This window comes from Anomaloglossus baeobatrachus, chromosome 3 (genome assembly GCF_048569485.1).
Source record: "Anomaloglossus baeobatrachus isolate aAnoBae1 chromosome 3, aAnoBae1.hap1, whole genome shotgun sequence".
Classification (NCBI taxonomy): Eukaryota; Metazoa; Chordata; class Amphibia; order Anura; family Aromobatidae; genus Anomaloglossus; species Anomaloglossus baeobatrachus.
In genome coordinates this window covers 705,790,879-705,925,304 of record NC_134355.1, presented here as the reverse complement: position 1 = coordinate 705,925,304, position 134,426 = coordinate 705,790,879, and the positions used below count along the sequence as shown (strand labels likewise).

Sequence of the window (134,426 nt, the reverse complement as noted above, 5' to 3'; positions counted from 1 at the left end):
TCACACCTCTCCTCCTCCCCTCCCCTCTCCTCACAGCCCCCCGCACTCTCGCCCCTTCACACCTCTCCTCTCCTCACAGCCCCCCGCACTCTCGCCCCTTCACACCTCTCCTCTCCTCACAGCCCCCCGCACTCTCGCCCCTTCACACCTCTCCTCTCCTCACAGCCCCCCGCACTCTCGCCCCTTCACACCTCTCCTCTCCTCACAGCCCCCCGCACTCTCGCCCCTTCACACCTCTCCTCTCCTCACAGCCCCCCGCACTCTCGCCCCTTCACACCTCTCCTCTCCTCACAGCCCCCCGCACTCTCGCCCCTTCACACCTCTCCTCTCCTCACAGCCCCCCGCACTCTCGCCCCTTCACACCTCTCCTCTCCTCACAGCCCCCCGCACTCTCGCCCCTTCACACCTCTCCTCTCCTCACAGCCCCCCGCACTCTCGCCCCTTCACACCTCTCCTCTCCTCACAGCCCCCCGCACTCTCGCCCCTTCACACCTCTCCTCTCCTCACAGCCCCCCGCACTCTCGCCCCTTCACACCTCTCCTCTCCTCACAGCCCCCCGCACTCTCGCCCCTTCACACCTCTCCTCTCCTCACAGCCCCCGCACTCTCGCCCTTCACACCTCTCCTCTCCTCACAGCCCCCCGCACTCTCGCCCTTCACACCTCTCCTCTCCTCACAGCCCCCCGCACTCTCGCCCCTTCACACCTCTCCTCTCCTCACAGCCCCCCGCACTCTCGCCCTTCACACCTCTCCTCTCCTCACAGCCCCCGCACTCTCGCCCCTTCACACCTCTCCTCTCCTCACAGCCCCCCGCACTCTCGCCCCTTCACACCTCTCCTCTCCTCACAGCCCCCCGCACTCTCGCCCCTTCACACCTCTCCTCTCCTCACAGCCCCCCGCACTCTCGCCCCTTCACACCTCTCCTCTCCTCACAGCCCCCCGCACTCTCGCCCCTTCACACCTCTCCTCTCCTCACAGCCCCCCGCACTCTCGCCCCTTCACACCTCTCCTCTCCTCACAGCCCCCCGCACTCTCGCCCCTTCACACCTCTCCTCTCCTCACAGCCCCCCGCACTCTCGCCCCTTCACACCTCTCCTCTCCTCACAGCCCCCCGCACTCGCCCTCACCTCTCCTCAGCCCCTCTCGCCCTTCACACCTCTCCTCTCCTCACAGCCCCCCGCACTCTCGCCCCTTCACACCTCTCCTCTCCTCACAGCCCCCCGCACTCTCGCCCCTTCACACCTCTCCTCTCCTCACAGCCCCCCGCACTCTCGCCCCTTCACACCTCTCCTCTCCTCACAGCCCCCCGCACTCTCGCCCCTTCACACCTCTCCTCTCCTCACAGCCCCCGCACTCTCGCCCCTTCACACCTCTCCTCTCCTCACAGCCCCCCGCACTCTCGCCCCTTCACACCTCTCCTCTCCTCACAGCCCCCCGCACTCTCGCCCCTTCACACCTCTCCTCTCCTCACAGCCCCCCGCACTCTCGCCCCTTCACACCTCTCCTCTCCTCACAGCCCCCCGCACTCTCGCCCCTTCACACCTCTCCTCTCCTCACAGCCCCCCGCACTCTCGCCCCTTCACACCTCTCCTCTCCTCACAGCCCCCCGCACTCTCCCCTTCACACCTCTCCTCTCCTCACAGCCCCCCGCACTCTCGCCCCTTCACACCTCTCCTCTCCTCACAGCCCCCCGCACTCTCGCCCCTTCACACCTCTCCTCTCCTCACAGCCCCCCGCACTCTCGCCCTTCACACCTCTCCTCTCCTCACAGCCCCCCGCACTCTCGCCCCTTCACACCTCTCCTCTCCTCACAGCCCCCCGCACTCTCGCCCCTTCACACCTCTCCTCTCCTCACAGCCCCCCGCACTCTCGCCCCTTCACACCTCTCCTCTCCTCACAGCCCCCCGCACTCTCGCCCCTTCACACCTCTCCTCTCCTCACAGCCCCCCGCACTCTCGCCCCTTCACACCTCTCCTCTCCTCACAGCCCCCCGCACTCTCGCCCCTTCACACCTCTCCTCTCCTCACAGCCCCCCGCACTCTCGCCCCTTCACACCTCTCCTCTCCTCACAGCCCCCCGCACTCTCGCCCCTTCACACCTCTCCTCTCCTCACAGCCCCCCGCACTCTCGCCCCTTCACACCTCTCCTCTCCTCACAGCCCCCCGCACTCTCGCCCCTTCACACCTCTCCTCACAGCCCCCCGCACTCTCGCCCCTTCACACCTCTCCTCTCCTCACAGCCCCCCGCACTCTCGCCCCTTCACACCTCTCCTCACAGCCCCCCGCACTCTCGCCCCTTCACACCTCTCCTCACAGCCCCCCGCACTCTCGCCCCTTCACACCTCTCCTCTCCTCACAGCCCCCCGCACTCTCGCCCCTTCACACCTCTCCTCTCCTCACAGCCCCCCGCACTCTCGCCCCTTCACACCTCTCCTCTCCTCACAGCCCCCGCACTCTCGCCCCTCACACCTCTCCTCTCCTCACAGCCCCCCGCACTCTCGCCCCTTCACACCTCTCCTCTCCTCACAGCCCCCCGCACTCTCGCCCCTTCACACCTCTCCTCTCCTCACAGCCCCCCGCACTCTCGCCCCCTCACACCTCTCCTCTCCTCACAGCCCCCCGCACTCTCGCCCCTTCACACCTCTCCTCTCCTCTCAGCCCCCCGCACTCTCGCCCCTTCACACCTCTCCTCTCCTCACAGCCCCCCGCACTCTCGCCCCTTCACACCTCTCCTCACAGCCCCCCGCACTCTCGCCCCTTCACACCTCTCCTCTCCCTCTCAGCCCCCCGCACTCTCGCCCCTTCACACCTCTCCTCTCCTCACAGCCCCCCGCACTCTCGCCCCCGCACACCTCTCCTCTCCTCACAGCCCCCCGCACTCTCGCCCCCTCACACCTCTCCTCTCCTCACAGCCCCCCGCACTCTCGCCCCTTCACACCTCTCCTCTCCTCACAGCCCCCCGCACTCTCGCCCCCTCACACCTCTCCTCTCCTCACAGCCCCCGCACTCTCGCCCCCTCACACCTCTCCTCTCCTCACAGCCCCCGCACTCTCGCCCCAGCACTGTTCTCACCTCTTCTCACAGCCCCCGCACTCTCGCCCCTTCACACCTCTCCTCTCCCTCTCAGCCCCCCGCACTCTCGCCCCTTCACACCTCTCCTCACAGCCCCCGCACTCTCGCCCTTCACACCTCTCCTCTCCTCACAGCCCCCCGCACTCTCGCCCCCTCACACCTCTCCTCTCCTCACAGCCCCCCGCACTCTCGCCCCCTCACACCTCTCCTCTCCTCACAGCCCCCCGCACTCTCGCCCCTTCACACCTCTCCTCTCCTCACAGCCCCCGCACTCTCGCCCCCTCACACCTCTCCTCTCCTCACAGCCCCCCGCACTCTCGCCCCCTCACACCTCTCCTCTCCTCACAGCCCCCCGCACTCTCGCCCCTTCACACCTCTCCTCTCCTCACAGCCCCCCGCACTCTCGCCCCCTCACACCTCTCCTCTCCTCACAGCCCCCCGCACTCTCGCCCCCTCACACCTCTCCTCTCCTCACAGCCCCCCGCACTCTCGCCCCTTCACACCTCTCCTCTCCTCACAGCCCCCCGCACTCTCGCCCCCTCACACCTCTCCTCTCCTCACAGCCCCCCGCACTCTCGCCCCCTCACACCTCTCCTCTCCTCACAGCCCCCCGCACTCTCGCCCCTTCACACCTCTCCTCTCCTCACAGCCCCCCGCACTCTCGCCCCCTCACACCTCTCCTCTCCTCACAGCCCCCCGCACTCTCGCCCCCTCACACCTCTCCTCTCCTCACAGCCCCCCGCACTCTCGCCCCTTCACACCTCTCCTCTCCTCACAGCCCCCCGCACTCTCGCCCCCTCACACCTCTCCTCTCCTCACAGCCCCCCGCACTCTCGCCCCTCACACCTCTCCTCTCCTCACAGCCCCCCGCACTCTCGCCCCTTCACACCTCTCCTCTCCTCACAGCCCCCCGCACTCTCGCCCCTTCACACCTCTCCTCTCCTCACAGCCCCCCGCACTCTCGCCCCTTCACACCTCTCCTCTCCCTCACAGCCCCCCCGCACTCTCGCCCCTTCACACCTCTCCTCTCCTCACAGCCCCCCGCACTCTCGCCCCTTCACACCTCTCCTCTCCTCACAGCCCCCCGCACTCTCGCCCCTTCACACCTCTCCTCTCCTCACAGCCCCCCGCACTCTCGCCCCTTCACACCTCTCCTCTCCTCACAGCCCCCCGCACTCTTGCCCCCTCACACCTCTCCTCTCCTCACAGCCCCCCGCACTCTCGCCCCCTCACACCTCTCCTCTCCTCACAGCCCCCCGCACTCTCGCCCCCTCACACCTCTCCTCACAGCCCCCCGCACTCTCGCCCCCTCACACCTCTCCTCTCCTCACAGCCCCCCGCACTCTCGCCCCCTCACACCTCTCCTCACAGCCCCCCGCACTCTCGCCCCCTCACACCTCTCCTCACAGCCCCCCGCACTCTCGCCCCCTCACACCTCTCCTCTCCTCACAGCCCCCCGCACTCTCGCCCCCTCACACCTCTCCTCTCCTCACAGCCCCCCGCACTCTCGCCCCCTCACACCTCTCCTCTCCTCACAGCCCCCCGCACTCTCGCCCCTTCACACCTCTCCTCTCCTCACAGCCCCCCGCACTCTCGCCCCTTCACACCTCTCCTCTCCTCACAGCCCCCCGCACTCTCGCCCCCTCACACCTCTCCTCACAGCCCCCCGCACTCTCGCCCCTTCACACCTCTCCTCTCCTCACAGCCCCCCGCACTCTCGCCCCTTCACACCTCTCCTCTCCTCACAGCCCCCCGCACTCTCGCCCCCTCACACCTCTCCTCTCCTCTCAGCCCCCCGCACTCTCGCCCCTTCACACCTCTCCTCTCCTCACAGCCCCCCGCACTCTCGCCCCCTCACACCTCTCCTCTCCTCACAGCCCCCCGCACTCTCGCCCCTTCACACCTCTCCTCTCCTCACAGCCCCCCGCACTCTCGCCCCTTCACACCTCTCCTCTCCTCACAGCCCCCGCACTCTCGCCCCCTCACACCTCTCCTCTCCTCACAGCCCCCCGCACTCTCGCCCCTTCACACCTCTCCTCTCCTCACAGCCCCCCGCACTCTCGCCCCCTCACACCTCTCCTCTCCTCACAGCCCCCGCACTCTCGCCCCTCACACCTCTCCTCTCCTCACAGCCCCCCGCACTCTCGCCCCCTCACACCTCTCCTCTCCTCACAGCCCCCCGCACTCTCGCCCCAGCACTGTCCTCACCTCTCCGGAGTTCACGTCTCCGCTCAACAGGACGAGGACGCTCAGCAGCAGAGCGGCCGCCATATTTCCCGGCCCGGGTCATGTGATGTCTGGTATCGGTCATGTGACCGCGGTTGACTTCTTTATTGCTGGAGCGCCCTCTGCCGGCAGCTCCACTCATATACACTAAGTGACGTCACGGGGTGAGGGCGGGGCTGTGCTCTTCTCCCGGTCTCCTTGGTGATCGGAGTCCGCGATCATACTTCCTGTGTGGAGAGCGCCGCCCTGAGGTGACAGACGGCACAGACGAGCCGCGAAGCGTGTGGTGTGATAGTGGATCCCCCTGTATGGGCTATAGAGGGATGAGGGAGCAAAGACGAGCGGAAGAGGTGCTACTGTACAGAGGGTGAAACCAGAGAGCAACAGCGACCAGCGAACCAGAGAGCGGAACAGAGAGTGACACCAGAGAGCAACAGCGGAACCAGAGAGCGAAACTAGAGAGCAACAGCGGAACCAGAGAGCGAAACCAGAGAACAACAGCGGAACCAGAGAGTGACACCAGAGAGCAACAGCGGAACCAGAGAGCGAAACTAGAGAGCAACAGCAGAACCAGAGAGCGAAACCAGAGAACGACAGCAGAACCAGAGAGTGACACCAGAGAGCAACAGCGGAACCAGAGAGCGAAACCAGAGAGCAACAGCGAAACCAGAGAGCAACAGCGGAACCAGAGAGCGAAACCAGAGAGCAACAGCGAAACCAGAGAACAACAGCGGAACCAGAGAGTGACACCAGAGAGCAACAGCGGAACCAGAGAACGAAACTAGAGAGCAACAGCAGAACCAGAGAGCGAAACCAGAGAGCAACAGCGGAACCAGAGAGTGACACCAGAGAGCAACAGCGGAACCAGAGAGCGAAACCAGAGAGCAACAGCGAAACCAGAGAGCAACAGCGGAACCAGAGAGCGAAACTAGAGAGCAACAGCGGAACCAGAGAGCGAAACCAGAGAACAACAGCGGAACCAGAGAGTGACACCAGAGAGCAACAGCGGAACCAGAGAGCGAAACTAGAGAGCAACAGCAGAACCAGAGAGCGGAACCAGAGAACGACAGCAGAACCAGAGAGTGACACCAGAGAGCAACAGCGGAACCAGAGAGCGAAACCAGAGAGCAACAGCGAAACCAGAGAGCAACAGCGGAACCAGAGAGCGAAACCAGAGAGCAACAGCGAAACCAGAGAGCAACAGCAGAACCAGAGAGCGAAACCAGAGAGCAACAGCGGAACCAGAGAGCGACACCAGAGAGCAACAGCAGAAACAGAGAGCAACAGCGGAAAGCAGAGAGCAACAGCGGAACCAGAGAGCGACACCAGAGAGTGACAGCAGAACCAGAGAGTGAAACCAGAGACCAACAGCAGAACCAGAGAGTGACAACAGAGAGCAACAGCGGAACCAGAGAGCGACACCAGAGAGCAACAGCGGAACCAGAGAGCGACACCAGAGAGTGACAGCAGAACCAGAGAGTGAAACCAGAGAGCAACAGCGGAACCAGAGAGTGACACCAGAGAACGACAGCAGAACCAGAGAGCGACACCAGAGAGCAACAGCGGAACCAGAGAGTGACACCAGAGAGCAACAGCGGAACCAGAGAGCGAAACCAGAGAGCAACAGCGAAACCAGAGAGCGAAACCAGAGAGCAACAGCAGAACCAGAGAGCGAAACCAGAGAGCAACAGCGGAACCAGAGAGCGACACCAGAGAGCAACAGCGGAAAGCAGAGAGCAACAGCGGAACCAGAGAGCGACACCAGAGAGTGACAGCAGAACCAGAGAGTGAAACCAGAGAGCAACAGCAGAACCAGAGAGCGGAACCAGAGAACGACAGCAGAACCAGAGAGCGACACCAGAGAGCAACAGCGGAACCAGAGAGCGACACCAGAGAGCAACAGCGGAACCAGAGAGCGACACCAGAGAGCAACAGCGGAACCAGAGAGCAACAGCGGAAACCAGAGAGTGACAGCGGAACCAGAGAGCGAAACCAGAGATCGACAGCTGAACCAGAGAGTGACACCAGAGAGCGACAGCGGAACCAGAGAGCGAAACCAGAGAGCGACAGCGGAACCAGAGAGCGAAACCAGAGAGCAACAGCGGAACCAGAGAGCGAAACCAGAGAGTGACAGCAGAACCGGAGAGTGAAACCAGAGAGCAACAGCGGAAACCAGAGAGCGAAACCAGAGAGCAACAGCGGAACCAGAGAGTGACACCAGAGAGCAACAGCGGAACCAGAGAGCGACACCAGAGAGCAACAGCGGAACCAGAGAGCGACACCAGAGAGCAACAGCGGAACCAGAGAGCGAAACCAGAGAGCGACAGCGGAACCAGAGAGCGAAACCAGAGAGCGACAGCGGAACCAGAGAGCGAAACCAGAGAGCAACAGCGGAACCAGAGAGCGAAACCAGAGAGTGACAGCAGAACCGGAGAGTGAAACCAGAGAGCAACAGCGGAAACCAGAGAGCGAAACCAGAGAGCAACAGCGGAACCAGAGAGTGACACCAGAGAGCAACAGCGGAACCAGAGAGCAACAGCGGAAACCAGAGAGCGACAGCGGAACCAGAGAGCGAAACCAGAGATCGACAGCTGAACCAGAGAGCGAAACCAGAGAGCGAAACCAGAGAGCAACAGCGAAACCAGAGAGCGACAGCAGAACCAGAGAGCGAAACCAGAGAGCAACAGCGGAACCAGAGAGCGAAACCAGAGAGTGACAGCAGAACCAGAAAGCGAAACCAGAGAGCAACAGCGGAACCAGAGAGCGAAACCAGAGAGTGACAGCAACACCAGAGAGCAAAACAGAACCAGAGGGCAACAGCGGAACCAGAGAGCGAAACCAGAGAGGAAGAGCGAAACCAGAGAGGAAGAGCGGAACCAGAGAGCAACAGTGGAACCAGAGAGCGGCAGCGAAACCAGAGAGCGAAACCAGAGAGCAACAGCAGAACCAGAGAGCGACAGCGGAACCAGAGAGCGAAACCAGAGAGTGACAGCAAAACCAGAGAGCGAAACCAGAGAGCAACAGCAGAACCAGAGAGCAACAGCGGAACCAGAGAGTGAAACCAGAGAGGAAGAGCGAAACCAGAGAGGAAGAGCGGAACCAGAGAGCAACAGTGGAACCAGAGAGCGAAACTAGAGAGCAACAGCAGAACCAGAGAGCGACAGCGGAACCAGAGAGCGAAACCAGAGAGCCACAGCGGAACCAGAGAACGGAACCAGAGAGCGGCAGCGGAACCAGAGAACAAAACCAGAAAGCGACAGCAGAACCAGAGAGCGACAGCGGAACCAGAGAGCGACAGCAGAACCAGAGAGCGGCAGCGGAACCAGAGAGCGAAACCAGAGAGCAACAGCGGAACCAGGGAGCGAAACCAGAGAGCAACAGCGGAACCAGAGAGCAACAGACGAACCAGAGAGCAACAGCGGAAACCACCAGAGAGCGAAACCAGAGAGCGACAGCGGAACCAAAGAGCGAAACCAGAGAGCAACAGCGGAACCAGAGAGCAACAGCGGAACCACCAGAGAGCGAAACCAGAGAGCGACAACGGAACCAGAGAGCGAAACCAGAGAGCAACAGCGGAACCAGAGACCAACAGCAGAACCAGAGAGCGAAGCCAAAGAGCAACAGCGGAACCAGAGAGTGAAACCAGAGAGCAACAGCAGAACCAGAGAGCGAAACCAGAGAGCAACAGCAGAACCAGAGAGCGACACCAGAGAGTGACAGCAGAACCAGAGGGTGAAACCAGAGAGCAACAGCAGAACCAGAGAGCGAAACCAGAGAGCAACAGCGGAACCAGAGAGCAACAGCGGAAACCACCAGAGAGCGAAACCAGAGAGCGACAGCGGAACCAAAGAGCGAAACCAGAGAGCAACAGCGGAAACCACCAGAGAGCGAAACCAGAGAGCGACAGCGGAACCAGAGAGCGAAACCAGAGAGCAACAGCGGAACCAGAGACCAACAGCGGAACCAGAGAGCGAAGACAAAGAGCAACAGCGGAACCAGAGAGTGAAACCAGAGAGCAGCAGCAGAACCAGAGAGCGAAACCAGAGAGCAACAGCAGAACCAGAGAGCGAAACCAGAGAGCAACAGCAGAACCAGAGAGCGAAACCAGAGAGCAACAGCGGAACCAGAGAGTGACACCAGAGACCAACAGTGGAATCAGAGAGCGAAACCAGAGAGCGACAGCAGAACCGGAGAGTGAAACCAGAGAGCAAGAGCAGAACCAGAGAGAGAAACCAGAGAGCAACAGCGGAACCAGAGAGCGAAACCAGAGAGCAACAGCGGAACCAGAGAGCGAAACCAGAGAGCGACAGCAGAACCGGAGAGTGAAACCAGACAGTAACAGCGGAACCAGAGAGCGAAACCAGAGAGTGACAGCAGAACCGGAGAGTGAAACCAGAGAGCAACAGCGGAACCAGAGAGCGAAACCAGAGAGCGACAGCGGAACCAGAGAGCGAAACCAGAGAGCAACAGCGGAACCAGAGAGCGAAACCAGAGAGCAACAGCGGAACCAGAGAGCGAAACCAGAGAGTGACAGCAGAACCGGAGAGTGAAACCAGAGAGCAACAGCGGAAACCAGAGAGCGAAACCAGAGAGCAACAGCGGAACCAGAGAGTGACACCAGAGAGCAACAGCGGAACCAGAGAGCAACAGCGGAAACCAGAGAGCGACAGCGGAACCAGAGAGCGAAACCAGAGATCGACAGCTGAACCAGAGAGCGAAACCAGAGAGCGAAACCAGAGAGCAACAGCGAAACCAGAGAGCGAAACCAGAGAGCGACAGCAGAACCAGAGAGCGAAACCAGAGAGCAACAGCGGAACCAGAGAGCGAAACCAGAGAGTGACAGCAGAACCAGAAAGCGAAACCAGAGAGCAACAGCGGAACCAGAGAGCGAAACCAGAGAGTGACAGCAAAACCAGAGAGCGACAACAGAACCAGAGGGCAACAGCGGAACCAGAGAGCGAAACCAGAGAGGAAGAGCGAAACCAGAGAGCAACAGTGGAACCAGAGAGCGGCAGCGAAACCAGAGAGCGAAACCAGAGAGCAACAGCAGAACCAGAGAGCGACAGCGGAACCAGAGAGCGAAACCAGAGAGTGACAGCAAAACCAGAGAGCGAAACCAGAGAGCAACAGCAGAACCAGAGAGCAACAGCGGAACCAGAGAGCGAAACCAGAGAGGAAGAGCGAAACCAGAGAGGAAGAGCGGAACCAGAGAGCAACAGTGGAACCAGAGAGCGGCAGCGAAACCAGAGAGCAACAGCAGAACCAGAGAGCGACAGCGGAACCAGAGAGCGAAACCAGAGAGTGACAGCAAAACCAGAGAGCGAAACCAGGGAGCAACAGCAGAACCAGAGAGCAACAGCGGAACCAGAGAGTGAAACCAGAGAGGAAGAGCGAAACCAGAGAGGAAGAGCGGAACCAGAGAGCAACAGTGGAACCAGAGAGCGGCAGCGAAACCAGAGAGCGAAACCAGAGAGCAACAGCAGAACCAGAGAGCGACAGCGGAACCAGAGAGCGAAACCAGAGAGCGAAACCAGAGAGCCACAGCGGAATAAGAGAGTGAAACCAGAGAGCGACAGCAGAACCAGAGAGCAAAACCAGAAAGCGACAGCAGAACCAGAAAGGGAAACCAGAGAGCAACAGCGGAACCAGAGAGCGACAGCAGAACCAGAGAGCGACAGCAGAACCAGAGAGCGGCAGCGAAACCAGAGAGCGAAACTAGAGAGCAACAGCAGAACCAGAGAGCGACAGCGGAACCAGAGAGCGAAACCAGAGAGCCACAGCGGAACCAGAGAACGGAACCAGAGAGCGGCAGCGGAACCAGAGAACAAAACCAGAGAGCGGAATCAGAGAGCGAAACCAGAGAGCGACAGCAGAACCAGAGAGCAAAACCAGAAAGCGACAGCAGAACCAGAAAGGGAAACCAGAGAGCAACAGCGGAACCAGGGAGCGAAACCAGAGAGCAACAGAGGAACCAGAGAGCAACAGAGGAACCAGAGAGCAACAGCGGAACCAGAGAGCAACAGAGGAACCAGAGAGCGAAACCAGAGAGCAACAGCGAAACCAGAGAGCGACAGCAGAACCAGAGAGCGAAACCAGAGAGCAACAGCGGGACCAGGAATCGAAACCAGAGAGCGAAACCAAAGAGTGACAGCGGAACTAGAGAGCGAAATCAGAGAGCGACAGCGGAACCAGGGAGCGAAACCAGAGAGCAACAGCGGAACCAGAGAGCGAAACCAGAGAGTGACAGCGGAACCAGAGAGCGAAATCAGAGAGCGACAGCGGAACCAGGGAGCGAAACCAGAGAGCAACAGCAGAACCGGAGAGCGAAACCAGAGAGTGAGAGTGGAGCCAGAGAGCGAAACCAGAGAGCAACAACGGAAAACACAGGGCAAAAGCAGAGAATGGGAGCAAAACCAGAAAGTGAGAGCGAAATCAGAGAGCAACAACGGAACCAGAGAGTGAAACTAAAGAGCAACAGCAGAACCAGAGAATGAGAGCAAAACCGAAGACTGAGCGGAAGAGATACAGAGGGTGAAAGCAGAGAATGAGAGCGAAAGCAGAGAGTGAAACCAGAGAGCAACAGTGGAAACAGAGAGTGAAAGCGATACCAAAGAGAAACACCGAAAACAGTGCGGAAAAGATGTTAGAGAGAAAACACTTCCATCAAATCTATCGATCTGTCCTAATGCCGATGGTTACATCACTTGCCTACGAGATAACCCATCCCTTGTGGATGAACCTTTTCACCCAACAGACTATGCATAGGAAGTCAGATCCTGTCCGTATCCCCTTGACTGTCCTCATGGCTGTGTTCCACGCTGGCGCCCGTTATTCGGGGGGAAAGGAGGTTGGGGTTGTCCTCTCATCAGACCTTTCAGCAGTTCATATTCATCAGGTTTAGTTGCACTCAGAGTCTCATATTCCTCAGGATGGTGGGACATCATCAAAGGCGGCATCATAGTCATCTTGTTAGCTTAATATAGTGATATGGGGAGAACTTAGATGCGTATCATATGAATGGTATCAACCTATCTCTTTCACACCTGCACTCTCAATTACCAATTAAAGGTCATGTTGCATGCATTATATCTCTACACAAACCAAAGACCACCGGTCATGATCAAAGCATAATTCTGATTTATTGAGGAACTACAAAGAATAATAAAAGAAACCTCCTGGCTCAAGGATGCACATTGTAATCCTATTGGTTATGCAGCAAAAAGAACTTACATTGAGTAATATATACTGCTCAAAAAAAATAAAGGGAACACTGTTGAGATGTGACTACAATGTGTCTCTTAAGGTCTGACTGCCGTGTTCAAATTATAATGTCATGTGTGCACACGAGACTAAAATAACGGACTACGAGTCAGTTATAACTATCTCCATGACGAGCGCCAAAGAATTCTGCTTCAGTTTATTGTTCGGGAAACTGTAGTTCAGGAGAAACGAAGTGTGTAGACAAAATATAGTCCAATCAAGTATCGCAGGCTGGACTCAGGACGTATAGGAATTTGCATAGTCTCTGCTGGATTGGTCAGTCCAAACTTTAGGAATTCCATATGGTATTTATTAGCTGGGCGTTGAACAGGATGCAGCAGCCATCTTCAAGTTACATATGCTGGTATTCTGTATTAGGCCCCCTTTACACGTCCGTGAAAATCACGCACGTGTTTCACAGACGTGTCAAAGGTGCGTTTTCCCCTCCATGAGCCGTGTTTATGGCACTATGTGTGTTCTCGGTGTGTTATTCGTGATAACACATGGAGAACGAGAACTTTCAACTCACCTGTCCCAGGCGTCGCTGTCCGTGGTGCTGAACTTTGGTCTCCAGCCCTGCTGACTCCCCGCTGCTGCTGCTTCCGGCCGCAGTGAAGTGAATATTAAATGAGCATAATGAGCGGCGGTCGGCAGCAAGTGACAGCAGCGGCAGAGACAGGAGGGCTGGAGAAGGTGAGTATAAAGATTTATTTTTTTTTCTCCGACACGTGAGTTTTCTCTGGCGCGTGTGACACGGGACCGCATCCACACTACATCCGTGTGGTCCGTATGCGGGCCGTGTGACACCCATGATGCCGGAGAAAACGTGGACATATCTACGTGTGGAACACACGGACATGCGTATGCTCCACACGTACACACGTTCCATGGCAAAACGCACGTGTGCGCAGACCCATTGATTTTAATGGGTGTACGTGTGCCCGTGTGTCCGGTACATGCAGAACGGACCTAACACGTACCGGAGACATGTGCATGTGAAGGGGGCCTTAAGGAGAATCACCAAATATGCAATATATATATATATATATATATATATATATATATATACAGTCATGGCCAAAAGTTTTGAGAATGCTACAAATATTAATTTTTACAAAGTCTACTGCTTACGTTTTTCTAATGGCAATTTGCATATACTCCAGAATGTCAAAGAGTGATCAGCTTAACAGCAATTACTTGCAAAGTCAATATTGGCTAAGAAAATGAACTTTAACCCCCAAAACACATTTCAACATCATTGCATTCCTGCCTTAAAAGGAGCAGCTAACATTGTTTTAGTGATTGTTCCATTAACACAGGTGTGGGTGTTGATGAGGACAGGGCTGGCAATCAATTAGTCATGATTAACAATGACACCACTTGACACTTTAAAAGGAGGCTGGTGCTTGGTATCATTGTTTCTCTTCAGTTAACCATGGTTATCTCTAAAGAAACACGTGCAGCCATCATTGCTCTGCACAAAAATGGCCTAACAGGGAAGAGTATCGCAGCTACAAAGATTGCACCTCAGTCAACAATCTATCGCATCATCAAGAACTTCAAGGGGAGAGCTTCCGTTATTGCCAAAAAGGCTTCAGGGCGCCCAAGAAGAACCAGCAAACGCCAGGACCGTATCTTAAACCTGTTTCAGCAGCGGGATGGGACTACCAGCAGTGGCGAGCTAGCTCAGCAATGGCAGCAGGCTGGTGTGAGTGCTTCTGCACGCACTGTGAGGCGGAGACTGCTGGAGCAAGGCCTGGTTTCAAGGAGGGCAGCAAAGAAGCCACTTCTCTCCAGAAAAAACATCAGGGACCGACTGATATTCTGCAGAAGGTACAGGGAGTGGACTGCTGAGGACTGGGGTAAAGTCATTTTCTCAGATGAATCCCCTTTTCGATTGTTTGGGACATCTGGAAAACAGCTTATTAGGAGAAGAAGAGGTGAGTGCTACCACCAGTCTTGTCTCATGCCAACTGTTAAGCATCCGGAAACCATTCATGTGTGGGGTTGCTTCTCAGCCAAGGGAATCGCACCACTCACAGTCTTGCCTAAAAACACAGCCATGAATAAAGAATGGTACCAGAATGTCCTCCAAGAGCAACTTCTCCCAACTGTCCAAGAGCAGTTTGGCACCCAACAATGCCTTTTCCAGCATGATGGAGCTCCTTGCCATAAAGCAAAGGTGATCACTAAATGGCTCATGGAACAAAACAGAGAGATTTTGGGTCCATGGCCTGGAAACTCCCCAGATCTTAATCCCATTGAGAACTTGTGGGCAATCATCAAGAGATGGGTAGACAAACAAAAAACAACAAATTCTGGCAAAATGCGAGGATTGCTTATGCAAGAATGGACAGCTATCAGTCAGGATTTGGTCCAGAAGATGATTGAGAGCATGCCCGGGAGAATTGCAGAGGTCCTGAAGAAGAAGGGGCAACACTGCAAATATTCACTTGCTGCAGTAACTCATTCTAACTGGCAATAGAACCTTCTGGTCTTATAATATGATTGCAATTATATTTCTGTATGTGATGTAAACATCAGACAAACACAATTAAAAACCAGAGGGCAACAGATCATGTGAAAATATAATTTTGGTGTCATTCTCAAAACTTTTGGCCATGAATGTATATATATATATATATATATATATATATACACACGTGTTAGTAAGAAACAAAAGCATATATTGTGAGGTAGCAGCGTTGTTTGGGCAAAAACGTGAGGCAGTGAGGCAGCAGCGTGTTCACACCAACAGTCTATTTATTGTTGCAGCATAAATAGATCCAATTTCCCACAGTCAAAGTCTCTTCCGGATCATAGCCGGTGCATATAGACAAATTCTTTGCATCAAAAAGTCTTGTTACCTTAGGACCCCGATAACCGCAGGGATCTGTGTAAGGTTCTCCTAGGCTTACACTCTTGGTCTGTGTTCACTCCACACAGAGCCAGCCTAGCTCACACCGCATGTGTTAGCTTCACCAAGCCTGGCTCTCAACTGAGACACACCCTGCTGTGCTCTACATGAGTTTAAATGATAATGCCGGACATGAGGATTGCTACAAAACCTGGACTGGGAGGAGAGATCTGTCTCCCTGTTACCCTTTGTGCTATACTCCCAGTAATAGCAATAGCAAACTCAGAGGGTTTCCAGACACATTCTGGGGGACACATAGCGGTCTTCAAATATTACTCCTGTCACTGCCTCACATATCCCCCCCCTCAGTTCAAACGGGCGGGGTTGAACTTTTGCCAACATACAGGGACCTCTGGAGAGGGCATCCGCATTGCCCTGCAACCTACCAGCCCGGTGTTCCACAGAAAAGTGAAAGTTCTGCAAGGAGAGAAACCACCTGGTGACTCTAGCATTTCTCTCCTTGGCAGTCCTCATCCAGACGAAAGGGGAGTGGTCTGTCACCAGGCGAAAGTGTCGCCCCAGCAGGTAGTAGCGTAGGGATTCCAGAGCCCATTTTATGGCCAGGCACTCCTTCTCCACTATGCTATAGTTCTTCTCTGCCGGGGTGAGTTTTCTACTCAAATAGGTGATCGGGTGCTCTTCTCCATCTACCTCCTGGGACAGAACCGCACCTAGACCCACCTCAGAGGCATCTGCCTGTACTATAAACTCCTTTTGAAAGTCAGGGTTGACAAGGACAGGCTGACCACATAGGACTACCTTTAGCACCTGAAAGGCTTCCTCTGCTTGTGTATTCCAGTGGACCATGACCGACTTCTTCCCTTTTAAAAGATCGGACAAAGGCGCCGACCTTCCAGCAAAATTGGGTATGAATCGTCGGTAATACCCCATTATACCCAGAAAGGCTCTTACCTGTTTTGTGGTAAGGGGACGAGGCCAGTGTTGAATGGCTTCGATTTTGTTTACTTGTGGCTTGATAACCCCTTGGCCTATCACATACCCCAAGTAACGGGCTTCTTTGAGATCCATAGCACATTTGCTTGGATTCGCCGTCAGACCAGCCGCTCTGAGCGAATCCACTACCGCTTGTACCTGAGATAAGTGGGTGCTCCAGTCACTGCTATAGATGATGATGTCATCCAAATATGCGGAGGCATATGGTTGATGGGGTTCTAACACTATGTCCATTAATCTCTGAAACGTGGCCGGAGCCCCATGTAAACCAAATGGCAAGATGACATAGTGATAGAGCCCCCCTGGCGTGACAAAAGCGGTCTTTTCTTTTGCCGCCTCTGTCAGCGGCACCTGCCAATAACCTTTAGTGAGATCGAGAGTCGTGAAGTACTGGGCCCGTCCCAGTCTCTCTATCAGCTCGTCGACCCTGGGCATGGGATACATATCAAACTTCGATACCTCATTTAACTTTCGGAAGTCATTACAGAATCTTAAAGAACCGTCTGGTTTCGGGATCAGCACAATGGGACTGGCCCATTCGCTCGTGGATTTTTCAATAACCCCTAGTTGGAGCATCTTTTTTACCTCCTCCGCAATGGCTTGCGTACGAGCCTCTGGTACCCGGTATGGCCTCAGGCGTACCCTTACTTGAGGCTCGGTGAGAGTATCATGGTGGATTACGGTTGTTCGGCCGGGTAGGCTTGAGAACACATCCGTATTCCGCTGCACTAACCTCCGAGACTCCCGTCTCTGCTGTTTTGAGAGAGAATCCCCTATCCTTACTCCCAATTCATCATCAGGGGACTCCTCCTTTGTTGTTGTCAAGGCACCTGAAAAGGTTAGGTCCAACGTTACGTCAGCCACCATACATTCCCTGTCTTTCCACGCCTTCAGCAGGTTTACATGGTAGATTTGCTCTGGTTTTCTTCTACCTGGCTGATACACCTTATAGTTTACTTCCCCCACTTTCTCCCGGATCTCATAGGGACCTTGCCATTTGGCTAAGAACTTACTTTCTGCAGTAGGTATCAGGACTAAGACACGATCTCCCGGTTTAAAAGACCTGATGGAGGCCTTTCTATTATACTGAGTACTTTGGGCTGCCTGAGCATCCAGCAAATGCTCTTTAACAATGGGCATTATTGCCGTGATACGATCCTGCATTCCCATAACGTATTCCACTGTGCTTTTGTGAGGGGTGGGCTCCTGTTCCCAAGTTTCCTTAACTATATCCAGCAGTCCCCGCGGATGTCTGCCATACAGTAACTCAAATGGCGAGAACCCGGTGGAAGATTGTGGGACCTCGCGGATAGCGAACATTAAATAGGGCAATAACATGTCCCAATCTTTCCCCTCTTTGGAGACCACCTTTTTCAACATAGCCTTTAGAGTTTTATTAAAACGTTCCACTAGACCATCGGTCTGGGGATGGTACACTGACGTGCGTAGCTGCTTGATCTGGAGGAGTTTGCACAGTTCCTTTGTAATTTTAGACATAAAGGGAGTGCCCTGATCGGTCAGGATTTCTTTGGGTAACCCCACGCGACAGAACATAGCAAACAATTCCCGAGCAATAAGCCTCGCCGAGGTGTGACGTAGTGGAATGGCCTCCGGATAACGTGTCGCGTAATCCATCACTACCAGGATGTGCTGGTGACCACGGGCTGATTTTACAATGGGTCCGATCAGATCCATAGCAATCCGCTCAAAAGGCACCTCTATAATGGGTAAAGGTATCAGAGGACTACGGAAACGGTGCGTTGGTGCGGTCAACTGACAAACTGGGCAGGACTCACAGAACCTCTTAATTTCTGCGCCGACCCCTGGCCAGTAAAACCGCTGAAACATGCGTTCCCGCGTTTTCTCTTCACCTAGGTGCCCACTCATTAGGTGGTTATGAGCCTATTCCAAGGTCTGACGGCGGTACGGCTGAGGGACCACCAACTGTTCCACTATTTCCCCCCGGATTGTATCAACCCGATAGAGCAACTCTCGCTTTAGAGCCATGTAGGGAGTTTCCAGCCTGGCACCAGGCCGCTGGGGTACCCCATCAATTACCTGTACATTTCCACGTCCAGGAGCCAATGTGGGGTCCCGGAGCTGTGCTGTTCCGAAATTATCTGGAGACACGTTCAACTCCGGGATTGCCTCGGGTGGCTCAACCTCTCCTGCCATTACCTCTAGGGGAAACCTGGCAGGGTTACACTCTGTCCCTATACTGGAGACCCCTACGGCAGGTATCCCTGAGTCGGGATCGTCCGGCTCAGGGCCTGGTTCACTCATACACCTCGGAGGGCTAGGTCGCCTCCCACATAATGTCCAGAACAGGGGCAAGTCTCTTCCCAAAATAACAGCATATGGAAGTCTTTTCATCACCCCCACTTCATGTTGTACCTCTCCACACGAGGTAGCAATGGTGACCCTTTCCATAGGGTATTCACGTAGGTCTCCATGAATACAAAGTACCCCTACTTTATGTCCCGTATGGTTTTCCCCGGAGACCAAGGAGGCATGTACAAGAGTCACTAAATTTCCTGAGTCCAACAAAGCCTCTGCTGTAAACCCATTAACACGTACTCTGCAGAGATGGGGCTCCTCCCCCATAGTAACAGTGCTTGCGGTACAAACAGTATGGGCATACATTGATACCCGGCGAGCGTACCGGCAGTCCATGGGTTCTGATGTGAGTGGGCTCTGTGCCATCACATGCCCGAGCTGATGGCACTGCCAGCACATAACAGCAGAGGTGTCCCTGTTTCGGGTGTCTGACTTTGGGGAACCGGGACTCCTGCTGACCTTAGTCTGGGGTTTACCCTCTGCCAGGGCTGAAGACGGGGCAGCATCCGAGGAGGGACGGGAGTCTTTTACCAACTGTGAAGGGGGCGTATCCCTACGGAGTGCCCGCCGTGAAGCAGAGTCCCGGACCAACTCCTGGGTAGCTGTGTAGCGTTCCACCAAATTCACTAGCTGGTCTAGGGTACCGGGGTCCCCCTGTCCCACCCACCGTTGAATGGGGGCTGGCAAAGTCCGCACAAACCGTTCAATCACCACCCGCTCAATCATCTGTCCGGGGTTCAAGGTCTCCGGCTGCAGCCATTTTTTTACAAGGTTCAGTAAGACATGGGCCTGTGAGCGTGTAGGTTTTCCCTCCTCAAAGGACCACTGATTCACTCGTTGGGCCCGGAGATAAGTGTTAACCCCCATTCGTGCAAGGATCTCACCTTTCAGTGTGCCATAGTCCTTGGCATCCTCCGTGCTGAGATCCAGGTAGGCTTTTTGGGGTTCACCTACCAAGAACGGGGCCACGACATCAGTCCAACGGTCGATAGACAATTTCTCTCGCTCAGCGGTCCTCTCAAACACGGAGAAAAAGGCTTCTGGGTCATCCTCTGCACTCATCCTCGTAAGTGCTGCCCTTACTCTGTCCTGGGCCGCAGGAAGGACTGGATGACCTGGAGTTACTGCTGGGAGCGCTTCTCGCAGAGCAGAAAGCTGCTTAGCCAACAAGCTGTTTGTCTCCTGTTGCTGAATGAACGCCCGCTGGAGCTGGACATTGGTTTGTTGCTGCTGAGCATTAGCCTGGGCCAGCTGCTTTACAAGATCCTCCATGGTGGCTGCTGAGTTAAACTGTAACTTTGCAGGCTTGATCATAAACATGTGAAAACTGGGTTGTTGCCCCTAGCAACCAGGCTGCAACGCCTGCAGGCTTCGTGGACCCACCGATCCACCGCAAACAGTCAGTAGAATAAAAAAATTATTATTTTTTTTTTCTTCCGGGTAAGTACCTCTTAGGCCATTGCCCTTAGCAACCAGGCTGCCATGCCCGCATTCTCCACCATAATGTGAGGTAGCAGCGTTGTTTGGGCAAAAACGTGAGGCAGTGAGGCAGCAGCGTGTTCACACCAACAGTCTATTTATTGTTGCAGCATAAATAGATCCAATTTCCCACAGTCAAAGTCTCTTCCGGATCATAGCCGGTGCATATAGACAAATTCTTTGCATCAAAAAGTCTTGTTACCTTAGGACCCCGTTAACCGCAGGGATCTGTATAAGGTTCTCCTAGGCTCACACTCTTGGCCTGTGTTCACTCCACACAGAGCCAGCCCAGCTCACACGGCATGTGTTAGCTTCACCAAACCTGGCTCTCAACTGAGACACACCCTGCTGTGCTCTGCATGATTTAAACGAAAATGCCGGACATGAGGATTGCTACAAAACCTGGACTGGGAGGAGGGATCTGTCTCCCTGTTACCCTTTGTGCTATACTCCCAGTAATAGCTATAGCAAACTCAGAGGGTTTCCAGACACATTCTGGGGGACACATAGCGGTCTTCAAATATTACCCCTGTCACTGCCTCACAATATATATATATATATATATATATATATATATATATATATATATATATATGAATTTCATCATTTTATATTAAGCTAACGCAGCATGTATTACAAAAAGTCTCATGATCAAAAATTCCCTTGTCTGAGCGCAGACCAGACAATGGGTGTGGTACACAAATCCAAGCGCCATTTTGAGTTAGTACTGTTATTTTTGGTTATATGTATATATAGTGAATACCGTCTATAATAATCCCCCCTTCTGAAGATAGCCAAAAATCTTTTCCCTGCTTTCGTCGAGTCTATCGATCTGTCCTCATACCGCTGGCTATTTCACTGCCTATGAGATAACACATCCCTTGTGGATAAACCACCTCGCTCAACACACTAAGCATAAGGAAGTCAGATCTTGTCTCTAGCCCCTTAATTGTCCTTTTGGCTATGTTCTACACTGGCATACAGCATCCAGTGGAAATGGAGTGGTGGTAGTCCTTTTATCAGTTCATATTCATCAGGGTTGGTCACACTCAGAGCTGCATGTTCCTTGTGCGATGGGGGTAGCACATGCGGAATGCATGGTCATTTTTCATCCATAGATTTTGATATCACCTTCTTGATGCACGGAGATACCCAGCATATGGTAAGGCCAATACCATCAGAACACAGATAATAATGACTACTAACTTAATAAGCGCATCTTGCCACCCTCTCCACCCACCAAACCAAGTGTCCTATTGTTGTGTACCAGAGTTTGTGACCAGTTCCTCTGACAAATCAGTGAGACCTTTTAGGGCTTTAGTTATACTTCCATCGGGGCCAGTATTATTGGGTATGTAGGTACAGCAGTTAGATCCTATCATTTTACAGACCCCCCTCCCCTTTTTCTGCCAGGATCATGTCGAGAGCCATCCTATTTTGAAAGGCTATAACTGAAGTGGGTCCTAGTTGTTCAACAATTCCTTTTAGGGCGTCTCTAGTGTAATTTACAAAGCGTTGTTGCTTGTAATACAGGTAGTTTATCCAGTCTTAAGGGCACATTGTCTTGTCCAGGGTACCTGTAATCTGGGTCTTACTTTTATGAAGGTAGCCTAAGCTATAAATTGTTTGTTCAAACGTAATAAGAATATCTGTGTATGTAAATAATCAAAATGTAGATGTAGTTGCATAATTATCTGTGTGTCTATATGACAATCGCACAGACGCCATAATATGATTCATGAAGGGGTTACCAAGCATGAGTGAACAAATGTACAAACAATGAAAGTCTTCATGATGAGGAGCAAAGGCCTTATCAGTAGTTTCACACACAGAATGTATAATGAACAAAGATGTATTTTATAATATACTGGGAAAGATTGGGGAGGTGAATACTCCCTAGACTCTCTGATCTAGTTTCAAGGTCAATGATGCATTCTGTATAATTGAGTCTTTTCCAATACATGAGTTCAGTCTATGATACTGGCTTATACAGAGAACACATCTTGTGTGATCATTGTCTGATTCATTAATATCTGCGCTGATATATAGCTAATTCAGCACCAGACTCTGATATCCTGAACGAAGATACCATTAGCTATCTTCACCTAAATTTCTCCCTTGACATATGGCGCATCAACGTGGAGCCCCTCCAAGGACGCATTGCTGACCTGGAAATACCGATGCTTTGGACGTTGCGGACTGAGACCTCCCTTCGCTCCACGTAGGCTGATCACCTACAGCCCTCGGTGAGTGTTACATACTTTGTATTCACTACCAATGTGGTTGTTCTTGGAGAGGAGGGAGTGACGGGCTGTGTGTCCTTATCGGTGTTGAAATGTACCTGATTGTCACTCAGGGGTAGTGCCCGCTGGGGCTCCGTGCACGATCCCAGCCCTGAGGTGTGGATCGAGAGTGTCACACGGGATCCAGAGGACGGTTGTTAGGGCAGGAAAGACGAGGGTGGCCAGATATAGCTAGTTAGACTGACCCGGTCTGTAATTAAAGACGCGGGGGGTTCCCGTGACCGAAGATAGGGATTAGGACGTTAAATTTGATACAGATGACCAAGTCCGGAGGTCGGGACATTCTTGTATATGCATGTACATTTTTGTTCGTGCTCCTCCTTTCATAGGATACATACTTGTGATCGAAGATAGGGATTAGGACAATAAATCGGTGCAGCTGATCAAGTCCAGAGGGAATACATTTTGTACCCCTCCTCCTTTCGCGGGGGACCCTTATTACTATATAGCTGAGGGAGCAGCTAGTATAGAGGTGTAGCCTTAAGTTCTGGCTGGACTGTAACGCACACCGCATAGTCATAAATTAGTGTAATCTGGACACCACCAAGATAGCAAAAATGTTCAGACAGAAAGCTGAGAGCCCTGAAGGTAACAAGAGATTGTTGCTTGATGCGAAGTTGTTTGGCAGAGTATTGCAGGCATTGCTATTAGAAGGATACATTGAGGTTGAAGAGGAGGATGAGCAAGGGGATGTTGTGTTTTCCTATAGGTTACTCAAGTCTGAGGATGGTTTTATGGCCACTCGGGAAGCTTGTTTTCTTGCTACTTCGCAGACTGATCCTGGACAAGCCACGGAGCTGCTCATAGATGCTGCAGTCCCACCCACTGGCCAAAATCCCTTAAAGGGAACCTGTCACCTAGAATATGCGTTCTGACCTATCAGCAGACGCATGTGTGCCCTAATTACACCTACCTACCCATCCCTGTGCTGTAAAATTGTATAATATAAAAGTAATAAAAAACGTTTTATTACTTTCATATGTAAATAGCAGGGTATGTGGTCACAGGGGTGGCGCCTTGCCCTATGGACGTCTGTATATTTCCGTGGTATCATGCCCCTGTGGGCATGATACCATGGAGCGACGTCCCCGTCGCTCATTCTATCCTGCGCGCATTGCAGCAGGCTTCTTTTCCGGGTGTTCAATCGCCGGCTTCAGATGCGCATGCGCAGTGCGCGTCTGAAACTGTCATGGAGAACCCGGAAGAGAAGCCTGCTGCAATAAAAAATAAAGGGGGGGGGGGAGAAGATATTTTATATTTTTCCAGTAGTAGAAGGCGCAGCAGACATATTGGATAGGCTTTAAAGCTGGCCTTTCTTTTGCAACAGTTATGTCATGTTTATTGGACTACTATGAAATATGTCTGTTATAACAATGATCTAATGCATATTTCTTTTAGTGTTTGTTTTTATAGATGGAACATGATGCTGGTCGATTCTGCACTGGATATGCTACGGTTTACACAACATGAGGTAGTCTAAATTTGAGCCACTCCCTCCCCTCCTATCGGTACAGGTGAAAGTGATGCATTAATGCCTCTCTAGATGGGTGGAGCAGTAGTAGGTAAGAGTTAAAATGTGTATGTAGGATGTAGATCTTTCCTGTTGTCACATGAGCTAGGTATGCTGAAGATAAAGTCTAGATCTGAGCTGACGGAATCGGATGGAGATCCCTGCACAGGTGCAGCTGACCAAGAAGCAGTGAACAGGCCTAGAGTTGAGCAGTCCTTTACCAATGCATATGGACCATACCTTGGTGGCACCTGTCACGTCAGTGACTTCTGTCACTCCTTGTGTTCTTAAATCCCTACAGGAACAAGCAAATTAACAAGGAATGGAGTGTGAGACGCAGGGAGCCAGCTGACTGAGGATGGTCTGTGGATAAAGGGCGGTAAGCTTTCTCTGCCATGAGATCTCTTCTTAATGATGGCCCAAGTAACTTATGGACTAAAATCTGTGAAAAATAAATATCAGTGTGCGCTATGGTGACACCAGGGTTCAGTACCCAGGTGGAGAGACTCACCCAGTCTTGTAAAACATGTTCTTAAAACAATAAGAAAAAAAACTGTAAATAGTCTGCAGAAACACACCCTGCACCTGCTCTACCCATTTTTAGAGACTGCAAACTGATTATAGATGTATATCATTAGCACTTTGTATACAAGTCTGTGCGTGTTGTGTAGATTTCTCTCCAGGGTTGGTCAAAGGCATTCCAGTGCAGAAAACGACGTCATTTCTGAAAATCCACGTAATGCAAGTGGTATGTAAAAAAAAAACCAAGCTAACAAGTTGTGAACAAATACGTGTTTTGTTTCCCTTTAAAAAAATTGTTTAAAAGAACAGAGAGTCCTCAGTGGTTGATACCTTTTAATGGCTAACTGAAAAGATGGTAATAATTGCAAGCTTTCGAGACTACTCAGGTCTCTTCATCAGGCATGGTATAACACAAAATCTGAAGAGTCACGTATTTATACACAACACGTAGAACAGTATTACTGCACTATTCTAAGTCCTGTTGTGTATAAATACGTGACTCTTCAGATTTTGTGTTATACCATGCCTGATGAAGAGACCTGAGTAGTCTCGAAAGCTTGCAATTATTACCATCTTTTCAGTTAGCCATTAAAAGGTATCAACCACTGAGGACTCTCTGTTCTTTTAAACAATTTTTTTATCTCTACTGGCTAACACGGTACAAAGATATATTTTACTTGTTTCCCTTTAGTAATAAACTGGTCTCTATGTAAAATGTTTTTTGGTTTAGCACAAAGCACATACAATTTTTATATAATTGACTAAATAGTGAAATAAACAAGTGTATTTTCTAATTCCAGATCCTAAATCAGAGTTAGTACTATATGGTTTTCAGTCAGGAGACTGATTAATCCTAAAAGGACAAGTGAGAAAGAGCCATGAGTCAAGATTGGATGAGTTGATCCAGCTTGTCCCCACCACAGAAATTTCGATAAAGCTCAATGGCAGACAACATGGATTCATGCCTCGCATTGCAGAAGGGTCGATCCACCAGAGCTGCACTCAGCGTTCTGCTCCTATTTATCCTTTTCAAAAAGACCTGTACAGTCTCAGACCATCATTGCCCAAACAGTTAGAAGAGAGGACTTAGAGAGCCTTGAGACATAGGAAAGTCCAACTACAAAGGGTCAGGACTCGCCTAGGGGTCCTTGGTCTCAAACCGGTGAAGAAAACCCTTCCCCCTCTTCACCCATGTCTCGACGTTCAGTTAGACAGGTTTATCCAACAGATCTTTCTCCCTCTTTTCCTAAGGGAACGCAGTACCCTTAGTATTTGGAAATGGCAGACGTGAGTCAAGGGGGGGACTGTTGAGGGTACGAATTGAGTAACCTACAATACTTAATTCAGCCATTTCATAGACCCAAAAATGTGGTTTAGTTGATGTAACCTAATATTTTATAAATGTTTTTATTTCCTACTAACTCATATGAATATATTCAGTGATTTTCCTTAATACAAAATGCTAGCTATGGACTCTCTCATCTCGGGAAAAAATTTGGAAGAGCCTATCCCATCAGGCTGATGTCTCCCCGGCCTAGTCTGCTGAGCACTGGCAGTGACACGCAAGTTAACGTCACATCTCAGAAACCAACAGACCTGAAACAACCGAAGCAGAAAGCAGCCGCTATTCTACCCATTATTCTAGAAGGTTTCTCTAAGTCAGCGCCACAAACTGTTCACATGAAGCCTCATCATGTTTTTTCTTTTTTTTATCAAGAACAGATCATCCAGGTTCACGAAGTGGCCCTAAGTGGACTGCCACTGACCAAGCATCCTCCTTTTTGTTTCATATCCGGAAAGAAGAACCATGGACAATCTGTAGCAAATGTTTTTTTTGGTTATGTGCTAATTTTAAGATAAGATCTAGATTCAATTTTCCTTGGTCAGGATAAAGTGCTTTAATGAAAGTAATAACGGCAATTCTAATAGCCCCTATAAATCATGAAGTTATTTTTAATAAATTAAATAAGGCGGGCTTTGCACGTTGCGACATTGCACGTGCGATGTCGGTGGGGTCAAATCGAAAGTGACGCACATCCGGCGTCGCAGTCGATATCGCAACGTGCAAATCCTTTTTGATACGATGAACGAGCGCAAAAGCGTCGTTATCGTATCATCGCTGCAGCCTCCGACATTTCCATAATGCCGGTGCTGCGACAGGTGCGATGTTGTTCCTCGCTCCTGCGGCAGCACACATCGCTGTGTATGAAGCCGCAGGAGCGAGGAACCTTCACCTTACCTGCCGCCGGCTGCAATGAGAAGGACGGAGGTGGGCGGGATGTTTACATCCTGCTCATCTCCGCCCCTCCGCTTCAATTGGCCGCCTGCCGTGTGACGTCACTGTGACGCCGCACGACCCGCCCCCTAAGGAAGGAGGCGGGTCGCCGGCCAGAGGGACGTCGCACGGCAGGTATGTGCGTGTAAAGCTGCCGTAGCGATAATAATCGCTACGGCAACTTTCACTATATATCGAACGTGCGACGGGGGCGGGACTATCGCTGCAGCATCGGTAACACATTGTTACCGATGTCGCAGCGTGCAAAGCCCGCCTAAGTACTTAAGGGGGAGCTAAAGGCTGTAGTGTTGTATTAAACAACAATCTAATGGAAGGCCAATATACAGTACAGACCAAAAGTTTGGACACACCTTCTCATTCAAAGAGTTTTCTTTATTTTCAGGACTCTGAAAATTGTAGATTCACATTGAAGGCATCAAAACTATGAATTAAAACATGTGGAATTAAATACTTAATAAAGTGTGAAACAACTGAAAATATGTCATATATTCTAGGTTCTTCAAAGTAGCCACCTTTCGCTTTGATTACTGTTTTGCACACTCTTGACATTCTCTTGATGAGCTTCAAGAAGTAGTCACCGGAAATGGTTTTCCAACAGTCTTGAAGGAGTTCCCAGAGATGCTTAGCACTTGTTGGCCCTTTTGCCTTCACTCTGCGGTCCAGCTCACCCCAAACCATCTCGATTGGGTTCAGGTCTGGTGACTGTGGAGGCCAGGTCATCTGGCGTAGCACCCCATCGCTCTCCTTCTTAGTCAAATAGCCCTTACACAGCCTAGAGGTATGTTTGGGGTCATTGTCCTGTTGAAAAATAAATGATGGTCCAACTAAACGCAAACCAGATGGAAAAGCACGCCGCTGCAAGATGCTGTGGTAGGCATGCTGGTTCTGTATGCCTTCAATTTTGAATAAATCCCCAACAGTGTCACCAACAAAGCACCCCCACACCATCACACCTCCTCCTCCATGCTTCACGGTGGGAACCAGCCATGTAGAGTCCATCCATTCACCTTTTCTACAAAGACACGGTGGTTGGATCCAAGGATCTCAAATTTGGACTCATCAGACCAAAGCACAGATTTCCACTGGTCTAATGTCCATTCCTTGTGTTCTTTAGCCCAAACAAGTCTCTTCTGCTTGTTGCCTGTCCTTAGCAGTGGTTTCCTAGCAGTTATATTTTACCATGAAGGCTGCTGCACAAAGTCTCCTCTTAACAGTTGTTCTAGAGATGAGAAGTTGTGTCCAAACGTTTGGTCTGCACTGTGTATGTATGTGTATATATATATATATATATATACAGTCATATGAAAAAGTTTGGGCACCCCCATTAATGTTAACCTTTTTTCTTTATAACAATTTGGGTTTTTGCTATTTCAGTTTCATCTATCTAATAAATGATGGACTGAGAAATATTTCTGGATTGAAATGAGGTTTATTGTACTAACAGAAAATATGCAATCCGCATTTAAACAAAATTTGACCGGTGCAAAAGTATGGGCACCCTTATCAATTTTTTGATTTGAACACTCCTAACTACTTTTTACTGACTTACTAAAGCACTAAATTGGTTTTGTAACCTCATTGAGCTTTGAACTTCATAGGCAGGTGTATCCAATCATGAGAAAATGTATTTAAGGTGGCCACTTGCAAATTGTTCTCCTATTTGAATCTCCTATGAAGAGTGGCATCATGGGGTCCTCAAAACAACTCTCAAATGATCTGAAAACAAAGATTATTCAGCATAGTTGTTCAGGGGAAGGATACAAAAAGTCTAAGAGATTTAAACTATCAGTTTCCACTGTGAGGAACATAGTAAGGGAAAGGAAGAACACAGGTACAGTTCTTCTTAAGCCCAGAAGTGGCAGGCCAAGAAAAATATCAGAAAGGCAGAGAAGAAGAATGGTGAGAACAGTCAAGGACAATCCACAGACCACCTCCAAAGACCTGCAGCATCATCTTGCTGCAGATGGTGTCAATGTGTATCGGTCAACAATACAGCGCACTTTGCACAAGGAGAAGCTGTATGGGAGAGTGATGCGAAAGAAGCCGTTTCTGCAAGCACGCCACAAACAGAGTCGCCTAAGGTATGCAAAAGCACATTTGGACAAGCCAGTTACATTTTGGAAGAAGGTCCTGTGGATTGATGAAACAAAGATTGAGTTGTTTGGTCATACAAAAAGGCGTTATGCATGGAGGCAAAAAAACACAGCATTCCAAGAAAAGCACTTGCTACCCACAGTAAAATTTGGTGGAGGTTCCATCATGCTTTGGGGCTGTGTCGCCAATACCGGCATCGGGAATCTTGTTAAAGTTGAGGGTCGCATGGATTCAACTCAGTATCAGCAGATTCTTGACAATAATGTGCAAGAATTGAAGTTACGCAGGGGATGGATATTTCAGCAAGACAATGATCCAAAACACAGCTCCAAATCTACTCAGGCATTCATGCAGAGGAACAATTACAATGTTCTGGAATGGCCATCCCAGTCCCCAGACCTGAATATCATTGAAAATCTGTGGGATGATTTGAAGCGAGCTGTCCATGCTCAGCGACCATCAAACTTAACTGAACTGGAATTGTTTTGTAAACAGGAATGGTCAAATATACCTTCATCCAGGATCCAAGAACTCATTAAAAGCTACAGGAAGTGACTAGAGGCTGTTATTTTTGAAAAAGGAGGATCTACAAAATATTAATGTCACTTTTATGTTCAGGTGCCCATACTTTTGCACCTGTCAAATTTTGTTTAAATGCGGATTGCACATTTTCTGTTAGTACAATAAACCTCATTTCAATCCAGAAATATTACTCAGTCCATCAGTTATTAGATATATGAAACTGAAATAGCTGTTGCAAAAACCCAAATTGTTATAAAGAAAAAAGGTTAACATTAATAGGGGTGCCCAAACTTTTTCATGTGACTGTATATATATATATCGATGTGATTAGAGTCCCAAGGTGGGTAGGTCACAAATAAGCTACAAATAACATATATCTAAATGGGGAAATTTTTAACATTTAAGGTTGACAATATTCACAGATATCTTATTAAGGGGGGCCTATGAAGGTAGCCTAAGCTATAAATTGTTTGTTCAAACGTAATAAGAATATCTGTGTATGTAAATAATCAAAATGTAGATGTAGTTGCATAATTGTCTATATGACAATAGCACAGACACCATAATATGATTCTAAGCTGTATAGTCATGAAGGGGTTACCAAGCATGAGTGAACAGATGTACAAGCAATGAAAGTCTTCATGATGATGAGCAAAGGCCTTTACAGTAGTTTCACACACACAGAGAGAATGTATAATGAACAAAGATGTATTTTATCACATACTGGGAAAGCTTGGGGAGTTGAATACTCCCTAGACTCTCTGATCTAGTTTCAAGGTCAATGATGCATTTTGTAAATTGAGTCTTTCCCAATACATGAGTTCAGTCGATGACATTGGCTCATACAGAGAACACATCTTGTGTGATCATTGTCTGACTCATTAATATCTGCGCTGATATATAGCTAATTTGGCACCGGACTCTGCTATCCTGAACGAAGATACCATTAGCTATCTTCACCTAAATTTCTCCCTTGACACTTTCATGTCTCCACAAAGCCAATATACATCGTGTATTTGCCTATTTTGGTTGGTAAAGAGGGAATCATCATAAGGGCCATCATGTATTTTTATGGTATCGTTGTAGAAATTTGGTGGTAATTTACCTATTGTTAGTCGCAGGGCAGTGCGTTCAAAACAGGCTTAATCTCCAGGACATTGGGTTATTCCATGCCCAACAGGTTCTTTCCTATAGTAGGAAGGGTACATGTGTGCTATATGTTGGCATCTTTTTTCAGGGGCCGTTTTGTTAGAAAAAAGAGACAGTATGCAATAGAAACTCTCTTTGTCTGTTCTGGGATCTGTGGGAAAGGGAACGGTATCCAGATGTGGCCTGGCTGCGGCACAAACAATACATGATGACCTGTTGTTACTTGTTGCTGTGTATTTTAGTCACTTCCCATATGTGCTTAGTACGTATAGTCCTTGGTCACCTTCAGAGGGATTTTCAATGTCTAAAAACATTGTCATGCGCCCGTCTATTGGGCAGTAGATGTCTGTGTATTCTCCATTTCTAATGCCCTTGTTCCCCCTAAATCTGCCCTTGGTCAGTGTCATGCAACTCAGTAAGCTTTTTAGAAATCTGTCTTTGTATGCTACAGCTTGGGTGGGCGAGTATCCCCAGTTTGTATCCCCAGTGTTCCACCCAACAAAGGACCATTTTTCACAGTTTGAACTTCACCTGTTTTCAGCAGTGGTGATACAGATGTAATGTGTACCTTGTTGGTGTAGGAGATATCGATCAATGGGAGTTGGGCATGCTACTATGTCACAATAGTCAAACTGATAGGAGGCAGATGGAACAGACACAATAAACCAAAAAGTAAAAACACCATCCTCTCTGGATTTTGCCCCTTGACCAACCACCGACACTCAAAAAAAGATATCTATCAGGTAGAAGATGGGAGACAGCCGTTTCCTGCCCCTGGTTCCGGCATCTTTTTGCAGTGGGATGCGTGGATCCCTGTGGGTCTTCCTTCAACTTTTATAGCGGTGGTAGTTGTCAGAGGACCTGAAATGGCCCGTCGTATCTGGGTTCAATGGCACATCTCGTGAGTTTCTGTCACGCTCCCCGGCTCCCTTGTCACGCTCCCCGGCTCCCCTGCCACGCTCCCCGGCTCCCCTGCCACGCTGCCCGGCTCCTCTGCCAGGCATCCCCCGCTCCACAGCCTCCATGCCCCATCACCTGCGGTCCCCAGGCAGCCCGGTCTCCGCTCCCGGCGCCCGTCGGCAACTCTGCTCCAGCCCGGCACTCCTGCCTCCTGTGCACCGCTCCCTGCTCTGGCTTCTGGCACCCGGGCCTCGCGCATGCGCATTAGGGCGCGCGCGGTCATTGACCCTCTCTTAAAGGGCCAGTGTCCTCCAACAGGATATTGAAGAATCAGGTACAGGGTATATAGGGGGATCCTTTCCAAGTGGGCGGGGCCTGTTCTTCGTGTTTTGCTAAGCTAGGAGTCAGGTCTCCTTATGTCTTGTGGTATACTTACCTATCTCTCTCGTAGAGCCGCTCCTGCCTCGCCAACCGGTCCTGACGATACCCGAACCCCGAACGGTGACTGTCTGCCATCCCGTCAGTTCCTACCATCTCCGATCCCTGTGGTGACCCACCTTCTCGCTCCGTTGGTTCCGGACTCTGCCTGACGTCATCTCGGCCTCCGAACCTGAGCTCCGTCACCCGGACTACCTTCAGAGACCCCGTGGTCCCAGGGACTTCTTCATTCCACTCCTCTGAACGGACTATCCTGCTACCCATAGTGCTCCGGCTACCGGGCACCTTGCCCTCGGTGAGGTGTTCAGCCCAGTGGATCCACCTCCTGGGTCTGCCCGTCCACCTGGCCCTAACAGTAAGAACAGGCCATGGATCCCGCCGAAGCACTAGCGGCCCAGCTGGGCACCTTGCAGCAGGAACTCGTACGACAGCGCGAGACCCAGTCCCGCATGCTGGCCTTCATGTCCTCGGTGGATACCCGCCTGAACACGCTGCAAGCAACTGCCATGTCCCTGGCATCTCAGGCTCCTACTGCACAGTCCATGGCCACGGTTCCCGTGGTGGCTACCTCGGAAGCTTCTAAACTTCGCTTGGCCTCTCCACCTGTTTGCCTCCGACCAAGCCAAGGTGGCGTTTGTGATGTCCCATCTAGAGGGTGAGGCACTGGCCTGGATGAACCCCTTGTGGGAAAAGGAGGACCCTGTAACCACTAACATCCAGGACTTCCTGCAGGCGTTTAGAACCACCTTTGACAAACCCGGACGTGCCGCCGCATCCACCTCATCACTCCTCAGGCTACGTCAGGGGACCATGACGGTGGGGCAGTATGCCATCCGCTTTCGCACCTTGGCCTCAGAATTGGGGTGGAACAATGAAGCCCTCACCGCCGCCTTCTGGGAAGGACTCTCCAGTCGTATTAAGGACGAGCTGGCAGGCCGCGATGTTCCTTCCACACTGGATGCCCTATTGCACTAGCCACCCGCGTGGATCTCAGATTCCAGGAACGATCCAAAGAGGTGTCCCGCGAGAGACGTCCAATACGGCATTCCTCTCCTCCACAGAAGCCCGTCGTACCTCAGTCGGCATCGTCTGGCGTCTCTGTCCACGAACCCATGCAGATTGATCGTCTGAGGCAGTCCGACCAACGCCGAGCAGAACGGCTCGCTAAGGGTCTCTGCTTCTACTGCGGAGAGGGCACACACCTGCTACGTTCCTGTCCAGAGAGGCCGGGAAACTCCAAAGCCTAGGGTTGGTAGGAGAGGCCACCCTAGGTGCTGGGACTCTCTCAGACCCAGATACGTGGACTGTTCAAGTGACAACGGGAGAGACGCGGTTCACGGCCGAGGCGTACCTCGATTCCGGGGCAGCAGGCAATTTCATCCAGCAGGCCACGGTGGACAAGTACCAGGTGCCTGTTACTCCACTCGACAAACCCCTCGTGATTGCCTCTGTAGATGGGAGACCCCTCTCTGACACCATCTCGTGGATCACCAAGCTGGTGGAACTACGTATCGGTGCCTTGAACACAGAGAACATCGCTCTCTACGTCCTCCCACACATGTCTCATCAAATCCTGCTGGGACTCCCCTGGTTACGGACACACGAACCGTCAGTCAGCTGGCGTACTGGTGAAATCACCCGATGGGGCTCCTCTTGCCACGAGAACTGCCTGAAGACCATACAGCCCATCCGACGCCCTCCGGTTCCGGAGTCCCTACCGGGACTGCCCTCGGCCTATTGGTCCTTCGCGGACGTCTTTGATAAAAAGGAGTCAGAGGTACTGCCGCCACATCGTCCTTACGACTGTGCCATCGACCTACTCCCGGGAACTACACCACCTCGAGGATGGATATATCCTTTGTCCCCTGCTGAAACAAGGGCCATGTCGGCCTACATCACTGAGAACCTGGCAAGGGGATTCATCCGGAGATCCTCCTCTCCTGCTGGAGCAGGCTTCTTCGTTAAGAAGAAAGAGGGCGATGCATTGACTACCGGGGATTGAACCAAATCACCGTGAAAAATAAATACCCCCTGCCGCTCATCCCCGAATTGTTTGATCGGCTTAGAGGAGCTCGTGTGTTTACCAAGTTGGACCTTCGGGGTGCCTACAACCTGGTCCGCATCTGCTCTGGGGACGAATGGAAGACCGCATTCAATACTCGCGATGGGCACTATGAAGACTATGTGATGCCCTTCGGCCTGTGTAACGCACCAGCAGTCTTTCAAGAATTGGTGAACGACGTGTTCCGGGACCTTCTCTACGTCTGTGTGGTGGTGTATCTTGATGATATCCTGGTCTTCTCTCCGGACCTCCAGACCCACAGAGAGAACGTGCAGCTGGTACTACAAAGACTGAGAGAGAATCGTCTGTACACCAAGCACGAGAAGTGTGTCTTCGAGCAGTCTTCTCTTCCCTTCCTGGGTTACATTATCTCCGATACCGGTCTACAGATGGATCCAGAGAAGGTCTCTTCCGTTTTCAACTGGCCCCCTCCTTCCGGACTGAAGGCAATCCAACGGTTTCTTGGATTTGCAAACTATTACCGTCAGTTTATCCCTCACTTCTCTGCCCTGACTGCGCCTCTCTCCGCCTTGACCAAGAAGGGGGCTAATCCAAAGGACTGGTCACCTGCGGCCGACGCCGCGTTTGGCTCCCTGAAACAGGCATTTGCTTCCTCTCCTGTGCTCCACCGTCCTGAGTTAAACCGACAGTTCACCTTGGAGGTGGATGCCTCCTCCTCGGGAGCCGGAGCAGTGCTCATGCAGAAGTCCTCCTCCGGGAAGATGGTTACTTGCGGTTTCTACTCCAAGAGCTTCTCAGCGCCTGAACGCAACTACACCATCGGTGACCGAGAGCTATTAGCAGTCAAACTGGCTCTGGAGGAATGGCGCTACCTTCTAGAGGGAGCAGTGTACCCCGTGATCATTTACACGGACCACAAGAACCTGGAATACCTGCGGTCCGCTCAGCGACTGAGCCCACGACAAGCCAGGTGGTCCTTGTTCTTTGCCAGGTTCGATTTTCAGCTCCATTTTCGACCCGCGGACAAGAATGTGCGAGCAGATGCCTTGTCCAGGTCATTCATGCCCATGGAACAGGAGGAGGAGACATCCCAGCCCATCATCTGCCCAAGTAAGATCATTCCGGTGGCCCCTGTCACCCTGGCCCAGATACCGCCCGGGAAGACCTATGTCTCTGAGACTGACAGGCAAAAAGTGTTGCACTGGGGCCATGCCTCGAAAATAGCCGGCCATGCTGGTCAGAAGAAAACATGGAGTACAATTGTACGTCACTACTGGTGGCCATCCCTTCGCACGGACGTCGCGTCTTTTGTCTCAGCCTGCTCCTCTTGTGCCAGGAACAAGACGCCCAAACACCTGCCATATGGTTGCCTTCTGCCTCTGCCTATACCCTCCATTCCGTGGCAACACATTGCAATGGACTTTATTACGGACTTGCCCCAGTCCTCCGGACACACGGTCATATGGGTCGTGGTGGACCGGTTCTCCAAAATGGCTCATTTCGTCCCTATGGCTGGACTGCCCTCTGCCCAGGAACTCGCTGACGCCTACATACAGCACATCTTCCGGTTGCATGGCTTTCCCTCACACATTGTGTCCGACAGAGGAACTCAGTTTACCTCCCGCTTCTGGAGGGCTCTCTGCAAACATCTGGGAGTGACTCTGGACTTTTCTTCAGCCTACCATCCTCAGTCGAATGGCCAAGTGGAACGAGTCAATCAGATCCTGACCTCCTTCTTACGTCACTACGTTAACGCCCATCACGACGACTGGTCCACGCTTCTTCCTTGGGCTGAATTCTCCCATAACCACCACGTCAGTGAGTCCTCCTCCAGCTCTCCCTTCCATGTCATTTACGGACTTCAGCCTTCCGTCCCATTACCTGTATCCTCTTCCTCGGATGTCCCTGCTGCTGATGCTGTAGTCCGTGACTTTACAACAATTTGGGACTCTGTCAAGACGTCTCTTGGACGTGCTTCTCTGCGGATGAAGAGACACGCAGACAAGAGGCGGCTGGATCCTCCGTGTTTCTCTCCAGGAGATCTGGTCTGGCTTGCTTCCAAGTACGTCCGATTGAAGCTTCCATCATACAAACTGGGTCCTCGCTACATCGTGCCGTTTAAAGTCATCAGCAAAATAAATGAGGTCTCCTACAAGCTGCAGCTCCCGGCCACGATGAGAATACCCAACTCCTTCCACGTCTCCCTGCTCAAGCCGGTTGTCCTTGGTCCCTTCTCCGCTGCTGCCAGTTCTGCTCCTCCTCCTATTGCTGATGATGACATCTATGCGGTAAGGGATATCGTGGCCATGAAGACCGTGCGGGGCCGACAGTTCTTCCTGGTGGACTGGGCAGGGTAGGGTCCTGAGGATAGGTCCTTGGAACCCCGGGAGAATGTGGGTACTCCCCTGATACGTGCCTTCCTGTCCCGGTTGCGGGGAGGGGGGCGTGGGGGAGGGGGTACTATCACGCTCCCCGGCTCCCTTGTCACGCTCCCCGGCTCCCCTGCCACGCTCCCCGGCTCCCCTGCCATGCTCCCCGGCTCCCCTGCCACGCTCCCCGGCTCCTCTGCCAGGCGTCCCCCGCTCCACAGCCTCCATGCCCCATCACCTGCGGTCCCCAGGCAGCCTGGTCTCTGCTCCCGGCGCCCGTCGGCAACTCTGCTCCAGCCCGGCACTCCTGCCTCCTGTGCACCGCTCCCTGCTCTGGCTTCTGGCACCCGGGCCTCGCGCATGCGCATTAGGGCGCGCGCGCGGTCATTGGCCCTCTCTTAAAGGGCCAGTGTCCTCCAACAGGATATTGAAGAATCAGGTACAGGGTATATAGGGGGATCCTTTCCAAGTGGGCGGGGCCTGTTCTTCGTGTTTTGCTAAGCTAGGAGTCAGGTCTCCTTGTGTCTTGTGGTATACTTACCTATCTCTCTCGTAGAGCCGCTCCTGCCTCGCCAACCGGTCCTGACGATACCCGAACCCCGAACGGTGACTGTCTGCCATCCCGTCAGTTCCTACCATCTCCGATCCCTGTGGTGACCCACCTTCTCGCTCCGTTGGTTCCGGACTCTGCCTGACGTCATCTCGGCCTCCGAACCTGAGCTCCGTCACCCGGACTACCTTCAGAGACCCCATGGTCCCAGGGACTTCTTCATTCCACTCCTCTGAACGGACTATCCTGCTACCTGTAGTGCTCCGGCTACCGGGCACCTTGCCCTCGGTGAGGTGTTCAGCCCAGTGGATCCACCTCCTGGGTCTGCCCGTCCACCTGGCCCTAACAGTTTCCTTATGAGGACCCAGTCACCTGGTTGGATTTGGTGTGTGCCCTCTAGATCCTGAGGGTCTGGAATGGAGGAGAAAACTTGAGAATGTATTGTAGTCAAATGCTTGGTTAACTCAACAACAAATTTAGTTAGAGTATCATACTGCAGAGACAATTGTTGTGGAAAGTATAATCCTAGTCTGGGGGCACTTCTAAACAGGATCTCATAGGAACTCTCGCTGGGGTGTGTCTCCTGCTGGGGTGTGTCTGACACTGACCAATGCAAGGGGAAGACTCATGCCATGGTTTCCCCGTCTCCTGTGCTGGCTTAAGAATCTTTGCTTTCAGTGTCCCATTTAGCCTTTCAACCTTCCCACTACTCTGAGGATGATACGGGGTGTGTAGGGCCACTTCAGTACCCAAGGCCTGCCATATCTCTTTGGTCAAGTTAGCAGTGAGCCTGTATCTGCACACTATTTCAGTGAAAAGTTTCCTCACAGTTGTCTTTGCCGATTGGTTCTTGACGGGAAAAGCTTCTGGCCATCCGGAGAAGATATCTATCACCACCAAAACGTATTCAAATCCTCCTGAGTGAGGCATCATGATATGATCTATCTGTATGCGTTGGAAGGTGTACAGAGGCTTGGGTGTACACTTTCAGTGTGTCTTCTCCATTTTTCCAGGGTTGCATCGGGCACAGACCAGGCATCCTCTCGTGTAGTTTGCTACTGCAATTGAAAACCCAGGTGCATGATAGTATCCTCTCACAAGATTGTGCATCTTCGTTTTTGACTGGTGTGTGATGCCATGGGCCAATTTGGTCACCATTGGATAGAGAGCACGTGGGAGGTATGGTTTCCCCTTCTCCAGTATCAGATGTTTCTCATTCTGTACCGCTCCGTCTTGGATCCATTTTCTTTCTCTTCTTTTGAGTCCTGCTTCTGAAGGGTCCGGACCATGTCTTCCCAAGACTTTTCATCTTTCCCATCTTCTTTTACATCAGGATTGGTTAGGGAGCACAACTTGGTCACTTCAGTGGTTAGTGATTGCATCGCTGCTTCTTTGGCTGTTCTGTCAGCGAGGGCATTTCCCAGTGCTTCCTTTGACGTTCCCCCAGTGTCGTCCTTAACCTTGATCACCGCGACTCTGTCTGGCAATAGCAAAGACTCCATCAGTTCTTTTATGGCCTTGTGGTGGCGTACAGATGTTCCATTTGCAGTGATTAAGTCTCTCGCCTTCCATATTGGTCCATAATCGTGAGCGATTCCCCACGCATAGCGGGAGTCAGAATAAATGTTCACCTTTTTTTTGCGCTGCCATCTTGCAATCTTCAGTGAGAGCGCGTATCTCAGCTTTTTGAGCAGACAAGGATGCGGTTAACGCCTGTGCCATCAGCACAGCACCTTCTGTTACCATCACCATACCCGTGTGAAACTGTCCTTCTTGATCTGCATATCTTGATCCATCCACAAATGGGGTTATGTCAGGGTCTTCCAAGGGTGTATCCGTCACGGTATAGAATCCAGAGGTTTCCTGCCCCATGAGAGCAAGGCAAGCATGTAGAGCTATACCAGAGTCAACTACCTCTTCCACCAAGGTGTCACAGGTGGGACACTCACCCCATGGAAGAGTGAGGAGTATAGCAGGGTTAAGGACCGCACATCGGGAGATGGTGCTGTTGTCAGGAAGCAGTAGGGAGCACTGTAGCCGCAAGTGACAGGAGGCAGAGAGGTGTTTTGGCTGAGTCTGCGCCAGGATGGCAGTAATGTCATGTGGAACTTTGATATTCAACTGATGGCCTAAGACGATGTCAGAGGTCTTGTCCAACAGTAGGTGGGTCGCAAACACAGCTCTCATGCGGGATGGTGCTCCTCTGGTGACAGGATCCACAGTCTGGCTGAGTAGTATCCAAGTGGCCGCTGTCTTCCTCTGTGCGACTTTGTTAAAATCCCTGTTGCATGTCCTACTTTTTCCATGACGGACAGGCAAAATGGCTTCTGGTAGTCAGGCAGTCCCAGTGTTATGGACATGATTATGAACTACTAGAAGGTGGCCCGATTCTACGCATCGGGTATTCTAGAATTTACGTATTGTGTAGTTCATGTATGATTTTTGTTATATATATATATATAGAGAGATGTTGTTGTCTGTAGTTACCAAGTGTTTGTGTAGGGCGCTGTACATGTTCTGGGTGTTGTCTGGGTGTGACGGGGGGTGAGAGCGGTGTTGTATGTGTGTTGCGTTGTTTGTGGAGCGCTGTGTGTCTGTAGCGTTGTGTGTGTGTTGCGCGGTTTGTGTGTGTGTGGTGTGTTTTGGGGGGAGGTATGTTTTGAGCAATGTGTGTGTTGTGCGGTATGTGCGTATATTTGTGTGTGCCGCGGTGTTTGTGTGTTGGGTGTTGTGTGTGTGCAGCGTTGTCTGTGTGTGTGGGTGTCTGTGTAGGGCAGTTGTTTGTGGTTCCCAGTGTGTGTGTGTGGTGTGTTGTGCAGTGCGCGCGCGTGTGTGTGTGTGTGTGTGTGTGTGTGCATCAGCCTCTCTTCTCTCAGCCTACCTCTCCCAGCCTCCCTCCTCCCAGCCTCCCTCAGCATCAGCCTCCCTCTCCCAGCCTCCCCAGCATCAGCCTCCGCCAGCATCAGCCTCTCTCCTTCCAGCCTCCTCCAGCATCAGCCTCCCTCTCCCAGCCTTCCCCAGGATCAGCCTCTCTCCTCCCAGCCTCCGTCCTCCCAGCCTTCCCCAGCATCAGCTTTCCCCTCCCAGCCTCCCTCAGCATCAGCCTTCCCCAGCATCAGCCTCTCTCCTCCCAGCCTCAGCCTCTCTCCTTCCAGCCTCCCCCAGCATCAGCCTCTCTCCTTCCAGCTTCCCTCAGCATCAGCCTCCCTCTCCCAGCCTTCCCCAGGATCAGCCTCTCTCCTCCCAGCCTCCTTCCTCCCAGCCTCCTTCCTCCCAGCCTCCCTCAGCATCAGCCTTCTGCTCCCAGTCTCCCCCAGCATCAGCCTCCCCATGCATCAGCCTCCACCAGCATCAGCCTCTCTCCTTCCAGCCTCTCTCCTTCCAGCCTCCCCCAGCATCAGCCTCCCCTTCCCAGCCTTCCCCAGGATCAGCCTCTCTCCTCCCAGCCTCCTTCCTCCCAGCCTCCCTCTCCCAGCCTCCCTCAGCATCAGCCTTCCGCTCCCAGTCTCCCCCAGCATCAGCCTCCCCAAGCATCAGCCTCCACCAGCATCAGCCTCTCTCCTTCCAGCCTCCCCCAGCATCAGCCTCTCTCCTTCCAGCCTCCCTCAGCATCAGCCTCCCGTTCCCAGCCTTCCCCAGGATCAGCCTCTCTCCTCCCAGCCTCCTTCCTCCCAGCCTCCCTCAGCATCAGCCTTCCCCTCCCAGTCTCCCCCAGCATCAGCCTCCCCAAGCATCAGCCTCCACCTGCATTAGCCTCTCTCCTTCCAGCCTCCCCCAGCATCAGCCTCCCCATGCATCAGCCTCCACCAGCATCAGCCTCTCTCCTTCCAGCCTCTCTCCTTCCAGCCTCCCCCAGCATCAGCCTCCCCTTCCCAGCCTTCCCCAGGATCAGCCTCTCTCCTCCCAGCCTCCTTCCTCCCAGCCTCCCTCTCCCAGCCTCCCTCAGCATCAGCCTTCCGCTCCCAGCCTCCCCAAGCATCAGCCTCCACCAGCATCAGCCTCCCTCGTCCCAGCCTCCCCCTCCCAGCCTCCCCCAGCATCAGCCTCTCTCCTCCCAGCCTTCCCCATGATCAGCCTCTCTGCTCCCAGCCTCCTCCAGCACGCCGTGCTCCTCTGCCGACACTCACACACCCGATCGCATCCACTCACACACACCCGATCGCATCCACTCACACACACCCGATCGCATCCACTCACACACACCCGATCGCATCCACTCACACACACCTGATCGCATCCACTCACACACACCCGATCGCATCCACTCACACACACAGACACTGACGATATCGCACATACGCGCTTATACTCACAACATCCGGGGATATCACATGCTTCTGGCCATGTGATCCTCCGGCAGGTCCTGGAAGATCACAACAGCCAGTATCGCCGCCGAGAAGCAAGCGATATCCCAGGATGTTGTGAGTATGTGGATGCGATGTGATGTGTGTGTGTGAGTGAGTGTGATCTGATTTGTGTGTGTGTGTGTGTGTGTGCTGTTATGTGTGTGCTGTTATGTGTCTGTATTTTCCGCAGCTGCAGGACCTTGATGTGTGGATGCGATGTGATGTGTGTGTGAGGTGTGTGTGAGAGTGAGTGTGAGCCGGTGTACACTGGTAACTATGATACACATCGGGTAACTAAGGGACCTTAGTTACCCGATGTGTATAATGGTTACCAGCGTTCACGGTCTCCGTGAAGATCCCAGCATCGCAAGGTTATGTCTGGCGCTGCTGGGATCCTGACGGAGCCGGTGTAGAAGCAAGCGATATCCCAGCATGTTGTGATGTGTGAGGTGTGTGTGAGAGTGAGTGTGAGAGTGAGTGTGATCTGATGTGTGTGTGTACTCACCTGGGAATCGGGGCTCCGTGTCAGTTGGGCCAGAGTGAGCGAGCGTGCATTGCGTGAGGGGGGCGGGGCCTGCAGAGAGCCGGGGCGAGAGGCCAATCCGTGTGGGGGGGTGGGGCCATGGCGAGCCCAGCGGCCAATCAGCTTTGTGTCACCGTAAGGACACAATTTCGGAGCATGACAGACAGACAGACAGACAGACAGACAGACAGACAGACAGACAGAATAAGGCAATTATATATATAGATTATGAGTATTAAGAGTTAGATGAAGATATCCAAAAAAAAGATTACTTTAAGATGGCGTTTGAAATATGTACTTCACCTATATTCAGCAGACATCATAACACTCACCAGACATTCTGGGACTTTCATGTGATAAGTGAATCATGCTGACTTAGCTTACTATAAATGAGGAAGCACGTATACAGTATACATATATCACAGAATAAGCTCTTTTACGGTTTACCCAATACTAGACATGTTACGGATTCTTGGCTCCTAGACAACTGATTTCTTTAAATGTATCTTAACTTCCGCAATAAAGTCAGTCATATCTTCTACCTCGGTCAGTGAACCATTTCTTACTGGTCCAGTGTGGATGAATAGCATGCTAATGAAAAATGACTCATGATTTAGATGCAGACGGGTTAAGGTAGATGCATAACTTGGATTGCAACACTGTAAATTATGCCCCCCGTACTGGAGATGATGTTATCATATTCTTCAGCTTGTAGAATCCGTTCCTAGCTTCCTGTGTTACACTGAATGGTTTCCTCTTCAGACAATCATACAGAGGTTGCATGTACACAGAAGCGTCCAGGATCCAGGCCCGACAATATGACACAAGTCCCAAATATGATTGTAGTTGGTTGTGATCTTGAGGAAGCGGTATGTGCTCTACTCAGGTACGGGACTTTCTGATCATAAGTAGTATTGAGCGGACCCGAACTGTAAAAGTCCGGATCCGCGCGGTTTCATGGTCCGATCCGGGGAATCCGGCTGCACGATCTGGGTTCGTGTTTTTTTTTTGTATTCTTGGCTCCTAGCCAACTGATTTCTATAAATGTGTCTGAACGTCCATAATAAAGTCAGTCATCTTTCTACTCAGATTTGTGTACATCTAGTATATCACTGGTCTGTGTGCACAAATAGCATGTATAGCGAGCTGTGTGACTGCACGGTCCTGTGGAGAGGGAGGGTTTCTTGCTTGAATTTCTTTATTTCTTAATACCAAGCAAGAAACCCTTCATCTCCTTCTTAGTGCTCCACAGGACCGTGCATTCACACCGCTCGCTCTACTTCGCTCTGCCTTATGCATAGTCTGTTGGGTGAGGAGGTTCATCCACAAGGGATGGGATATCTCATAGGCAGTAACGAGATAACCCATGCCATCGGCATTAGGACAGACCAAAAGGGCCAACAGAAGTAGAGAGAGATTTTTGGCTCGAAAGGGGGGACGGTTTTGGATGGTATTCAGTATTCAATGAAGAAATCCAAAAATAGCAGGACACAAAATGGCATTTGAACTGTGCTCAGACATGGGACTTTCTGATCAAAAGAGTTTTGTGATTCATGCTGACTTAGCTTAACCCCTTCAGCCCCCGGGCATTTTGTGTTTTTCCGTTTTGTTTTTTTCCTCTCTTTCTTCCGAGAGCCGTAACTTTCTTATTTTTCCGTCAATCTTGCCATATGAGGGCTTGTTTTTTCCTGGACGAGTTGTACTTTTAAATGAAACCATAAGTTTTACCATATGGTGTACTGGAAAACAGCAAAAAAAATTCCAAGTGCAAAAAAATTTTAAAAAAAGTGTGTACAAAGATATATTTTACCTGTATCAAAATGGAGGATACCAGAATGTACCGCTGTACAAAGATATATTTTACCTGTATCAAAAAAAGTGTGATGGCAGAATAGTTTTTGGGATATTTTATTCACCGTGTTCACTATATGGTAAAACTCGTGTCATTGTGATGCCTGAGGTCGGTGCGAGTTTGTAGACACCAAACATGAATAGGTTTACTTGTATTTAAGGGGTTAAAAAAAATTTCACAATTGTCCAAAAAGAGTGGCGCACGTTTTGCACCATTTTCCAAAACTGATAGCGTTCATTTTTCAGGATCTATGGCTCAGTGACGGCTTATTTTTTGCGTCTCGACCTGACGTTTTTAATGGCACCATTTTTGCGCAGATGCTACGTTTTGATCGCCTGTTATTGCATTTGGCGCAAAATTTGCAGTGACCAAAAAACGTAATTTTGGCGTTTGGAATTTTTTTGCCACTACGCCATTTACTGATCAGACTAATTGATTTTATATTTAGATAGATCGGGCATTTCTGAATGCGGCAATACCAAATGTGTGTATATTTTTTATTTTTTTAACCCTTTAATTTTCAATGGGGTGAAAGGGGGGTGATTTGAACTTTTAGTTTTTTTATTTTTTTAATTTTTTAAAACTTTTTTTTAAACTTTTTTTTAAATTTTACTAGTCCCCCTAGGGGGCAATAGCGATCAGCAATCTGATCGCTCTGCACTATCTGCAGATCTCAGCTACAGAGCTGAGAACTGCAGATTTGCTGCTTCACTTTCAATGCCGGCTGTATTCCGGCATTGAGAGGAAGTGAGTCATGTTAGCTACAGTCGTCATCACATGACCCTGTGCTACCATGGCAACCACCGAAAGTCACGTGATCATGTCACGTGACTTCCGATGGGGGTGGGGTAGTCACTGTAATGGCGGTGCGCATATACATCTCGCTGCCAGATTTTGGCAGCGAGATGTAAGGGGTTAATGGTCGCGGGTTGAAGCAATTCCACCCGCGACTAGCAGGCACACATGTCAGCTGTTGAAAACAGCTGATATGTGCGCGGATCGCCGTGACCTGCCCACGGCAGGGGGCGGGAATTAACCTCACACTATCCATGACGTACTCAGTACGTCATGGGTCGTTAAGGGGTTAATATAAAATGATGAAACACATATACATACACAGTGGGTGCGGAAAGTATTCAGACCCCTTTATATTTTTCACTCTTTGTTTCATTGCAGCCATTTAGTAAATTCAAAAAACTTCTTTTTTTTTCTCATTAATGTACACTCTGCCCCCATCCCCCATCTTCCCATCCCCATCCCCCATCCTGACAGAAAAAAACAGAAATGTAGACATTTTTGCAAATTTATTAAACGAGAAAAACTGAAATATCACATGATCATAAGTATTCAGCCCCTTTGCTCAGTATATCCCATGGTCATAAGTATTCAGCCCCTTTGCTCAGTATATCCCATGGTCATAAGTATTCAGCCCCTTTGCTCAGTATATCACATGGTCATAAGTATTCAGCCCCTTTGCTCAGTATATCCCATGGTCATAAGTATTCAGCCCCTTTGCTCAGTATATCCCATGGTCATAAGTATTCAGCCCCTTTGCTCAGTATATCCCATGGTCATAAGTATTCAGCCCCTTTGCTCAGTATATCACATGGTCATAAGTATTCAGCCCCTTTGCTCAGTATATCACATGGTGATAAGTATTCAGCCCCTTTGCTTCGTATTGAGTAGACGCCCCCTCCCTTTTGAGCTAGTACAGCCATGAGTCTTCTTGGGATCCTGGATTTGGGGATCTTCGGCCAGTCTTCTTGCAGATCCTCTCCAGTGTCGTCAGGTTGGATGGTGAACGTTGGTGGATGCCATTTTCAGGTCTCTCCAGAGATGCTCAATTGGGTTTAGGTCAGGGTTCTGGCTGGTCCGGTCAGGAACAGTCACAGAGTTGTTCTGAAGCCGCTCCTTTGTTATTTTAGCTGTGTGCTTAGGGTCATTGTCTTGTTCGAGGGTGAACCTTCAGCCAAGTCTGAGGTCCAGAGCATCTGGAGGAGGTTTTCTTCCAGAATATTGCTGTACTTGGCCACATTCATCCACATTCATCTGTCCTTCAATTGCAATCAGTCGTCCTGTCCCTGCCCCCATAGCATGATGCTTCCACCACCATGTCTCACTGTGGGGATTGTATTGGGCAGGTGATGAGCAGTGCCTGGTTCTCTCCACACATACCACTTAGGCTAGTTTCACACTTGCGTTGGACGGCTTCCATATCATTGCGTTGTGTGATGGATGCAACGGATGCATTGCATATAGTGGTACAACAGATGCTACGGATCGTACAAAACAACGGAAAGCTTTTTTTTTTCTTTTTTCTTTTTCTTCTTTACAGTTTTACCGGCAGCAGACTATTGTGAACGATCAGCTGATCGCTCTCAATAGCCGGCGGCCGGTCGCTCAGTTGAGCGCTGTCACTTGCCGGCGGCCGGGCATGCCAGCGGGCGGGCACTCAGTTGAGCACTGTCACTTGCCGGCGGCTGGGCATGCCGGCAGGCGCTCAGCTGAGCGCGGTCACTTGCCGGCGGCCGGGCATGCCGGCGGGCGGGAGCTCAGCTGAGCGCTGTCACTTGCCAGCGGCCGGGCATGCCGGCGTGCGGGCGCTCATTTAAGCGCTGTCACTTGCCGGCGGCCGGGCATGCCGGCGGGCGCTCAGTTAAGCGCTGTCACTTGCCGGCGGACGGGCATGCCGGCGGGCGGGCGCTCAGTTGAGCGCTGTCACTTGCCGGTGGACGGGCATGCCGGCGGGTGGTCGCTCAGCTGAGCGCTGTCACTTGCCGGCGGCCGGGCATGCCGGCGCTCAGTTGAGCACTGTCACTTGCCGGCGGCCGGGCATGCCGGCGGGTGGGCGCTCAGCTGAACGCTGTCACTTGCCGGCGGCCGGGCATGCCGGCGGGCGGGCGCTCAGTTGAGCACTGTCACTTGCCGGCGGCCAGGCATGCCGGCGGGTGGGCGCTCAGCTGAACGTTCGGCCACCGCGAGACAAACTAAAGTTTGTGATTTAAAAAAAAAAAAAAAAAAAGAGCATGCGCAGTGAAATCCTGAGGATTCCGCTGCTCAAAAAAACGTTACATGCTGCGTTCCTCCCGCTGGGTGGAAGCAACGGAGCGTCACCCAGCGGAAGCAACGCAGGTCCTTTTGGCACAATCCGTCATCCATACAAGTCTATGGGAAACAGCGGAATCAGTTAACGGATTCCGCTGTTTTCCAAAAGGCTGCAGTGTGTACATCGCCCAGGCCAAAAGCTAATGCTCTACCAGGATTTTATCATCTAGCATTCGCCTCCCCTCCATTCCATGGAGGTGTGTGTGTGATCTGCTTCTCCTGCACCTGTGACGCTTCCACATTAGTGGGGGTTTAGCTGTATCCTGGTAGAGCATTAGCTTTTATCCTGGGCGATGTACACACTGCAGCCCAACTTGCTGTGAGTAATACTTAATTTTTGGAGGACATTGTCCTCTTTTTGTTGCTATTTTTATGTTTTCCAAAAGGGCGGATTGTAACGGAAGGAAAACAACGCAAGTGTGAAAGTACCCTTAGAATCATCACCAGATAGTTCTATCTTCATCTCATCAGAGCAGAGAATCTTATTCCTCATAGTCTGGGATCCTTCATGTGTTTTTTGCAAACTATGCGGCTTTCATATGTCTTGCACTGAGGAGAGGCTTCCGTCAGCCACTCTGTCATAAAGGCCGGACTGGTGGAGGCTGCAGCGATAGGTGACTTTATGGAAATTTCTCCCATCTCTCTACTGCATCTCTGGAGCTCAGCCACAGTGATTTTGGGGTTCTTCTTTACCTCTCACCAAGGCTCTTCTCCCACGATTGCTCAGTTTGGCTGGATGGCCAGGTCTAGGAAGAGTTCTGGGGGTCCCAAACTTCTTCCATTTAAGGATTATGTAGGCCACTGTACTCTTAGGAACCTTGAGTACTGAAGAAATTCTTTTGTAACCTTGGCCAGATCTGTGCCTTGCCACAATTCTGTCTCTGAGCTCCTCGGGCAGTTCCTTTGACCTCATGATTCTCATTTGTTGTGACCTGCAGTGTGAGCTGTGAGGTCTTATATAGACAGGTGTGCGCCTTTCCAAATCACGTCCTATCAGTGTAATTACACACAGCTGGACCCCAATGAAGGAGCAGAACCATCTCAAGGAGGATCACAAGGAAATGGACAGCATGGGACTTACATATGAGTGTCTGAGCAAAGGGGCTGAATACTGATGACTATGTGTTATACTGAGCAAAGGGGCTGAATACTTATCACCATGCGATATACTGAGCAAAGGGGCTGAATACTTATGACCATGTGTTATACTGAGCAAAGGGGCCGAATACTTATCACCATGTGTTATACTGAGCAAAGGGGCCGAATACTTATGATCAGTTTTTCTTGTTTAAAAAAATTAGCAAACATTTCTACATTTCTGTCAAGATGGGGGATGGGGGCAGAGTGTACATTAATGAAAAAAAATGAACTTTTTTGAATCTACCAAATGACTGCAATGAAACAAAGAGTGAAAAATTTAAAGGGGTCTGAACACTTTCCGAACCCCCTGTATATCTCAGAATAAGCTCTTTTTGCTACGTGACCAATAGAAGAAGTGTTACATAATCTTGGATTCTATCCAGATGGTTTCTTCTATTATCCTGTACTTAGCCAGTCATCCTTCTACTTGGACCATGGTTCATCATCTCTGGTCTGTGTAGATATATAGCATTCATGCCTGACAATTGACTCATGATCTGACCTGCAGACGTTTAAGAGGTCAATGCTTATATGGATGGCATTCCCATAAATGCCCCCTTATCACAGCAAGCCATAAACAGAGCACATCCGGCGGGAGGAAGGGTGGAGTTTTTTGGGGGGGGTCTGACTACGTGCTAGAACGTTGTTTCATCCCCAAGCAATGCCATTTAGGGGCTGCGACTGGCTCTCTCTGGGGGCTGGCTTCCATCATGCAGTGAGCCAAGCGTGTGCGTAGTGATCATTGTCTCACGGGCAAAATATCCGAGTACCCCCAATACTCGGCCGGCCTACCCGAGTACCTGAGATCCCCAATGCTTGATTGAGTACAGAGAACCGCCGAGCCCACTCGCTCATCACTAGTAGTTTTATGTCAATTTTTTTCAGAAATATGGAAACATCAGAGGGGTTCACAAACTTTTGAGCAGCATGAATCAGGGTGCATGTACCAGGGAACATAGGGTGCTGCTCTGATAGAGGAGGACCATGTACTCATAGTTTATCATAGTATCATAGTATCATAGTTTTTAAGGTTGAAGGGAGACTCTAAGTCCATCTAGTTCAACCTGTAGCCTAACATGTTGATCCAGAGGAAGGCAAAAAAACCCCAATGTGGCAAACAAGTTCCAATGGGGAAAAATCTCCTTCCTTCGTCCACATCCGGCAATCAGACTAGTTCCCTGGATCAATACCCTGTCATAAAATCTAATATACATAACTGGTAATATTACATTTTTCAAGAAAGGCATCCAGGCTCTGCTTAATGTTAGTAGTGAATCACTCATTACAACATCATGCGGCAGAGAGTTCCATAGTCTCACTGCTCGTACAGTAAAGAATCCTCGTCTGTGATTATGATTAAACCTTCTTTCCTCAAGACGTAGCGGATGCCCCCGTGTTCCAGTCGCAGGCCTAGGTGTAAAAAGATCTTTGGAAAGGTCTCTGTACTGTCCCCTCATATATTTATACATTGTGATTAGACCCCCCTAAGCCTTCGTTTTTCCTGTCTTGGTATTGCAGCCCCCCCATTCCTCTAATAATCTTGGTGGTCTTCTCTGCACCCTCTCCAGTTCAGCTATGTCCTTCTTATATATCGGTGACCAGAATTGTACACAGTATATAAGTGCGGTCGCACTAGTGACTTGTACAGAGGTAGAACTATATTTTTTTCATGAACACTTCTACCTCTTTTAATACATCCCATTATTTTATTAGCCCTGGCAGCAGCTGCCTGACACTGGCCGCTAAAGTGAAGTTTACCATCCACCCATACACCCAAGTCTTTTTCTGTGTCTGTTTTACCCAGTGTTCTACAATTAAGTACATAATCATAAATGTTATTTCCTCTACCCAAGTGTATGACCTTACATTTATCTACATTAAACTTCAATTGCCACTTCTCAGCCCAATCCTCCAATTTACATAAATCTCCCTGTAATATAAAATTATCCTCCTCTGTATTGATTACCCTGCAGAGTTTAGTATCATCTGCAAATATTGAAATTCTACTCCGCATGCCCCCAACAAGGTCATTTATAAATATGTTGAAAAGAAGCGGGCCCAATACTGACCCCTGTGGTACCCCACTATGAACTGAGACCCAGTCCGAGTACGTACCATTAATAACCACCCTTTGTTTCCTATCACTGAGCCAGTTTTTAACCCAGTTACACATATTTTCCCCTATCCCCATTATTCTCATTTTATGTACCAACCTTTTGTGTGGCACCATATCAAAAGCTTTTGAAAAGTCCATATACACAACATCCACTGCATTTCCCTGGTCCAGACTTGAACTTACCTCTTCATAGAAGCTGATCAGTGTGACAGGATCGATCCATCATAAACCCATGTTGATGCTCTGTCATAAGGTTATTTTTCTTGAGATACTCCAGTATAGCATCTCTCAAGAAACCCTCAAGGATTTTACCAACCGTAGAGGTTAAACTTACCGGCCTATAATTTCCCGGCTCAGTTTTTGTCCCCTTTTTGAATATTGGCACCACATTTGCTATGCGCCAGTCCTGCGGTACCGACCCTGTTATTAAGGAATCTGAGAAGATTAAAAATAATGGTCTATCTATCACAGAACTCAATTCCTGTAGTACTCTGGGGTGTAGCCATCCGGGCCCGGAGATTTGTCAACCTTAGTGATTTCGAGGCAGCGGCGTACTTCCTGCTGGGTTAAGCAGGTAATATTCAAGGGTGAATTTATGGTATCACTGGTCATGTCATCTGCCATGGCATTTTCTTGTATAAAAACCGTAGAAAAAAAGTCATTCAGCAGGTTGGCTTTACCCTCATCCCCTTCCACCATTTCACCAAGGCTATTTTTAAGGGGGCCAACACTATCGCTTTTCAGTTTTTTACTGTTTATGTAGTTAAAGAATATTTTAGGATTATTGATACATTGATAGTATTGATACTGATACAGTGCGGCACTGCGAGGGCAGAAAGCGGGAACATAAGATATTGGAGGACATTTAATGATGAGTATAAAATGACTCAGGATGCAATAAAAAATAAATGACACATACTACTAATACTGAAAGGAGATAGAAACCCGGGAAATCACGCTAATAAGAAGCTTCCAGTCATTGACACAAGGCCCAGCATGGTCCTCCTAGGTTATACATTGGAGAACAGTCCATGACATGGCACAGCATAGTCCTCCTAGAATATACATTGGAGAACAGTCCATGACATGGCACAGCATAGTCCTCCTAGAATATACATTGGAGAACAGTCCATGACATGGCACAGCATAGTCCTCCTAGAATATACATTGGAGAACAGTCCACGACATGGCCCAACATGGTCCTCCTAGAATATACATTGGAGAACAGTCCATGACATGGCACACCATGGTCCTCCTAGAATATACATTGGAGAACAGTCCATGACATGGCACAGCATAGTCCTCCTAGGTTATACATTGGAGAACAGTCCACGACATGGCCCAACATGGTCCTCCTAGGTTATACATTGGAGAACAGTCCATGACATGGCACAGTATAGTCCTCCTAGGTTATACATTGGAGAACAGTCCACAACATGGCCCACCATGGTCCTCCTAGGTTATACATTGGAGAACAGTCCATGACATGGCACAGTATAGTCTTCCTGGGTTACACAGCAGAGAACAGTCCACAACATGGCCCAACATGGTCCACCTAGGTTATACATTGGAGAACAGTACATGACATGGCACAGTATAGTCCTCCTGGGTTACACAGCAGAGAACAGTCCACGACATGGCCCACCATGGTCCTCCTAGTTTATACATTGGAGAACAGTCCATGACATGGCCCAGCATGGTCCTCCTAGGTTAGATAGGAGAGAACAATCCACCACATGGCTCAGTATAGTCCTCCTAAGTTATACATTGGAGAACAGTCCATGACATGGCCCTGCATGGTCCTCCTAGGTTATAAAATAGACCAGATCTTGAGTTATCTAGTGCATTTTCTTGTTGGCCTCCTGATCAGCTTCACTCCTTCTCCGGCTCACGTTCCGCAATCAGAAGCAGTTGCTGGATTTCCTGCTGGAGCTTCAGCTCTAAGACCTCTACAAGAATGGATTGGCGTAAATTTTCTTGCTGAATTCCCATCCTTTGCAACAGATTATCAGTCAGCCTCAGCAGAGCCCGCCCTGCCGGAAAAAGCAGGAAATGATTACTTATACTTTATCTACCATCATCCTCACATCATCAACAGTCACTAATATCCGCCCACATCATTCATCCTCCATCTTTAATCACAACTTCCCATGTCATCCATGCACCTTGGGGTGGGTGGTGGTGATGATGATGATGATGATGATGATGATGGAGGCTCATGGGATAATTTATTTTACCTGAGATTTGATGGGAATATGCCGCCTGGACCAGGCCAGCCGCGTTCTGTAGGGGTCCGTATTGCAGCCAGGAACAGACATCTTGTACTGACCAGTCACTGACCGGCTTCTCCCAGATCTCCTCATCCTCTGACTCTTGTGCCATTAAACCCTGGAAGACAAGAGAAGTCATCTGTCCATTCCGCCCTGACCTCACCTGGAAAATACAAGAAAAGAGCTCTCCTCCAGAAGGAAGGACACTTTATCCTCACACTCTGAAATGTGTACAACACAGACACATGAAGTCTACGTCTGATCCCTGCACCCTCATTCGTCTGAGGTCCAATACCTAAAACTTCACACCATTCTGGAAAACCAAAAGGTCATACTCATCCTGGGCATCACGCCGGGACGCTCACGCTCAGTCTGGGCATCACGCCGGGACGCTCAGTCTGGGCATCACGCCGGGACGCTCACGCTCAGTCTGGGCATCACGCCGGGACGCTCACGCTCAGTCTGGGCATCACGCCGGGACGCTCAGTCTGGGCATCACGCCGGGACGCTCAGTCTGGGCATCACGCCGGGACGCTCAGTCTGGGCATCACGCCGGGACGCTCACGCTCAGTCTGGGCATCACGCCGGGACGCTCACGCTCAGTCTGGGCATCACGCCGGGACGCTCACGCTCAGTCTGGGCATCACGCCGGGACGCTCAGTCTGGGCATCACGCCGGGACGCTCACGCTCAGTCTGGGCATCACGCCGGGACGCTCAGTCTGGGCATCACGCCGGGACGCTCAGTCTGGGCATCACGCCGGGACGCTCAGTCTGGGCATCACGCCGGGACGCTCAGTCTGGGCATCACGCCGGGACGCTCAGTCTGGGCAACACGCCGGGACGCTCAGTCTGGGCATCACGCCGGGACGCTCAGTCTGGGCATCACGCCGGGACGCTCAGTCTGGGCATCACGCCGGGACGCTCAGTCTGGGCATCACGCCGGGACGCTCAGTCTGGGAAACACGCCGGGACGCTCAGTCTGGGCATCACGCCGGGACGCTCAGTCTGGGCATCACGCCGGGACGCTCAGTCTGGGCATCACGCCGGGACGCTCACGCTCATCCTGGGCATCACGCCGGGACGCTCACGCTCATCCTGGGCATCACGCCAGGACGCTCACGCTCATCCTGGGCATCACGCCAGGACGCTCATGCTCAGCCTGGGTATAACACCGGAATAATACTAAATAGGATAACTGAAGTGAGCACTAATATATATTCTGAGTGCAAGCCAAAAAATACATAGTACATAAGGATAAGGCTGCACATCAAAGTTAGATAATAGTATAATGCTATAAGCATACTGTGAGGCAAATCCCGGGATATGAAGATGAATTATGACTCCAGTCATAATCTCTCATCACTCCCTGGCAGTACCCCCTCCCTTCTTGTTCTCAATGTCCAGCATCTGTGAAGGTGTTACACCTCCATGGCCATGTCCTGTGATATGGAAATGAGGTGGTGTGGGAACAATGGACACAGGATGACTCCCTGCCGTCACCCTGTAACAAGAGTTGTATCTCATTAGCAAGGCTCTGGAAATAGCCAGACAGAACGACTCCAGTAAAAAATGGTTCATATCTCGCAAGCCATATTTCCGATAAATATGGCAACCATAAAAATGGTGTCTCCGCATGCGGGCGATGCTGGCACACCCTTTTTATGGGAGCAGGACATTGGGAAATGCCCCAGGCGTGATATCAGCCAATGGGGAACTGGCAGACAGGTCATGAGTCCCCTCGTTCTGTAGCTAAATTCATAACTGTCACAATGAGAGCATTGGCGTCCGCCTACGACGCTCCCAGGCAAAGTTATGGCCCATATTCCATGTTGGGATATTGTCCATAACTCAAGCCAGGGGTGGAGCAGTGCTCCCTGTGAGGTCACGAAGGTAGGAGGGGACCTGGATTTGGCCAGGTTGATAACCCTACTTCGGCCATTTTCCAGTGGTCTTTTCGCTGGGGGCACGTGTAGGAAACATCTGTGGGAAGGATCCTAGAAACCTGGCCTACAGCGCCCCCCTGTGGCCAGACGCAACAAGGTAACTGCTGGAACTGTGTATGCCTGTTTGTAACCCATGCTTTGATTGTAACTGTACTCTGACATAACTGTATATTCTGTAGATTCCCTATTGTATATATTGTAGTTTCTAGTGTTCTTTAGGCTGATTAAATTATATAATTAATCTTGGGCTGTTCTGTTATCTCGATCTTGAATCCCACGTCTGTGTGTTCGGCTAATAGTTACCGTAAATCGGTTGGTGGCAGCGAATTGTGCCAAGGATTATTGTGGGGAGGCCAGTGAGATTCGGGGAGATTTTATATATTCCGCCCGCGGAGGTCGGGGGAATATATACCTTACTCTCACCGGGGACCCTTCAATAATCGGCATAAGTAGTATAGCGGCCTCCTTGCTTATGGTCGGGCAATTCCATAATTGGCCTGACTATAAGAGGGGCGCTAGAGAGCGCGTCACGTGCTCTGTCTGTCGGTCGGGAGGTATAAAGGAGGGGTGACCCCCACTTGTTACCCCCCGATTGTGACGTACTGGTAGCCAGCGCGGGGGATTTCTGAGTGACCCCCCCCGGTGGTTTGTGACACATACCGAAAAACATTGAAGCATACAATGAAAAATGGCACTCGCTAACTTGAAAGTGTGACTAATGAAATGCATACCTGCCATAAGTATTAGGAAAAAGGAGATATTTAGCAATCGCATTGATCAATGTAACTGAGCCCCAAAACCTCGTCAAGGTATATCTCTATATTGGGGTCCCTAGCTCTGTGACCCTAACTGTGTGTCATCTCATTGCAATTAAAAACTGCTATGTGTGGAGAGGGGTAACCAAGGACTTTCTTATATAGGAGATGGAAAAAACATGGCCGAAAGGGGCGGAGCTGTGTTCACATTCAGAAAAAAAACTTCAAAATACTAAATAGTAAGTTTTTTTTCTGAATGTGAACACAGCACCGCCCCTTTCGGCCATGTTTTTTCCATCTCCTATATAAGACAGTCCTTGGTTACCCCTCTCCACCCACAGCAGTTTTTAATTGCAATGAGATGACACACAGTTAGGGTCACAGAGCTAGGGACCCCAATATAGAGATATGCCTTGACGAGGTTTTGGGGCTCAGTTACATTGATCAATGCGATTGCTAAATATCTCCTTTTTCCTAATATTCATGGCAGGTATGCATTTCATTATTCACACTTTCAAGTTAGCAAGTGGCATTTTTCATTGTGTGCTGCAATGTTTTTCGGTATGCTTATAGCATTATACTATTATCTAACTTTCATGTGCAGCCTTATCCTTATGTACTGGGTATAACACTAGGACTCATGCTCATACTGGATATATAGTGCCTTGCAAAAGTATTCATTCTCTTGGCATTTTTTGTATTTTGCTACCTCACAACCTGGAATGTCACTTTTTTTTGAGGATTTGCATTTGTTCATGTAAAGAACATGTCTACAACTGTGAACATTTGGTTTTCTCTTATTGGGAATCAAACAAAACAAAAGGGACAACAAACCTGAAAACTTCAGTGTGCATAACTATTCACCCCCTAAAGTCAGTACTTTGTAGCTGCCTCAAAGGAGACTCTACAGTGTCTCAAGCAGGAGGTTTCTGCAGGCATCGCTGACGGTCATGACCTGTGGTTCATGGGTAGGCTACAAAAAGTTAATTTCTGCTGGTCTGCCTCTCATTCTCCTATTTATGCTGGCTGCCTTGTTCTTATGGTGCCAGCTATTGCTAGCCTATACCTGGCCTGGAGAGGAGGATTTATTCAGGCTTACTGGTGGTTTTGAAATTATTGTTGTCTGCATTTGTGGTGTTAACACTCATCCTTTTGTTGCTGCCTTACTTCTCTTGCTTTTCCCTTTAGTTTTTTATGGTTTGTTCCTGTAAGTGTGCAGTGTGAGTGAGTTTTTGTTATTCCTGTTTCCATCACACTCCTGCCTCTTCCTTCCCTGGTGGGAGGGGGAAGGACAGATCAGCATTATTCAGGAATATAGTAAGAGGCTTGGACTCTGGCATCTCTACCATCAGGGGTAATCTGGAGGTAAGGAATACCCTAGGGTCCCATAGCATGAGGGACAGCATAGGAGCACCTTGTCCCTCACTATCCCACAGTCACATAGTGACATATAGCTGCAAGTCACTTTGGATAAGTCTCTGAGATTTCCACATTTGCCATTGGGACCTTGGGCCATTCCTCAAGGCAAATCTGCTTCCAGTTAGAGGTTTCCTCTGGTGACCAGCAATCTTCAGGTCTGACTACAGATTCTCCATTGGATGAAGGTCTGGACTGTGACTCAGTCACGCCAATACATTTATGTGTTTCCAGTTACGCCCCTCGAGGGTTGCTTTAGCAGGAGCTTTGGGTCATCGTCTTATTGGAAGATGAACCTCCGTCCCAGTCTCACATCACTGACAGACATAAGTTTTGCTCAAGAATATCCCCGTATTTCAGACCAGCCATCTTCCTCTCGACTAGGACCATTTTCCCTGTCCATGCTGCTGAAAAACCTCCCCCAAACATGATATTGTCACCATCATCATGGGGTGTGACAAGGTAATGAGCCTTCCAATTTTTGGTTGTGAGTAAAGGCCATTTTCTGGCTGCCCCTCCATAAAGGCCGGCTCTATGGAGAGTACGGCTTATTGCGGTTGTATGGACAGATCCACGCCGCCTGTGCAATGGAGGAGCTCCATGTGATCCAGATTCCCTTCTATGGATAAAACAGAGGCCGTTTTCAGCCTGGTAGGACACCGGTGTTACCTTATGTTAATGATAATTATTTTTCCTGTGCTCTGATAGGGCGAACATTCCATGTGGTTGATATATATAGCCCCACAAATACTGGAGGGTGGTATTCTCCTGATGAAGCCAGCTTGACTGGCGCAACGCCTCGGGTTTTGTACTGGGATTCCTGAACCTTGCATTGCTGCCTGGGTAATCTTTGTAGTCATCATTGAGACTTAAACCTGGTTATTTTAGGCGTGATCTATATGTCTGGTGGTAGTCTCAGGGTTTCCCCTCACCATTAGGTGCAATGCAGGCACACTGGAATATATATGGGTGCATGTATAGAGTATTTACAGCTCCCTTGGGGGATAGTTTCTATTGATTTGATTGCACCCCCAGCATCATTGGTATGGGCCAGCTTTGTGCCATGCAGGAAACAGTATCATGTATGTCTGTTTTTAAATGATTTTAATGTGATTGTTTTGTCACCCTATATGTAATAAAATTCTGTATTGTTCGCATCAATCAAGGTCCATGCCAATGTATTATTCATCATCACTGCACCCTGGTGCCTTTTGTATCATTGTTGGTCTGATGTCTTGTTAGGTACTTGGCACAGTGGTTTTCATATTATTCATTGGTGGTGCTGAGGCTCTCCTTTTGAGGATCAGATCGCCCGGACAGGCCGGTGGCTCTCCTGACAGGAGTGTGCAGCTGCGTAGCAATACATGAAGCTGACACGCTCGGGTCAGGAGAGCCGCCGGCCGGTCCGGGCGATGTGACTCCAGCCTAACACTAACAGTGTCCGGCTCCTCCTGAATACAACAGATGGATGCTGATCCTGGGTATTATTTTGGGGATTCTCATAGAACTGGGGGGGTGACTTGATGGAGGCGACAGTGTTACCTGTGTGGGTGCCGCCATGTGTAGTGTCCAGAGGGTGACGTGCGATCACTCAGCCGATCTGTCCTCCTGTCTGCACCTGTGAATAATACAAGTTACATGTAATCGCTCAGGTCTGTGATGGTACCAGCCGTACAGTCACACACACTGCACAGCGGATGGCACCGGGGTGAGAGGCACATGAAACCTCCCCATGGTGATCCCTGCAGCCTCTGACATATTCTGCTGCCCTGACTTGCGCTCCTGCCCCTAGTTTGGTCTCTGCTCCATGTTTGGATGTGATGAGCTGCCTGGGCTTATTAAGGGGCCTCTTGGACTCACACCTGGGCCTGGGATTGACAGAGAACGACCCTGTGCAAGTGAGGTCTGAGGAGCTGAGCTCGTGGCTTCTGGTGAGCTCCGCAGCATCCGCCACCTGCCCCGGGTCCTGCTGTCTCCTGTCCGCCACCTGCCCCGGGTCCTGCTGTCTCCTGTCCGCCACCTGCCCCGGGTCCTGCTGTCTCCTGTCCGCCACCTGTCCCGGGTGCTGCTGTCTCCTGTCCGCCACCTGCCCCGGGTGCTGCTGTCTCCTGTCCGCCACCTGTCCCGGGTGCTGCTGTCTCCTGTCCGCCACCTGTCCCGGGTCCTGCTGTCTCCTGTCCGCCACCTGCCCCGGGTCCTGCTGTCTCCTGTCAGCCACCTGTCCCGGGTCCTGCTGTCTCCTGTCCGCCACCTGCCCCGGGTCCTGCTGTCTCCTGTCCGCCACCTGTCCCGGGTGCTGCTGTCTCCTGTCCGCCACCTGTCCCGGGTGCTGCTGTCTCCTGTCCGCCACCTGCCCCGGGTCCTGCTGTCTCCTGTCCTCCACCTGTCCCGGGTGCTGCTGTCTCCTGTCCGCCACCTGTCCCGGGTGCTGCTGTCTCCTGTCCGCCACCTGTCCCGGGTGCTGCTGTATCCTGTCCGCCACCTGCCCCGGGTCCTGCTGTCTCCTGTCCTCCACCTGTCCCGGGTGCTGCTGTCTCCTGTCCGCCACCTGTCCCGGGTGCTGCTGTCTCCTGTCCGCCACCTGTCCCGGGTGCTGCTGTCTCCTGTCCGCCACCTGTCCCGGGTGCTGCTGTCTCCTGTCCGCCACCTGTCCCGGGTGCTGCTGTATCCTGTCCGCCACCTGCCCCGGGTCCTGCTGTCTCCTGTCCGCCACCTGTCCCGGGTGCTGCTATCTCCTGTCCGCCACCTGTCCCGGGTGCTGCTGTATCCTGTCCGCCACCTGCCCCGGGTCCTGCTGTCTCCTGTCCGCCACCTGCCCCGGGTCCTGCTGTCTCCTGTCCGCCACCTGCCCCGGGTCCTGCTGTCTCCTGTCCGCCACCTGCCCCGGGTCCTGCTGTCTCCTGTCCGCCACCTGTCCCGGGTGCTGCTGTCTCCTGTCCGCCACCTGCCTTTTGCCTGCGGTTAATAACTCTGCTGCCTGTCTCCCTACATTCTCCACTCATCCCGTTACCTGTCCACAGTCCTCAGTAACTCTGCTTCCTGCCTACAGTCATCCTGTTACCTGTGTAAACTCATCAGTAACTCTGCTGCCTGCCTATAGTCTCCAGTTACCTGCGCACATTGGTTGAAATTCAGCACCGGGGGCCAGAAGGAGGTGCAGAGAGGTGCAGAAGGGTGTAGAGGTGCAGACAAGGAAGAGTTGAGAAGGTGAAACATCACAATATGAAACCCACAACATTATACGACCCATGCACCCCCCATACATACCAGTATAGTACCCACACCATTACACATCCGTCTCCCCATATATAGCCTGCACCCTCGTACGCTCCACATATACCGCCCGCTCCGTCGCGCTCTCCCAGGTACGCCGCCCGCACCCTCGCACTCTCCCAGGTACGCCGCCCGCACCCTTGCACTCTCCCCGGTACGCCACTTGCACTCTTCCCGGTATGCTGTTTGCACCCTCGAATGCTCCCCAGCACCCTTGCAGTCTCCCCGGTACGCCACTTGCACTCTCCTCGGTATGCCATTTGCACTCTTGCATGCTCCCTAGCACCCTTGCACTCTCCTCGGTATGCCACTTGCACTCTCCCCGGTATGCCGCTTGCACTCTCCCCGGTATGCCGCTTGCACTCTCCCCGGTATGCCGCTTGCACTCTCCCCGGTACGCCGCTTGCACTCTCCTCGGTACGCCGCTTGCACTCTCCTCGGTACGCCGCTTGCACTCTCCTCGGTACGCCGCTTGCACTCTCCCCGGTACGCCGCTTGCACTCTCCCCGGTACGCCGCTTGCACTCTCCCCGGTACGCCGCTTGCACTCTCCTCGGTACGCCGCTTGCACTCTCCCCGGTACGCCGCTTGCACTCTCCCCGGTACGCCGCTTGCACTCTCCTCGGTATGCCATTTGCACTCTTGCATGCTCCCCAGCACCCTCGCACTCTCCCTGATACGCCACTTGCACCCTCCACTCTCCCCGGTGCGCTGCCTGCTCCCACCTGTTGCAGTGTCTGCGGCTGATCGCACACGGTTGTGGTTGGTGAATGATTGATTCCTCTGGGTCAGAGTACAGACCAGTGAACAATCTGTTCCTTGGCGCTCGTCTTCCTACGACACATAGCACTCAGTGTGCACAGATCCCGGAGATGTTGGACGCGCTTGTCTCCACCTTGTGTCTCTGACAGCGCTGATCGCTTATTCCAGAGGCTGCTGTATCTGATCACTCCTCTGCTACTGCACAAGCCTTCTGGTATTTCACAAAAATGTTTCCCCCATGTGGGAGGTTCAGCCAAAGATGAGGCAGTGATCAGTGCCAGACTCAGTGATCGGTGCTGGACTTAGAATGATGGCGTCAGCTCACAGCCGTCGGTGCCGGGCTCACAGCCGTCGGTGCCGGGCTCACAGCCGTCGGTGCCGGGCTCACAGCCGTCGGTGCCGGGCTCACAGCCGTCGGTGCCGGGCTCACAGCCGTCGGTGCCGGGCTCACAGCCGTCGGTGCCGGGCTCACAGCCGTCACTGATTTACATGGGCTGATAATTGGATCAAGAGTTTACATCACAGCCAGCCTTTCCCATTTCTGCCCTATGTAAGTGCCCCATAATTTGGCCAGAGACCTGACTGGTGTCAGAATCAGAGTACTAGAGGGCACGAGTCACCAGGTCAGAAGGGGCCATCCGCTCCCCTGAGGATGCCGGGCTTTATTTTGTTTTTATTTTTAATCCTCCTTATGGCTCCAGACTATGTTCCTATTTTATTTACGGCTGTTTGTGGTGCACAGGGTAATTATGCATAACAGCCTAAAGACAGGAGGATCCTGTGTGCCACAGCAACGATAAAGACCCTAAAAAAGACCCCAATCTCTGCAACTGAGAAAGTGATCGGGAGCCAGTGTCAGGTCCGCATGGCAGGGAGTGTGCGGACCGTGTATATAACGAGGGTCGCAGGCTCACATTTTTATTTTATGATCAAATGTTATTATACTTATTAACCCTTTAGTACATGAGCATGTAAATAAATGTCCTGCACTGGGGTCCACCAGTATGGAGGGGCTAAGGGAAAGAAAAGACAAAGTCCAGCTCACCTGATCACACAGTGTCCCGATAAAGAAAAGCCAAGGAAATAGAAAAAAAATCAAGAAAGATGCAGCAATAAAGAAAAAAAAGCTTTATTCGAATAAAAACATTATCCCAAAAAGTGGAATAAACTGAGCAGACGAGCGGCTCAAGGCTACATAGCAAATGAAAGGATGAAATGCTGCAACACATGGAAAAGGCAGCAAATATTATTTATTATTATTATTATTATTATTAATAATGGGGTCCTTATTATGGGGGATTTCAGCTCTCCAGACATTCAGGGGACAGAGAATCTTCTGGTTGTGCTAAAAGCTGTAAGATCTTATCTACAGTTCAAGGCAATTACATCTCTTAGATGGTAGATGAACTGACAAGGGGAGATCATCTGCAGAATCTGGTCTTGTCACATACACCAAATACAATCTCAGATCGACAGGTCCCGGAGCACTCGACAGGTCCAGGAGCACTCGACAGGTCCCGGAGCACTCGACAGGGCCCGGAGCACTCGACAGGGCCCGGAGCACTCGACAGGGCCCGGAGCACGCACTTGGACAGCAATGATCATAATATGGGACGTTTTAATAGAACATTTCACAGTGGAAATGTTAAAACCTGGAATTTTAGAAAAACTGATTTTAACAAGTTAAGGGAAAAGCTTAATCATGTAGATTGGGACAAAGTCATGGTAACTGGGGATACCGAACATAAATCCTGTAAAAAAAAACAAAACAACTTATACCCTCTGGTAATAAAATGTCCAGGAATAAACAGAAAACCACTCTGGATATATAAAGTATAATAAAACAAAGGGCTGAGAAATCCTGAAGGCTGAGAATACAGAATTGGCATTTCAGGAGTAGAGCTGAGCGAGCACCGTAATATTCACTATACTCGTAATAAGTACTTTGTAATATTCATTCTGAGCAGCGAGTACAATGCAAGTCAATGGGAAATGCCGGTGATTTTCCGCTGGACCCAACATTAGCAGTAGTCACAATGAACATTTGGGGAGTTTAGTTTGGCTGCTCTCATCTGGAGGGATTACAAACTGTGGAGAAATCCAGTCCTTGTTGAATTTAAATCAGAGTAAAGGCCCCGTTACACGCAGCGACCTATCTAACGATATATCACCGGGGTCACAGATTCCGTGACGCACATCCGGCATCGTTAGCGACGTCGTTGCGTGTAACACCAACGAGCGGCCATTAATGATGGAAAATACCTAAATCGACCATCATTGACACGTCATTCGTTTTCAAAAAAATCGTTGATTGTTGAGGTCGCAGGTTGTTTGTTGTTCCCGAGGCAGCACACATCGCTACGTGTGACACCTCGGGAACGACGAACTACACGACCTGCGGCCGCTGGCAATGAGGAAGGAAGGAGGTGGGCGGGGTTTTATGGCTGCTCATCTCCGCCCCTCTGCTTCTATTGGGTGGTCGGTTAGTGACGTCGCTGTGACGCCGCACAAACCTCCCCCTTAGAAAGGAGGCGGTTCACCGGCAACAGCAACATCGCTAGGCAGGTAAGTCCGTGTGACGGCTTCAAACGATATTGTGCGCCACGGGCAGCAAATCGCCTGTGACACACAAACAACGGGGGCGGGTGCCATCGCTACCGATATCGCTGCCTGTAAAGCCCCCTTAAGTCTGTCTGCATTTTATGTAGAGAGGCGTGAGCGCCTATCAGTGATTATTGCCCCAGCAGAAGTGAAAACTTGCTCTGATATCACACTAGCAGCCAGGCAGTCAGCACCTCCAAAGCGTATAAGGAGAGGCCAGCACCTCCAAGGCGTATAAGGAGAGGCCAGCACCTCCAAGACGTATAAGGAGAGGCCAGCACCTCCAAAGCGTATAAGGAGAGGCCAGCACCTCCAAGGCGTATAAGGAGAGGCCAGCACCTCCAAGGCGTATAAGGAGAGGCCAGCACCTCCAATGTGTATAAGGAGAGGCCAGCACCTCCAAGGCGTATAAGGAGAGGCCAGCACCTCCAAGGCATATAAGGAGAGGCCAGCACCTCCAAGACGTATAAGGAGAGGCCAGCACCTCCAAGGCGTATAAGGAGAGGTCAGCACCTCCAAGGTGTATAAGGAGAGGCCAGCACCTCCAAGACGTATAAGTAGAGGCCAGCACCTCCAAGTGTATAAGGAGAGGCCAGCACCTCCAAGGTGTATAAGTAGAGGCCAGCACCTCCAAGTGTATAAGGAGAGGCCAGCACCTCCAAGTGTATAAGGAGAGGCCAGCACCTCCAAGTGTATAAGGAGAGGTCAGCACCTCCAAGTGTATAAGGAGAGGTCAGCACCTCCAAGATGTATAAGGAGAGGCCAGCACCTCCAAGGCGTATAAGAAGAGGCCAGCACCTCCAAGTGTATAAGGAGAGGCCAGCACCTCCAAGTGTATAAGGAGAGGCCAGCACCTCCAAGTGTATAAGGAGAGGTCAGCACCTCCAAGACGTATAAGGAGAGGCCAGCTCCTCCAAGTGTATAAGGAGAGGCCAGCACCTCCAAGTGTATAAGGAGAGGCCAGCACCTCCAAGGTGTATAAGAAGAGGCCAGCACCTCCAAGGCGAATAAGGAGAGGCCAGCACCTCCAAGTGTATAAGGAGAGGTCAGCACCTCCAAGACGTATAAGGAGAGGCCAGCTCCTCCAAGTGTATAAGGAGAGGCCAGCACCTCCAAGTGTATAAGGAGAGGCCAGCACCTCCAAGGTGTATAAGGAGAGGCCAGCACCTCCAAGGCGAATAAGGAGAGGTCAGCACCTCCAAGTGTATAAGGAGAGGCCAGCACCTCCAAGTGTATAAGGAGAGGCCAGCACCTCCAAGGTGTATAAGGAGAGGCCAGCACCTCCAAGGTGTATAAGGAGAGGCTAGCTCCTCCAAGTGTATAAGGAGAGGTCAGCACCTCCAAGTGTATAAGGAGAGGCCAGCACCTCCAAGTGTATAAGGAGAGGCCAGCACCTCCAAGTGTATAAGGAGAGGCCAGCTCCTCCAAGTGTATAAGGAGAGGCCAGCTCCTCCAAGGCGTATAAGGAGAGGCCAGCACCTCCAAGGAGTATAAGGAGAGGCCAGCACCTCCAAGGTGTATAAGGAGAGGTCAGCACCTCCAAGTGTATAAGGAGAGGCCAGCACCTCCAAGACGTATAAGGAGAGGCCAGCACCTCCAAGTGTATAAGGAGAGGCCAGCACCTCCAAGTGTATAAGGAGAGATCAATACCAAGTGTATAAGGAGAGACTAGCACCTCCAAGGTGTATAAGGAGAGGCCAGCACCTCCAAGGCGTATAAGGAGAGGCCAGCTCCTCCAAGGCGTATAAGGAGAGGCCAGCACCTCCAAGGCTTATAAGGAGAGGCCATCTCCTCCAAGTGTATAAGGAGAGATCAATACCAAGTGTATAAGGAGAGGCCAGCACCTCCAAGTGTATAAGGAGAGGCCAGCACCTCCAAGGTGTATAAGGAGAGGCCAGCACCTCCAAGGCGTATAAGGAGAGGCCAGCTCCTCCAAAGCGTATAAGGAGAGGCCAGCACCTCCAAGGCTTATAAGGAGAGGCCAGCTCCTCCAAGGTGTATAAGGAGAGGCCAGCACCTCCAAGATGTATAAGGAGAGGTCAGCACCTCCAAGTGTATAAGGAGAGGCCAGCACCTCCAAGACGTATAAGGAGAGGCCAGCACCTCCAAGTGTATAAGGAGAGGCCAGCACCTCCAAGTGTATAAGGAGAGGCCAGCACCTCCAAGACGTATAAGGAGAGGCCAGCACCTCCAAGGCGTATAAGGAGAGGCCAGCACCCCCAAGACGTATAAGGAGAGGCCAGCACCTCCAAGTGTATAAGGAGAGGCCAGCACCTCCAAGATGTATAAGGAGAGGTCAGCACCTCCAAGTGTATAAGGAGAGATCAATACCAAGTGTATAAAGAGAGGCCAGCACCTCCAAGTGTATAAGGAGAGATCAATACCAAGTGTATAAAGAGAGGCCAGCACCTCCAAGACGTATAAGGAGAGATCAATACCAAGCCGTATAAGGAGAGGCCAGCACCTCCAAGGTGTATAAGGAAAGGTCAGCGCCTCCAAGGTGTATAAGGAGAGGTCGGGCCAAGTATTCAGCTTGGACACCCAATAATTAAAGGGAACTGAAGCATCAGAAAGAATGCAGGTATGGACACTTAAGAACCACTTGACCATGTTGTGCAACTTCTCCCTCCTTGGCATTGTTATAGGCACAGATAGCCCCTGCTGGTGATTTGCTGGTTTATTGAAAATGGCCCAGTTTGCGCACATTTTTCCCCTACTTCTGTTGCACCTGGTGTTCGTGTCTCTCCCCATTAATCCTTGGTGTTGAAAAGAGACGGTAACTCTGCCACCAGCGTTGTCTGAGGGTGATGTTTTCAGCAATTGATCTACAATGACCCTCTTAAAGGCTTCCATTGTGCAACCCTTTGGTGACTCCAAAAGGAGAGGAAATTTATCCTTGTACTGTGGATCTAGAAATGTGGCCAACCAGTATAGGTTGTTGGATAAAATGTGTATCACGCAAGGGTCTTGCCACAGACACTTTACACATGAACTGTGCCATGTGGGCCAAGCTGCAAACAGGTAAAAGTTATATGTGTCCTCACCAGGAGGATCAATACCCATCCTCTCCTCACGCTGACTCACCTTCTCCTCCTCCTCTCCAGCCCATCCATGCTGGACAGACATGAAGCTGGGGTTGAGAGTCCCCTGTGTAGCATTGGGAGTCCCTAGGTAGGGACTCATCACCCAATGTTGCCGCAGAATATTGGCTGAGCTCGGTAGTATCATCCATGGGGAAATCTAGCTCAATAGCCACATGCGGAGTACTCAAAGCTTCCTCTTTGAGATTATGCAGTGGTTGTTTCAGCAGACAGCAGCAGATGGTTAAGCTGATAATGGCCTGATCACTGCTCACGAGCTTGGTGCAGTACTCAAAGTTCTCAAGAACCTCACAAATGTCAGCGATCCACACCCACTCAACAGTTATGTGTGTTGGCTGACTCTCAGTCTGACGGGCATGTTGGAGCTGGTATTCAGCTACTGCCCTCTGCTGCTCAGTAATCCTCACCAACATATTGAATGTTGAGTTCTTCCGCATGGGCAGGTCACACATGAGTCGGTGGCTTGGCAAGTGAAAACGCTTTTGCAGCGCTGTAAGACCAGGCAAAAGTGGTAAAGGAATGTTTTGAGAAATTTCTGACAACTAGGTTCAGAACGTGAGCCATGCCGTATATCAGCTTACCGACCTTTAAAGCCGCCACCAGGTTACGCCCATTGTTGCAAACAACCAGGCCGGGTTGGAGGTGCAGTGGGAAGAGTCACTGATCGATCTGCTCTTATACCTCGCCACAGCTCTGCTGCAGTGTGTGGTTTGTGACCTAAACAGATACGCTCTGCTGAAGCTGGTTGCCTCTTTGCCGATGCGCTGCTGCACAGATCCCAGCTTGGCAGTGATGAGGAGGGTAATTCAGCAGAGGATGAGGAGGGGGAGACAGCAAGTGGCACATGATGAGGCGGAAACGCTGGTAGAAGTTGGGCTCGCTATTCTTGGCGTGGGTAGGATGTGTGATGTTAGTTTGCGACTTTGTCCCAGCCTCCACCAGGTTTATCCAGTGTGCCATGACAGATCTGTATCTTCCCTGTCCACAACAACTTGTCCACGTGTCTGTTAGGTGGACCTTCCCGTTGGTCAGAGCACGATTGAGATTGTTTAAACAAAAGCTTGTGTAACACGGGGACGGCACAACGTGCAAAATAGTGGCGGCTGGGAACACTATCGTGGGGCAGCCACAACACTGTGTTCCCACAAGCTTAAACGGCAACATCTCCACGGCTAGCAATTTGTCAATGTTCAAGTTTAGGTTGTGTGCCTGTGGGTGCGTGGCTGGGTATTTACACTTCCTTTCCAACATCTCAGGCTCAGACAACTGAACGCTTCCCTGGGACAAGGAAGTGGATGATGTTTGCTGTGTCTGTGTAATCGCAGCTTGTGGGCAGGACGTATGAGCGCCTGCTTCATAGACAGCAGATTGTGAAGGACGTAGCACAGGCGACATGGAAGTGGTTTGACCCCCAGACACAATATTTGTACCCTGGTGTTCGGCCCACCTACTGGGGTGCTTGGCTGCCTTGTGGTTCCACATACTGGTGGCGCTCAGGTTACTTTGGTCCTGACCTCTGCTCATCTTGATATGGCAGATGCTACAGATTACAATATTTTTTCTCTGAAGGACCTTCAGAAAAAGAAAAAAAAAAAAATTCCAGACTAAACGCCCCCTTGCTGTGACCTGGGCCACAGTGGGGGTGCTCTTGGGAACAGTTCACCCAGTCCTCACTCTGGGCAAACCACTACCCCATGATGCCTTTTCTGGTGCCACATAGCCATCTTCCTCTGTGATGCTGTGCTGGCTATGCATGTCAACAGTATAGTTCGGATCAGTAGAGTCATCACTGACCACCTCGTCTTCCATCTCACCCTCCTTCCCACTTGAGATTGTAGGCTGACTTGATAGCAACTGTGTCTTATCAGCCTCCACCTCTGGGGATAGTAAATCATATTCCTCAAAGTGGCTTTCTTCTGGCTGTAGGTCCTCAAAATACTTGCGCATCAACAAATGCCACCTCCTCATGTCCCTCTTCAATGCTGCACGGCGAAAGGCCATAGCAAACCATAACATACAAGACAGATCCTCAGAGTGGCCAAGATTGGGGTCATATCTCTCCTGTGACTGATGAAGGGGGGGGGGAAGGAGGACCAGGTTGAAGATTGGATGGTCCAACGTTCTGTGTATCCACAGTACACTGTGTGGTTGTGGAAGATTGGTTGCTGCTTGACAAATGAGAAGAAGCCTTGTCTGCCATCCAAGACAGAGTCTGCTTTTGCTCTTCTGGCTTCCACACACGTTTACGTTTCAGACGGGGAAATTTGGCAAAGAACATAGTGTATGCATCACACTTCTTCTGACCTGACAGACTCAGTGCCTTGTCGCCCACCACTGACAACACCACGCCCACATCCCTGTCCCTTAACAACTGCCTTTTTTGTCCTTTTGGGTTTTTGTGACATATTTGAAGATGTTGATAGGCCAAGCCATGCAACGTTTGCCCCCAAAAACATTGTGGAGAAAGTACAAGTGAGTACTTTGTACCAGGCAGCAGTGATTGATAGAATCCTGCTTTGTAATGATTTGCAAAAGCCACAAGCAACTGCACGCTCTATCCCTATACAATGTAGGCTTCGGATGTAATGTGCGCAAAATGGCAGCAGGTTTTATATAGACCCTATGACGCTGAGCGGCCAGCCAATCACAGTAATGCCACAACCAAGATGACTGGGCATTACTGTGATTGGTTAAGAAGCCCAGAATGTTTGTTGGCTGCAAATCAGGCGCCAAACGGCTGGGCGGGACATACAAATATCGCGAGGCGAGTACACCATTACTCGCTATATAACGAATACCCCGAATACTGTACTAGTCTGTGAATAGTAACTAATATATTAGCTTATCACTATTCAGGAGTATAAAGATCTTAAGCTACAAAATTAGCTACTGCAACAAAAATCGACAAAGACCATAAAATAAATCCACCAAATTTTGTATAAATACATCCATGCCAAAAGGAAGAGGGAAAAAAAAAAATAAAAAAAAAAAAAAAAAGGGGATGGTATCGTCCCCATAAAAGATTAGAACCGGATAATTCTAGATGACAAAGAAAATGCTGAGATATTAAACAGGGACCTTTTATCCATGTTCACCAAGGATTTGACTGTTCCAGGGATTATTCAACAAGTCAAAAATCAAAGTCCCCCCGATATAAATAACACAAGAGGTACGACTGCATCTGAGTAAATTAAACCTTGACAAGTCCCCAGGGCCAGATGGAATTCATCCATGGATATTGAGTGAATTGAGCTCCGTAATTAACAGACCGCTGTATCTCATCTTCTTAGACTCTCTTATAAAAAGGGTTGACTCCTCAGGATTGGAGAATGGCTGATGTGTTACCAATATTTAAGAAAGGTAAGAGGGTGGATCAAGGTAACTGCCGTCCAGTAAGTCTGACATCAGTTGTGTGCAAAGTTTTTAAGGGCATTTTAAGAGATGACATGCAAAAATATATTGCAGAAAATATAACTGACATCCTTCATGAATCCATGCTGTCTAAGTCATGTCTAACCAACCTGTTGGGCCTCTATGAGGGGGTAAGTGCAAACCTAGATATTGGTAATGCAGCTGATTGGCATAATTTCATACTATACCACGTAATAGCCTTATACTGACGCTCCAGAAGCCGTGACCAGGTGAAACTATAAGGAGATGGGCAAGGAATTGGCTAAAAGATAGAAAACAAAGTTGTCATAAATATATTCTCTAAATCGGCTATAGGGAGCAGTGGGAGCCGCGGGGATCTGTACTGGCAGCAATAAGGGCCACAAGGGTTCTTTACAGTTAGAGCAGTCAGATTGTAGAATGCTGACCACAAGAGGTAGTAATGGCAGATACTAACAGATTTTATATCAGTGATGGATAATTTCCTCAGTACAAAACATTGTCGGGTAGAGAGGATTTAGTGACTAAATGTATGATTGGTGGAGGAAGGGTGAACTGGATGGATCAGGGACTTTTTTCAACCTTTGTAACTTTATGGAGGACTCTGGGGTGTGCATTATTCTACATGGAGGGCAATGGAGGGTGCATTATGCTATATGAAGGATTTTAGCACCAAATCTGAATCTCTTTGCAAAAAGAAACAAAACGTAGTTTTTTGCCAAGAGATGAGAGTCTGTGAACTCAGTAACTTTACCTAAGTTGAGGTCACCGAGGTCCCCTGAGGTCAGGTTACCTGCGGTCATAAGTAAAGGGCCGTGGGAACCTCCAGCTGTGACCGCAAATAACCTGAGTGATGTCACCGCTGATAGCGGCTCAGTCTCTACCTGAATCTCACAGTGGGCGGTCATTTTCTATGGCTGCTCGCTGACAATTCAGATGTAGCAGAGCTGGAATCGTTGTGGGACCTCGTATGGATAACTTCGGACCTGGTTGTTTTGGGGGTTAATAAAATTGGTGAAAGAGTGGGGTTTTTGGGTTTTATTTCAAATAAAGGATTTTTTCGGTGCTTGTGGTTATTTCTTTCCAATTATAGATTAGTAATGGGGGGGGGTCTCAGACACCTTCCATTACTAATCTAGGGCTTAGTGGCAGCTGTGAACTGACATTAACCCCTTATTACCTTGATTGTCACCATACAAGGGGAAAATCGGGAAGAGCCTGGTAAAAGTGCCGCGATTGTCACAACTAATGGATGCGGCAATTCTGCGCGGCTGCAGGCTACTACTTTTAGGCTGGGGGGCTTCCAATAACCATGGGGCTCTCCAGCCTGAGAATACCAGCCCCCAGCTGTTGGGCTTTATCTTGGCTGAGTATCAAAATTGAGGGGGGGGGGGAACCATGCCATTTTATTTAATTTAAAAAAAAAACAAAGAAAAAAAAACCTGCATGCGGTTTCTCCTATTTTGATACTCCGCCAAGATAAGCACACAGCTGGGGGCTGCAGCCAGTGGCCGTATGCTTTATCTGTGCTGGTATCAATAGTTGGAGAGACCCTACGCCGATTTATTCAATACCACGTGTGATGGTGGAATATGGGGGGGTTGTGTATCATGTTGTGTAGGTTCGTATTTTAGGCGTGGTTCACTGTCCATTCTCTGTATTGCTTGTGTGTACATTGTATTGTCTGTAGGTAATCACCCCCTGTAGTGTTTCTGTCCCTAGATGTGGGGGGAGGGGGCCTGGGATCCACCTAATCTCTCTGCTTACCTGAAGAATTAGGTAGTCTGCTTGAGAACGTCAAGAGAGAAGGACTAAGATTGATCCTCTGGGCAGACGCTGCAGCTTCTCAGAGAGACCTGGACATTTATCATCACTTACTGGACTATACTAGTGTTTCTGGACTATTTTTACCCTCTGTATGGTGGATTATGTTATTGACTGTTTGATTTGCTTGGAATAAATGTTCTTTGAATTGTCATCAATCACTCGCTCTGTTGATTGTGTGATATGGGAGAAGGACCCTGTGATATCACAATATAGACGCGCAGACGCCTGTGATTCCAACCAATCACAGACGCTGTCTAAGGGCGAGGTCTGGTAGCAGCCAGACACACCGGTGACCAGAGAAAGCAGTGAATAAGCGGCCCTGAAAGTACAGCTATGGGAGCAATTACAGCCACGGCGGAGACTCTGTAGGTATGTCATGCTTTAACCCTTTTGCTTCCTTTTTTTTACAGTGATTGCCCTGGCCAAATCACATCCATGCCAATACTTCACATGGTTGTGATGGGTGCGGGAGTGGGCTTTCTGCAAACGAACAGTTATTGAACATTGAAGAAAAAACAAAAAAGCTAGCACTAAAAAAATTGCAATTTCTTGAGCCACCCCACCACTTCATGGCAAATCTCATTTGGGGCAGTCCTACGCTAAAATATGTTTATAAAATGTGCCAAACGGCCTCACATATGAAATATTAGAACTGCTCTCAGCAGCACTCACCTGGTCTATTTCAATCCCGTACCCATGACTGAATCATGGCTGTTGGTGGGACAGGTCCAAGCAAATGCTGCTGACGTAAATAGCCTGTGGACAGGGCCTGATGACTGAATGTGAACAGTCACCAATCGCCGAAAATCTAGACAGGTGGAATACATCCCAAATTGGGGTGCATAGCAAGGTTGGGGTCAGCCACCGACCAGGTGAGTGCTGCTAAAAGCAGTTCTACTATTCATATGTGAGGCCGTATGGCACATTTTATAAAAATATTTTAGTGTAGGACTGCCCCAAATGAGATTTGCCGTGACGTGGCGAGGCAGCTCAAGAAATTGCAATTTTTTGCCAAAAATCTCAACATTTTTATAATAGGTACAGTTTGGAATTTTTAGTGCTGAAGTGCACATTTAGTGCTGGCTTTTTGTTTTTTCTTTAGTTATTGAGCATTGCTGACTTTTGAGCAGAGTGTTTGGTAAGCCGAGCCCGAACAAACCGGCCAAGGCTCGAACCGAAGCTGAAATTGGCAAAACGTGAACCAAACAGGTTTACTCATCTCTATTAGTAAGGGTAAAATTGTGAGATATGTTCTAGTGTGAACCAGGCAAGAAATAAAAAAATATTTTTTTATTTATTTGTTTGTGGGTGGATGGAAGGGGGAGTAATATAACTTCACTATGAGGCCCCAAGATTTCTAGGTACACCCCTGCCCCCACACCAGCCTTTACCCATATTGACAAGTGACATGACAAATCCCATTGATCTTCTAGCACTATAATGAATTCACTGGAGAAGGCCCGACCTGAGGCCCAGACGGGTTTCCATTGCATTTTCTGAGGTTCTGTGGTTGCCAGATATGCAGTACGTGCCGATCTACAGACTAAGGCCTCATTCACACCTCAGGGATTTTTCTGTTCGATTTTCATCAGTAATTGGCCACTGTTCAGTTTTATCATTAGTGATTTTTTTGGATGAAAAATATAAATTGCAACGCTCCTACCCATCACACTGCTAAAAATGGGGAGAACGCGGATCGCACACGGAGGGCGATGGCCACGGATTTTCAAGACTTGGATGGGTAATTTTGATCTGTGACTTGGACCAAAAACATCTCTGAAATTTCTTTTTACAGATACAGATGTCCACAAAAAACCACGGACATGTGAAGATTAAATTATAAAGGGTATGTACCAAAGACAGAACACGTCTTAGTGAGGCCTCGGGGTCAGCTACTGGCTGCGTACAGATCACAGACATGTACAGTGCCTTGTGAAAGTATTCAGCCCCTTGAATTTTTCAGCCTTTTCCCACATTTCAGACTTTAAACAAAAGATAAAATGTGAATGTTCTGGTGAAGAATCAACAACAAGTGACACAATTGTGAAGAGGAAGGAAATTTATTGCTGATTTTAAAACTTTTTTAAAAAAATAACTGTAAATTGTGGCGTGCAATATTATTCACCCCCTTTACTGTCAGTGCAGAAACTCCCTCCAGAAGATGATTGAGGGTCTGTGAATGATGCAATGTTGTCCTAAATGACTGATGATGATAAATATAAGCCCCTGTGTGTAATCAAGTCTCCGTATAATGCTGCTCTGTGATAGGCTCATGTTCTGTGTAAAGCGCAGAGAGCATCATGAAGACCAAGGAACACAACAGGCAGGTCCAGGATACTGTTGTGGAGAAGTTTAAAGCCGGATTTGGTTACAAAAAGATTTCCACAACTTTACACATCCCAAGAAGCACTGTGCAAGCGATCATATTGCAATGGAAGGAGCATCATACCCCTGCAAATCTACCAAGACCCGGCCGTCCATCCAAACTATCATCTCACACAAGGAGATGACTGGTCAGAGATGCAGCCAAGAGGCCCAGGATCCCTCTGGATGATCTGCAGAGATCTACAGCTGAGGTGGGAGAGTCTGTCCATAGCACAACAATCAGCCGTATACTGCACAAATCTGGCCTTTATGGAAGAGTGGCAAGAAGAAGCCATTTCTCAAAGATGTCCATAAAAAGTGTTGTATAAAGTTTGCCACAAGCCACCGGAGACACCAAACATGTGGAGGAAGGGGCTCTGCTCAGAGGAAACCAAAATCACACTATTGGGCACAATGCCAAATGATATGTAACAGCCACACAGCTCATCACCCTGAACACACCATCCCCACTGTCAAACATGGTGGTGGCAGCATCATGGTTTGGGCCGGCTTTTCTTCAGCAGGGACAGGGAAGATGGTAAAATTGATGGAAGATGGATGGAGCCAAATACAGGACCATTCTTGAAGAAAAGCTGTTGGAGTCTGCAAAAGACCTGAGACTGGGACGGAGATTTGTCTTCCAACAAGACACTGATCCCAAACATAAAGCAAAATCTACAATGGAATGGTTCACAAATAACCGTATCCAGGTGTTAGAATGGCCAAGTCACAGTCCAGACCTGAACCCAATCGAGAATCTGTGGAAAGAGCTGAAAACTGCTGTTCATAAACGCCTCCATCCAACCTCACTCAGCTCCAGCTGTTTACAAAGGAAGAATGGGCGAGAATTTCAGCCTCTCCATGTGCAAAACTGATAGACACATACCCCAAGAGACTGCAGCTGTAATCACAGCAAAAGGGGGCGCTACAAAGTATTAACTTACAGGGGGTGAATAATATTGCACGCCTCAATTTACAGTTATTTATTTCTTATAAAAGTGTAAAATAAGCAATAAATTTCCTTCCTCTTCACAATTGTGTCACTTGTTGTTGATTCTTCACCAGAACATTCACATTTTATCTTTATGTTTGAAGCCTGAAATGTGGGAAAAGGGTGAAAAATTCAAGGGCGGCGAATACTTTTGCAAGGTCCTGTATGTCATACGTGTGGTCACAGGGCAGAGGAACATGTGCGTGGTCTCAGTCATAGTGTAACACGGTCACAATATCTGTACGTAAACATGTCTACATAGCACTCAGCATCTGTCATTACCTGATTTCTGCACCAAGTCGTTCTTTGTCTTCTTTTCCGTTCTAGAAGCGGAGACTCATCTCCGACCACATTTCCTCCAGGTCTTGAATGAGAGGTCTACAACTGTGAAGCTTGAGACCAATTATTTTTCATGCATTTGGTACTGTCCAAGTGCCACATACAGTGACTATATCCTCGTGGAGGTTTGTCCTCTTAGTATTGTATCTCCGTCCCTATGTCCTCGTGAAGCTTCTCTTCTTCTATTGCCCTGGTCTTCTATATTATCACATACAGTGACTATATCCTCATGGACCTTCGTCCTCTTAGTATTGTATCTCCGTCCCTATGTCCTCGTGAAGCTTCTCTTCTGCTGGTCTTCTGTATTATCACATACAGTGACTATGTCCTCATGGACCTTCGTCCTCTTAGTATTGTGTCTCTGTCCCTATGTCCTCGTGAAGCTTCTCTTCTTCTATTTCCCTGGCCTTCTGTATTATCACATACAGTGACTATGTCCTCATGGACCTTCGTCCTCTTAGTATTGTGTCTCTGTCCCTATGTCCTCGTGAAGCTTCTCTTCTTCTATTTCCCTGGCCTTCTGTATTATCACATACAGTGACTATATCCTCGTGGACCTTCGTCCTCTTAGTATTGTGTCTCTGTCCCTCTGTCCTCGTGAAGCTTCTCTTCTGCTGGTCTTCTGTATTATCACATACAGTGACTATGTCCTCATGGACCTTCGTCCTCTTAGTATTGTGTCTCTGTCCCTATGTCCTCGTGAAGCTTCTCTTCTTCTATTTCCCTGGTCTTCTGTATTATCACATACAGTGACTATATCCTCATGGACCTTTGTCCTCTTAGTATTGTGTCTCTGTCCCCATGTCCTCGTGAAGCTTCTCTTCTTCTATTTCCCTGGTCTTCTCTATTATCACATACAGCGACTATATCCTCGTCTTCATGAAGCTTTTCTTCTATTTCCCTGGTCTTCTCTATTATCACATACAGTGACTATATCCTCATGGACCTTCGTCCTCTTAGTATTGTATCTCCGTCCCTATGTCCTCGTGAAGCTTCTCTTCTTCTATTTCCCTGGTCTTCTCTATTATCACATACAGTGACTATGTCCTCATGGACCTTCGTCCTCTTAGTATTATGTCTCTGTCCCCATGTCCTCGTCTTCATGAAGCTTTTCTTCTATTTCCCTGGTCTTCTGTATTATCACATACAGTGACTATGTCCTCTTGGAGCTCTGCTTCTCTGGCTATATGTCCTGATGTAAGGTTACGTAGAGCTAGCTGGAGCTTCTCTGTGTAATGTCTCCGGCCTGGCGTCCACTCACCATGTCATTACTGTCCAAGTATGGAGCCTACCGCATCTTCTGGTCAGGGCCTACAGGTCGCATGTCCTGTGCCGGTTTTCCCTGCACGCCCGTCCCTCTGGAGCAGCGTCTTCTTTCCTTTGCCGGCACACCTTCCTGCTTCCCTAATCCTGTGAGCACTCCGCCTCTCTCCTTATCTTCCCCCGTACCTGTCCATGCTTGCCCGGTGGCACGCCCTCCTCTCCTGTGCAGGTAACAGCTGGGATGGGATGGTCCTCATACAATTACACAGCCCGAGGGCAGGATACTTAGGAGATGCCTGTGACACCAGACCTATCATCTGCTGCAGCAACAGACATGGATAGCTCATATATAAACCCGTCTGTGTAACACGTTTTCCTACAGCAATGAAGGAAGACGTCCGACTCTATAGGTCATCATTCACCATTAATGAAAGTCTGCTGATCCGGAAGATCATCCGGTATGTGACACGGAGCACGGAGCACCCTCAGCAGACGGTGTCTGGAGAGATGGACGGGCATGTGGCTATATACACCCGCGATACAAGCCGCGAGCAGAAAGGTCTGGAGGAACACAGCAATGTATAGGAGGATGAGGGCACATGGAGGTGACAGGTCTGGAGGAACACAGCAATGTATAGGAGGATGAGGGCACATGGAGGCGACAGGTCTGGAGGAACACAGCAATGTATAGGAGGATGAGGCACATGGAGGCGACAGGTCTGGAGGAACACAGCGATGTATAGGAGGATGAGGGCACATGGAGGTGACAGGTCTGGAGGAACACAGCGATGTATAGGAGGATGAGGGCACATGGAGGCGACAGGTCTGGAGGAACACAGCAATGTATAGGAGGATGAGGCACATGGAGGTGACAGGTCTGGAGGAACACAGCGATGTATAGGAGGATGAGGGCACATGGAGGTGACAGGTCTGGAGGAACACAGCAATGTATAGGAGGATGAGGGCACATGGAGGCGACAGGTCTGGAGGAACACAGCGATGTATAGGAGGATGAGGGCACATGGAGGCGACAGGTCTGGAGGAACACAGCGATGTATAGGAGGATGAGGGCACATGGAGGCGACAGGTCTGGAGGAACACAGCGATGTATAGGAGGATGAGGGCACATGGAGGTGACAGGTCTGGAGGAACACAGCAATGTATAGGAGGATGAGGGCACATGGAGGTGACAGGTCTGGAGGAACACAGCAATGTATAGGAGGATGAGGGCACATGGAGGCGACAGGTCTGGAGGAACACAGCAATGTATAGGAGGATGAGGGCACATGGAGGCGACAGGTCTGGAGGAACACAGCGATGTATAGGAGGATGAGGGCACATGGAGGTGACAGGTCTGGAGGAACACAGCGATGTATAGGAGGATGAGGGCACATGGAGGCGACAGGTCTGGAGGAACACAGCAATGTATAGGAGGATGAGGGCACATGGAGGCGACAGGTCTGGAGGAACACAGCGATGTATAGGAGGATGAGGGCACATGGAGGTGACAGGTCTGGAGGAACACAGCAATGTATAGGAGGATGAGGGCACATGGAGGCGACAGGTCTGGAGGAACACAGCAATGTATAGGAGGATGAGGGCACATGGAGGCGACAGGTCTGGAGGAACACAGCAATGTATAGGAGGATGAGGGCACATGGAGGTGACAGGTCTGGAGGAACACAGCAATGTATAGGAGGATGAGGTACATGGAGGTGACAGGTCTGGAGGAACACAGCGATGTATAGGAGGATGAGGGCACATGGAGGCGACAGGTCTGGAGGAACACAGCAATGTATAGGAGGATGAGGCACATGGAGGTGACAGGTCTGGAGGAACACAGCGATGTATAGGAGGATGAGGGCACATGGAGGTGACAGGTCTGGAGGAACACAGCAATGTATAGGAGGATGAGGGCACATGGAGGCGACAGGTCTGGAGGAACACAGCGATGTATAGGAGGATGAGGGCACATGGAGGCGACAGGTCTGGAGGAACACAGCGATGTATAGGAGGATGAGGGCACATGGAGGCGACAGGTCTGGAGGAACACAGCGATGTATAGGAGGATGAGGGCACATGGAGGCGACAGGTCTGGAGGAACACAGCGATGTATAGGAGGATGAGGGCACATGGAGGCGACAGGTCTGGAGGAACACAGCAATGTATAGGAGGATGAGGCACATGGAGGCGACAGGTCTGGAGGAACACAGCGATGTATAGGAGGATGAGGGCACATGGAGGTGACAGGTCTGGAGGAACACAGCGATGTATAGGAGGATGAGGGCACATGGAGGCGACAGGTCTGGAGGAACACAGCGATGTATAGGAGGATGAGGGCACATGGAGGCGACAGGTCTGGAGGAACACAGCGATGTATAGGAGGATGAGGGCACATGGAGGCGACAGGTCTGGAGGAACACAGCAATGTATAGGAGGATGAGGGCACATGGAGGTGACAGGTCTGGAGGAACACAGCAATGTATAGGAGGATGAGGGCACATGGAGGCGACAGGTCTGGAGGAACACAGCAATGTATAGGAGGATGAGGCACATGGAGGTGACAGATCTGGAGGAACACAGCGATGTATAGGAGGATGAGGGCACATGGAGGTGACAGGTCTGGAGGAACACAGCAATGTATAGGAGGATGAGGGCACATGGAGGTGACAGGTCTGGAGGAACACAGCGATGTATAGGAGGATGAGGCACATGGAGGTGACAGGTCTGGAGGAACACAGCAATGTATAGGAGGATGAGGCACATGGAGGTGACAGGTCTGGAAGAACACAGCAATGTATAGGAGGATGAGGGCACATGGAGGTGACAGGTCTGGAGGAACACAGCGATGTATAGGAGGATGAGGGCACATGGAGGTGACAGGTCTGGAGGAACACAGCAATGTATAGGAGGATGAGGGCACATGGAGGCGACAGGTCTGGAGGAACACAGCGATGTATAGGAGGATGAGGGCACATGGAGGCGACAGGTCTGGAGGAACACAGCGATGTATAGGAGGATGAGGGCACATGGAGGCGACAGGTCTGGAGGAACACAGCGATGTATAGGAGGATGAGGGCACATGGAGGCGACAGGTCTGGAGGAACACAGCAATGTATAGGAGGATGAGGCACATGGAGGCGACAGGTCTGGAGGAACACAGCGATGTATAGGAGGATGAGGGCACATGGAGGTGACAGGTCTGGAGGAACACAGCGATGTATAGGAGGATGAGGGCACATGGAGGCGACAGGTCTGGAGGAACACAGCGATGTATAGGAGGATGAGGGCACATGGAGGCGACAGGTCTGGAGGAACACAGCGATGTATAGGAGGATGAGGGCACATGGAGGCGACAGGTCTGGAGGAACACAGCAATGTATAGGAGGATGAGGGCACATGGAGGTGACAGGTCTGGAGGAACACAGCAATGTATAGGAGGATGAGGGCACATGGAGGCGACAGGTCTGGAGGAACACAGCAATGTATAGGAGGATGAGGCACATGGAGGTGACAGATCTGGAGGAACACAGCGATGTATAGGAGGATGAGGGCACATGGAGGTGACAGGTCTGGAGGAACACAGCAATGTATAGGAGGATGAGGGCACATGGAGGTGACAGGTCTGGAGGAACACAGCGATGTATAGGAGGATGAGGCACATGGAGGTGACAGGTCTGGAGGAACACAGCAATGTATAGGAGGATGAGGCACATGGAGGTGACAGGTCTGGAAGAACACAGCAATGTATAGGAGGATGAGGGCACATGGAGGTGACAGGTCTGGAGGAACACAGCGATGTATAGGAGGATGAGGCACATGGAGGCGACAGGTCTGGAGGAACACAGTGATGTATAGGAGGATGAGGGCACATGGAGGTGACAGGTCTGGAGGAACACAGCGATGTATAGGAGGATGAGGGCACATGGAGGTGACAGGTCTGGAGGAACACAGCAATGTATAGGAGGATGAGGCACATGGAGGTGACAGGTCTGGAAGAACACAGCAATGTATAGGAGGATGAGGGCACATGGAGGTGACAGGTCTGGAGGAACACAGCGATGTATAGGAGGATGAGGGCACATGGAGGTGACAGGTCTGGAGGAACACAGCAATGTATAGGAGGATGAGGGCACATGGAGGTGACAGGTCTGGAGGAACACAGCGATGTATAGGAGGATGAGGGCACATGGAGGTGACAGGTCTGGAGGAACACAGCGATGTATAGGAGGATGAGGGCACATGGAGGTGACAGGTCTGGAGGAACACAGCGATGTATAGGAGGATGAGGGCACATGGAGGCGACAGGTCTGGAGGAACACAGCGATGTATAGGAGGATGAGGGCACATGGAGGCAACAGGTCTGGAGGAACACAGCGATGTATAGGAGGATGAGGCACATGGAGGTGACAGGTCTGGAGGAACACAGCAATGTATAGGATGAGGGCACATGGAGGTGACAGGTCTGGAGGAACACAGCGATGTATAGGAGGATGAGGGCACATGGAGGTGACAGGTCTGGAGGAACACAGCAATGTATAGGAGGATGAGGGCACATGGAGGTGACAGGTCTGGAGGAACACAGTGATGTATAGGAGGATGAGGGCACATGGAGGCGACAGGTCTGGAGGAACACAGCGATGTATAGGAGGATGAGGGCACATGGAGGCAACAGGTCTGGAGGAACACAGCAATGTATAGGAGGATGAGGGCACATGGAGGAGACAGGTCTGGAGGAACACAGCAATGTATAGGATGAGGGCACATGGAGGTGACAGGTCTGGAGGAACACAGCGATGTATAGGAGGATGAGGGCACATGGAGGTGACAGGTCTGGAGGAACACAGCGATGTATAGGAGGATGAGGGCACATGGAGGTGACAGGTCTGGAGGAACACAGCGATGTATAGGAGGATGAGGGCACATGGAGGTGACAGGTCTGGAGGAACACAGCAATGTATAGGAGGATGAGGGCACATGGAGGCGACAGGTCTGGAGGAACACAGCGATGTATAGGAGGATGAGGGCACATGGAGGCAACAGGTCTGGAGGAACACAGCGATGTATAGGAGGATGAGGCACATGGAGGTGACAGGTCTGGAGGAACACAGCAATGTATAGGATGAGGGCACATGGAGGTGACAGGTCTGGAGGAACACAGCGATGTATAGGAGGATGAGGGCACATGGAGGTGACAGGTCTGGAGGAACACAGCAATGTATAGGAGGATGAGGGCACATGGAGGTGACAGGTCTGGAGGAACACAGCGATGTATAGGAGGATGAGGGCACATGGAGGCAACAGGTCTGGAGGAACACAGCAATGTATAGGAGGATGAGGGCACATGGAGGTGACAGGTCTGGAGGAACACAGCAATGTATAGGAGGATGAGGGCACATGGAGGAGACAGGTCTGGAGGAACACAGCAATGTATAGGAGGATGAGGGCCCATGGAGGTGACAGGTCTGGAGGAACACAGCAATGTATAGCAGGATGAGGGCACATGGAGGTGACAGGTCTGGAGGAACACAGCGATGTATAGGAGGATGAGGGCACATGGAGGCGACAGGTCTGGAGGAACACAGCAATGTATAGGAGGATGAGGGCACATGGAGGCGACAGGTCTGGAGGAACACAGCAATGTATAGGAGGATGAGGGCACATGGAGGCGACAGGTCTGGAGGAACACAGCAATGTATAGGAGGATGAGGGCACATGGAGGCGACAGGTCTGGAGGAACACAGCAATGTATAGGAGGATGAGGGCACATGGAGGCGACAGGTCTGGAGGAACACAGCAATGTATAGGAGGATGAGGGCACATGGAGGCGACAGGTCTGGAGGAACACAGCAATGTATAGGAGGATGAGGCACATGGAGGCGACAGGTCTGGAGGAACACAGCAATGTATAGGAGGATGAGGCACATGGAGGTGACAGGTCTGGAGGAACACAGCAATGTATAGGAGGATGAGGGCACATGGAGGTGACAGGTCTGGAGGAACACAGCAATGTATAGGAGGATGAGGGCACATGGAGGCGACAGGTCTGGAGGAACACAGCAATGTATAGGAGGATGAGGGCACATGGAGGCGACAGGTCTGGAGGAACACAGCAATGTATAGGAGGATGAGGCACATGGAGGTGACAGGTCTGGAGGAACACAGCAATGTATAGGAGGATGAGGGCACATGGAGGTGACAGGTCTGGAGGAACACAGCAATGTATAGGAGGATGAGGCACATGGAGGTGACAGGTCTGGAGGAACACAGCGATGTATAGGAGGATGAGGGCACATGGAGGTGACAGGTCTGGAGGAACACAGCGATGTATAGGAGGATGAGGGCACATGGAGGTGACAGGTCTGGAGGAACACAGCGATGTATAGGAGGATGAGGGCACATGGAGGTGACAGGTCTGGAGGAACACAGCGATGTATAGGAGGATGAGGGCACATGGAGGTGACAGGTCTGGAGGAACACAGCAATGTATAGGAGGATGAGGGCACATGGAGGGGACAGGTCTGGAGGAACACAGCGATGTATAGGAGGATGAGGGCACATGGAGGTGACAGGTCTGGAGGAACACAGCGATGTATAGGAGGATGAGGGCACATGGAGGCGACAGGTCTGGAGGAACACAGCAATGTATAGGAGGATGAGGGCACATGGAGGCGACAGGTCTGGAGGAACACAGCGATGTATAGGAGGATGAGGGCACATGGAGGTGACAGGTCTGGAGGAACACAGCAATGTATAGGAGGATGAGGGCACATGGAGGTGACAGGTCTGGAGGAACACAGCAATGTATAGGAGGATGAGGGCACATGGAGGCGACAGGTCTGGAGGAACACAGCAATGTATAGGAGGATGAGGCACATGGAGGCGACAGGTCTGGAGGAACACAGCGATGTATAGGAGGATGAGGGCACATGGAGGTGACAGGTCTGGAGGAACACAGCGATGTATAGGAGGATGAGGGCACATGGAGGTGACAGGTCTGGAGGAACACAGCGATGTATAGGAGGATGAGGGCACATGGAGGTGACAGGTCTGGAGGAACACAGCGATGTATAGGAGGATGAGGGCACATGGAGGCGACAGGTCTGGAGGAACACAGCAATGTATAGGAGGATGAGGCACATGGAGGCGACAGGTCTGGAGGAACACAGCGATGTATAGGAGGATGAGGCACATGGAGGTGACAGGTCTGGAGGAACACAGCGATGTATAGGAGGATGAGGCACATGGAGGTGACAGGTCTGGAGGAACACAGCGATGTATAGGAGGATGAGCGCACATGGAGGCGACAGGTCTGGAGGAACACAGCAATGTATAGGAGGATGAGGGCACATGGAGGTGACAGGTCTGGAGGAACACAGCGATGTATAGGAGGATGAGGGCACATGGAGGTGACAGGTCTGGAGGAACACAGCGATGTATAGGAGGATGAGGGCACATGGAGGTGACAGGTCTGGAGGAACACAGCAATGTATAGGAGGATGAGGCACATGGAGGCGACAGGTCTGGAGGAACACAGCAATGTATAGGAGGATGAGGGCACATGGAGGTGACAGGTCTGGAGGAACACAGCGATGTATAGGAGGATGAGGGCACATGGAGGTGACAGGTCTGGAGGAACACAGCAATGTATAGGAGGATGAGGGCACATGGAGGCGACAGGTCTGGAGGAACACAGCGATGTATAGGAGGATGAGGGCACATGGAGGTGACAGGTCTGGAGGAACACAGCAATGTATAGGAGGATGAGGGCACATGGAGGTGACAGGTCTGGAGGAACACAGCGATGTATAGGAGGATGAGGGCACATGGAGGCGACAGGTCTGGAGGAACACAGCAATGTATAGGAGGATGAGGCACATGGAGGTGACAGGTCTGGAGGAACACAGCAATGTATAGGAGGATGAGGGCACATGGAGGTGACAGGTCTGGAGGAACACAGCGATGTATAGGAGGATGAGGGCACATGGAGGTGACAGGTCTGGAGGAACACAGCGATGTATAGGAAGATGAGGGCACATGGAGGTGACAGCAATGTATAGGAGGATGAGGGCACATGGAGGTGACAGGTCTGGAGGAACACAGCAATGTATAGGAGGATGAGGGCACATGGAGGCGACAGGTCTGGAGGAACACAGCGATGTATAGGAGGATGAGGCACATGGAGGCGACAGGTCTGGAGGAACACAGCAATGTATAGGAGGATGAGGCACATGAAGGTGACAGGTCTGGAGGAACACAGCGATGTATAGGAGGATGAGGGCACATGGAGGTGACAGGTCTGGAGGAACACAGCGATGTATAGGAGGATGAGGGCACATGGAGGCGACAGGTCTGGAGGAACACAGCGATGTATAGGAGGATGAGGCACATGGAGGTGACAGGTCTGGAGGAACACAGCGATGTATAGGAGGATGAGGGCACATGGAGGCGACCGGTCTGGAGGAACACAGCGATGTATAGGAGGATGAGGCACATGGAGGTGACAGGTCTGGAGGAACACAGCGATGTATAGGAGGATGAGGGCACATGGAGGTGACAGGTCTGGAGGAACACAGCGATGTATAGGAGGATGAGGGCACATGGAGGCGACAGGTCTGGAGGAACACAGCGATGTATAGGAGGATGAGGGCACATGGAGGCGACAGCAATGTATAGGAGGATGAGGGCACATGGAGGTGACAGGTCTGGAGGAACACAGCAATGTATAGGAGGATGAGGCACATGGAGGTGACAGGTCTGGAGGAACACAGCAATGTATAGGAGGATGAGGCACATGGAGGTGACAGGTCTGGAGGAACACAGCGATGTATAGGAGGATGAGGGCACATGGAGGTGACAGGTCTGGAGGAACACAGCGATGTATAGGAGGATGAGGGCACATGGAGGCGACAGGTCTGGAGGAACACAGCAATGTATAGGAGGATGAGGCACATGGAGGCGACAGGTCTGGAGGAACACAGCGATGTATAGGAGGATGAGGCACATGGAGGTGACAGGTCTGGAGGAACACAGCGATGTATAGGAGGATGAGGCACATGGAGGCGACAGGTCTGGAGGAACACAGCAATGTATAGGAGGATGAGGCACATGGAGGTGACAGGTCTGGAGGAACACAGCAATGTATAGGAGGATGAGGCACATGGAGGTGACAGGTCTGGAGGAACACAGCGATGTATAGGAGGATGAGGCACATGGAGGCGACAGGTCTGGAGGAACACAGCGATGTATAGGAGGATGAGGGCACATGGAGGCGACAGGTCTGGAGGAACACAGCAATGTATAGGAGGATGAGGCACATGGAGGTGACAGGTCTGGAGGAACACAGCGATGTATAGGAGGATGAGGCACATGGAGGTGACAGGTCTGGAGGAACACAGCAATGTATAGGAGGATGAGGCACATGGAGGTGACAGGTCTGGAGGAACACAGCGATGTATAGGAGGATGAGGGCACATGGAGGTGACAGGTCTGGAGGAACACAGCGATGTATAGGAGGATGAGGGCACATGGAGGTGACAGGTCTGGAGGAACACAGCAATGTATAGGAGGATGAGGCACATGGAGGTGACAGGTCTGGAGGAACACAGCAATGTATAGGAGGATGAGGGCACATGGAGGTGACAGGTCTGGAGGAACACAGCAATGTATAGGAGGATGAGGCACATGGAGGTGACAGGTCTGGAGGAACACAGCGATGTATAGGAGGATGAGGCACATGGAGGTGACAGGTCTGGAGGAACACAGCAATGTATAGGAGGATGAGGGCACATGGAGGTGACAGGTCTGGAGGAACACAGCGATGTATAGGAGGATGAGGGCACATGGAGGTGACAGGTCTGGAGGAACACAGCGATGTATAGGAGGATGAGGGCACATGGAGGTGACAGGTCTGGAGGAACACAGCAATGTATAGGAGGATGAGGGCACATGGAGGTGACAGGTCTGGAGGAACACAGCAATGTATAGGAGGATGAGGCACATGGAGGCGACAGGTCTGGAGGAACACAGCAATGTATAGGAGGATGAGGCACATGGAGGCGACAGGTCTGGAGGAACACAGCAATGTATAGGAGGATGAGGGCACATGGAGGCGACAGGTCAGGAGGAACACAGCGATGTATAGGAGGATGAGGCACATGGAGGTGACAGGTCTGGAGGAACACAGCAATGTATAGGAGGATGAGGCACATGGAGGCGACAGGTCTGGAGGAACACAGCAATGTATAGGAGGATGAGGGCACATGGAGGCGACAGGTCAGGAGGAACACAGCAATGTATAGGAGGATGAGGGCACATGGAGGTGACAGGTCTGGAGGAACACAGCAATGTATAGGAGGATGAGGCACATGGAGGCGACAGGTCTGGAGGAACACAGCAATGTATAGGAGGATGAGGGCACATGGAGGCGACAGGTCAGGAGGAACACAGCGATGTATAGGAGGATGAGGCACATGGAGGTGACAGGTCTGGAGGAACACAGCAATGTATAGGCGGATGAGGCACATGGAGGTGACAGGTCTGGAGGAACACAGCAATGTATAGGAGGATTAGGCACATGGAGGTGACAGGTCTGGAGGAACACAGCAATGTATAGGATGAGGGCACATGGAGGTGACAGGTCTGGAGGAACACAGCGATGTATAGGAGGATGAGGGCACATGGAGGCGACAGGTCTGGAGGAACACAGCGATGTATAGGAGGATGAGGGCACATGGAGGCGACAGGTCTGGAGGAACACAGCGATGTATAGGAGGATGAGGCACATGGAGGCGACAGGTCTGGAGGAACACAGCGATGTATAGGAGGATGAGGGCACATGGAGGTGACAGGTCTGGAGGAACACAGCAATGTATAGGAGGATGAGGGCACATGGAGGGGACAGGTCTGGAGGAACACAGCAATGTATAGGAGGATGAGGGCACATGGAGGCGACAGGTCTGGAGGAACACAGCAATGTATAGGAGGATGAGGGCACATGGAGGCGACAGGTCTGGAGGAACACAGCGATGTATAGGAGGATGAGGGCACATGGAGGTGACAGGTCTGGAGGAACACAGTGATGTATAGGAGGATGAGGGCACATGGAGGTGACAGGTCTGGAGGAACACAGCAATGTATAGGAGGATGAGGGCACATGGAGGTGACAGGTCTGGAGGAACACAGCGATGTATAGGAGGATGAGGGCACATGGAGGTGACAGGTCTGGAGGAACACAGCGATGTATAGGAGGATGAGGCACATGGAGGGGACAGGTCTGGAGGAACACAGCAATGTATAGGAGGATGAGGGCACATGGAGGAACACAGCGATGTATAGGAGGATGAGGGCACATGGAGGTGACAGGTCTGGAGGAACACAGCAATGTATAGGAGGATGAGGGCACATGGAGGAGACAGGTCTGGAGGAACACAGCAATGTATAGGAGGATGAGGGCCCATGGAGGTGACAGGTCTGGAGGAACACAGCAATGTATAGCAGGATGAGGGCACATGGAGGCGACAGGTCTGGAGGAACACAGCAATGTATAGGAGGATTAGGCACATGGAGGTGACAGGTCTGGAGGAACACAGCAATGTATAGGAGGATGAGGGCACATGGAGGTGACAGGTCTGGAGGAACACAGCAATGTATAGGAGGATGAGGGCACATGGAGGTGACAGGTCTGGAGGAACACAGCAATGTATAGGAGGATGAGGGCACATGGAGGCGACAGGTCTGGAGGAACACAGCAATGTATAGGAGGATGAGGTACATGGAGGTGACAGGTCTGGAGGAACACAGCAATGTATAGGAGGATGAGGGCACATGGAGGTGACAGGTCTGGAGGAACACAGCAATGTATAGGAGGATGAGGCACATGGAGGTGACAGGTCTGGAGGAACACAGCAATGTATAGGAGGATGAGGGCACATGGAGGTGACAGGTCTGGAGGAACACAGCGATGTATAGGAGGATGAGGGCACATGGAGGTGACAGGTCTGGAGGAACACAGCGATGTATAGGAGGATGAGGGCACATGGAGGTGACAGGTCTGGAGGAACACAGCGATGTATAGGAGGATGAGGCACATGGAGGTGACAGGTCTGGAGGAACACAGCGATGTATAGGAGGATGAGGGCACATGGAGGCGACAGGTCTGGAGGAACACAGCAATGTATAGGAGGATGAGGCACATGGAGGCGACAGGTCTGGAGGAACACAGCGATGTATAGGAGGATGAGGCACATGGAGGTGACAGGTCTGGAGGAACACAGCGATGTATAGGAGGATGAGGGCACATGGAGGTGACAGGTCTGGAGGAACACAGCGATGTATAGGAGGATGAGGCACATGGAGGTGACAGGTCTGGAGGAACACAGCGATGTATAGGAGGATGAGGCACATGGAGGTGACAGGTCTGGAGGAACACAGCGATGTATAGGAGGATGAGGGCACATGGAGGTGACAGGTCTGGAGGAACACAGCAATGTATAGGAGGATGAGGCACATGGAGGTGACAGGTCTGGAGGAACACAGCGATGTATAGGAGGATGAGGCACATGGAGGTGACAGGTCTGGAGGAACACAGCGATGTATAGGAGGATGAGGGCACATGGAGGAGACAGGTCTGGAGGAACACAGCGATGTATAGGAGGATGAGGGCACATGGAGGCGACAGGTCTGGAGGAACACAGCGATGTATAGGAGGATGAGGGCACATGGAGGTGACAGGTCTGGAGGAACACAGCAATGTATAGGAGGATGAGGCACATGGAGGTGACAGGTCTGGAGGAACACAGCAATGTATAGGAGGATGAGGGCACATGGAGGCGACAGGTCTGGAGGAACACAGCGATGTATAGGAGGATGAGGGCACATGGAGGTGACAGGTCTGGAGGAACACAGCGATGTATAGGAGGATGAGGGCACATGGAGGTGACAGGTCTGGAGGAACACAGCGATGTATAGGAGGATGAGGGCACATGGAGGTGACAGCAATGTATAGGAGGATGAGGGCACATGGAGGTGACAGGTCTGGAGGAACACAGCAATGTATAGGAGGATGAGGGCACATGGAGGTGACAGGTCTGGAGGAACACAGCAATGTATAGGAGGATGAGGCACATGGAGGTGACAGGTCTGGAGGAACACAGCAATGTATAGGAGGATGAGGGCACATGGAGGTGACAGGTCTGGAGGAACACAGCGATGTATAGGAGGATGAGGGCACATGGAGGTGACAGGTCTGGAGGAACACAGCGATGTATAGGAGGATGAGGGCACATGGAGGTGACAGGTCTGGAGGAACACAGCGATGTATAGGAGGATGAGGGCACATGGAGGAGACAGGTCTGGAGGAACACAGCGATGTATAGGAGGATGAGGGCACATGGAGGAGACAGGTCTGGAGGAACACAGCAATGTATAGGAGGATGAGGCACATGGAGGTGACAGGTCTGGAGGAACACAGCGATGTATAGGAGGATGAGGCACATGGAGGCGACAGGTCTGGAGGAACACAGCGATGTATAGGAGGATGAGGGTACATGGAGGTGACAGGTCTGGAGGAACACAGCGATGTATAGGAGGATGAGGCACATGGAGGCGACAGGTCTGGAGGAACACAGCAATGTATAGGAGGATGAGGCACATGGAGGTGACAGGTCTGGAGGAACACAGCGATGTATAGGAGGATGAGGGCACATGGAGGTGACAGGTCTGGAGGAACACAGCGATGTATAGGAGGATGAGGGCACATGGAGGCGACAGGTCTGGAGGAACACAGCGATGTATAGGAGGATGAGGCACATGGAGGTGACAGGTCTGGAGGAACACAGCAATGTATAGATGGATGAGGCACATGGAGGTGACAGGTCTGGAGGAACACAGCGATGTATAGGAGGATGAGGCACATGGAGGTGACAGGTCTGGAGGAACACAGCAATGTATAGGAGGATGAGGCACATGGAGGCGACAGGTCTGGAGGAACACAGCGATGTATAGGAGGATGAGGGCACATGGAGGCGACAGGTCTGGAGGAACACAGCAATGTATAGGAGGATGAGGTACATGGAGGTGACAGGTCTGGAGGAACACAGCGATGTATAGGAGGATGAGGGCACATGGAGGTGACAGGTCTGGAGGAACACAGCGATGTATAGGAGGATGAGGGCACATGGAGGTGACAGGTCTGGAGGAACACAGCGATGTATAGGAGGATGAGGCACATGGAGGTGACAGGTCTGGAGGAACACAGCGATGTATAGGAGGATGAGGGCACATGGAGGTGACAGGTCTGGAGGAACACAGCGATGTATAGGAGGATGAGGGCACATGGAGGTGACAGGTCTGGAGGAACACAGCGATGTATAGGAGGATGAGGGCACATGGAGGTGACAGGTCTGGAGGAACACAGCAATGTATAGGAGGATGAGGGCACATGGAGGTGACAGGTCTGGAGGAACACAGCAATGTATAGGAGGATGAGGCACATGGAGGCGACAGGTCTGGAGGAACACAGCAATGTATAGGAGGATGAGGCACATGGAGGTGACAGGTCTGGAGGAACACAGCAATGTATAGGAGGATGAGGGCACATGGAGGCGATAGGTCTGGAGGAACACAGCGATGTATAGGAGGATGAGGCACATGGAGGTGACAGGTCTGGAGGAACACAGCGATGTATAGGAGGATGAGGCACATGGAGGTGACAGGTCTGGAGGAACACAGCGATGTATAGGAGGATGAGGGCACATGGAGGTGACAGGTCTGGAGGAACACAGCAATGTATAGGAGGATGAGGCACATGGAGGTGACAGGTCTGGAGGAACACAGCAATGTATAGGAGGATGAGGGCACATGGAGGTGACAGGTCTGGAGGAACACAGCAATGTATAGGAGGATGAGGGCACATGGAGGTGACAGGTCTGGAGGAACACAGCGATGTATAGGAGGATGAGGGCACATGGAGGCGACAGGTCTGGAGGAACACAGCAATGTATAGGAGGATGAGGCACATGGAGGTGACAGGTCTGGAGGAACACAGCAATGTATAGGAGGATGAGGGCACATGGAGGTGACAGGTCTGGAGGAACACAGCGATGTATAGGAGGATGAGGGCACATGGAGGTGACAGGTCTGGAGGAACACAGCGATGTATAGGAGGATGAGGGCACATGGAGGTGACAGGTCTGGAGGAACACAGCGATGTATAGGAGGATGAGGGCACATGGAGGTGACAGGTCTGGAGGAACACAGCGATGTATAGGAGGATGAGGGCACATGGAGGTGACAGCAATGTATAGGAGGATGAGGGCACATGGAGCTGACAGGTCTGGAGGAACACAGCGATATATAGGAGGATGAGGGCACATGGAGGCGACAGGTCTGGAGGAACACAGCAATGTATAGGAGGATGAGGGCACATGGAGGTGACAGCAATGTATAGGAGGATGAGGGCACATAGAGGTGACAGGTCTGGAGGAACACAGCAATGTATAGGAGGATGAGGGCACATGGAGGTGACAGCAATGTATAGGAGGATGAGGGCACATAGAGGTGACAGGTCTGGAGGAACACAGCGATGTATAGGAGGATGAGGGCACATGGAGGTGACAGGTCTGGAGGAACACAGCGATGTATAGGAGGATGAGGGCACATGGAGGTGACAGGTCTGGAGGAACACAGCGATGTATAGGAGGATGAGGGCACATGGAGGCGACAGGTCTGGAGGAACACAGCGATGTATAGGAGGATGAGGGCACATGGAGGCGACAGGTCTGGAGGAACACAGCGATGTATAGGAGGATGAGGGCACATGGAGGCGACAGGTCTGGAGGAACACAGCGATGTATAGGAGGATGAGGGCACATGGAGGCGACAGGTCTGGAGGAACACAGCAATGTATAGGAGGATGAGGGCACATGGAGGGGACAGGTCTGGAGGAACACAGCGATGTATAGGAGGATGAGTGCACATGGAGGCGACAGGTCTGGAGGAACACAGCGATGTATAGGAGGATGAGGGCACATGGAGGCGACAGGTCTGGAGGAACACAGCGATGTATAGGAGGATGAGGCACATGGAGGCGACAGGTCTGGAGGAACACAGCGATGTATAGGAGGATGAGGGCACATGGAGGCGACAGCAATGTATAGGAGGATGAGGGCACATGGAGGCGACAGGTCTGGAGGAACACAGCGATGTATAGGAGGATGAGGGCACATGGAGGTGACAGGTCTGGAGGAACACAGTAATGTATAGGAGGATGAGGCACATGGAGGTGACAGGTCTGGAGGAACACAGCGATGTATAGGAGGATGAGGGCACATGGAGGTGACAGGTCTGGAGGAACACAGCGATGTATAGGAGGATGAGGGCACATGGAGGTGACAGGTCTGGAGGAACACAGCGATGTATAGGAGGATGAGGGCACATGGAGGCGACAGGTCTGGAGGAACACAGCGATGTATAGGAGGATGAGGCACATGGAGGCGACAGGTCTGGAGGAACACAGTAATGTATAGGAGGATGAGGGCACATGGAGGCGACAGGTCTGGAGGAACACAGCAATGTATAGGAGGATGAGGGCACATGGAGGCGACAGGTCTGGAGGAACACAGCGATGTATAGGAGGATGAGGGCACATGGAGGCGACAGGTCTGGAGGAACACAGCGATGTATAGGAGGATGAGGGCACATGGAGGCGACAGGTCTGGAGGAACACAGCGATGTATAGGAGGATGAGGGCACATGGAGGCGACAGGTCTGGAGGAACACAGCGATGTATAGGAGGATGAGGGCACATGGAGGCGACAGGTCTGGAGGAACACAGCAATGTATAGGAGGATGAGGGCACATGGAGGCGACAGGTCTGGAGGAACACAGCGATGTATAGGAGGATGAGGCACATGGAGGCGACAGGTCTGGAGGAACACAGCGATGTATAGGAGGATGAGGCACATGGAGGTGACAGGTCTGGAGGAACACAGCGATGTATAGGAGGATGAGGCACATGGAGGCGACAGGTCTGGAGGAACACAGCGATGTATAGGAGGATGAGGCACATGGAGGTGACAGGTCTGGAGGAACACAGCGATGTATAGGAGGATGAGGGCACATGGAGGTGACAGGTCTGGAGGAACACAGCAATGTATAGGAGGATGAGGGCACATGGAGGTGACAGGTCTGGAGGAACACAGCGATGTATAGGAGGATGAGGGCACATGGAGGTGACAGGTCTGGAGGAACACAGCAATGTATAGGAGGATGAGGCACATGGAGGCGACAGGTCTGGAGGAACACAGCAATGTATAGGAGGATGAGGGCACATGGAGGTGACAGGTCTGGAGGAACACAGCGATGTATAGGAGGATGAGGGCACATGGAGGTGACAGGTCTGGAGGAACACAGCGATGTATAGGAGGATGAGGCACATGGAGGCGACAGGTCTGGAGGAACACAGCGATGTATAGGAGGATGAGGGCACATGGAGGTGACAGGTCTGGAGGAACACAGCGATGTATAGGAGGATGAGGCACATGGAGGCGACAGGTCTGGAGGAACACAGCGATGTATAGGAGGATGAGGCACATGGAGGCGACAGGTCTGGAGGAACACAGCGATGTATAGGAGGATGAGGGCACATGGAGGCGACAGGTCTGGAGGAACACAGCAATGTATAGGAGGATGAGGCACATGGAGGCGACAGGTCTGGAGGAACACAGCGATGTATAGGAGGATGAGGGCACATGGAGGCGACAGGTCTGGAGGAACACAGCGATGTATAGGAGGATGAGGGCACATGGAGGCGACAGGTCTGGAGGAACACAGCGATGTATAGGAGGATGAGGGCACATGGAGGCGACAGGTCTGGAGGAACACAGCGATGTATAGGAGGATGAGGGCACATGGAGGTGACAGGTCTGGAGGAACACAGCAATGTATAGGAGGATGAGGGCACATGGAGGGGACAGGTCTGGAGGAACACAGCAATGTATAGGAGGATGAGGGCACATGGAGGCGACAGGTCTGGAGGAACACAGCAATGTATAGGAGGATGAGGGCACATGGAGGGGACAGGTCTGGAGGAACACAGCAATGTATAGGAGGATGAGGGCACATGGAGGCGACAGGTCTGGAGGAACACAGCGATGTATAGGAGGATGAGGGCACATGGAGGGGACAGGTCTGGAGGAACACAGCGATGTATAGGAGGATGAGGGCACATGGAGGCGACAGGTCTGGAGGAACACAGCAATGTATAGGAGGATGAGGGCACATGGAGGCGACAGCAATGTATAGGAGGATGAGGGCACATGGAGGCGACAGGTCTGGAGGAACACAGCGATGTATAGGAGGATGAGGGCACATGGAGGCGACAGCAATGTATAGGAGGATGAGGCACATGGAGGCGACAGGTCTGGAGGAACACAGCGATGTATAGGAGGATGAGGGCACATGGAGGTGACAGGTCTGGAGGAACACAGCGATGTATAGGAGGATGAGGGCACATGGATGTGACAGGTCTGGAGGAACACAGCAATGTATAGGAGGATGAGGGCACATGGAGGGGACAGGTCTGGAGGAACACAGCGATGTATAGGAGGATGAGGGCACATGGAGGCGACAGGTCTGGAGGAACACAGCAATGTATAGGAGGATGAGGGCACATGGAGGCGACAGCAATGTATAGGAGGATGAGGGCACATGGAGGCGACAGGTCTGGAGGAACACAGCGATGTATAGGAGGATGAGGGCACATGGAGGCGACAGGTCTGGAGGAACACAGCAATGTATAGGATGAGGGCACATGGAGGTGACAGGTCTGGAGGAACACAGCGATGTATAGGAGGATGAGGGCACATGGAGGTGACAGCAATGTATAGGAGGATGAGGCACATGGAGGCGACAGGTCTGGAGGAACACAGCGATGTATAGGAGGATGAGGGCACATGGAGGTGACAGGTCTGGAGGAACACAGCAATGTATAGGAGGATGAGGGCACATGGAGGTGACAGGTCTGGAGGAACACAGTGATGTATAGGAGGATGAGGGCACATGGAGGAGACAGGTCTGGAGGAACACAGCGATGTATAGGAGGATGAGGCACATGGAGGTGACAGGTCTGGAGGAACACAGCGATGTATAGGAGGATGAGGCACATGGAGGCGACAGGTCTGGAGGAACACAGCGATGTATAGGAGGATGAGGGCACATGGAGGTGACAGGTCTGGAGGAACACAGCAATGTATAGGAGGATGAGGGCACATGGAGGCGACAGCAATGTATAGGAGGATGAGGGCACATGGAGGCGACAGGTCTGTAGGAACACAGCGATGTATAGGAGGATGAGGGCACATGGAGGTGACAGGTCTGGAGGAACACAGCAATGTATAGGAGGATGAGGGCACATGGAGGTGACAGGTCTGGAGGAACACAGCAATGTATAGGAGGATGAGGGCACATGGAGGTGACAGGTCTGGAGGAACACAGCAATGTATAGGAGGATGAGGGCACATGGAGGTGACAGGTCTGGAGGAACACAGCAATGTATAGGAGGATGAGGGCACATGGAGGTGACAGGTCTGGAGGAACACAGTGATGTATAGGAGGATGAGGGCACATGGAGGAGACAGGTCTGGAGGAACACAGCGATGTATAGGAGGATGAGGGCACATGGAGGTGACAGGTCTGGAGGAACACAGCGATGTATAGGAGGATGAGGCACATGGAGGCGACAGGTCTGGAGGAACACAGCGATGTATAGGAGGATGAGGGCACATGGAGGTGACAGGTCTGGAGGAACACAGCAATGTATAGGAGGATGAGGGCACATGGAGGTGACAGGTCTGGAGGAACACAGCGATGTATAGGAGGATGAGGCACATGGAGGCGACAGGTCTGGAGGAACACAGCGATGTATAGGAGGATGAGGGCACATGGAGGTGACAGGTCTGGAGGAACACAGCAATGTATAGGAGGATGAGGGCACATGGAGGTGACAGGTCTGGAGGAACACAGCAATGTATAGGAGGATGAGGGCACATGGAGGTGACAGGTCTGGAGGAACACAGCAATGTATAGGAGGATGAGGGCACATGGAGGTGACAGGTCTGGAGGAACACAGCAATGTATAGGAGGATGAGGGCACATGGAGGTGACAGGTCTGGCCGCCGGTCACTCCACTCTCCCATACTAAACAATTACATGCATAATAATACTGTTATTTCTATAGCACCAACATAGTATCATAGTATCATAGTTTTTAAGGTTGAAGGGAGACTCTAAGTCCATCTAGTTCAACCCGTAGCCTAACATGTTGATCCAGAGGAAGGCAAAAAAACCCCAATGTGGCAAACAAGTTCCAATGGGGAAAAAATGTCCTTCCTTCGTCCACATCCGGCAATCAGACTAGTTCCCTGGATCAATACCCTGTCATAAAATCTAATATACATAACTGGTAATATTACATTTTTCAGGAAAGGCGTCCAGGCTCTGCTTAAATGTTAGTAGTGAATCCCTCATTACAACATCATGCGGCAGAGAGTTCCATAGTCTCACTGCTCGTACAGTAAAGAATCCATAGTCTCACTGCTCGTACAGTAAAGAATCCTCGTCTGTGATTATGATTAAACCTTCTTTCCTCAAGACGTAGCGGATGCCCCCGTGTTCCAGTCGCAGGCCTAGGTGTAAAAAGATCTTTGGAAAGGTCTCTGTACTGTCCCCTCATATATTTATACATTGTGATTAGACCCCCCTAAGCCTTCGTTTTTCCTGTCTTGGTATTGCAGCCCCCCCATTCCTCTAATAATCTTGGTGGCTCTTCTCTGCACCCTCTCCAGTTCAGCTATGTCCTTCTTATATATCGGTGACCAGAATTGTACACAGTATATAAGTGCGGTCGCACTAGTGACTTGTACAGAGGTAGAACTATATTTTTTTCATGAACACTTATACCTCTTTTAATACATCCCATTATTTTATTAGCCCTGGCAGCAGCTGCCTGACACTGTCCACTAAAGTGAAGTTTACCATCCCCCCATACACCCAAGTCTTTTTCTGTGTCTGTTTTACCCAGTGTTCTACAATTAAGTACATAATCATAAATGTTATTTCCTCTACCCAAGTGCATGACCTTACATTTATCTACATTAAACTTCAATTGCCACTTCTCAGCCCAATCCTCCAATTTACATAAATCTCCCTGTAATATAAAATTAGCCTCCTCTGTATTGATTACCCTGCAGAGTTTAGTATCATCAACATATTCCACAGCACTTTACAAGCAGGGCTGCCATTAGGAATTTCAGGGCCCCTGACTGGCATAATTTTGGGGCCCCCTTAAGACTCCACCCCTCACACCGCCAATCTTGGAAAAACTCCACCTCTGCACCACATCCTCACTAGTCGCACATTACGGCTATGACCCCACATGCCAAATACGTATACAAGATGATCGAAAATGTAGCCTATCCGACAATGCTGCATTTATGAATACCATACTTGGCGAGTACGGAGTACGGACTTGAGGCTTGAGCCTTCTCACACATCAAAGGCAGAGCTAGCGGAAGTGCGTAACGGAACTGAAATAAATATAATGCAGCCACCATAGTCCCCCATATAGTATAATGCACTGATATAGTCTCCCATATAGTATGATGTACCCCCATACTAGTCCTCCATATAGTAGAATGCACCCCATATAGTATAATGCTCCCCAACAGTCCTCTATATTATAATCCAGTCTCATACATCACACTCTATACAGTATAATGCCGCCTTATATTGCCCTAGCCGCCTTTAGGCCACCATGCACTCATTGAATAAAACAACAAGTTACTCACCTCTCGGCATGGTAAGATTCCTCCAAATGGCTCCGGTCCCTGCTGTGTGAGCCTCCTGCCTGCAGCGTGGTGACGTCACTACGCTGAGCTGCCACAGCGCAGGAGACACAGCAGGAGAATGAGGAAGGAGTCCGCACCACGGTCGCGACGCAGGTGACGGCAGGCCCGGGCCCATGTACGAGCCCCAGGCCCCGTCGCACTGACAACCCCTGCTGTGACCGCGGTTGTTACGCGGCGACCCTAGCTTGTAAATCAATAAATGATGCGTGAAGGGCCCCCCCCCTTTCTGTTGGGACCCCAGACTAGAGTCCTGTTTGTCCCTCCCTGGTGGCGGCCCTGTTACAAGTGAGGGGACACGTACAGACTATATCGGACATCACAGAGTAACACATAACTCAGCAGGAGGAGTTAGGGTCCGGCTCACAACCTACAGTCTAAAGAAATCGGGGACAGACTGTAACAAGCGCTCGTCATGTACGCTCCGGACATCATTCATATAGATCTGCAGGAGCAGTCATCAGCCGGGATCTGTGTAATGCAGGAGGATGTGGTGAATGTCTCAGCGGCGCTACACTATCAGGGTGCTACAAGGTTCTACTTCCCTACAAGGATGCAGGACCTACCCTTTTAGGGACCCAGTTTTCCCCAACAATCCCCCATACAATGTTACTTAGCTAGGGTGGGACCATGGACGGCCGCCTAGAGGTGGAGCCACTCCAGTCCACCAGGTGGGAGGGGAAGACTGTGGAGAGGAGTCAGTGAGGTGACAGCAGGAGAGGTGTGAAGATGGAAGTGAAGCAACATCCTGACTCAGGTTGACGGTGACCTGGTACCCAGGAGAAGTAGTTGCCGGTGGAGCACTCCCAGAACTACGCACAGACGGGGTACAGGACCGTAGGACAGAAAAGAGCTCCAAGCCGACCTGTTAACACCTGCACAGCAAAGGGGACCATCAAGGACCTTGCTGACCCTAAAGAATCCAAAAATTCAGTAGCAAAGGAGAACCAGGGACAGGACCAGGGACTCCAACCCCACAGGGTTCACGCTACTGCCAGGCGGACAGAAGTGGACAAACCACAAACCGGGGACCCCCAGTGTTCCATACCATGGGGACCCACTTACCAGAGCCATGTGCAAGGGAAGAAAAGTACCAGAGAACCAGACTGGCACTGGGACGATGAGGACCTGGAGGTGAAACCAGCCGGCCCCGGGCAACCAGTTAACATCTCAATAAAAGTGAGTAAACCAGTTGCACTGGATACCTGTGTGGACTTCCGTCTTCCAACATCCACCGCACCACACACCTGCTGGGGCAATGCACTACTTGTGGAGGGCCTACCATACTAGCTGCCAATACCATCAGCCCCCGTAGAGACATTTTGCAGCAGCTCCCTACACTTAGCCGCAACACCGCAAGTGGCGTCACAAAAAAAAAAAAAAAAAACTTTATTCACTAATCCCCTGTAAATATTCCAATTACAAAAAGGGCCAAGGACCCGGAACCGGGTAATGGCCACCACCGTGACATTCCCAAGAGACACTGCCCAGAAGAGAGTACCCCATATCCCTGGGTGCTACAATGGATTATTAGGAGGAGGCAGATTCCGAGGAAAATGAGGAAGGAGGAACAGGGGTGAGATTGATTAGTGAGGGGGAATCAGCAGGTCTAAAGAGATTCTAAAGAGAATGCTTAATAATGTGGCGGCTAGGTATTACATTGCCTGGGGTAGTGCATTCCAGAAAACTGGTGCAGAAGTCCTGGAGATGTTAGGTTGAGATCAATTGCACAAAGAACGGTCATGTAAGTAATAAACAGAGATTAGTGATGAGATGTAGGGTGATGTGGAGAGGACGGGTAGGTGATAGACAGATGAGGAGACATAGGGCAGTGCAGAACTATGGAGAGGACTGGTAGGGTGATAGAGATGAAGAGGCGGTGAATGCCAGTGCAAAATTGTGGAGAGGACAGGTATTGTGCTAGAGATAAGGAGGAGATCAAGGGTGGTGCAGAACTGTGGAGAGGACAGGTAGGTTAACAGACAGATGAGGAGCAGATGTAGGGTGGTGCAGCACTGTGAAGAGGATGGGTGGGTGATAGACAGAGGAGGAGATGTAAAGCAGAGCAGGACAGCAGACAGAACAGGTACATGATAAAGATGGGGAGGAGATGTAGGTAGTGCAGAACTGCAGAGCGGACAAGTAGGTAAGACAGAGATATAGGTAGTGCGGAACTGTGGAGAGGACAAGTAGGATGGTAAAGATCATGAGGAGATGTAGGGCAAAACTGTGGAAAGAACGGGTAGGTGGTAGACGGAAATGAGGAAAAAGACATAGGGTGGTGCAGAGCTGTGGAGAGGAGAGGTAGATGATAGACAGGAGGAGGAGATGTAGGGGGTAGCGAACTGTGGAAAGGAAGGGTAGTGTGAGACAGCTGAGCTGTAGGGGGTGCCGCACTGTGGAGAGGACAGGTAGGGGGAATAGACAGCGATGTGAAGATGTAGGGCAGTGCAGAACTATGGAGAGGGCAGTTAGGAGACACGAGGGTCAGTGGGTGCCTGGCCACCTTTAGAAAGACCGCATGGACCAGGGCTCATCCCAACTGAACGCCCGAACTCTGTACCCGTGGACAGAAAGCTACTCAGACAACACAGGGTGCTGGAACCACAAGAATTAGACTTTATTGGATCCCAACAGTCAGAGGCAAATAACACAAAACCATGCAAACCACACGATGCAACAGTCTCCCCCTTTCGCTGGCTCACCAGGGAGTAGACTATTTGGGCCTTCGGAGCTTCCAGGGCCACATACCGCAAACCAGCAGCACCCTGCTTTAGGCAGGCACCCACCGGGAATAGGATAGTGACAAGTGTAGGAACCTTCACAAGCGCAGCAAGGTCCATAGCCAGGTAACCGAATCATCCCCAACCTGGGTTTCTTCCAGCCGAATCCTAGGATCCTCGGCGGTGTCCTGTACAATACAATCCAGTTTCAGATCCCCTAGCCGGCGCCGAAGTGCCTAGGCTGGGTAATGGACTTCCAACTGCCTAGATTGCAACCATGTAGCAGAAGAACAACCTGGTGACGCCAACAGTCCCTTTTATATCTCCCGACACTCATTCCAGGGAATGATCTCACCGGATTGGTGGAATAAGGCTGCTTTCACACATCCGGCTTGAGCTCTGCGGCTCAATCCGGCTGTGCAAGCTATGCAACGGATGCGGTTAAAACACTGCATCCTTTGCACAAGTTTTTCCCTTGCAGCCCATCCGTTTTTTGCAGCTTGCAGCATGCTACTGAGCATGCGTAGTGGCAAAAACCGCATTCGGCGGCCGGATGAGGTTTTTGCCGCATCGCGCCGCATCCGGTCGCCATAGGCATGCATTGAAAAATGCGCCACATCGGCCGAATGCGGTGCGATTTTTTTGCCGCATGAAAAAACGTGCTAGGCAACGTTCCATCCGGCCGCCGCATCGGCTAAATCTGCCGCATGCGGCAAAAACCGGATGGAACGCAAAGCCATGCGGCACTAATTAAAGTCTATGCAGAAAAAACGCAACCGGCAGCAAAAAAAAAAAAAAAAAACTGTTGCGATTTTCCTGCAAAGTGCCAGAGTGTGCCGCATTGCAGAAACCGGAGGTGTGAAAGCAGCCGGAGGCTGTGCTCTGATTGGGTGGCATTCCAATCCGCATAGGTAATTCTCATCTCAGTTAGGTAGACAGAGCGATAGGAAGGGGGATCCACATTCTCAGACAATGGGAGTCTCTGATAATCCAGGAGAAAACAATGATCCAACAAACACTAGTTAACACACAAAAGGGACTCATATCTGGCCAAATTAAGAATATTAACCCCTGGCAGACATTTAACAGGGCTATGGGTCCCATTACATGTAGCGACGTTCCAGCGATCCCGACAACGATACGACCTGGTCAGGATCTCTGGTACATCGCTACATGGTCGCTAGCGAGCTGGCAAACAGACAGATCTAATTAACGACGCAGCAACGATACGGCGATCCATATAACGACCTCGGCGGTTGATGGGGCCCTGTCACACAGAAGCGATTCTGACGAATCAGGCCTCGATAGAACGCGGAGATCTGAGTCGCCAACGAGGTCGCTCATCGTTGTAATGGCGTCAAACACAGCGATACATGCCGCCCAGCGGGACACCAACCATCAAAAAATTAACCAAGACGTTCAGGTACGATCGGCAATATCGCGGCGGGGGGCAGTCGCTGCTATGTGTCACACGAGATCACTAGCGAGGTCACTGTTAAGTCACAAAACACGTGAAGTTTCAGCAATCTCGCTAACGACATCGCTACGTGTGACGGAGCTTAAGTCTTTGCAGATGGGTGAGAGATGAAGATGAGATATAGTGCAGAACTGAAGCGGGCGTGTGTCACTTGTTGGACGTGGCATGTGCGTTCAGACAAAACAGATATCTGACGCGCAACAATCAAGGGGGGGGGGGCATACAATAACAATGGTGGGCCATAGCTGTAGTGAGAGGAGTAGATGGAGGGTTGTAGGGCAGAGCAGAACCAAGGAGAGGAGAGGTAAGTGGTAGATAGAGATGAGGAGATGTACAGTACATGATGCAGAACTGTGAAGAGGATGGGTAGATGGTAGACAACAGATGAGGTGCAGATGTAGGGCAGTGTAGTGCTGCGGAGAGGATGGGTAGATGGTAGACAACAGGGATGAGGGGCAGATGTAGGGCAGTGTAGTACTGCAGAGAGGATGGGTAGATGGTAGACAACAGATGAGGTGCAGATGTAGGGCAGTGTAGTGCTGCGGAGAGGATGGGGTAGATGGTAGACAACAGATGAGGTGCAGATGTAGGGCAGTGTAGTACTGCAGAGAGGATGGGTAGATGGTAGACAACAGATGAGGTGCAGATGTAGGGCAGTGTAGTGCTGCGGAGAAGGTGGGTAGATGGTAGACAACAGATGAGGTGCAGATGTAGGGCAGTGTAGTACTGCAGAGAGGATGGGTAGATGGTAGACAACAGATGAGGTGCAGATGTAGGGCAGTGTAGTACTGCGGAGAGGATGGGTAGATGGTAGACAGCAGATGAGGTGCAGATGTAGGGCAGTGTAGTGCTGCAGAGAGGATGGATAGATGGTAGACAACAGGGATGAGGTGCAGATGTAGGGCAGTGTAGTGCTGCGGAGAGGATGGGTAGATGGTAGACAACAGATGAGGTGCAGATGTAGGGCAGTGTAGTGCTGCGGAGAGGATGGGTAGATGGTAGACAACAGGGATGAGGTGCAGATGTAGGGCAGTGTAGTGCTGCGGAGAGGATGGGTAGATGGTAGACAACAGGGATGAGGGGCAGATGTAGGGCAGTGTAGTGCTGCAGAGAGGATGGGTAGATGGTAGACAACAGGGATGAGGGGCAGATGTAGGGCAGTGTAGTGCTGCGGAGAGGATGGGTAGATCGTAGAAAACAGATGAGGTGCAGGTGTAGGGCGGTGTAGTACTGCAGAGAGGATGGGTAGATGGTAGACAACAGGGATGAGGTGCAGATGTAGGGCAGTGTAGTGCTGCGGAGAGGATGGGTAGATGGTAGACAACAGGGATGAGGTGCAGATGTAGGGCAGTGTAGTGCTGCAGAGAGGATGGGTAGATGGTAGACAGCAGGGATGAGGGGCAGATGTAGGACAGTGTAGTACTGCAGAGAGGATGGATAGATGGTAGACAACAGGGATGAGGTGCAGATGTAGGGCAGTGTAGTGCTGCGGAGAAGGTGGGTAGATGGTAGACAACAGGGATGAGGTGCAGATGTAGAGCAGTGTAGTGCTGCAGAGAGGATGGGTAGATGGTAGACAACAGGGATGAGGTGCAGATGTAGAGCGGTGTAGTGCTGCAGAGAGGATGGGTAGATGGTAGACAACAGGGATGAGGTGCAGATGTAGGGCAGTGTAGTACTGCGGAGAGGATGGGTAGATGGTAGACAGCAGGGATGAGGTGCAGATGTAGGGCAGTGTAGTGCTGCGGAGAGGATGGGTAGATGGCAGACAGCAGGGATGAGGTGCAGATGTAGGGCGGTGTAGTGCTGCAGAGAGGATGGGTAGATGGTAGACAAAAGGGATGAGGTGCAGATGTAGGGCAGTGTAGTGCTGCGGAGAGGATGGATAGACGGTAGACAACAGGGATGAGGTGCAGATGTAGGGCAGTGTAGTGCTGCGGAGAGGATGGGTAGATGGTAGACAACAGGGATGAGGTGCAGATGTAGGGCGGTGTAGTACTGCAGAGAGGATGGGTAGATGGTAGACAACAGGGATGAGGTGCAGATGTAGGGCAGTGTAGTACTGCAGAGAGGATGGATAGATGGTAGACAGCAGGGATGAGGTGCAGATGTAGGGCAGTGTAGTACTGCGGAGAGGATGGGTAGATGGTAGACAACAGGGATGAGGTGCAGATGTAGGACAGTGTAGTACTGCGGAGGGGATGGATAGATGGTAGACAACAGGGATGAGGGGCAGATGTAGGACAGTGTAGTGCTGCAGAGAGGATGGGTAGATGGTAGACAACAGGGATGAGGTGCAGATGTAGGACAGTGTAGTACTGCGGAGAGGATGGGTACATGGTAGACAACAGGGATGAGGTGCAGATGTAGAGCAGTGTAGTGCTGCAGAGAGGATGGGTAGATGGTAGACAACAGGGATGAGGTGCAGATGTAGAGCAGTGTAGTGCTGCAGAGAGGATGGGTAGATGGTAGACAACAGGGATGAGGTGCAGATGTAGGGCAGTGTAGTGCTGCGGAGAGGATGGGTAGATGGTAGACAACAGGGATGAGGTGCAGATGTAGGGCGGTGTAGTACTGCAGAGAGGATGGGTAGATGGTAGACAACAGGGATGAGGTGCAGATGTAGGGCAGTGTAGTACTGCAGAGAGGATGGATAGATGGTAGACAGCAGGGATGAGGTGCAGATGTAGGGCAGTGTAGTACTGCGGAGAGGATGGGTAGATGGTAGACAACAGGGATGAGGTGCAGATGTAGGACAGTGTAGTACTGCGGAGGGGATGGATAGATGGTAGACAACAGGGATGAGGTGCAGATGTAGGGCAGTGTAGTACTGCGGAGAGGATGGGTACATGGTAGACAACAGGGATGAGGTGCAGATGTAGAGCAGTGTAGTGCTGCAGAGAGGATGGGTAGATGGTAGACAACAGGGATGAGGTGCAGATGTAGAGCAGTGTAGTACTGCGGAGAGGATGGGTACATGGTAGACAACAGGGATGAGGTGCAGATGTAGAGCAGTGTAGTGCTGCAGAGAGGATGGGTAGATGGTAGACAACAGGGATGAGGTGCAGATGTAGAGCAGTGTAGTGCTGCAGAGAGGATGGGTAGATGGTAGACAACAGGGATGAGGTGCAGATGTAGGGCAGTGTAGTGCTGCGGAGAGGATGGGTAGATGGTAGACAACAGGGATGAGGTGCAGATGTAGGGCGGTGTAGTACTGCAGAGAGGATGGGTAGATGGTAGACAACAGGGATGAGGTGCAGATGTAGGGCAGTGTAGTACTGCAGAGAGGATGGATAGATGGTAGACAGCAGGGATGAGGTGCAGATGTAGGGCAGTGTAGTACTGCGGAGAGGATGGGTAGATGGTAGACAACAGGGATGAGGTGCAGATGTAGGACAGTGTAGTACTGCGGAGGGGATGGATAGATGGTAGACAACAGGGATGAGGTGCAGATGTAGGACAGTGTAGTACTGCGGAGAGGATGGGTAGATGGTAGACAACAGGGATGAGGTGCAGATGTAGGGCAGTGTAGTGCTGCGGAGAGGATGGGTAGATGGTAGACAGCAGGGATGAGGTGCAGATGTAGGGCAGTGTAGTGCTGCAGAGAGGATGGGTAGATGGTAGACAACAGGGATGAGGTGCAGATGTAGGGCGGTGTAGTACTGCAGAGAGGATGGATAGATGGTAGACAACAGGGATGAGGTGCAGATGTAGAGCAGTGTAGTGCTGCAGAGAGGATGGGTAGATGGTAGACAACAGGGATGAGGTGCAGATGTAGAGCAGTGTAGTGCTGCAGAGAGGATGGGTAGATGGTAGACAACAGGGATGAGGTGCAGATGTAGGGCAGTGTAGTGCTGCGGAGAGGATGGGTAGATGGTAGACAACAGGGATGAGGTGCAGATGTAGGGCAGTGTAGTGCTGCGGAGAGGATGGGTAGATGGTAGACAACAGGGATGAGGTGCAGATGTAGGGCGGTGTAGTGCTGCGGAGAGGATGGATAGATGGTAGACAACAGGGATGAGGTGCAGATGTAGGGCGGTGTAGTGCTGCGGAGAGGATGGATAGATGGTAGACAACAGGGATGAGGGGCAGATGTAGGGCGGTGTAGTGCTGCGGAGAGGATGGGTAGATGGTAGACAACAGGGATGAGGTGCAGATGTAGGGCAGTGTAGTGCTGCGGAGAGGATGGGTAGATGGTAGACAGCAGGGATGAGGTGCAGATGTAGGGCAGTGTAGTGCTGCAGAGAGGATGGATAGATGGTAGACAACAGGGATGAGGTGCAGATGTAGGGCAGTGTAGTGCTGCGGAGAGGATGGGTAGATGGTAGACAACAGGGATGAGGTGCAGATGTAGAGCAGTGTAGTGCTGCAGAGAGGATGGGTAGATGGTAGACAACAGGGATGAGGTGCAGATGTAGAGCAGTGTAGTGCTGCGGAGAGGATGGGTAGATGGTAGACAACAGGGATGAGGTGCAGATGTAGGGCGGTGTAGTGCTGCGGAGAGGATGGATAGATGGTAGACAACAGGGATGAGGTGCAGATGTAGGGCGGTGTAGTGCTGCGGAGAGGATGGATAGATGGTAGACAACAGGGATGAGGGGCAGATGTAGGGCGGTGTAGTGCTGCGGAGAGGATGGGTAGATGGTAGACAACAGGGATGAGGTGCAGATGTAGGGCGGTGTAGTGCTGCGGAGGGGATGGATAGATGGTAGACAACAGGGATGAGGTGCAGATGTAGGGCAGTGTAGTGCTGCGGAGAGGATGGGTAGATGGTAGACAACAGGGATGAGGTGCAGATGTAGGGCAGTGTAGTGCTGCGGAGAGGATGGGTAGATGGTAGACAGCAGGGATGAGGTGCAGATGTAGGGCAGTGTAGTGCTGCAGAGAGGATGGATAGATGGTAGACAACAGGGATGAGGTGCAGATGTAGGGCAGTGTAGTGCTGCGGAGAGGATGGGTAGATGGTAGACAACAGGGATGAGGTGCAGATGTAGGGCAGTGTAGTGCTGCGGAGAGGATGGATAGATGGTAGACAACAGGGATGAGGTGCAGATGTAGGGCAGTGTAGTGCTGCGGAGAGGATGGATAGATGGTAGACAACAGGGATGAGGTGCAGATGTAGGGCAGTGTAGTGCTGCAGAGAGGATGGGTAGATGGTAGACAACAGGGATGAGGTGCAGATGTAGAGCAGTGTAGTACTGCAGAGAGGATGGGTAGATGGTAGACAACAGATGAGGTGCAGATGTAGGGCAGTGTAGTACTGCAGAGAGGATGGATAGATGGTAGACAACAGGGATGAGGGGCAGATGTAGGGCAGTGTAGTGCTGCGGAGAGGATGGGTAGATGGTAGACAACAGGGATGAGGTGCAGGTGTAGGGCGGTGTAGTGCTGCAGAGAGGATGGGTAGATGGTAGACAACAGGGATGAGGTGCAGATGTAGGGCGGTGTAGTGCTGCGGAGAGGATGGGTAGATGGTAGACAACAGGGATGAGGTGCAGATGTAGGGCAGTGTAGTACTGCAGAGAGGATGGGTAGATGGTAGACAACAGATGAGGTGCAGATGTAGGGCAGTGTAGTACTGCAGAGAGGATGGATAGATGGTAGACAACAGGGATGAGGGGCAGATGTAGGGCAGTGTAGTGCTGCGGAGAGGATGGGTAGATGGTAGACAACAGGGATGAGGTGCAGATGTAGGGTGGTGTAGTGCTGTGGAGAGGATGGGTAGATGGTAGACAACAGGGATGAAGTGCAGATGTAGGGCAGTGTAGTGCTGCAGAGAGGATGGGTAGATGGTAGACAACAGGGATGAGGTGCAGATGTAGGGCGGTGTAGTGCTGCAGAGGGGATGGGTAGATGGTAGACAACAGGGATGAGGGGCAGATGTAGGGCGGTGTAGTGCTGCAGAGAGGATGGGTAGATGGTAGACAACAGGGATGAGGTGCAGATGTAAAGCAGTGTAGTGCTGCAGAGAGGATGGGTAGATGGTAGACAACAGGGATGAGGTGCAGATGTAGGGCAGTGTAGTGCTGCAGAGAGGATGGGTAGATGGTAGACAACAGGGATGAGGTGCAGATGTAGGGCAGTGTAGTGCTGCAGAGAGGATGGGTAGATGGTAGACAACAGGGATGAGGTGCAGATGTAGGGCGGTGTAGTACTGCGGAGAGGATGGGTAGATGGTAGACAACAGGGATGAGGTGCAGATGTAGGGCAGTGTAGTGCTGCAGAGGATGGGTAGATGGTAGACAACAGGGATGAGGTGCAGATGTAGGGCAGTGTAGTGCTGCAGAGAGGATGGTAGATGGTAGACAACAGGGATGAGGTGCAGATGTAGAGCGGTGTAGTGCTGCGGAGAGGATGGGTAGATGGTAGACAACAGGGATGAGGTGCAGATGTAAAGCAGTGTAGTGCTGCAGAGAGGATGGGTAGATGGTAGATAACAGGGATGAGGTGCAGATGTAGGGCAGTGTAGTGCTGCAGAGAGGATGGGTAGATGGTAGACAACAGGGATGAGGTGCAGATGTAGGGCAGTGTAGTGCTGCAGAGAGGATGGGTAGATGGTAGACAACAGCGATGAGGTGCAGATGTAGGGCGGTGTAGTGCTGCGGAGAGGATGGGTAGATGGTAGACAACAGGGATGAGGTGCAGATGTAGAGCAGTGTAGTACTGCGGAGGGGATGGGTAGATGGTAGACAACAGGGATGAGGTGCAGATGTAGGACAGTGTAGTACTGCGGAGGGGATGGGTAGATGGTAGACAACAGGGATGAGGTGCAGATGTAGGGCAGTGTAGTACTGCAGAGAGGATGGGTAGATGGTAGACAACAGGGATGAGGTGCAGATGTAGGGCGGTGTAGTACTGCGGAGAGGATGGGTAGATGGTAGACAACAGGGATGAGGTGCAGATGTAGGGCAGTGTAGTGCTGCAGAGAGGATGGGTAGATGGTAGACAACAGGGATGAGGTGCAGATGTAGGGCGGTGTAGTACTGCGGAGAGGATGGGTAGATGGTAGACAACAGGGATGAGGTGCAGATGTAGGGCAGTGTAGTGCTGTAGAGAGGATGGGTAGATGGTAGACAACAGGGATGAGGTGCAGATGTAAAGCAGTGTAGTGCTGCAGAGAGGATGGGTAGATGGTAGACAACAGGGATGAGGTGCAGATGTAGGGCAGTGTAGTGCTGCAGAGAGGATGGGTAGATGGTAGACAACAGGGATGAGGTGCAGATGTAGGGCGGTGTAGTGCTGCGGAGAGGATGGGTAGATGGTAGACAACAGGGATGAGGTGCAGATGTAGAGCAGTGTAGTACTGCGGAGGGGATGGGTAGATGGTAGACAACAGGGATGAGGTGCAGATGTAGGGCAGTGTAGTGCTGCGGAGAGGATGGGTAGATGGTAGACAACAGGGATGAGGTGCAGATGTAGGGCAGTGTAGTACTGCAGAGAGGATGGATAGATGGTAGACAACAGGGATGAGGTGCAGATGTAGGACAGTGTAGTGCTGCGGAGAGGATGGGTAGATGGTAGACAGCAGGGATGAGGTGCAGATGTAGGGCAGTGTAGTACTGCAGAGAGGATGGGTAGATGGTAGACAACAGGGATGAGGTGCAGATGTAGAGCAGTGTAGTGCTGCAGAGAGGATGGGTAGATGGTAGACAACAGGGATGAGGTGCAGATGTAGGGCGGTGTAGTGCTGTGGAGAGGATGGATAGATGGTAGACAACAGGGATGAGGTGCAGATGTAGGGCAGTGTAGTACTGCGGAGAGGATGGGTAGATGGTAGACAACAGGGATGAGGTGCAGATGTAGGGCAGTGTAGTGCTGCGGAGAGGATGGGTAGATGGTAGACAACAGGGATGAGGTGCAGATGTAGGGCAGTGTAGTGCTGCGGAGAGGATGGGTAGATGGTAGACAACAGGGATGAGGGGCAGATGTAGGGCAGTGTAGTGCTGCAGAGAGGATGGATAGATGGTAGACAACAGGGATGAGGGGCAGATGTAGGGCGGTGTAGTGCTGCGGAGAGGATGGATAGATGGTAGACAACAGGGATGAGGTGCAGATGTAGGGCAGTGTAGTGCTGCAGAGAGGATGGGTAGATGGTAGACAACAGGGATGAGGTGCAGATGTAGGGCGGTGTAGTGCTGCAGAGAGGATGGGTAGATGGTAGACAACAGGGATGAGGTGCAGATGTAGGGCGGTGTAGTGCTGTGGAGAGGATGGATAGATGGTAGACAGCAGGGATGAGGTGCAGATGTAGGGCAGTGTAGTACTGCAGAGAGGATGAGTAGATGGTAGACAGCAGGGATGAGGTGCAGATGTAGGGCAGTGTAGTGCTGCAGAGAGGATGGATACATGGTAGACAGCAGGGATGAGGTGCAGATGTAGGGCAGTGTAGTGCTGCAGAGAGGATGGATAGATGGTAGACAACAGGGATGAGGTGCAGATGTAGGGCAGTGTAGTACTGCGGAGAGGATGGGTAGATGGTAGACAGCAGGGATGAGGTGCAGATGTAGGGCAGTGTAGTGCTGCAGAGAGGATGGGTAGATGGTAGACAACAGGGATGAGGTGCAGATGTAGGGCAGTGTAGTGCTGCGGAGAGGATGGGTAGATGGTAGACAACAGGGATGAGGTGCAGATGTAGGGCGGTGTAGTGCTGCGGAGAGGATGGGTAGATGGTAGACAACAGGGATGAGGTGCAGATGTAGGGCAGTGTAGTACTGCGGAGAGGATGGGTAGATGGTAGACAGCAGGGATGAGGTGCAGATGTAGGGCAGTGTAGTGCTGCAGAGAGGATGGGTAGATGGTAGACAATAGGGATGAGGTGCAGATGTAGGGCAGTGTAGTGCTGCGGAGGGGATGGATAGATGGTAGACAACAGGGATGAGGGGCAGATGTAGGGCAGTGTAGTACTGCGGAGAGGATGGGTAGATGGTAGACAGCAGGGATGAGGTGCAGATGTAGGGCAGTGTAGTGCTGCAGAGAGGATGGGTAGATGGTAGACAACAGGGATGAGGTGCAGATATAGGGCAGTGTAGTGCTGCGGAGAGGATGGATAGATGGTAGACAACAGGGATGAGGGGCAGATGTAGGGCAGTGTAGTACTGTGAAGAGGATGGGTAGATGGTAGACAACAGGGATGAGGTGCAGATGTAGGGCAGTGTAGTGCTGCAGAGAGGATGGGTAGATGGTAGACAACAGGGATGAGGTGCAGATGTAGGGCAGTGTAGTGCTGCGGAGAGGGTGGGTATAACACACTGTATAACATGTTTACACGTTTTGGACTCTGAACATACATATATGCCGGGCTCCATAGACTGCATCCACCACCCCGGGGTCATCACATACAGATACGTCGGCTCTATAGACTGCATCCACCACCCCGGGGTCATCACATACAGATACGCCGGCTCTATAGCATCCACTACCCCGGGGTCATTACATACAGATACGCCAGCTCTATAGACTGCATACACCACCCCCGGGGTCATTACATACAGATACGCCGGCTCTATAGCATCCACCACCCCGGGGTTATCACATACAGATACACCGGCTCTATAGCATACACCACCCCGGGGTCATCACATACAGATACACCGGCTCTATAGACTGCATCCACCACCCCGGGGTCATCACATACAGATACGCCAGCTCTATAGACTGCATCCACCACCCCGGGGTCATCACATACAGATACACCGGCTCTATAGCATCCACCACCCCGGGGTCATCACATACAGATACACCGGCTCTATAGACTGCATCCACCACCCCGGGGTCATCACATACAGATACGCCGGCTCTATAGCATCCACCAACCCGGGGTCATCACATACAGATACGCCGGCTCTATAGACTGCATCCACCACCCCGGGGTCATCACATACAGATACGCCAGCTCTATAGACTGCATCCACCACCCCGGGGTCATCACATACAGATACACCGGCTCTATAGCATCCACCACCCCGGGGTCATCACATACAGATACACCGGCTCTATAGCATCCACTACCCCGGGGTCATTACATACAGATACGCCAGCTCTATAGACTGCATCCACCACCCCCGGGGTCATTACATACAGATACGCCGGCTCTATAGCATCCACTACCCCGGGGTCATTACATACAGATACGCCAGCTCTATAGACTGCATCCACCACCCCCGGGGTCATTACATACAGATACGCCAGCTCTATAGACTGCATCCACCACCCCGGGGTCATCACATACAGATACGCCAGCTCTATAGCATCCACCACACCGGGGTCATCACATACAGATACGCCAGCTCTATAGACTGCATCCACCACCCCGGGGTCATCACATACAGATATACATAGTTACATAGTTACTTAGGTTGAAAAAAGACCTAGGTCCATCTAGTTCAACCTTCCTCCACCAGTTCTACATTTAGTCACTAAGTCATTTATAACCCACAATGTTTTGTGTACTGAGGAAATCATCCAGCCCTTGTTTAAAAGCTGTTATAGTATCTGCCATTACTACCTCTTGTGGTAGGGCATTCCACAGTCTGACTGCTCTAACTGTAAAGAACCCTTTCCTATTTAGCTGTCGGAATCGCTTTTCTTCCACTCGCAGTGACTGCCCCTGGTCCTTAGTACTGTCTTTGGAAGAAATAAGTCATGTGCCAGTCCTTTATATTGACCACACATGTATTTATACATATAAATGAGATCTCCTCTGAGATGTGTTTTTTCTAAGCTAAACATATCTAACTTTTTCAACCTGTCATCATACGGGCGGCCTCCATTCCTCATCATACGGGCGGCCTCCATTACTCATCATACGGGCGGCCTCCATTACTCATCATACGGGCGGCCTCCATTACTCATCATACGGGCGGCCTCCATTACTCATCATACGGGCGGCCTCCATTACTCCTCATACGGGCGGCCTCCATTACTCCTCATACGGGCGGCCTCCATTACTCCTCATACGGGCGGCCTCCATTACTCCTCATATGGGCGGCCTCCATTCCTCATCATACGGGCGGCCTCCATTCCTTGTAATAGTCTAGTTGCCCGCCTTTGAACTGACTCTAACTTCTGAATGTCCTTTTTAAAATGTGGAGCCCAAAACTGGATCCCGTATTCCAGATGTGGCCTTACAAGTGATTTATAGAGGGGTAACAATACGTTGGGATCACGGGATCTAATCTCTCTTTTTATACACCCTAAAATCTTGTTTGCTTTAGCAGCTGCTGCCTGACATTGAGTGCTGCTGCTCAGCTTATTTGTAATGAGAATACCCAAGTCCTTCTCCTGTTCTGTAGTCCCGAGTTTACTTCCATTTAATGTATACGCAGCTATAGGATTACTCCGTCCTAGGTGCATTACTTTACATTTATCCCCATTAAATCTCTTTTGCCAAGTATCTGCCCATTCTGACATCTTATCCAGATCTTTTTGTAATATTGTACTATCCAGGTCAGTTTTTAATATCCTACATAGTTTGGTTTCATCGGCAAAGACTGACACTTTACTATCAATCCCATCCACAAGGTCATTAATATAGAGAGTAAAAAGAATTGGTCCTAGCACAGATCCCTGCGGCACCCCACTGCTGACTATAGCCCATTTAGAGAATGTATCATTTATGACTACTCTTTGTTTCCTATCTTTTAGCCAATTCCTTACCCAGTTGCATATTGTGTCCCCTAGTCCTTGCTTCTGGAGCTTTAGTATAAGGCTATTATGTGGTACAGTATCAAATGCCTTTGCAAAGTCGAAATAAATCACATCAGCTGCATTACCAATATCCAGGTTTGAACTCACCCCCTCATAGAACCCCAACAGGTTGGTCAGACACGACTTATCTTTCATGAATCCATGCTGTCTGTCAGTTATCATATTATTTTCTGCAATATATTTTTGCATGTCATCCCTTAAAATGCCCTCAAAAACTTTGCATACTACTGATGATAGGCTTACTGGACGGTAGTTGCCTGGATCTACCCTCTTACCTTTCTTAAATATCGGTACCACATCAGCAATCCTCCAATCCTGAGGCACCAACCCTGTTACAAGTGAGTCTAAAAAGATGAGATACAGCGGTCTGTCGATTACGGAGCTCAATTCCCTCAATATTCGTGGATGAATGCCATCTGGCCCTGGGGATTTGTCAATGTTTAATTTACTCAGACGTAGGCGTACTTCTTCTTGTGTTAAATTAATTATATCGGGTGGTGGACTTTGATTTTTCACTTGTTGAATGATCCCTGGTACAGTCAGTTCCTTGGTGAATACAGATGAGAAATGCCTATTTAATATCTCAGTCTTTTGTTTGTCCTCTATAACTAACTTGTTATTATATTTTAAGGGGCCGATACTATCCTTTGTTTTCCTTTTGGCATTAATGTATTTATAAAAGATTTTGGGATTTATTTTAATGTCATTGGCGATTTTTGTTTCAGTAGCTAGTTTTGCTTGTTTGATTTCTTTTTTGCATTGCCTATTGATATCTTTATACTCCTGCAATGCTATTTCTGTATTCTCAGCCTTTAAGATTTTAAACGCCCTTTGTTTTTGTTTTATTATACTTTGTACAGTCTTATTTATCCATAGTGGTTTCTTTTTATTCCTGGACATTTTATTACCAGAGGGTATACGTTTTTTACAGGACTCTAGTAGTATATCCTTAAACTTTCCCCATTTATGTTCGGTATGCCCAGTTACCATGACTTTGTCCCAATCTACACATTTAGGCTATGTGCGCACTTACCGGATTTTCCGCGGATTTGCTGCATGTTTCGCTGCAGAAAATGTTCATAACATCTCTGCAGTGAATCACCAGCAAATCCTATGGAGAAAAAAAATCCTGTGCGCACTGGGCGGAATTTGACAGCTGCATGTTTTGCTGCGGGATTCCCGCAGCAAAAAAAAGTGCATGTCACTTCTTTTCCGCACATCGCTGCAGGATTTCACTCCACTGACTCAATGTTAATCATGAAATCCCGCAGGGAATAACGCAGGCAGCAAATTCTGTGCGGTTCTCTGCGTTTTCCTGCGTTATTCCCTGCGGTATTTCGCGGTTTACCTCCGGTAATGTACATCGCCTGTCTGCGGTCTTGCAGGGAAGTGATGTCATTACAGGAAGAGGAAGCCGTGCAGAGAGTAAACACACACACATCACAGACACACACACACACACACACACACACACACAGACACATAACACATAGAACACACATAGAAAGAAAACGGAAATATAGAAAACAAAGAACGTGGGCTCCGCTGCATATTTACCTTCCAGCCGAGGTAAGCACACAGCGGCGGCCCGGTATTCTCAGGCTGGGGAGGGAGAGGGGAAGGGTTAATGTCCCCCGCCTCACTCCCCCTCCGGCAGCCGAGAATATCAGCCGCAGCTGCCCCGGGACTGTCGCATGCATTATGCGACAATACCGGTGTGTCCTCGGCTCTTCTTGCCACCGTGTAGCAGTGGTGGCAAGGTAATACAAGGGGTTAATGGTGATGGGGGATGTCACAAACCACCGGGGGGGGTCACTCAGAAATCCCCCGCGCTGGCTACCAGTACGTCACAATCGGGGGGTAACAAGTGGGGGTCACCCCTCCTTTATACCTCCCGACCGAGAGACAGAGCACGTGACGCGCTCTCTAGCGCCCCTCTTATAGTCAGGCCAATTATGGAATTGCCCAACAATAAGCAAGGAGGCCGCTATACTACTTATGCCGATTATTGAAGGGTCCCCGGTGAGAGTAGGGTATATATTCCCCCGACCTCCGCGGGCGGAATATATAAAACCTCCCCGAATCTCACTGGCCTCCCCACAATAATCCTTGGCACAACTCGCTGCCACCAACCGCTTCACGGTAACTATTAGCCGAACACACAGACGTGGGATTCAAGATCGAGATAACAGAACAGCCCAAGATTAATTATATAATTTAATCAGCCTAAAGCCACACTAGAAACTACAATATATACAATAGGGAATCTACAGAATATACATATGTCAGAGTACAGTTACAGATAAAGCATGGTTTACAAACAGGTATGCAATTCAATCAGTTACCTTGTGCGTCTGGCCACAGGGGGGCGCTGTAGACCAGGTTTCTAGGAGCTCCCACAGATGTTTCCTGCACGTGACCCCCAGCGAAAGAACACTGGAAAATGGCCGAAGTAGGGTTATCAACCTGGGCAAATCCAGGTCCCCTCCTACCTTCGTGACCTCAGAGGGAGCACTGCTCCACCCCTGGCTGGAGTTATGGACAATCCACAACATGGAATATGGGCCATAACTTTGCCTGGGAGCGTCGTAGGCGGACGCCGACGCTCTCATTGTGACAGCTATGAATTTAGCTACAGAACGAGAGGTTTCATGACTTGTCTACTAGTTCCACATTGGCTGATATCACGCCTGGGGTATTTCCCAAGCTCCCATAAAAAGGGTGTGCCAGCATCGTCCGCATGCGGAGACACCATTTTTATGGTTGCCATATTTATCGGAAATATGGCTTGCGAGATATGAACCATTTTTTACTGGAGTCGTTCTGTCTGGATACTTCCAAGCTTGCTAATTAGATAGCAGCTCCTACCACAGGGTCACGGCAGGGAGTCCTCCTGTGTCCATTGTTCCCACATCATCTCATCTCCATATCACAGGAGATGGCCATGGAGGTGTAACACCTTCACAGATGCTGGACATTGAGAACAAGAAGGGAGGGGGGCACTGCCAGGGAGTGATGAGCGATTATGACTGGAAGTCATAATTCATCTTCATATCCCGGGATTTGCCTCACACCTCCCCCCTTTTGAGGGCGCTAGGGGGCAGCACACTCCGGTGTTCCCCCGTGCGCCCGTCCGCGACCTCTCCTTGTCGGGACAGCCCGTCTGCGTTACCGTGGTCACGGCCCCTTTTGTGGCGAATGGTGAAGTTGTATTGCTGGAGCGCAAGGCTCCATCGCAACAATCGCCCATTCGTCCCAGAGACTGTGTGCAACCAGCTGAGGGGATTGTGGTCCGTCTCCACGATGAAGTGGCGCCCGTATAGATAGGGTTGCAGACGCTGCAGGGCCCACACTATGGCCAGGCACTCCTTCTCCATCGTGGAATAGGCCACTTCCCTTGGTAACAGCTTCCTGCTCAGGTACAAGACTGGGTGCTCTTGGCTCGCAGAGTCCACCTGGCTGAGCACCGCACCGAGGCCGAAGTCACTGGCGTCGGTCTGTACTACAAACGGCCGCGTGAAGTCGGCTGCCTGTAGCACGGGCGGGCTGGACAGGGCGTCCTTTAGGGCCTGGAAGGCTGTCTCGCAGTCCATTGTCCAATCGACTGCAGAGGGCAGCTTCTTCTTGGTGAGGTCCGTCAAGGGCTTTGCCAGGCTACTATAGCGTGGAACAAACCTCCTATAGTACCCGGCGGTCCCTAAGAAGGACATCACCTGCTTCTTGGTCCTGGGGGTGGGCCAGGATGCGATGGCCTCCACTTTCTCAGGCTCGGGCTTCAGTGTTCTCCCGCCTACCCGGTGACCGAGGTACTGGACCTCGCTCATGGCCAGCTGACACTTTCCCGGCTTGATGGTCAAACCTGCCCGGTGGATCCGCCTGAGCACCTGTGCTAGATGCTCTAGGTGGTCCTCCCAGGTGGGACTGAAGACGGCAATGTCATCTAGGTACGCGGCCGCGTACCCTTAAAGTCCCTTGAGCAGGGTGTTGACCATCCGCTGGAAAGTGGCAGGGGCATTCCTCATCCCGAATGGCATCACCGTGGACTCGTATAGTCCAAATGGGGTAATAAAGGCAGAGCGTTCCCTGGCCTTGCGAGTCAGGGGGATCTGCCAATATCCCCGGCTCAGGTCCATGATGGTCAGGTACTGAGCCCCGGCCAACTGATCGAGCAGGTCATCGATGCGTGGCATTGGGTACGCATCGGCGACCGTGACAGCATTGAGCCCCCTGTAGTCCACGCAGAACCGAGTGGTTCGGTCCTTCTTAGGGACGAGGACTACAGGCGAGGCCCAAGCGCTGTTGGATGCCTGGATCACCCCCAGCTTCAGCATCTCGTCAATCTCCTGGCGCATGTGTTGCTGCACCTCCAGGGAGACCCGATATGCTGAACGCCGGATCGGGGGATGATCCCCAGTGTCCACGTGATGGACAGCCAAGTCAGTCCTTCCGGGCTGGTTGGTAAACAACCCCCGGAAGGGGAGGAGGGTGGCCCACAGCTGGGACCGTTGGTCCTCCAAGAGCTGGTGGCCAACCTCCACATCCTCAATGGATCCGCCGGCCCTAACCTGGGCTAGCATATCCAAGAGGGTTTCCGCTTCTCCCTCCTCGGGCAGGTTGCACACGGGGAGCGCACATGCCTCCCGCTCATGATGTGCCTTCATCATGTTCACATGGACGGGCTTCCGCCTTCCACGGGCAGGGTCCAGGGTGACCAGGTACGTCACAGGGTTGAGCTGCTGGTACACGAGGTATGGGCCTTCCCAGGCTGCCTGAAGCTTGTCCTGTGGTACGGGGACCAGTACCCACACCTTTTGACCCACTTGGTAGGTCCTCTCACAAGCGTTCTGGTCGTACCAACGCTTCTGATCGGCCTGGGCTTGAGCCATATTGTCGTGTACCAGTTGCGTCAAGGCCTGCATTTTGTCCCGGAAGCGCATGACATACTCGATAACCGACACTCCAGGGGTGGCCAAATCCCCTTCCCAAGCCTCTTTCACCAGAGCCAGGGGGCCCCGCACACGTCGCCCGTACAGGAGCTCAAACGGTGAGAATCCTGTTGAGGCCTGTGGAACCTCCCGGTAAGCAAATAACAGGTGTGGGAGATACCGCTCCCAGTCACGCCCATGGGAGTCGACCAACATCTTAAGCATCTGCTTTAAGGTGCCATTGAACCGCTCGCACAGGCCATTAGTCTGTGGATGGTACGGGCTGGCCACCAGATGTCGCACCTGGACTTGCTTACAGAGGGCCTCCATCAGCTGGGACATGAATTGGGTCCCCCGGTCAGTGAGCATTTCCTGGGGAAAACCCACTCGGGAGAAAATCTCCAGCAATGCGGTGGCCACCTTGTCAGCCCGAATGGACGACAAGGCCACTGCTTCTGGGTACCGGGTGGCATAGTCCACTACCGTCAGTATGAAGCGTTTCCCGGAGCTGCTGGGGATGGCCAGCGGGCCGACCAGATCCACAGCCACCCTCCTGAAAGGCTCATCGATGATGGGCAGAGATACCAGTGGGGCTTTGGGGCGTGGCCCCGCCTTCCCCACTCTCTGACAGGTTTCACACGAACGGCAGTAGGCAGCCACATCGGCCCCCATTTTTGGCCAGTAGAAATGCTGGTTTAACCTGGCCTTGGTCTTAGCGATCCCTAGGTGTCCGGCCATCGGAATCTCATGTGCGATCCGCAACAACTCCGTCCGGAACGGATAGGGTACCACCAACTGTCGGTCCCTGGGCCACGCCTCCGGTGAACCCTGCTGGACCGTGGCCCGGTACAGCCGTCCTTGGTCCCAGACCACTCGCTCCGGGTCCGAGTCCGAGGGAGGCTGTGCCGCCTGCTCCTTAAGAGCTTTCAGGCTGTCGTCAGCTTCTAACGCTGCCTGAAACCCCTGACTAGATGTGGCCAGAATCGACGAGACTGTCACATCTTCAGTCAGTACCCCGGGACCTGTGTCCTGGCCTCCACCTGACTCGGCTGCCACTTGGTCAGAAGGGGAAGAGCTATCGGACCTCCGGGAGGCCCCTTGGCTTCCAGCACTCCCACTGCGGGTGACAGCGGCCACAGCCGCTGCGACCGTGGGTCGTGCCTGCTCCTCCTCCGTTCCTGACCAAGTCGCCGGTTCAGGCAGACCTACCTGGCTTCCTGACACCCCGGTTGTGGGGGAACCATGCACCGAGATCTTACCTGGGAGCACTTCCGCTCCTGGACCGGCCCCAATCTCACCTGCCTGTTCCCCTCCTGCAGCAACAGAACCCCGCTGTGAAATCTCTGGGGACCCCACATTTGCTGTGGTAGCCCCCACCCCACACACTGGTCCTCCCCCTGCAGCACCCTGCTCTCTGCTTATCCCTGCAGAGGGCAACAGATCCCAGCTCACTGGCTGGTTACTTGTAGAGGCATTGTCACACCTTTCTCTGACCCCCTCCCCTGTCACAGCTGCAGCTGAGTGTGTGTCTATGGTGTCTATGCAAGCAGAAGTATCAGAGTTCACTCCCTCCTCCCTTACATCATTCATAGATAACACATTAACATTGTCCGGAGGCCTGTCAGTACTGGCTGAAGGTTCAGCCCTTGGTTGGGGCCCAAACTGGGAGGTTATCTGCCCCAAATCTGTCCCAAGTAGCACGTTTGCGGGGATCCGATCAGTTACCCCCACCTCCCTCACCCCTCGCCCTGCGCCCCAGTCCACATAAATGTCAGCAACAGGCAGCGCCGGGTCAATGCCTCCAATCCCGGAGACAGCGAGGGTTTTTCCAGGGATCAAGTCTTGGGGGGACACCATCTCAGGCCGCACCAGAGTCACCTCCGAGGCGCTGTCTCGCAGTCCTATGGTCACAGACCGGCCGACGGTGACAGGTTGGAAGCTGTCCAGGGACCTACCACCACCCCCACCCACACAATACACCTTGGGCGGCCCTTGGGACGGGGACGGAGCCGGGGCCTTGGGACGCTGAGGGCACATGGCCTTGAAGTGTCCAGGTAGGTTGCACTGGTGGCACCGTCTTGGTTCTGCCACGGGCCTGGAGAGGGGAGTTGAGGGGGACACCCCCTGCAGTCTAGGGGCAGGTGGGGCAGTCGCAGAGTTCATCTTACCCCCTCTCCAGGTGCTGCTGGTGGCTGCTCTCCTGGCCTCAGGAGCCCGATTGTTGGTGTAGTCATCGGCCAGGGCAGCTGTAGCCGTGGACCCCTTTGGCTTCTGGTCTCGGATGAACTGGCGGAGATCCTCAGGGCAGTTCCACAAGAGTTGCTCCGTGATGAACAAGTCCAGGATCTCCGGTCCGGTGGAAAGCTGCAGGCCTTGGGTCCAGTGGTCGGCAGCTCGGGCAAGTGCCCGCCGGTGGTCAGCCCAGGAGTCCTTTGGTCCCTTCTGTAGGCTCCGGAACTTCTTGCGGTAGGACTCTGGAGTGAGGTTGTACTGTTGGATCAGGGCCCGCTTGATGGTGTCGTAGCCCTGATCTGCCTCAGCAGGCAAGTCCCCAAGGATATCCAGGGCCTTACCCCTTAAACGGGGGGTCAGGTATTTGGCCCACAGGTCCTTGTCCAGATGGTGCTGCAGGCAAGTCCGTTCAAAAGCAGTCAAGAAAGAGTCCAAGTCTCCATCCTTCTCCAGCACTGGGAAGTCCTCAACACGGACCTTTGGAAGTTTGGTGTCTTGAAGGTCACGTGTGGCTGATGAGGGCCGGAGCTGAGCTAGCTGCAGCTGGTAGTCACGCTCTGCCTGGCGCTCTTCACGTGCTGCTTGCCGCTCCGCAGCCTCACGCACTGCTTGCCGCTCCGCAGCCTCAGCGTCACGCGCTGCCTGTCGCTCACGCTCGGCCATGAGTATCTCGTAGGTATCCCGGTCTCCAGCCTGGAGAAGGGCCATAGCCATTTGAAGAAGGCTATCCGAGCCTCCCAGGCTCGGTGGAATGGCACGTGGTGATCTGCGGCCCGCTGCGGAGCCTGGTGCTTCACTGTCCATTGCAGAGCGGAGGGCTGGCATCTGGCTCATTGAGGACCCTTGGGTGAGCTGCTCCTCATCTTGTCCATAATTGCCAGGTTGTGCAATGTCCTCTGCAGAGCGGTTCTCTGGCGTCGGGCTCTTGGAGGGCTCGTGGACAACCTCCTCATCGTCTCTGGCCTGAGCACCGGCCATTCCTTTGGCTTTGCTCCTGGTGCTCTCAGCCATTGTTGCAGACTTTGGTCACTGACACAGAACTGACACCTGATGCCTCCACACACCTTACAGTATCTGCACTCTGACACTCTAGTGTTGAGCTAGTCTGAAGACCCCAGCAGCCACAGCTGCTGCAGGCAGTCTTTAGTGTCTGGGAGTATGGGTCTCACACTCACACACACTATTATCTCGATCCCACCGCTATGCCACCAATATGTCACAAACCACCGGGGGGGTCACTCAGAAATCCCCCGCGCTGGCTACCAGTACGTCACAATCGGGGGGTAACAAGTGGGGGTCACCCCTCCTTTATACCTCCCGACCGACAGACAGAGCACGTGACGCGCTCTCTAGCGCCCCTCTTATAGTCAGGCCAATTATGGAATTGCCCAACAATAAGCAAGGAGGCCGCTATACTACTTATGCCGATTATTGAAGGGTCCCCGGTGAGAGTAGGGTATATATTCCCCCGACCTCCGCGGGCGGAATATATAAAACCTCCCCGAATCTCACTGGCCTCCCCACAATAATCCTTGGCACAACTCGCTGCCACCAACCGCTTCACGGTAACTATTAGCCGAACACACAGACGTGGGATTCAAGATCGAGATAACAGAACAGCCCAAGATTAATTATATAATTTAATCAGCCTAAAGCCACACTAGAAACTACAATATATACAATAGGGAATCTACAGAATATACATATGTCAGAGTACAGTTACAGATAAAGCATGGTTTACAAACAGGTATGCAATTCAATCAGTTACCTTGTGCGTCTGGCCACAGGGGGGCGCTGTAGACCAGGTTTCTAGGAACTCCCACAGATGTTTCCTGCACGTGACCCCCAGCGAAAGAACACTGGAAAATGGCCGAAGTAGGGTTATCAACCTGGGCAAATCCAGGTCCCCTCCTACCTTCGTGACCTCAGAGGGAGCACTGCTCCACCCCTGGCTGGAGTTATGGACAATCCACAACATGGAATATGGGCCATAACTTTGCCTGGGAGCGTCGTAGGCGGACGCCGACGCTCTCATTGTGACAGCTATGAATTTAGCTACAGAATGAGAGGTTTCATGACTTGTCTACTAGTTCCACATTGGCTGATATCACGCCTGGGGTATTTCCCAAGCTCCCGCTCCCATAAAAAGGGTGTGCCAGCATCGTCCGCATGCGGAGACACCATTTTTATGGTTGCCATATTTATCGGAAATATGGCTTGCGAGATATGAACCATTTTTTACTGGAGTCGTTCTGTCTGGATACTTCCAAGCTTGCTAATTAGATAGCAGCTCCTACCACAGGGTCACGGCAGGGAGTCCTCCTGTGTCCATTGTTCCCACATCATCTAATCTCCATATCACAGGAGATGGCCATGGGATGTGACACCTTCACAGATGCTGGACATCTGAGAACAAGAAGGGAGGGGGCACTGCCAGGGAGTGATGAGCGATTATGACTGGAAGTCATAATTCATCTTCATATTCCGGGATTTGCCTCACAGGGGACCACCGCCATTAACTCCAGGCTTGATCATGGCAGCGTCTATGTGACAGCTGACATGATCAACCCGTAAGTAAAGTGAATAAAACACACAGAAAAATCCTTTATTTTAAATAAAACAAACAAGCCTCGTTCACCATTTTATTAACCCCCCCCAAACAAAGCTCCGGCGTAATCCACAGGTCCTGCGCTGCTTCCATCCAGCCGCGACTGTCACAGACACAGGCTGAATGCAGCAGACAGCAGAGGTAATTACCGGTCATTTCCCACAGCCGGTAATGTGAACTCACTGCCGACCGTGGGAAATGTAGCGATCTGTCCTCTATCTATCTAACTATCCCTCTATCTATTCTTCTGTCTATCAGAATTAAATGTATTTTTTTTTTTCAATGTGCTTTATTATTATTTACCCATACTGACTCTACATTGTTGCTGTTCCCCTCAATGTCATCATACAACACAGGCTTTAGGTTAGATTTGATAAATATACACACCCCACCACCTTTTTGGCCTTTCCTGTCCTTCCTAAATGTACTATAACCCTGTATGTTTGTCACCCAGTCATGGCTTTCATCCAGCCAGGTTTCCGTAATGCCCACCACATCATAATCCATGGTTGACGTAAGAGTCTCCAATTCATTCATTTTGTTTGCAAGACTTCTTGCATTTGCCAGTAGACATTTAATCCTATTAACACCTTTATTACTCCTAGCCTCCCTATGTTCCTTGTTATGTCTCATCCCCCCCTAATCCTTCATTGACCCCTACCGTCTCCCTGTCTCTATCTGCTCTATCTATCCCCTTATTTGCTCCACTACCCTCCCTCCCCCCCAGATCCTAGTTTAAAAGCTCCTCCATCCGTCTGACCATTTTCTCCCCCAGCACAGCGGCCCTCTCCCCATTGAGGTGCAGCCCGTCCCTACTGTAGAGCCTGTAGCTGACTGAGAAGTCGGCCCAGTTCTCCATGAACCCGAACCCTTCCTTCCTGCACCAATTTCTAAGCCACATATTTATCTCCCTAAGCTCCCGCTGTCTTTCTAGTGACGCTCGTGGCACCGGTAGTATTTCTGAAAACACCACTTTGGAGGTCCTGGACTTCAGCTTCTCTCCTAGTTCCCTGTAATCATTTTTAAGGACCTTCCACCTGCCTCTAACTTTGTCATTAGTACCAATGTGCACCATGGCCGCTGGGTTTTCCCCAGCCCCACCCAGCAATCTGTCTATCCGATCCACAATATGCCGAACCCGAGCACCCGGCAGACAACACACTGTTCGGCATTCACGGTCTCGGCGACAGATGACCCTGTCTGTCCGCCTAATTATAGAGTCCCCTACCACTAACATCTGTCTGGGCTTTGCTGCACTCCTATTTCCCTCCTTCCTACAGCAGTTGTTTTCCTGGTTGCTAGGAGCAACATCCTGCTGTAGTGACCCTAGTCCAGGCCCTTCATTCCTAATATCAGCCAAACAGGCATATTTACTAGGTTGTGCCAGGTCAGGACTAGGCTCCCTGACACTTTTCCCCCTACCTCTTCTTCTAACTGTTACCCAGCTACCTACCTCTGGGTCCTGATCTTCCCCACTTCCACCCTCCTCCATATCACTGGCCCCAGCCAGAGAAAGCTCAGTGAGCTCTAAACTCCTCTCCAGGTTTGCAATGCCCCTTAGTGTTGCAAGCTGCTTATTTAGATCAGTTACCTTGGCTTCCAAACACGCAACATGCTTGCATCGAGTGCAGACATATTCACCCTGGAACGGCTGCTCAAGGCATGCATACATCTGACAAGATACACACCTGGTAGCATTGTCCATGGAGCACCTATCAAATGGGGATCAACAGTAAAGTAGAAAAACAAAGAGAAAAAACGAAAGAAACCCAATGGGAAACGTATAAGGATAAATTCAACCAATGTTCTTGTGTCAAACTATGTAATTGTGTTGAAACTATGCACTTATCTTAAATTCAGCACTTTACTTCAATTCAGCACCTCGCTCGCTCTATAGACTGCATCCACCACCCCGGGGTCATCACATACAGATACGCCGGCTCTATAGACTGCATCCACCACCCCGGGGTCATCACATACAGATACGCCGGCTCTATAGACTGCATCCACCACCCCGGGGTCATCACATACAGATACGACGGCTCTATAGCATCCACCACCCCGGGGTCATCACATACAGATACGCCGGCTCTATAGACTGCATCCACCACCCCGGGGTCATCACATACAGATACGACGGCTCTATAGCATCCACCACCCCGGGGTCATCACATACAGATACACCGGCTCTATAGACTGCATCCACCACCCCGGGGTCATCACATACAGATACGCCGGCTCTATAGACTGCATCCACCACCCCGGGGTCATCACATACAGATACGCCGGCTCTATAGACTGCATCCACCACCCCAGGGTCATCACATACAGATACACCGGCTCTATAGACTGCATCCACCACCCCGGGGTCATCACATACAGATACACCGGCTCTATAGACTGCATCCACCACCCCGGGGTCATCACATACAGATACGCCGGCTCTATAGACTGCATCCACCACCCCGGGGTCATCACATACAGATACGCCGGCTCTATAGACTGCATCCACCACCCCGGGGTCATCACATACAGATACACCGGCTCTATAGACTGCATCCACCACCCCGGGGTCATCACATACAGATACGCCGGCTCTATAGACTGCATCCACCACCCCAGGGTCATCACATACAGATACGACGGCTCTATAGCATCCACCACCCCGGGCTCATCACATACAGATACGCCGGCTCTATAGACTGCATCCACCACCCCGGGGTCATCACATACAGATACACCGGCTCTATAGCATCCACCACCCCGGGGTCATCACATACAGATACGCCGGCTCTATAGACTGCATCCACCACCCCGGGGTCATCACATACAGATACGCCAGCTCTATAGACTGCATCCACCACCCCGGGGTCATCACATACAGATACGCCGGCTCTATAGCATCCACCACCCCGGGGTCATCACATACAGATACACCGGCTCTATAGACTGCATCCACCACCCCGGGGTCATTACATACAGATACACCGGCTCTATAGACTGCATCCACCACCCCGGGGTCATCACATACAGATACGACGGCTCTATAGCATCCACCACCCCGGGGTCATCACATACAGATACGCCGGCTCTATAGCATCCACCACCCCGGGGTCATCACATACAGATACACAGCCTCTATAGACTGCATCCACCACCCCGGGGTCATCACATACAGATACACCAGCTCTATAGACTGCATCCACCACCCCGGGGTCATTACATACAGATACACCGGCTCTATAGACTGCATCCACCACCCCGGGGTCATCACATACAGATACACCAGCTCTATAGACTGCATCCACCACCCCGGGGTCATCACATACAGATACACCGGCTCTATAGCATCCACTACCCCGGGGTCATCACATACAGATACGCCGGCTCTATAGCATCCACCACCCCGGGGTCATCACATACAGATACACCGGCTCTATAGACTGCATCCACCACCCCGGGGTCATCACATACAGATACACCGGCTCTATAGACTGCATCCACCACCCCGGGGTCATCACATACAGATACGCCGGCTCTATAGCATCCACCACCCCGGGGTCATTACATACAGATACACCGGCTCTATAGACTGCATCCACCACCCCGGGGTCATCACATACAGATACGCTGGCTCTATAGCATCCACCACCCCGGGGTCATCACATACAGATACACCGGCTCTATAGCAGCCACCACCCCGGGGTCATCACATACAGATACGCCGGCTCTATAGCATCCACCACCCCGGGGTCATCACATACAGATACGCCGGCTCTATAGCATCCACCACCCCGGGGTCATTACATACAGATACACCGGCTCTATAGCATCCACCACCCCGGGGTCATCACATACATATACGCCGGCTCTATAGCATCCACCACCCCGGGGTCATCACATACAGATACGCCGGCTCTATAGACTGCATCCACCACCCCGGGGTCATCACATACAGATACGCCGGCTCTATAGCATCCACCACCCCGGGGTCATCACATACAGATACGCCGGCTCTATAGCATCCACCACCCCGGGGCCATTACATACAGATACGCCGGCTCTATAGACTGCATCCACCACCCCGGGGTCATCACATACAGATACACCAGCTCTATAGACTGCATCCACCACCCCGGGGTCATCACATACAGATACGCCGGCTCTATAGACTGCATCCACCACCCCGGGGTCATCACATACAGATACGCCGGCTCTATAGCATCCACCACCCCGGGGTCATCACATACAGATACGCCAGCTCTATAGACTGCATCCACCACCCCGGGGTCATCACATACAGATACACCAGCTCTATAGACTGCATCCACCACCCCGGGGTCATCACATACAGATACACCGGCTCTATAGACTGCATCCACCACCCCGGGGTCATCACATACAGATACACCGGCTCTATAGACTGCATCCACCACCCCGGGGTCATCACATACAGATAAGCCAGCTCTATAGACTGCATCCACCACCCCGGGGTCATCACATACAGATACACCGGCTCTACAGCATCCACTACCCCGGGGTCATCACATACAGATACGCCGGCTCTATAGCATCCACTACCCCGGGGTCATCACATACAGATACACCGGCTCTATAGCATCCACCACCCCGGGGTCATCACATACAGATACACCGGCTCTATAGACTGCATCCACCACCCCGGGGTCATCACATACAGATACACCGGCTCTATAGCATCCACCACCCCGGGGTCATCACATACAGATACGCCGGCTCTATAGCATCCACCACCCCGGGGTCATCACATACAGATACGCCGGCTCTATAGACTGCATCCACCACCCCGGGGTCATCACATACAGATACGCCGGCTCTATAGCATCCACCACCCCGGGGTCATCACATACAGATACACCGGCTCTATAGACTGCATCCACCACCCCGGGGTCATCACATACAGATACACCGGCTCTATAGACTGCATCCACCACCCCGGGGTCATCACATACAGATACGCCGGCTCTATAGCATCCACCACCCCGGGGCCATTACATACAGATACGCCAGCTCTATAGCATCCACCACCCGGGGTCATCACATACAGATACACCGGCTCTATAGACTGCATCCACCACCCCGGGGTCATCACATACAGATACACCGGCTCTATAGACTGCATCCACCACCCCGGGGTCATCACATACAGATACATCGGCTCTATAGACTGCATCCACCACCCCGGGGTCATCACATACAGATACACCGGCTCTATAGACTGCATCCACTACCCCGGGGTCATCACATACAGATACGCCGGCTCTATAGACTCGCATCCACCACCCCCGGGGTCATCACATACAGATACACCGGCTCTATAGACTGCATCCACCACCCCGGGGTCATCACATACAGATACGCCAGCTCTATAGACTGCATCCACCACCCCGGGGTCATCACATACAGATACACCGGCTCTATAGACTGCATCCCACCACCCCCGGGGTCATCACATACAGATACACCGGCTCTATAGCATCCACCACCCCGGGGTCATCACATACAGGTACACCCGGCTCTATAGACTGCATCCACCACCCCGGCTCTATAGCATCCACCACCCCGGGGTCATCACATACAGATACACCGGCTCTATAGCATCCACCACCCCGGGGTCATCACATACAGATACACCGGCTCTATAGCATCCACCACCCCCGGGGTCATCACATACAGATACACCGGCTCTATAGCATCCACCTGGGTTTAACTAAAGATCTGATAAAGCAGAATACAAATAATGTATACATATAATAAAGATACATTCTCACATGTAAAGTCCCATAGAAGAAATGGTTCTATAATAATAAATAAGAATTAACAGCATTTGGGTAGTATAGAGTTAAATTAGTCGGTTTATTTAACCCTTTTGGCTACGAGGGATCTAGTGTCGGGATCCAATACGCTGCTCTATTCAGTAATGCCCGCGTCTGATCCCAGCTCTAATCGATTTCACTCTCTCCAGAGCCAAAAAAAATAGTGTAATGCATCCAAGCTGCCTCCATGTTCCTGTTGAAGAATGCAGAGATCCATCTGAAGGGGGTAACGGCGTCCCCCACTGCCCGGCGTCCCCCACTGCCCAGCGTCCACCCCCCCCCCCACTGCCCGGCGTCCACCCCCCCCCCACTGCCCCAGCGTACAACCCCCCCCCCCCACTGCCCGGCGTCCACCCCCCCCACTGCCCCAGCGTCCACCCCCCCCCCACTGCCCCAGCGTCCACCCCCCCCCCCCCACTGCCCGGCGTCCACCCCCCCCCCACTGCCCGGCGTCCACCCCCCCACTGCCCCAGCGTCCACCCCCCCCCCGCCCCAGCGTCCACCCCCCCCCCCCCCCCCCACTGCCCGGCGTCCACCCCCCCCCACTGCCCGGCGTCCCCCCCCCCACTGCCCGGCGTCCCCCACTGCCCAGCGTCCACCCCCCCCCCCACTGCCCGGCGTCCACCCCCCCCACTGCCCCAGCGTCCACCCCCCCCACTGCCCCAGCGTACACCCCCCCGCCCCCCACTGCCCGGCGTCCACCCCCCCCCCCCCCCACTGCCCGGCGTCCACCCCCCCCACTGCCCCAGCGTCCACCCCCCCCCCCCACTGCCCCAGCGTCCACCCCCCCCCCCACTGCCCCAGCGTCCACCCCCCCCCCACTGCCCCCAGCGTCCACCCCCCCCCCCCCCCCCCCCACTGCCCCAGCGTCCACCCCCCCCCCCCCCCACTGCCCGGCGTCCACCCCCCCCCCACTGCCCGGCGTCCACCCCCCCCCCCACTGCCCGGCGTCCCTGAGGTGTCAGTTTCCCCTCTGCCGCGGTTTCCGCGCAGTACAGACTCCTTCATTTCTACAGTGTTATTTGCTGTATTGAGTCCAATTCGACAGCGTCATCTATGATCACAGGTGCTCGTGTGGTCTCTGGCCATAGAAGGTCACGGCGTTTGGCTGCACAGAATGCTCCTGACCTTCCATTGTTCCTGCTGTCAGTATACATTGGTATATAGGCTTTCCTGAGTCATCTCTTCCCCTTTTGGACCCAGCAGGAGCTCTCCTTCATCCAGCTGCTGATTATCAGTATTCCCTTGTGCTTAAATACCCCCTGTCTTACCTGGACTGTGCTGGTGATATTATTCGGTCCATTCTAGCTCTGGTTGCAAGCAGGTGGCTTGTACTCCTCTGAAGCAGTGTTGCTGAAGCTCTGCCCGAGTCATCTGTGCCAGTTCATGCTTTCTCCGCGTGTCCTCCTTGTGTCTTCTTTAGCGTTTAGTGGGGTTGATGAAGAACTCATCCCACCCGTTCCCTATTTAGGGTCCAGCACTAGGGATACTAGGGTGAGGTATCGGGCGCATTGGTGCAGAATCTATCTATGGTGGTGAGGGACCCCAGGGACCAGCCGGTAGGTTTGGTCAGGGGCCACCATCTTGCCCTTCCTTAGACACAGGGTGTCCCTTCCCTTTTGCCGCTCGCTTTGGCTCTTCCCTGTACCTAGTGTGACATCTGCTCACTCTACCCCTAATGGACATTTTCTCTTCATGTTGCAGTTTCAGGGTTCTCTTTGCCCGGATCGTCTCACCCACGTGTAGGGTACCACGAATCTGCCCTCACAACGCTGGCAGCCGAGCTCCCTGTGTCACACGTATGCGTACACGACTCCGACAAGAAACCTTCAGAAAAGGAAGGGTGTCACCACAGACCACGCCCACCTCCTCACCAGACCACGCCCCCAAAGAGCCCTCCTCCTCACCACCACAGACCACACCCACCTCCTCACCAGACCACGTCCCCACAGAGTCACCACAGACCACACCCCCACAGAGCCCTCCTCACCACCCCAGGCCACACCCCCACAGAGCCCTTCTGCTTCTCACCTCCCCAGATCACACCCCTCCTCACCCCAGACCACATCCCCACAAAGCCCTTCTGCTCCTCACCTCCCCAGATCATGCACCCCTCCCCCCAGACCACCCCCCGCAGAGCTCACCTCACCACAGCAGAAACCCCCCCCCCCCCCCACAGAGACTCTCCTCCTCACCACAGAGCACCCCCCCACAGAGCTCTCCTCCTCACCACAGAGCACCCCCCCACAGAGCTCCCCTCCTCACCACAGAGCACCCCCCCACAGAGCTCTCCTCCTCACCACAGACCACCCCCCCACCGCAGACCACACCCCCACAGAGCTCTCCTCCTCACCACAGAGCACCCCCCCCCCCACAGAGCTCTCCTCCTCACCACAGAGCACCCCCCCCCCACAGAGCTCTCCTCCTCACCACAGAGCACCCCCCCCCACAGAGCTCTCCTCCTCACCACAGAGCACCCCCCCACCGCAGACCACACCCCCACAGAGCCCTCCTCCTCACCACCACAGACCACACACCCACCTCCTCACCAGACCACGTCCCCACAGAGTCACCACAGACCACACCCCTGCAGAGCCCTCCTCACCACCCCAGGCCACACCCCCACAGAGCCCTCCTCACCACAGGCCACACCCCCACAGAGCCCTTCTGCTTCTCACCTCCCCAGATCACACCCCTCCTCACCCCAGACCACATCCCCACAAAGCCCTTCTGCTCCTCACCTCCCCAGATCATCATGCACCCCTCCCCCCCAGACCACCCCCCGCAGAGCTCACCTCACCACAGCAGAAACCCCCCCCCCCCCCCCCGCAGAGCCCACTTCCCTGACCGCAGACCCCCCCCCCACAGAGCTCACCTCACCACAGCAGAAACCCCCCCCCGCAGAGCCCACCTCCTCACCACAGAGCACCCCCCCACAGAGCTCTCCTCCTCACCACAGAGCACCCCCCCCACAGAGCTCTCCTCCTCACCACAGAGCACCCCCCCCACAGAGCTCACCTCCTCACCACAGAGCACCCCCCCCCACAGAGCTCAACCTCCTCACCACAGAGCACCCCCCCCACAGAGCTCTCCCTCCTCACCACAGAGCACCCCCCCCCACAGAGCTCTCCTCCTCACCACAGAGCACCCCCCCCACAGAGCTCTCCTCCTCACCACAGAGCACACCCCCCACAGAGCTCTCCTCCTCACCACAAAGCACCCCCCCACAGAGCTCTCCTCCTCACCACAGAGCACCCCCCCACAGAGCTCTCCTCCTCACCACAGAGCACCCCCCCACAGAGCTCCCCTCCTCACCACAGAGCACCCCCCCACAGAGCTCTCCTCCTCACCACAGACCACCCCCCCCCCACAAGAGCTCTCCTCCTCACCACAGAGCACCCCCCCCAACCCGCAGACCACACCCCCACTGAGCTCTCCTCCTCACCACAGAGCACCCCCCCACAGAGCTCTCCTCCTCACCACAGAGCACCCCCCCCACAGAGCTCTCCTCCTCACCACAGAGCACCCCCCCCCACAGAGCTCTCCTCCTCACCACAGAGCACCCCCCCACCGCAGACCACACCCCCACAGAGCCCTCCTCCTCACCACCACAGACCACACCCACCTCCTCACCAGACCACGTCCCCACAGAGTCACCACAGACCACACCCCTGCAGAGCCCCTCCTCACCACCCCAGGCCACACCCCCACAGAGCCCTCCTCACCACAGGCCACACCCCCACAGAGCCCTTCTGCTTCTCACCTCCCCAGATCACACCCCTCCTCACCCCCAGACCAACATCCCCCCACAAAGCCCTTCTGCTCCTCACCTCCCCAGATCATGCACCCCCCTCCCCCCAGACCACCCCCCCGCAGAGCTCACCTCACCACAGCAGAAACCCCCCCCCCCCCCCCCACAGAGCTCTCCTCCTCACCACAGAGCACCCCCCCACAGAGCTCTCCTCCTCACCACAGAGCACCCCCCCACAGAGCTCCCCTCCTCACCACAGAGCACCCCCCCCACAGAGCTCTCCTCCTCACCACAGACCACCCCCCCCACAGAGCTCTCCTCCTCACCACAGAGCACCCCCCCACCGCAGACCACACCCCCACAGAAGCTCTCCTCCTCACCACAGAGCACCCCCCCACAGAGCTCTCCTCCTCACCACAGAGCACCCCCCCCACAGAGCTCTCCTCCTCACCACAGAGCACCCCCCCCCCACAGAGCTCTCCTCCTCACCACAGAGCACCCCCCCACCGCAGACCACACCCCCACAGAGCCCTCCTCCTCACCACCACAGACCACACCCACCTCCTCACCAGACCACGTCCCCACAGAGTCACCACAGACCACACCCCTGCAGAGCCCTCCTCACCACCCCAGGCCACACCCCCACAGAGCCCTCCTCACCACAGGCCACACCCCCACAGAGCCCTTCTGCTTCTCACCTCCCCAGATCACACCCCTCCTCACCCCAGACCAACATCCCCACAAAGCCCTTCTGCTCCTCACCTCCCCAGATCATCATGCACCCCTCCCCCCCAGACCACCCCCCGCGAGAGCTCACCTCACCACAGCAGAAACCCCCCCCCCCCCCCCCCGCAGAGCCCACTTCCTGACCGCAGACCCCCCCCACCCACAGAGCTCACCTCACCACAGCAGAAACCCCCCCCCGCAGAGCCCACCTCCTCACCACAGAGC

General features: G+C 51.8%; 3 protein-coding genes across 4 annotated transcripts in view; 1 reads left to right on the top strand and 2 right to left on the bottom strand.

Annotated features, from left to right (window-relative positions):
* ATRAID (all-trans retinoic acid induced differentiation factor) overlaps positions 1 to 5,366 on the bottom strand; it is a 59,845-nt gene extending 54,479 nt beyond the window's left edge. Inside the window, exon 1 of the mRNA XM_075338891.1 lies at positions 5,279 to 5,366. Coding sequence (XP_075195006.1) covers positions 5,279 to 5,341 — 63 coding nt within the window. The 5' untranslated portion in view covers positions 5,342 to 5,366. The remainder of the gene's footprint in view (positions 1 to 5,278) is intronic.
* Positions 5,367 to 5,619: 253 nt separating this feature from the next.
* On the top strand, positions 5,620 to 13,006 carry LOC142297471 (uncharacterized). The gene is made up of 3 exons (XM_075341697.1): positions 5,620 to 5,646; positions 8,362 to 9,618; positions 9,674 to 13,006. The coding sequence occupies exons 1-3, from the start codon at positions 5,620 to 5,622 to the stop codon at positions 11,756 to 11,758; spliced, it is 3,369 nt and encodes a 1,122-aa protein (XP_075197812.1). The 3' UTR covers positions 11,759 to 13,006.
* A 37,761-nt stretch (positions 13,007 to 50,767) lies between these two features.
* Positions 50,768 to 131,581, bottom strand: LOC142297133 (sterile alpha motif domain-containing protein 12-like). Of its 2 annotated transcripts, none has more exons than XM_075341408.1 (4): positions 130,996 to 131,581; positions 57,929 to 58,004; positions 52,239 to 52,389; positions 50,768 to 52,034 (listed from the first exon to the last, which is right to left on the bottom strand). In XM_075341408.1, exons 2-4 carry the CDS (start codon positions 57,944 to 57,946, stop codon positions 51,874 to 51,876), a joined length of 330 nt encoding a protein of 109 aa, XP_075197523.1. In that variant the 5' UTR covers positions 57,947 to 58,004; positions 130,996 to 131,581; the 3' UTR covers positions 50,768 to 51,873. The 2 variants fall into 2 exon arrangements, with proteins under 2 accessions (XP_075197523.1, XP_075197522.1); XM_075341407.1 differs by lacking the exon at positions 130,996 to 131,581 and adding an exon at positions 74,977 to 76,431.
* Between the last annotated feature and the right edge of the window lie 2,845 nt (positions 131,582 to 134,426).

Coding starts and splice junctions, on each gene's coding strand:
- LOC142297471 (XM_075341697.1), top strand. CDS start 5,620: ATGAGGGAGCAAAGACGAGCGGAAGAG. Junction 5,647..8,361: donor AGCAAAGACGAGCGGAAGAG/GTGCTACTGTAC, acceptor GAGTGAAACCAG/AGAGGAAGAGCGAAACCAGA. Junction 9,619..9,673: donor AGCGACAGCAGAACCGGAGA/GTGAAACCAGAC, acceptor GAGTGACAGCAG/AACCGGAGAGTGAAACCAGA.
- LOC142297133 (XM_075341408.1), bottom strand. Junction 52,035..52,238: donor ATATTCCCATCAAATCTCAG/GTAAAATAAATT, acceptor TTTTTCCGGCAG/GGCGGGCTCTGCTGAGGCTG.